The sequence below is a fragment of the Podarcis erhardii genome (genome assembly GCF_964252035.2).
Source record: "Podarcis erhardii genome assembly, chromosome: 16".
NCBI lineage: Eukaryota > Metazoa > Chordata > Lepidosauria > Squamata > Lacertidae > Podarcis > Podarcis erhardii.
The window spans coordinates 9,408,185-9,549,908 of record NC_138514.1 but is presented as its reverse complement, the minus strand read 5'-3'; the positions used below and the strand labels follow the sequence as shown (position 1 = coordinate 9,549,908).

The following is a 141,724-nucleotide window of genomic DNA, read 5'->3' as shown; positions in this document are numbered from 1 at the left end:
AACGGCACCCTCCACGCATGAAATAAAAGTATCGGCAATCCTGGGGAAACCCCAGGGTTTGCAGAAGTACAAAAGAAGAAGTACCAAGCAAATAAACAAAAAGTTTGGGAGTGGGGGAAACCCTAAGGTGGGAAACCCCCAAAAAACTTCAGTGATGACCAGTTCAGGGGGGAGAAACAAAAGACCTGGGAGGTGGATTCAAATTCTTGGGGGCCTACAATCCTAAGCAGGAGCACACTCTACACTGGATCACGTTGTTGCAGATCCCTCTTCCTGGCTGACTATCATTGAGATTTAGTCAGAACACCAGGAGTTTGAACTTGAAGGCAAATGATGAATCTAGCCAGTGATAGATTGGGGAGTGGGAGATCTCCTGGGATCCCCAAATAGGCTGTCTTGACTTCTACAGAAAAGAGGAGATAAATAAATAAATCAGTTTGTGGTTTCAGTCTTGAAACTAGCTGTGCCACAGTTCCCCAGAAGCTATGACAATGGAAGCAAAGGGTTTGTTTTATTTAACTTTTTTTTTTTACAATGCTCAATTGCAAAGGCAACAGCTTTTAAGTGGTTTACAAAAACAGGACATAAAGCATTAAAATTATAAACAAAAACAGTTAAGAACAAGTACAGTGGTACCTCGGGTTAAGTACTTAATTTGTTCCGGAGGTCCGTACTTAAACTGAAACTGTTCTTAACCTGAAGTACCACTTTAGCTAATGGGGCCTCCTGCTGCTGCTGTGCCGCCGCTGCACAATTTCTGTTCTCATCCTGAAGCAAAGTTCTTAACCCGAGGTAATATTTCTGGGTTAGTGGAGTCTGTAACCTGAAGCGTATGTAACCTGAAGCGTATGTAACCTGAAGCGTATGTAACCTGAGGTACCACTGTATGTGAAAATATTCAAAGGATGTGGTGTGTGTGTGTGTGTGTGTGTGTGTGTGTGTGTGTGTGTAATAAGCTGCCTTCTACTGAGTCAAACCATTGTTCCATCTAGTTCAGCATTGTCTGCACTGACTGGCAGAAGCTCCCCAGGACTTCAGAAGCTTACCCCAGACCTACCTGGAGAGGCAATACCACTCTGTGTGCTAGACCACTGAGCTATGGCCCCTTTTCTAATTGGTATTTTATTGAGAAGTTGGCATGATGATGCACAACATCACAGGTGAGCCACATCTGTGGCTCAGGGACCACAGTCCCCCAGTCTCGTTTAAGGCAGCCTGCAATGCCTCTGACCTGAAGCCACCCCATTTGTCCATCCAATCAGAGGTCCTTCCTATTTCTTTTTCTCTCTTTTTATTTATACTTTTCAGATATATACGTTTCACAGATTTTACAATCATTTTGACATTTCAAAACTTGACTTCCTTCCCCCTCTTCGTATGGTTCGTTAAATTTATTTTTAATATCTTCTGCATATCCAAATTAACTTACTCTGAGCCCGGCCTTGGCTGGGGAGGGCGGGGTATAAATAAAAAATTATTATTATTATTATTATTATTATTATTATTATTATTTGTTTGTCTTCTTTAAATACATAGTCTTATGTAACTGCAGGTTAATACAATAATCCTGCCAGTGTTTTTATCTGTTTACAATTTATCTGTAAGTATTCAAACCATTTCCATTCTCTTTCTTATTTTTCTTGACTTTTACAAATATTTACCCTCTCTTTTTGTGCGCTCTAATAAAACTGGAAGAGACAGTATTCTAATTTGTTAAAGATACATTGGGGTTTTTAATTTTTTAAAAAAAATCGTGGTTCTATGGCTTGGGGGAAAAGAAAACCCTCCTGCCTCAGCAACAAACTGAAATAAAGCTGGTAAGCTTTGGAAGTGTGTCTCTGTAGATGACGAAAGAAAGAAAGAAAGAAAGAAAGAAAGAAAGAAAGAAAGAAAGAAAGAAAGAAAGACTTTCACTTGCTTTGCACACGTGGAGGAAAATCCTACATGCTTATTTGAGAGGAACTCCATCAAACTTAGTGGTGAGTTTACTTCTGCATAGGGCTAGGAATACTATTCTGAAATAGCCATGGAGGAAACTGGGACTGTTGTTCCAGAATAGTTAATCCAGAACAGTTTTTCTTAATGGGGTTCTTCCCATTTTTGGCTCTGATTCCATTCACTGCTGGCATGTGGCCCTTGACAAATTATCTCTGAGGAAATGCGGCCCTTGACAGAAAAATGGTTGACTATCTCTGCAGGAGGGACGCGGGTGGTGCTGTGGGTAAAACCTCAGTGCCTAGGACTTGCTGATCGTAAGGTCGGCGGTTCGAATCCCCGCGGTGGGGTGAGCTCCCGTCGTTCGGTCCCAGCTCCTGCCCACCTAGCAGTTCGAAAGCACCCCTAAGTGCAAGTAGATAAATAGGTACTGCTTTATAGCGGGAAGGTAAACAGCGTTTCCGTGTGCAGCACTGGTGCTGGCTCGCCAGTGCAGCTTCGTCACGCTGGCCACGTGACCCGGAAGTGTCTTCGGACGGCGCCGGCTCCCGGCCTCTTGAGCGAGATGAGCGCGCAACCCTAGAGTCGGTCACGACTGGCCCGTACGGGAAGGGGTATCTTTACCTTTTTTATCTCTGCAGGAAATAAAGAAGCTCTTTGTAGAGTTAGTATACCTCCCAGCCACACAAAATCCCCCCCAAAAAACCAAACCAAGTGATTTTTATGCAGCCTCCTGTAAAAACCCTGTCCAGATTTACAATCAAGGAGTGTCTAAATTTTATGAAATAAATAAGCAAGTAAATACGTAAACCTTCATCCTAGTGAGAATATATGTGAAAGAGACTCAAAAGCTTGTAATAGTAAGAATTCGCACACAACAATAGCAGAGGTTGGATCTGCACACAGGGGGGGAAATGCTATCGATAAGTCATAAATTAAATCATAACGAAAGGAAAAAAATGCTATGTAAAATCACATAGAAAAGTTTTATGCTCTGCAGAGCCATCTGCTGTTGCATAACACATTTATAACACATTTAAAACGCTGTTTTTTTACGAATGTAGCTGAGTCCAGATATTTTTTTATAAATAAGGGGAAAAGAAAGAAAAATGGTTATCATAAAATCCATATGGTACTATAAACCCTAGGGATTGACCTTCCACTTTCTGGTATATTTGATGATGACAGCTTTAGAAGCTCATCAAGGGATCACTGAACTCAGGAGTTTGGAAAACCCTGATGTAGAAGCTTACATGACATTGCTGCCAAGCTGCCTCTTAGACAAGCAAACCTTGAGCAGACCTAGCTGTCATGTGAACCATTAACCTTCAACCAACCCCACAGCTATTCTGTTCTTAACCATAAGGGTACCCTGCTGGAGTTAAGAGCAGGTGGTTTTCAGATTTGTTGGACTGCAGTTCCCATCACTGCCGACCACTGGTCATCCTAGCTGGGGGCCAGTGTGAGTTGCGAGTCCAGCAACGTTTAGAATGCCACAGATTCTCTATCCATGGTTTACAGGGATGGTGTATAGAGGATGAAAGGTCAACATAGGAAATAGCTAAAAGCAAACTGGTAGCTTTCTTTGTACTGTACAGTGGTTCTCAAACGACTTGGTACTCAAACAACTTGGAACCCAAACATTGCAAACCCAGAAGTAAGTGTTTCGGTTTGCGAACTGTTTTCAGAAGCTGAACATGCTCTGTTTTGAGTGCCACACTTCCATTTTGAGCGTTACGCTGAGGTCTGTCTGTTTTTGCTATCTATTTTTTGTGTGTGGCTCTTTTTGTGTGTGACTGTGTGGAACCCAGTTCAGCTACTGATTGATTGATTGTGTGACTGCAGTACATTGTTTATTGCTTTCATGTTATGGATCAATGGTCTCGTTAGATAGTAAAATTCATGTTAAATTGCTCTTTTAGGGGTTGTTTTTAAAAATCTGGAACGGATTAATCTGTTTTGCATTACTTTCTATGGGAAAGGGAGCCTTGGTTTTGGAACGCTTTGGTTTTGTAATGGACTTCCGGAACAGATTAAGTTTGAGAACCAAGGTACCACTGTATTTTTCAACATTACGAATGAAGCAGAGCTTGCGGAGCACTCAGTTCTATATACAGCATTAAATCTCCTGGTCGAGGTTGGTCATGCCGGAGGGTGCCACCCCCCCACCCCAGTGTTCCTTGAAGTTCCAGAAAATCACGATTTTAAAAAACTTGCTGCTTGTTATCCTGTATTTTTTATCTTGTGAACCGCCCTGAGATTTTCACATTAAGGGCAGTATATAAATTTAATAAGGAAGGAAGGAAGGAAGGAAGGAAGGAAGGAAGGAAATAAATAAATAAATAAATAAATAAATAAATAAATAAATAAATAAATGTATGTGATGGAGGTGGCAGGATCCCATTGGTCACCCAACTATGGACATGAATGAGAACATACCCAGCCCTAAGAGAACAACTGCATTTGTTCAGATTTTTCAGAAACTCACAGCTGGGGAGCACCAGGCATTTCTCAGACTGCCACATCCATCCAACAAAGCGAAAACGACAACAGCAACAAGGCCAGATTGGTACCCAGGCTAGGAGCAATTGACTACAGGACAGAGCTGGAAGAGAAAATGATAGACCACCACTTACTGTCATTTAGCCTGCAGTTAAAAACACCGAAAACGTATCATTAATGATCTACAGTCCATCCTGGGCAAAGACACTTCCTGCCCACGCAAATTGGGTGGCAGGTTGGTGCTTGGTTACAGACAGCCCGCCAACCCCCCAAAAACCACATTTAAGTGTGCATCTGAAAATGTAGCGTGCTTTGAGGGTTACATCCAAAGTCTGCTTCTTAAGCACATGGCAAATGGCACCCCTCAAATAATCCTGGGAACTGTAGTTTATCAGCCTCTTTGTAGACAGAGAGATTTGGGGGCAGGCAATCATTTCACTGAATTCCTCCAGGGGGAGTAGAAATTATCCAGTTCTCGGGGCTGGGGCTCATAATTAGCCGTCGTAGTAAGTGTAATAAGTTCTTATTGTTGCAAGTGACAGCAGCAACAGCAACTGTGGTCAAAGCGTGGCCAGCATTTTGCCTCCTCCATAACACTGTGGACCACGTAGCAGAATTCCACAGCCCCTGGGTGTGAGATGACATCCACCACAGAAATGGTGGAGGGAAACTTGGAGGAAATTCTGCAAAGTGGCTTTCTCCATGTGGGTGATAAAAAGGGGAATCTCAGAAAAATGATCAGAAAAAGGACTTCTGTGACATTTTAGCTCGGCTCTAGTTCCACCTGACAGCTCCCTGACAGCTCCCATCCCTTGAAAAATCAGATCCCTGAGCAGGGCCTCTCCAGTTGATCTGGATTCCCAAGTACTACTGGCAACCTCGCTGTGTGTCCAAGGTTTTTTCCCCTGTATCCAGAAAAACTGGTTAGAACAAGGGCTCTTTTCTTCAGTTCCGTGGCCTCTTAATCTGCTTGCTTCCATTCGCTGATGGGAGCTAAATTGCACAGGCTAGGGAGAAAAAGGTGCCTCTATTACCTGGCTATGCGGTACACTGAGTATACGAATAGTATATTCTGTGCAGTATCAGGAGGAATGCAAAGACTCCCTTGCACTTTCTGGTATCTTTCTAGACAATACACTTGCAAATGCTTGCACATTCCTCTGCCTGAAACCACGGCCCGCCCACCAGTTTCCAAGCATCACTATCAAAGGCCCACTCAGAGGAAATGATATACACCAATTTCTCCAGAAAAATGGACAGAGACTAGGACTCCGTGTAGGAGGCTCTCCAATTTGCCAGTTTAATACATACTGTATATAGTAACTGGAAAAGCTTTGCCTTCTGAGTAGAGCAGATGTTAAAAAGTGCAGAAGTCCTGGAATTTAAATAGGCTACTAAATTGATGCTTTTGAATTATGGTGCTGGAGGAGACTCTTGAGAGTCCCATGGACTGCAAGAAGATCAAACCTCTCCATTCTGAAGGAAATCAGCCCTGAGTGCTCACTGGAAGGACAGATCCTGAAGCTGAGGCTCCAATATTTTGGCCACCTCATGAGAAGAGAAGACTCCCGGGAAAAGACCCTGATGTTGGGAAAGATGGAGGGCACAAGGAGAAGGGGACGACAGAGGACGAGATGGTTGGACAGTGTTCTCGAAGCTGCCAGCATGAGTTTGACCAAACTGCGGGAGGCAGTGGAAGACAGGAGTGCCTGGCGTGCTCTGGTCCATGCGATCACAAAGAGTCGGACACGACTAAACAACTAAACAACACTGAGAACAGGCTGTGTCTAACACAAAACTAAATCCAGATACAAAACTGCCTAGTTCTCATGAAGGTGTTTTTCTAATGTCAAACAAATTTATTTAGCACAGCGTTAAGTGAGTGTAAATATAAAAAGTTGCATATAAGTGATTGCTAGATGACTATCTATCTATCTATCTATCTATCTATCTATCTATCTATCTATCTATCTATCTATAATATATATATCTCTATCTGCATAAAGGCAGCAAGTCATTTTGCTGGTTAAACTTTCTCTTGTGCATAACAAACAAACATAAACAACTGCTTTTGCCAGCAAAAGCCAAGCAGTAGACTGGGATCCAGTCCAGAACACACACACAAAGGCAAACACCCAATTTCCCCTCCCGTCCCACTGGGAATGCAGTATATGAGCTCCTGAGAGAGTTAATAAATTACCTGGTCTGATGTACGCTTGCAAAAATCAGTGAATTTCTGGAGGGAAAACCTATGTACACACTGTACCTTTAAAGCACATTTGAAGCACGTTCTTTCCCTGAGAGAATTCTGGGCACTGCAGTTTGTTAAGGGTTGCTGGGAACTGTAACACTGTGAGGTATAAACTACAGTACCCAGAATCCTTTGAGGGAAAGAATGTGTTCCAAATGTGCTTTAAAGGAACAGTGCGCTCACAGCCCCCTACCCTCTCAAATCAGGGCTCAGCAACGTACATTGGTGCCCTTGAACTCTTCTCCTGGGGCCCACAAATCCTTTGAGCCGCCCACACGGTGTCTTTGGGCATGAGGTTGTGAGGGTGGTCACTTTTTTCTCCCTTCCAACGCTTGTTCCCTCTTTCAGTTCTGCTGGATTTGACTTTTACCCAGATTCCTCAAAAAAGCAGTGTTTCCGCTTTCTCTCCATCTGTCTCTTGAGGAGAGAAAGTGACCAGGGGACAGTCACACCCATGGTACTTGCTCTGAAATATACTCAAGAGTCCTGTAGTGATTTCATGCTCTTTATTGCAGCTTGTAAAACAGTGATTGAATTGCCCCCCCAAACCTCAGGCTTTTATATACATTATTTACACAATGAGTCCCTTCTGACAGGCTGATTCTGCTTCCCCCTTGGAGTCTGATTGGTCTTTTCCTGCCGGCTAATCAGCTGTTGCATTCTAGGATCCTACCAACCCAATAGGATGATTAACTTCCTCCTGGAGTCTGATTGGTCTTTTCCTGCAAGCCAATCAGTTGTTGCATTCTAGGATCCTACTTGCCTATTGTTCTAGGATCCAAGCTTAGTACATAACATGCTCAAAAATCGAAATACTGCCATAGGCCAGAAAAGGTTGCTGACCCCATGCTGCAAATGATCTGAAACGTTATTACAGTGGTACCTCGGGATGCGAACAGGATCCGTTCCGGAGCCCCGTTTGCATCCTGAACAGAACATAAGACGCGACAGCGCGTCTGCGTGTGTGTGGGTCGCGTTTTGCCGCTTCCGCGCATGCGCATGACGTCATTTTGACCGTCTGCGCATGTGCAAGCGGTGAAACCCGGAAGTAAAGTGCTCCATTACTTCCTGGTCGCCGCAGAGTGCAACCCGAAAATACTTATCCTGAGTTTAAGATATTAACCGATGCGAAAGAAAGAGGGGGCTTTGCCCTGCCAGACTTAAGGTTGTACTATGAAGCCGCAGCCTTCTGCTGGCTAAAAGACTGGCTACTTCTCGAAGACACTGACGTGCTGGATTTGGAAGGTTTTAACAATGCTTTTGGTTGGCATGCATACTTATGGTATGACAAAGTTAAGATCAATAAGGCCTTTAAGAACCATATTGTCAGGAAAGCAGTGTTTAATGTCTGGACAAAATATAAAGACTTATTGGAAAATAAAACTCCAAGGTGGCTTTCACCTCTGGAAGCTAAGGCCCGAAAAAGACCCAATATGGAGGCCAAATGGCCAAAATATTGGGAAATATTAGAAAAAGATGGAGACAATTGGAAATTGCAGAGTTTGGAGAAAATGAAGGATAAGGTGCGAGACTGGTTACATTACGCTCAGATTAAAGTAGTGTTTAAAAATGACAAAAAGTTAGGCTTCCAGGTGGAGAAATCGAAGTTGGAAACAGAGCTGTTAGAACCTAAGGTTAAGGTACTTTCAAGAATGTATAACTTGCTGTTGAAATGGAATACACAAGACGAAATGGTTAAATCGGCTATGATAAAATGGGCACAGGATACTGGGCATAACATTATGTTTGAGGACTGGGAAAGGTTGTGGACCACTGGGCTGAACTTTACTGCATGTAATGCTTTAAAGGAAAATGCAATGAAAATGATATACAGATGGTACATGACCCCAGTTAAACTTGCCAAAATATACCATTTGTCTGATAATAAATGTTGGAAATGTAAAGAAAATGAAGGAACATTCTTTCACCTCTGGTGGACCTGCCCTAAAGTGAAGGTCTTCTGGGAAATGATATATAATGAGCTGAAAAAGGTATTTAAGTATACCTTCACTAAGAAACCAGAGGCCTTCCTTCTGGGTATTGTCGGCCAGAAGGTGTTAAAGAAGGATAGAACATTCTTTATGTATGCAACAACGGCAGCAAGGATACTCATCGCCAAGAACTGGAAAACCCAAGATCTACCCACACTGGAAGAATGGCAGATGCAGTTGATGGACTATATGCAACTGGCGGAGATGACTGGCAGAATTCGAGACCTGGGAGAAGAAAGGATTGAAGAAGATTGGAAGAAATTTAAGATTTATCTACAAAAATATTGTGATTTAGACGAATGTTAATAAGGATGCTTGGTTATAAACAATTGGCCATCACTAAATTGGATCGGAAATTGACGATAAATGAGATTAAGAGAAACAAAAATTTGTTGGAGAATTGTTACACTATATTGAATTGAGTGGTTATAAATTTGCAAATAAGATGATAATTTGCTTGAAAAAAATTTATTAACGATGTAAGTGGGAGCGGGAGACGTGAGGAAGTCCAAAGAAGTTATGAAATTTTGTTAAAACAAAGCAATGCTGTTTATTATCTTTGTATTTCTTTTATAAAAAACCCTAATAAATATTTTATTAAAAAAAAAAAATACTTATCCTGAAGCGTATTTATCCCGAGGTATGAATGTACTGTATCTAGTTACCCCTTTTGAGCTTCCTATTACTCTGAACTGGCTTTCCGAGCTGTTTTCCTCACCTCCCCCCACTCTAAAATACAGATCCACACCTTGCCTGGATTGTACAGGTTGGCAGAGAAGTCCAACTGGGTGTTCCTTAATCCCTTAGGTGAACAGGCGAGTCAACATTCATTTCTGTCAGCAGGCCACACCTAACTCGAATCTGAAACTCAAATCGAAACAAACTCCATATATGTGTGCTGCAAAGATCCGCTCTTCGTAGAAGCAAAGCAGAACAAAACATTACCTTTCCTGCAGCCCATCTTATAAACAACATATAAATCTATGGGTCTTGCTTCCAGGTATTCCCTGCATATTTTGTATGGACTTTAATTGATGAGAGGGATGCATAGGGTGTTAGGGGAGGAGGAGCACTCATGGTTGGGGACACGTCGTGCTCCTTCTGGGGTAGGCTATCCACATTTGGTCCCCACCCAGTTCTCACCTGGGGTTCCTGGAAGCTGTCAGCATGCGGCAGAGGCCACACCCTGGGAAACGGCTGCAACTGGCTGGCTAAATCAGGTGAAAATAGCTGATGGGTCTCAAACCCTCAGGCCCTGGCGGAACAGAGCGAATGAGACCACGAGTGGGTAGTGAGGGGCACATGGGGTTCATCCACCTGGGTAGGTAAACCATCTAGGACGGGGTTTTTACATGAGTAGAATGTGTGCTTTTGTTTAAAATGCATCTCTGGGTTATTTGTGGGGCATAGGAATTCGTTCATACTTTTTTTCAAAATATAGTCCGGCCACCTGAAATATACTCGGAGTCCTGTAGTGAATTCATGCTCCTTATTGCAGCTTGTAAAACAGTGATTGAATTGCCCCCCAAACCTCTGGCTTTTATATACAGTGGTGCCTCTGGCTGCGGCGGGATCCGTTCTGGAGGCCCATTCGCAACATGAGCAGAATGCACGTTGCGTTTGCCGCTTCTGGGCATGAGCGTGACGTCATTTGGCGCATCTGTGCATGCACGAGCAGCGAAACCTGGAAGTAACCCTTTCTGGTACTTCCCGGTCGCCGCGGGATGCAACCTGAAAATGCGCAAGCTGAAGCAAATGTAACATGAGGTATGACTGTACATTATTTACACAATGAGTTCCGTCTGTTTGGCTGATTCTGCTTGCCTCCTGGAGCCTGATTGGTCTTTTCCTGCAAGCCAATCAGTTGTTGCATTCTAGGTCATCCTACTTGCCTATTGTTCTAGGATCCAAGCTTAGTACATAACACCACCCATAAGGTCTGAGGGACGGTGGACCGGCCCACGGCTGAAACAGGTTGCTGACCCCTGATCTAGGAGAAGGAAGACTCTGCTGTTAAACCTCCGTTGCCTGGTGGTATATCTTCGGGAGGAGAAAAGGCTCAGGAGTAAACCCTACACAAATCCAGAGCAGAGTCCTTAAGACGGTTGGACGACGCCTAGTACACCTCCTTGTGGCAACTCCTGCAGTCAAGCTGGTGCCCAACATGCTGCTCTGCTTTCCTTTGGACCACATCAGGGAGGCTCAAAGTGGGGTCTTGTCCTCTGGGCAGCCCAGGACCTCCATACATACTGCCCAGGCTTGCAGGTGAAGTCTCTTCAGTGCTGCTAACACAGCCCTCCATTGTCTCTCAAGACAGATGGATGTCAACAACAAATTGGCTAGAGATTAAATTTTAAAAGAGAGAATGCTCTGTTTTGCCAGGGAGATTCAGAATTTTACGTTGACCATGGTTTTGCATACTTTTATTCAGATTTATATCCCTTTCATTCTATTTCTGTCATTTTCGCCCAGCGCTAGCCTGCCTTTGTGAACCCAAGGAGACTGGTAAATATGGAGGACTCTGCAAAAGACATTATCCTCCCCTGGGACTGATTGTATGATCAGTGGGGACAGGTGGCTTTTGAGGGTAAAAAAGGGAAGCCAACAGCAGGTGGAGCCAGAGCCAAAGGCAGGCTTAGCTAGAGCCAAGGACAAAGGCAACAAATTCTGGTTTTGTCTGAAGGCTCCTCCCTGCTGAAATGTACAAAGGCAACACTGGGACTGAGAAGGAGGAAGCTGACATTCAGTGCCACTCCTTGGAATGGTTGTAAGTCAGGAGCTAGGAGCTGGCTGAGGGCAGAGGCGGAACTTGTGGGGCCTGACTTCTTACATCCAGCGCAGGGAATGAGTCTGGATGCCATCTTTCTCTACTTGTAGAACTTGGCAGGAAGAAAGATGGGGGCAAAATGAGAACTGCTTGGATCTGCCATTGGCTACTGCTAGCCACTCTGCCTTCTGCCCCATCGGTCCCAGAGGGTACCAGCCAGCCCTGAGCAGATCAGACTAGTAATCCCATCCAGCCCATTTTTTTAAAAAAAAATTATTAGTTTTCCAAGTTTATAACAAACATATCAACAAACATAAAAGAAAAAAACATCAACAAACAATCATTCATCCTAACTGTAATAATCCCCCTTTTGTTATCATTGTTGGGTGACTTCCTTGAGTCCCCCTGGCTGAGTTTCCATATAAATCATTGTAGCAGTTTTCCAAAACTATTTTCACATCAAATTTACTTGGTCAGTTAACATCTTTCTTTCTTTTCATTTTGACTTTTATCCATAGTGTTCTACAACATCACATATTTAAATTCTAGGCCTACCTGTTACTCGCAAATAATTCTATTTAAGTTATCTTAACATATTTTACTAAGTAATATTTAAATTTCTTCCATTCCTCTTGATACTCCTCCTCCTTCTGGTCGTGGACTCTTCCGGTCAGGTCGGCTAGCTCCAAAAAGTCCATCATCTTCATCTGCCATTCCTCCACTGTTGGTACTTCTTGTAATTTCCAATTTTTGGCCAGCAAAATTCTAGCTGCAGTTGTGGCATACCATCCACCCCAACCTTGCCAAGTCTGACTGGGTCTTTTGCGGAGGTGTTTTTCCCCCACTGTCCCCATCACCTGATGCTTGATTTCTTTTATTAAGTGGAAATGACATGTTTCAGGGTTTGAACCCAGGGCCTTCTGCAAAGCAGGCATTTTCCCACTGAGCTACAACCCTCACCTTTTGTACCTCTCTCCTCCGCCATCCTTACCGAAAGTTGCTCCCCTTTCCAAGTTCACATCCACAGCATATAAAAGCGCACGGCTTCCCCCAAAGAATCATGGGAACTGTAGTTTCTTAAGGGTTCAGGGAACCATATATCTGTAAGGGGCAAACTACAGTTCCTAGGATTCTTTGGGGGGAAGCCAGGAGGTTTTAAATGTGCTTTTAATGTATCAGTGGCATACCACAGGTTGGGCACACGAGCGGTTGCCCTGGACGCAAAATTATTAGAGGCATGAAATTGCTGCCTCAAACGGCTTTTCCATGCGAACCTCTCCAGACAACGGAACGACTCTTTATTTTCTTATCTTTGCGGATGCAATCTCCTGGGGGATGCAGACGCCATTAGGCAGCTGAATGCGCATTTGTTTCTTTCCCTCGCGCACCCCCCTCCATGTGGCAACCCATGCTACACCACTGAAATGTATGGTGTGGATGTGAATTAAGTCAACCAGCCTTGACAAATGGCTGTTGCCTGTTGCCAACGAGAAATGCTTCCTCGCTGCCTTGGCCAGTAACAGAAACCCCACCACACATCCCAGCTGCTCCACCTTAAGAACCTCGCCCCATATATTACAAAGGCCCCTTCTTTGGGCTGTTGCAAAAGGTTGTTGTGGTGGGGATTTGAGGCCCCTAAGTCTCCACCCCTTTGACTCACCCCCTTTGTCATTTTTTTTTTTGAAAAAGAAGATATCCGGAAGCCAAGTGAGGCAGGCGTGCTGCTCTCTCACCTTGCGCGACCTTTCTTCTCCCTGTGTGTGTCAGAGAAATGTTACTCAGCAGCTCTGCCTGACGTGGCTTCTTCAGTCAGAACATCCTCACGGCATAGGTGGGCGAGATGGGTGAAAGAGGAATCGGAGGCACGAAGGCAGCCTCCGAACATCCCAAAGGAGGCTTACGCAGCACCAGGCTCTGCAAAGGGGGGAGTTCGCACATCCCTTCTTCACTTGTGTCTCTGGAGTGTGTGTGTGGGGGGTGTGTGTGTGTGTGCTGCCGATGGCATTAATTCTTCTCATCTTGCATCCCTGCCTGGCAGCTCTGAAACTGCCCCTAATGAAATCGTGCCAACTCAAGCAAATGTCAGCTGCCTTTTCCCAAAAGCAAAGGTTACAGCTAGTAGGCACGGATTCAACAGGTGCAGCGTCCCTCCAACGCAAAGAAGCAGCATGGAGCAAGTTTATTGTTGAGCAGATTCAATTTGTAGTTACTTGTTAATTTACTGATTCTCCCCCACCCTGTTAATTAGGTAAAGGTAAAGGGACCCCTGACCGTTAGGTCCAGTCATGGCTGACTCTGGGGTTGTGGCGCTCATCTTGCTTTATTGGCCGAGGGAGCTGGCGTACAGCTTACGGGTCATGTGGCCAGCATGACTAAGCCACTTCTGGCAAACCAGAGCAGCGCACGGAAACGCCGTTTACCTTCCCACTGGAGCGGTACCTATTTATCTACTTGCACTTTGACATGCTTTCGAACTGCTAGGTGGACAGGAGCAGGGACCAAGCAACGGGAGCTCACCCCGTCGCGGGGATTCAAAACCACCGACCTTCTAATTGGCAAGTCTTAGGCTCTGTGGTTTAACCCACAGCGCCACCCATGTACCACCCACCCTGTTAATTATATGGCTTTAAAATTTTGTTAGTCTCCCTGGAAGCATTTGTGCTGCAGATTGTGGGATACAGATCATCATCATCATCATCATCGTGATGATATGATGGAATCTTCACCCTGGCTGCCCATGCACCCAATGGACACATTTCAGTGCGTTCAGTCATCAAGTCAGACGACTTGATTCCAGTGGTCCCTGAAGGACCGGCCCTATCGTTAGACAAGTGAGGTGACTTATACAGCCGATTCAGGTAGCAGCAGCAGCAGCTTTCCATTTACCGTATTCCTCCGATCCTCCTCTGTTGGAAGACAGAGCTGTGTGTGCTCAGATGCCAGCTCAGATGCCATGGATGATGCTATTTTATTTATTTATTTGGGATTTGTACACCGTTTAATCATAAAGACCTCCAAGCACTTTACCTAAAATAAAAAATGGGCATTCAAATTATTGATAAAATTCAGTTGAAAGCGAGTTAACCTAAACAAAACTAAAACGTGACAACATAAAATATTCAAAAGTATACATTCTATAAGATAAAATTGCATATTAAAATTAGAACGCCCCCTTGCATTTTTTCAGGGGCCCCCTAGTCCTTAACACCTCTAATTAAAATACATATCACCCTTACAAAAAAAAGGGTAGTTTTGGACAGGTGCCAAACACAAAAAAGGGTACCCTTACAAAAAAAGAGGGTAGTTTTGGACAGGTGCCAAACACAGTGCAATGAAGGAGCCTGCGTAATGTCAGATTAGGTCTTTGCAGCAGAAGGCCAGGGTCCCCCACTCAACAGCATGAGCATGAAAGCCCCCCAAATGCTGCTGGGCTGGCTTAATCACATGACCGCTTCATACACATCATACATAAAGCACCCTCCTCCTAAGAACTCTGGGAACTGTAGTTCTCACGGAGCTACAATTCTCAACACTCTGAACAAACTACAGTACCAGGGCCGGATTTAGGTTTGATGAGGCCCTAAGCTACGGAAGGTAATGGAGCCCTTTATATGTCCAGCTGTCCTTTGTCAACAACAAATTGTCACTGTTTTTTGTGTTGAATATATGCTATATGGTAATTTATGGACCTAATAGGTATCTAAAGCCATTTGCACATGTTGCTATACAACCAGACCATGCAGAATGTAGGCACCCTATATATAGAAATGAGCAAACCAGTGATATTTTAGGCAGCAGGCTAGCAGGCAGGGCCCATGACATAGGACCCTACACAACACAAAACACCGTTGCTGTATGTAAGTTTTATTTGATTTGATTTTTATCTGTTATTTTGGAAATGTACATCCAGGTTTTTTTTTCCTTTAATTTTTTTGGGGGCCCCCAAGAGAGTGGGGTCCTAAGCTATAGCTTGTTTAGCTCATACGTAAATCCAGCACTGGATATGCCTCTGAAGACCAAAAACTGGGAAACAAGGGTAGGGAAGAGCTATTATCTTCCTTCCCTGCTTGTAGGCTTCCTATAGGCATCTGGTTGGCCACTGTAGGAAACTGACTACCGGACTACATAGCCCTTTATTATGTCCTTCTTATAGAGCTGTTCTTATGTTCTTTGTTGGAACAATGAGACTTGTGTGCTGACGGAGATCATTAGTGCAAACCTCCAGAAACAGAGGAGACTATGCACAACCCACTCAGCTGTGTCTTCCTTTTCTGTTCTGCTAAGAAAAAGCCCATCTCTCACAAGTAGCCATTATTTTTCTGCCACGTACTAGTGTGCAACCCCTACTGCCAGATGACATCTTCGGAGGCACTGTTGCTAGTGGAAGTGCTTTTTTCTTTCTTTCTGGGGGTACTCAAGAGTACTGTATGCAGTTCCGGTATTTTAAAATAGTCTTATTTGTAAGTGATAAAATGAGAAGTTTTTTTAAGTGTGATAAGGGGGAAAAAAAGATGGTTAGAAACTATGATATACTGTATTTTTCGCTCTATAAGACGCACAAGACCACTAGACGCACCTAGTTTTTGGAGGAGGAAAACAAGAAAAAAAATATTCTGAATCTCAGAAGCCAGAACAGCAAGAGGGATCGCTGCGCAGTGAAAGCAGCAATGCCTCTTGCTGTTCTGGCTTCTGGGATAGCTGCGCAGCCTGCATTCGCTCCATAAGACACACACACATTTCCCCCTACTTTTTAGGAGGGAAAAAGTGAGTCTTATAGAGCAAAAAATACAGTATGTAAACTGCTAAAGATGAAGTAAAATGAAAATCAGATAGGTGGGACTTGGGGAAGCCCACTTAACAATGTTTAGAAAAATAAGGATATGACAAGAATTTCTTTGTATTCTGTCTGTGTTCTTTATTTGTGTTATAAAATGAATTAAAAAATTTCATAAAAAATAGAGTATGCAGTTCCGGCACCTCTTTTTTGTTGTTGTTAAAATGTGTGGCACTTACTGTAACAACTTCCATGGTGAGTACCAATGATGTAAAAATTAGGGTTTGGCTTTTGCTCCCCATGGGACTCTGAGTCCCCTAAGTCAGAGAAGAATGGATGGAGGCAGGATCCAGTGGAAAGCAAGGCAGATATTTATTTTTCTGTTGCGACAGAGTTCCCTCCCCTCCTTCCAAGGAGGGAGAGACCCTGAACAAAAGTGTGCCGGAACCGTTAAAGACTTTTGACATTGCTCAACCCTCTAAGCCAAAGACCACCCCAAAATCATCATACATCCCGTATTTTTCGCTCTATAAGATGCACCAGACCACAAGATGCACCTAGTTTTTGGAGGAGGGAAACAAGAAAAAAAATATTCTGAATCTCAGAAGCCAGAACAGCAAGAGGGATCGCTGCACAGTGAAAGCAGCAATCCCTCTTGCTGTTCTGGCTTCTGGGATAGCTGCGCAGCCTGCATGCGCTCCATAAGACGCACACACATTTCCCCTTACTTTTTAGGAGGGAAAAAGTGAGTCTTATAGAGCAAAAAATACAGTATATCATAGGAGGCGGTCTGCAGCAGAAATCCTGCCTGCCAGGATATCTGATAAGGGTCGCTGATTGCATTACCTAGGCAGCCTGGCCATTCTTTATACTTTAGTTCCTGTATCCAGGTCAGAGGCTCATCCTATTCATACACAAATATGCCCTTAAGACAGGATTTGTAAGAGAAAAGACAATGGGAAGGCTTTCCCCATTTGCCTCCCTTACTGCAGAGGAATATTTGAGGTCATTGGGAGAGTCAAAATGGCTTCAGGATTGCTCTCTGGTACTATTTCAGACACATGGTTTATATATTTAGATATGTGAGCATTTATGAGTATTTATTCTATGTTTGAGACCTTAGAATTCTCATAACATTGGTACCTATTTTTCTAGGAAAAACGGCTAGCAGATAGCATTGGATTTCCACTTTGCTCCCATAGCATCTCCTAGCTTACAGGGTTGTTGTGAACCTCTTTGGGGAATGATACAACATACATACAAGATATAAATACATAGCTTTAACTGTCTGGACACCACATTAGACGGCAGTTTTTGAAGCACACAGAGGTGGCACATGAGCTCTGGGATTGTCACCCCCACCCCCACCTTGCCCAGAGGCTCTACATGTTTAAAACTGCCCGACCCTCAAAAAAGCAGCGTGGTGGTGCATCTCTCAGGATAGCAAAACAGTGGCTTCTCTGCAGTGGCCCCCTCCCACCTGTGGAACTTAATCTCCATGGAAGTTAGACAGGGTGCTGTCTCTGATCTCTTTTAAATGAATACCTACTTTTTAAGAATGGCTTTTGGGGCTACAAAGAGCTTATAACCCACCTAATCTCAGCAGCCAGGAGCTAGACACTAGGAGGGACTGGTCAGGAGTGAACATGGACCACTGGTACCAAATTGTATGGGAAATAACCTTACTAGAAAAGCTAACCAACAAATAAAAGAGGATGCCTTCACCCCAGTGTGGCTCCCCTTTATTACACACACAGCCCAACAAGACAACAAGAACCCACTGAAAGCATCTGAATCGATATGGCTAGCTTGACCCAATCGCCCCCCCCAATGAGATTGCAACCAATGAGATTGAAGGCAATGAGCCCAGCCCTGCCCCCATGTTACCCCCTATATTTTTATATATGAAATCAACATCATCATCATCATCATTATTATTATTTAATTGGCATTTTGCAGCACTTTTCCCTTACACCAAAGAAATTGTTTTAAGGAAGCTAACTATTTAAACGTATATTTAGATATTCCTGCTTTTACTGCTGCATTGAGACTTCACAGTTGGAGGAGCTGCCTAAGGCTGCAACCCTCATTTAGTTGGGAGTAGATCCCATTGAAATCAGCGGAACTTCTGAGTAGACAATCGAAGGGGTGTGCTGAATATCATGGCTCCTATGAGATTTCAAACACTGGCAGAGATAGGTCAGATGGAGTATGCTGTTTATGCATGTGGCAAATGAAAAAAATGCTGACCTCTACTGGAAAAAAACCAGAATTGCTTGTGCATTGCGCCTACCAACATCTTATGGAAAAATAAGTACAGTGGTACCTCAGGTTACAGACACTTCAGGTTACAGACTCTGCTAACCCAGAAATAGTACCTTGGGTTAAGAACTTTGCTTCCGGATGAGAACAGAAATCACGCGGCGGCAGCGGGAAGCGCCATTAGCTAAAGTGGTGTCTCAGGTTAAGAACAGTTTCAGGTTAAGAACAGACCTCCAGAATGAATTATGTTGTTAACCCGAGGTACCACTGTACAGTCATACCTTGGATTGCGAACGTAATCCGTGTGGGAGGCACATTTGCAACCCGCAGCGTTCACAGCCTGAAGCGCCGCATCTGCGCACTTGCGTGACGCAATCCAGCACTTCCACGCATGTGTGTGACATCATTTTGTGCTTCTGCGCATGCACGAGCGCCGAAACCCGGAAGTAATCTGTTCCGGTACTTCCGGGTTCAGCACGGTCTGCAACCCGAAAACGCGCAACCCGCAGCGTTCGTAACCCGAGGTATGACTGTACTGGGAACTGTGTGGCAAGTATCCATATGAGCGCACGGCTGTTCTAAGGCAGAGAATGAGGCACCTGCGGCCCTCCAGATGTTGCTGGACTCCTAATAATAATAATAATAATAATAATAATTTATTTATTTATACCCCGCCCATCTGGCTGAGTTTCCCCAGCCACTCTGGGCGGCTCCCAATCAAGTATTAAAAACAATACAACGTTAAATGTTAAAAGCTTCCCTGAACAGTCCCAGCCAGGGATTATGGGAGCTGCTAGGAGGCCACAGGTTCCCTGTTCTAGACAGCTATTCTAGACTGCTTGACACAGCAAAGAATCTTGTGGTACCTTAAAACAGGGTGCTCCAACATGTGGCTCTGGAGGCCTTTTTTGGTCTCTCCAAAGCTGGAAAGTGAGGCAGTAGGCTTTGGGAAAGAGGCATAAGAGCTCTGACAGGGTCCTAGAGTCCTCCCATCTCCTCACCAAAGCCCTGCACCTCACGTAGCTGGTTTTGGGAAGGCAGTAGAAGAGCCGAGGGATGTGTGTGTGTCAAATTCTGGGCTTCTTCTCCCCACCAGGAGACTAGGCAGTGTGCAGCCCGTGAGTTCTGTGTCAAAACTCTCTTCCTGCCCACTTGGTCTGTTAGGTTGGGCCACCTTGGCTTAAAAGACCTACGGATTTATGGCGGTGCAAACCTTTATTGCCTAAAGGTTATGCAATCATCTGGCGAAATCCTCAGAAGCTTATATCACAATCAATTTGATAGGTCCTCTCTGGTGTTTATTGCCAGTGTATCCTGCAACATGTTCTTAACACAACAATAATAATGCGCTCGTGATGGATTCCCCCCCCCCCCCGGAGTTTGCTCTTCTTTGCCGATGAAAATTTATTTATTTATTCATGATTTAGTCATGCCTCAGCACATGATAGCTCTCCATCCAGTAGCTATCTGTAAATTACCTATTTACCAGGCTCCTCAAAGCTGCACTTTTCCAGGTACTTTGCACCCAGTCATTTGTGCCTTACTATTTCCATGTCACTTTTCATAGCGTTAATATGCCACTCATTTCCATGACTGTGCCTTAGCGATGGTGCGCCGGGGGCGGGGGGGGCGGTATTTTTCTACCCAAAGACACTCATGTGCCATTGGCAAGAAGGGTGGCAATAAAATTAGACCACTACTGCTGTCTGGAGGGGCTACAGCACAACAAAAGCAGGACAAAAATAACCTTTTTGATTTAAAAAAGTTTATGGGATTTCAGCGGGAAGTTTGGAACTGAAGCAATGTGACCACCCCAAAACTTTTGTAGACACAAACTGTTATGTACTGAGTTGAATAGGATCCAAAAGGCAGCAGTCTGATTGGTCCTAGAACAATAGGATTCAGAATACAGCAGTCTGATTGGTCCTAGAACAATGCAGCAGTATGATTGGTCTGCAGGAGCCACCCAATCCGGCTCCAGATGGAAGTGAATCCACAACCTGATTGGCCTACAGGAGAATTCTGGAATTAGCCAATCACTTGCGGCCCATTGTGTAAATAATGTATATAAAGCAGATACTTTAAGGGGACTTTCATTCCCTCCTCACCACTATGAGCTGAATAAAGAGCATGAAATCCGCTCTCGACTCTGAGTATATTTCACAAACACTATTGAAAATGGTCAAGAGCACAAGGAATCATGGATGCATGATAAAAATAATGTCTGGAGAGATCCTTAGTCAATGTGATGCTGGACTGGACTCCCAGCTCCCAACCAGGGATGATGGAAATAGGTAGTCCAACAACATCTAGAAGGCACTATGTTGGCTTTAAGGTGTCAGATTCTTTGCTGTGCGTGTGTCGTAAGCAAGGAGTTCCAAATTCCTTTGCTGCAGTAAAACAAGTTCCTGATTTAGTCATGCCTCAGCACATGATAGCTCTCCATCCAGTAGCTATCTGTAAATTACCTATTTACCAGGCTCCTCAAAGCTGTACTTTCCCAGGTACTTTGCACCCAGTCATTTGTGCCTTACTATTTCCATGTCACTTTTCATAGCGCTAATATGCCACTCATTTCCATGACTGTGCCTTAGCGATGGTGCGCCGGGGGGGGGGGCGGCGGTATTTTTCTACCCAAAGACACTCATGTGCCATTGGCAAGAAGGGTGGCAATAATTCACACGGCCAAAGGGTTGTCATTCCCATTGCTTTCATTCTGCCAGCTCCTGCAGGTCCACATTAAACGGTTTCACTTGAGAAGACAGGAGATTAACTACTCTAAGAGGCTGAATTAGATGTTAGCCTACATGCAGACTGGTAAAGGATGGGGGGGGGGGAGCTCTTACTCATCTTGCAGCGACACACAGGAAGAGTCACATTTGAGAACTCGCTTCCCACATGTGTTGCAGTGGTGGGCAGTGCTGGCAGCAAACTTGCCATCTGTTTCCCCTCGCTGATGGCGGTGGCCTCTAGTTTAGATGATTTTTGGAAAGAATTATGTCAGACACCTTCACAGATGAGAAGTCTGCCAACAGCCACAAGTCATGATGGCTTTATTCAAATTTATTTTACATAGACCATGGGTAGGCAAACTAAGGCCCGGGGGCCGGATCCGGCCCAATCGCCTTCTAAATCCGGCCTGCGGACAGTCCAGGAATCAGCATGCTTTTACATGAGTAAAATGTGTCCTTTTATTTAAAATGCATCTCTGGGTTATTTGTGGGGCATAGGAATTCGTTCAGCCCCCCCCCCCCAAAAAAATAGTCCGGCCCCACACAAGGTCTGAGGGACAATGGACCAGCCCCCTGCTGAAAAAGGTTTGCTGACCCCGATAGACCATGTGGCAGTCTGCCAAATGATGTACAGAAAACAGTGGAGCTTCTAGGTCTAGGGGCAGTGTATATCTGAATTTAAGTTGCGGTGGAGGGGAGGAATGTTGTACTGCCAGAGAGGGATGTTTCCTTCATGCTATGCTTGCAGGACTCACTGAGGCATCTGTGGGAATGCAGGATGCTGAACCTGTTTGGCCTTCATTCTGATCCAATAGGGCTCTTAAATCCACCCCCCTTTTTTTACAAATTTATTTATTTGGTTTTTCAAATTAAAATTTTACAGGGATATATCAAACATAAACCATAAAAACAAGATTCCAAGGAATCTCCTGGACTTCCACCCTCCCCTTTGCGGGTCCTATTATTAATCATTTCCTCCTGCATCTTTTATGACACTCCAAATTCTTTACCTCTTCTGTTATGTCTAGAATTCAACCTTCAGCTACAAGCGATATTCCAATCCTACTAACGTTTTTAACTGTTTACAATGGTCTTTAAGATAAGTTATAAATCCCCCCCCCATTCCTTATTAAAATTTTGGTCTTCCTGATTTCTGACTCTTCCAGTCATTTTAGCCATTTCAGCATAGTCCATTAACTTCATCTGCCATTCTTCTCTGGCAGGGACTTTATCTTCTTTCCATCTCTGGGACAGTAACATCCATGCAGCTGTGGTCACATACATAAATAGTCTTTTCTGCTTTTTGGGGATTTTGGCACCTAGAATTCCTTAAAGGAAGACTTCAGGCTTTTTAACAAAGGTTTTTTTAAACGTTTTTGTGTTTTTTAACTCATTATATATAATTTCCCAAAATCCTTTACTACCTTACAATTCCACCACATATGATAAAAGCTGCCTTCTTTTTCCTTACATTTCCAGCATACATTTGAGCATGTTTTATACATTTTTGCTAATTGGGCTCTTACATTCTTAAATCTCCATTATTTGGAAAATTTCCTGGAAGTGGTACGGCTAATATGGTGCTAATGCTCCAGCTCTTACAGCTATATAAGCTAAGATTTAATAATAGCTGGAAACAAGGCCTAAGAGAATGCACTTTTTTTATTCCTTGGCTGCCATACCCAATGGGATTTGCTGGGATTTCCTCTATGGAGCCTATGAAATTCATTAGAGATGAGGCTCTAGTGTAGCAACAAGAAACCTCAGGGCCAGTGTGTGTGCGAATGTGGCCCTTTGAACACTCCTTGCGTCATACTCCATTTCCCTGGCCACACCAGACTTGCTTCACAGCCTCCTTTAGTGCTCTACCTGGCTGGGCCGTTTCCTTGAACTCTGATAATGCCTTTTCCTTGTCTGGATGGAAGGTAGAGAGGGGTGCAGAAAACCAGCCTATTGCACAAAGGTAAAATTTGCATTTTTTTGCTCTGCCCACTTTTTCTTCTGGCCCCACCCACCTGTCATGTGGTCCCTGGCAGGAGGGAACGAGGTCCTTGGGTTCAAGAAGTGTCCCCACCCTCATCTAGTGCAATGTGGGAAGAAATGGCAGCCACACGTATCCCTCCCCCCCCCCCGTGGGGCTCCTGTATTTTTAACAGCTCCTCAGAAGCAGAAATTCAGCGGGCACCAGCTTTCTGTGTCATTACTGTTAAGTTGTGGGTGAACATATCAGACGGCAAAGCGATTCTTCAAACAGCTCTTGTTTATTCACAGAACAGAACAGAACTGAACTGAAGGGTTCAGCCAGCCTGCTTATATAGAGCTCCTCTACAACGCAACAGTAACAACTTTCTGTAACTATCCAATCACTGAACGTCACTTTCAATTCCTTATTTGCATATGTGGACCTGAATGAAAACTATCTACAGTATCCCCCTGCTGGCCCAGGGTGAGAACTTCAGTACATAATAATTACACCACATTGAGTTGTAGCTCAGTTGGTAGAGAAGAGACTATTAATCTCAGGGTCATGGGCAAAATATTCCTGCATTGCAGGGGGTTGGACTAGATGACCCTCGTGGTCCCTTCCAACTCTCAATTCTATAATTCTGTGAACATCCAGAGGGCTTCAAGCTACCCATCTCTGGTTTAAAGCCACTGGCCTTGTGAGCCAGCGCTCAAAGTGCAGAACTCCTGGGCCGTAATGTGCTTTCAAGATGCACTGACCAATCTGTGCTGCTATTCCCAGGCCAAGATATTCTTGGCATCCAAACTCAGGCTACCTTAAGGGTCTTCCCGGAGTCACCTTAACTCCCCACTCCATGGCTCTGCCTGGAAATGCAGAGTAGATGGATCCATTCCTTCCACGGTTCTGAGGGGTGGATGGGGAGAGACCAACATGCACAGTGAAAGGGGGAAAAAAAAGAGATATTTCTGCTGGCTGGAAGAGAAGCTAGGATTTTGGTAAGGTAAAGGGACCCCTGACCATTAGGTCCAGTCGTGGCTAACTCTGTGGTTGCGGCGCTCATCTCGCTTTACTGGCCGAGGGAGCTGGCGTACAGCTTCCGGGTCATGTGGCCAACATGACTAAGCCGCTTCTGGCGAACCAGAGCAGTGCACGGAAATGCCGTTTACCTTCCTGCTGGAGCGGTACCTATTTATCTACTTGCACTTTGATGTGCTTTCGAACTCCTAGGTTGGCAAGAGCAGGGACCGAGCAACGGGAGCTCGTTGCAGGGATTCGAACCGCCGACCTTCTGATTGGCAAGTCCTAGGCTCTGTGGTTTAACCCACAGCGCCACCCGCGTCCCAGGATTTTGGTAGGAGATGCAAAAATCCTGTATCTCTGGTTAGCTCATGACACAGTACAGCAGCCTCCCCTGTGCCTCTGGCAGAGTGCAGTCTCCCAGGGTGCTGGGCTGAATGCACTGGCCTAAGAGTCAAAAAGCAGAGTCCACTGTATACAATTGCTTAAAGGGACAGAGGCGCCAGGCTCAAGTAACTCCATGTTGGCAGCTAACTGGCAGCGCTCTCTCACCCCACGTCCTGTGACATTTTCCATGCAAAGCATCTGTTCTGCCTCTGAGCCACCCCCCTGCATGTTGTCTGCTTGGGGCAGAGGCTAAATCAGGGGTGGGGAGCCTCTGACCCGCTGGGTGTGGCTGGTCTGCAATTCCCATCATCCCTGTGTTGTAAATGAAAATCTACCCCTTTTCCCTTATCCAAGAGCCCATATAGAGTCCTTACATAGGTTCCCTAATGGTAGGAGAAAATAACAGAGGCCAACCAGAGAATTTTGAGAAGCAAAGCAGCTAGTAAGCCTGATCTTTTATTGATCTGTTGCAACAGGGTCCTCACTCACCACATGCAGGAGGAAGGAGGAACCCAGAACAATGGTGTGCAAGCCCTTATATAGACTTTTGAAATTGCCACCCTGTAGATCAAGACCACCCCCCCCCCATACATCATACCTACATCACAGAAAGGGTGGTCTACAGGAGAAATCTGAGTGCTTTGTTTACTTCCTGTCTGCCAGGTTACCTGTCTAATGGTCACTTGATTGGATTGCCTGGGGAGCCTGGCCAGTCTTTTGTAATGATAAATATTTAGTTCCTGAGCCAGGTCAGGCTCACACCCTATTCATTTCTTAAATGTGCCCTTAAGACAGGATTTGTGAGGAAAGAGACAATGGGGAGGTTTCCCACTTTGACCTTGCAGAGAAATAATTGAGGTCAGTTTGTTCGGGACTTTTTTCTGTGGGGTTTTCAGACATGTGGTTTATATATTTATGTACGTGTTTGCTTGGTTCATTTATGAACATTTATTACATATCTAAGACCTTAAAATTCTTATCACACCTGAGCATTCGGCATCTTGGATAAAAACACGAATCTGGAGGGCACCCAGTCAGGGCAGGTAGCTGCAACATTAAAAAAGCACTTTCTATTTTGTGAAGGGGATTGGTTGCATGTATTTACATTGCGAAATAGTTCTCCAATGCGTAGTCACAAGACAGGGAATGTCTGGGACTGCAGATGTTGGATTCTTTCCTAACTCCAGCTTGGATAGCTCAACTGGTTAGTGCCTGGTGCTGACAACACAGCAGGTATGATCCCCCTTTGGGACAGCTGCATATTCCTCCTGAATTGCAGGGGGTTGGACTAGATGATCCTTAGGGTCCCTTCCACCTCCACAATTTCTACCATCCCTGGTCATTTGCCATGCTGGCTGGGGCAGCAGGGATTTGGGAGTCCAACAACACCCATCGTTTTGCAGGAATTTCCCCCATATCCTGACAGGGACATACTGCATGCTAGATGGGACTAGCAGTGTGCCAGGAGGAAATCAAACAGGAAAAAGTGTTTGTGAGCCTGGAAACTCAGGGACAGGAATAATTCCCTGTCTGCCTGATGTAGCTCTTAAATTTTGGGGGAAGGGCCATAGCTCAGTGGTAAAAGATGACGTGTAGGTGGGTTCCCATGAGGCAAGACACAGTGATAACAGCAAGAACCTTTATTGAACTACATAACTGGGAAACAGGGGCAAAGCAACTGCTTATAAACATTCCTGAAAGCCTGGGCCACTCCCACTCCTAACGTGATTGGCTGTCTAAACTTCCAAGCTACGAATCACGACTCGGAATTCAAGGGCCAATGGCAGAGGCCCAAATCCTGAAATGTCAGAACAAGGAGCTCAGAATCCTTAGTCCAGACTCAAGCTCAGGCAAACACAGACTACTGAATACATAGCAAAAGACATCCATTGCATGCAGAAGTTCACAAGTTCATCCCTGGCTAAAAGGATCAGGTACAGCGGCGTAGTGTGGGTGGTCAGCACTCGGGGCAAGGCTAGTAATTTGCGCCCCAACCCCTAACCTGCCGTCGCTGCCAGCTTCTTCTTGCTGCTGCTTGGGCTGGGGTATTTACGGTAAGGTAGCCACGGCGGCAGCGGCGGGTCCGTATCAGGTGATCTGAGGCGAGTTGCCGCTGGCGCTGCCGCCCAAACGACGCCGCTTGCCCAGAGGAGGGCAGAGAAGCGAGGAAAATGCAACATGGCCCAGCAGCTGCATCAGCGGCGGGGCTGTGAGGAGGGGCTGCCTGGCGCGCCCTCCGCGGCCCTGACGCGCGGGGACTGCGGTGAGCGCTGAGAGCCGCTGCCTGCCGGACGCCTTCAGCCCGGACGCGCGCACAGCTCATCGGTTCCACGAGTCATGGGGCTCTGCTACAGCCTGCGCCCGAGGCTCTTCAGCGACTCCGGAGGCGGCAAGCGCGCCCCCCCCCAGATGTTGTGCCCGGTGCGGCCGGCCCCCCTGCACCCCCCACGCTACGCCACTGATCAGGTAGCAGCACAGGTGATAAGAAAGAACTCTCTCTCAGCCCGAGGCCATGATCCCTAGACAGTTGCTGTCCAAATAGACTGTGGTTGGTGTGGGTGGAGTGGCCAGAGTGTTAGACTGTGGGAGACCAGGGTTCAAATCCCCACTGGGCCATGACACTCACTGAGTCACCTTGGACCAGTCACTGCCTCTCATCCCAACCTACACTACAGGGTTGTCGTGAGGACAAAATGGGGAACTTGGTGCGAGGCACCGTTTTCAGAGGTAGGAGAAACCAGGAAAAGCATGTGTCATCATTGGCACGGTGACATGCCAAGCCTTCCCACAACCACTAATGACTGGTTTATGCCACCACAGTGGTAAGGCAGGTAGCGGCATGTCCTCAGAAATGATTTTTAGTCTGGGATAGCTGTGGGCAGATGAGGTGAGGGAGGAGGAACATTTTTCAATGTCTGACATTTTGTTATTTTTTATATTTTGCTGAAAGCCACCCAGAGTGGCTGGGGAAACCCAGCCAGATGGGTGGGATATAAACAGACAGACAGACAACAACACACAGCCATAGACCACTGCTCCATCTGGTTCAGCATTGTCTACACTGACTGAGAGCAGCTCTTTGGGGTTTCAGACAGGGGTCTCTCCCAACCCTACCTGAAGATGCCAGCAGTTGAACCTTCTACATGCAAAGGAGGTGCTCATCCATGAATCTTTACAATTGTGACATACGGTAATAAATGCAAATCGTAATGCAGTAGCTGATAACTCCAGATATTCACTTGCTTGCCCTAATGAACAACGGTGGAGAAGGCTGACTATTTTAAGCTCCATGTGTACATTCTGCTAGGCAGAATGTGGCCATATACGTGTCATGCATGAGGACCCATAAGTTCTAGGGAGCCCACCCCACCCAGAAACCTTCAATCATCATACACAGTAATTTCATTGCACGTGGCGATTGTATGATAATGTTGCTTTGTTTTTCTTCTTTCCTCTGACAATATTCTAATATAATTTTGTAATGTCAATTCATATGACTGTTTATTAACTTTATATCCCTCCCTTCCTCCCAAAGGAGGCACAGAGTAGCAAGCAAGAAGCGATAGAGCCTTAAAACTATCTCAAAAACAGTCACAATTGCTGCTTGAAGGATTTTTTGAAAGAGGAAGGTTTTCAGTAGGCACTGAAAGGGAAATAGAGACAGCGCCTGTCTAACATTAACATGAGAGGAAGCTAAAGGCTTGGTAGCACAACATGAAAGGTTCAGTTCCTACAGTGTGTGGAATGGGCCTCCTGCAGAGTACATGTGAGATGATATTTCAGGTATCCTGCTTACAGGCTATATAGTGCTTAATACATAAAAAACGAGTGGCACTGTGGTCTAAACCACAGAGCCTAGGACTTGCCGATCAGAAGGTCAGCGGTTCGAATCCCCGCCATGGGGTGAGCTCCCGTTGCTCGGTCCCTGCTCCCGCCAACCTAGCAGTTCGAAAGCATGGCAAAGTGCAAGTAGATAAATAGGTACCGCTCTGGCGGGAAGTTAAATGGCATTTCCGTGCGCTGCTCTGGTTCGCCAGAAGTGGCTTAGTCATGCTTGCCACATGACCCGGAAGCTGTACGCTGGCTCCCTCGGCCAATAAAGCGAGATGAGCGCCGCAACCCCAGAGTTGTCTGCGACTGGACCTAATGGCCAGGGGTCCCTTTACCTTTACACGAAAAATTGCACCCTAACTTGGCAGCTAATTGGCAGTGAATTTATATGTAACTTATGTAACTCAGCCAGTAAAGTGAAATGAGTGCCGCAACCCCAGAGTTGTCCGTGGCTGGACCTAACGGTCAGGGGTACCTTTACCTTTACGTTTTATGTACCGGTAACTATTAGGGGGCATTCCTGGCTCTGACTGGAAATTTTTAGAAACCAAAACTAATCTGTGATTTTTAAACGGAGAATGTAATTTGTCAGTTTGCATCTGTCACGCCAAAAATTAGGTAAAGTCATGCCGAAGTCACGTTTCAGTCCGCTACATTAATTCAAAATGGCAGCCAGTAGCCCAAGGTCAACAGTAAACACTCCCATCTTGGGAGCCCTCAAGCCAACTTTGGCAAGAGGTGTCCGAAAGCACAGAGAACAAACAGGCAAACAGACAAGCCATTTCCCATAATATATATAGCAGATATTACCCATAAAAGATGCACCTAGACTTTATATACATTCTGAAGATATGTACCACCTCTTGAATGTATTCTTTCATCTCCAGTCAGGAGGTATGCAATTGGCTACTGGTGCGTAATCAAAACTAAATTGGGATTCCCCTCCCTGCCACACACACTGGGGGAAAAAAGCATGGCTGGCACTGTTACTAAGTCAGAGAAGACAGAACTGGCTGGCGAAGAGGTCGATCTGTTGTGAGATCATGCTTTTGTGCCTCCCGTTTCCCCTCCTGCAGACGGGATGAACTGCTGTTGCCATGGTGACAGCAGGGCACTGTGCGGGCTGCCTCTCCTTGTCCTAGGTCCTTGCTGTGCTCATTAGCAAAACCGCCTTAAGGGCTCCCTGAATCCCTGGCTGGTCACAGCGATCCAGCCAGATCATCATGCACTGGGCACCGCTGACAAAGGTCAGGCACACAGTGACCATCTGAGACAAAGGTATGGTTCTTTCCTCCATCCTTGACCCAATGACAAAAGTCACTTGCTGCATGCACGCTGAACCCCCTTGCAGCAGGAAAACACGGTTTTTCTCAGCCCGGAATTGTTCGCGCCGCTTTCAGCCTAGATTGATTCTAGGTCCTGCCGTCCACAAGAGCATGCAAGGTTACTTGATAAGGCATTAACCTGCCCCATTTTAGGCTGCCCGCACCTTCCCTCCCTGTAAATGACCCAGGTGACGGGAGGAGAAAGCAGAGCTTGTGATCTCGGTATACAACCGCCCACAATGTCACAGGGCAGGGATGGCTCCACACTTCTTGCCAGGATCTGGTAATGTGGAATCATCTGCAGTGAGCTTTTATTTTCGGAATGAAAGCCGTTTCTCAAGAAGTGCTTTTCAGGGCCAAAAAGCAGGCAATTGATTTAGACTGTGCATGGACTATGTAGGGGGAAAAAAAACAAGTACCCAAGTGCCAGTAATTGTAGAATACAATGTGTATAAGCAGCCACATTCTTCTCCTTAGTACTATCTCACACTCGTTTTCGTACAAGCACGACCACCCCGAAGGCCCCACAGCAGACCACAGGCTAATAAACTTCCATGGGCACATGACAGAGTTGTCTGTTTTGAAATACTTTTATGGCCCAGTAATTGTGAACTGATTAGTTAAGGTGACTGACTTAATTGGTTTTTGTTTCGTTACAATTTGCATGTTGTCTGATATTTATATATGGTTGTATTTTATTGCGAAACATGTATTGCATTTGTTCCCTTCCCAGACCTACAAATTCCCCAAGTTCCATGTGAAGAGGAATTGATTGTTAAATCACCCTGAGAATTTAATTCAGGGTGGGAATTGGGGAGCCTCATCGCAACTCTCAGCACCCTTAACAAACTACAGTTCTCAGCATTCTCTGGGGGAAGTCATTACTGTTAAAGTGGTATAATCATGATTTAGATGTATCCTTTAAGTTTAAACCTTCCCTCACAGACCCTTCTCCAGTTCCATTAGAGGTAGCACCAATGATGATCAGAGATCAGGGTCTTCTCTGCGGTGACACCCCAGGGCTGACTCTAGTATATTTTCCATTGCCCTTTACATTTTCCTAGAATTTAGATACCCCCCCCCCCCGGTTAAGTTGCTGTTGCATTTTATTATATCATCTACTTATAATAATAAATAATAATATTTTTTAAATTATAGCCCACCCTTCCCGGTTCAGAAAACTGGGCTCAGGGCGGCTAGCAACAAATTTAAAACACTTAATTGATGCAACAAAAACAGCATAAAATACAGCATAAAACGTGAATAACAATAAATTCAGAATTAAAAAATCAATTTAGGGGGGAAATCCATCCAATAAACATTAGATGATCACCAGGGTTAGCTGGCTAAATTAGTTCTATTTGGGCCAGTGAGGAGACCAGGAGAGAATTAGCTGTGGGATCCCAGAGTGGGTAAACTTCATAAAAAGGGGAGAGGGAGGGAAGGAAGCGGAATAAAAGATCAGGCTAAGTTCAAATTGAAAGCCAGGCGGAATAGCTCTGTCTTACAGGCCCTGCGGAAGGAGGTTAAATCCTGCAGGGCCCTGGTCTCATGGGACAAAGCATTCCACCAGGTTGGAGCCATCACTGAGAAGGCCCTGGCCCTGGTAGAGGATAGTCTGACTTCCTTAGGGCCTGGGCCCTCTAAACTATTATTATCCATGGACCTTAAGGTCCTCTGTGAGGCAGACCAGGAGAGGCAGTCCTGTAAATACGAGGGCCCTAAGCCACAAAGGCATTCTCCTAATTTATACTGCAGATCTAAGTACAACTGTCTAAATAGAATTAACCAGCAAGAGCCTTGGCGCTACCTTAAAAACCTCCTGAGGTGTAATTAAGACAGATGCCATCTTGCCGACTGATGGCAGCTACAGCTGTGCTTAGAGTTCAGGAGAGGCAGCTCGAGGGTGTCCTAGACATGACTGCGACTGTCTGCTTGCAATCTGCTGCAGAAAGAAGGCCTTTTGGAGTCTTGCCCGCACAGGGGAAGCAGTATTTCAGCTCCACCACCACTACTCTGCAGTTATAAGCATCAGTACACACAGTCTCCAGCACTTTTGAATCTCATGTGCGGCGTCACAGAGCAAACTGTCAAGGAAAAAGCTAACCCCCCCCCCTCCATGAATCACAGTTGCAAGAGTTTCCCTCCCTGCCTGCGTCACCCAAAGGACAACAGCTTGCGTTATCCATTAACTAAACTCGCTCTGCAGGCAGCAGTGATGGGCCAAGATTTAGGCAGGAGGCGACAAACATAAGGGAAAGCAAAAACAAAACAAGCAAAAGCAAGTCTTTTTGTTCTGTTGCAGAACAGGAGTAGGGAACCTGTGATCCTCCAGAGGTGATTTACCCAAAGTCTTGAAGTTCTTACATAGCTAGTTGCTTTTGGCCATTGAGAATTGCATGGTGGGAAATGGAGGACAAATGACAGCTTCTTGCAGCGTATTCCCACGTGCCGCAGATGTGGGTGGCGCCGGGGGGGGGGGGGAATGGATGTAGCTGCTTTAAATGCTATGAGATAGACACAGGTAGATGCAGGTAATATGCATCCAGTAACATCTGACGTGGCCATCAGCACCTCAACGCTATGGTTCAAAACAGCATTCTCCCATATAGGTCATAACATTATGATGGAAGATTGGGAAAGGTTATGGAAAATTGATTTAAAATTTACAGATTGTTCTTCTTTGAAAGAAAATTATATGAAGATGATGTATAGATGGTATAAGACACCAGTGCAGTTAGGAATAATGTATAAAGCCAGCTCAAATATGTGTTGGAAATGTAAGGAAAAGGAGGGGACATTTTACCATATGTGGTGGGATTGTAATGAAATTAAAAAGTTTTGGGAAATGATATACAATGAATTGATGAAAATGTTCCACCTAACATTTGTTAAGAAACCTTAACTCACATTTCAGCATGGGCTTAGCTGGACAGCTCACCTAAATATGTCCATCCTGGCTGCCCGTAGAACCATCAAAGCCTTGGAGAAATTCTTCTATGCAAAAGGCGGCCAGTTGGTTCCACCAATCAGAAAAGCATTTATCAGCAAAGTCCTCCCGATGTTACTGTATGGGGTTGAAATCTGGGGGTGGAATTTAAAAACACTACAACGGCTCGAGATTCTACAAAACTCCTTTGCACGAAAGGTACTGGGTCTCCCCAAGGGCTCGGTTGCTGCACAGTTAAGAACAGAACTGGGCCTCCCCTCCATTGTTGCGAGAGCCCACATTAGAATTATTAGTTTTTATTGTAAATTAATAAAAGCCCCAGGTTCTCTTTTAGCCAGACAAGCCTTTTTAGCTTGTTCTCATAGCAATAAATGGTCCAAGGCCATGGAGACTATTACTGCACGCTACTCCCTCCCAGATCTGGACACGCTGTCAGCTTGGGATCAACATAAAATCCGGGCATGGATTCTTACAAGAGACGAGGCCATGGACCGGGCACAGTCCACCACAGCTCGCCTCTCCATGTGGCTCCCTAAAGTGAAAGTGGTAAGATCACTTGCCAACTACTTGATAGACCTGACGGAGCCCAATTTGAGAAGAGCGTTTACCATGGCACGTTTCCATTCTATACCCACGGCCTTCCTGCAGGGGATCTACTCTAAGACCCCTATTACTCAGCGCCTATGTCCATGCACAATGAATGAAGTAGAGGACTTCATACATTTCTTTTTCTACTGCCCTATTTATGAGCTAATAAGAACTAAGCTCCTCCGCTTGATCCCGTCCACCACCACTTCTAAGGAAGACTGTTTGAAATCGCTTCTCGTGGACGCAAATCCCCAAGTTTCTCGTGGGGTGACAATCTTTATAGTGCAGGCCTTGAAACTCAGGGCTACTCTGACTGGGTAGTGTGTCCTAGACCTGGACCTGTTTTAATTCTCTCATTACCTTTTTAAACCTAATGTGCCGAGCCTATTCTGGGGCCATTATATGCTTTATATACATCCGCATTCTAGATTCCCAGCGCTGGCAACTAAATCTCTACATTATTGTCTTAGGGTAATTTAAATGTCATAACCCCAGTAATATTGCTTTGAATTTTGTTTGGTTGCTTGTCTATAGCATTTTTGTTTTATCCTGCTATGGCTGTATGCTAATGCAATAAAGGTTTGATTGATTTATTGGGCAGTAGAGAGGTGCCTAAATAAATCAATATTTTTCACTGCTGTAATGAAATTAAAAAGTTTTGGGAAATGATATACAATGAATTGATGAAAATGTTCCACCTAACATTTGTTAAGAAACCTGAAGCATTTCTATTTGGGATTATAGGAAAAGACTTGCCAAGGAAGCTGAAAAAGATCTTCATGTACGTGACAATGGCAGCGAGAGTCTTAATAGCACAAGGATGGAAGAATGAGGAAACCCTGACTAAACAACTATGGCAAGAGAAACTGATGGACTATGCAGAATTGGCAAAACTGACACATAAACTATGGGACAAAGATAACTGTGACTTTAAAGATGAATGGGAACCTTTTACAAAGTACTTAAAGAAGCAACAAAGTGAACTGACTCCTTGGCAGGCTTTGAATAAACACTTACAAACTTTTTATTGACAATAACCAGTCAGATAAATTAAGGATTTATACATGCAGAGAACAGCATTTTTAGAGAAACCAGAGATTGGAGCTGAGGGAAGTTGGGGGGGAGGGGAGGGGGTCGTTTTATGGGGGGGAAATGGGGGGGGGAATTAAGGATGATATGTTTTAAGATAATATGTTTTGTTCAAGTTCCTAATAAAATTTTTTTTAAAAAAAAACAACAGCATTCTCCCACTCCACTGAAATCATGGCAGCCATCAGCCCCAAACATTAGGAAGAACTTCCTGACAGTAAGAGCTGTTCGACAGTGGAATTTGCTGCCAAGGAGTGTGGTGGAGTCTCCTTCTCTGGAGGTCTTTAAGCAGAGGCTTGACAACCATATGTCAGGAGTGCTCTGATGGTGTTTCCTGCTTGGCAGGGGGTTGGACTCGATGGCCCTTGTGGTCTCTTCCAACTCTATGATTCTATGATTCTATGATTTTGCCACCTGAGGTAAACCACAAAATGGTTCTGCTCACTCCGTGCCCAGGGAAGAATGGTTGAGGGAAGAGTGACCTCAGGAACAAGACAGGGGGAACAAAGATTTACACCATGAACAAGGCTGGGGAGAGACCAGCAGCGCCGCCTCTAGGCTAAGAGGCCACTGTAGAGGTGGCGATGGGGGGCAGATCTGGCCTCCAAGGAGCACACCAAAGTGGCAGCAGCAGGCATTGCATTCCTTGGAGGCTGGATCTCATTCCTTGAGAGGCTGCACTCGCCTCACCTTGCCCGACGGGTGCGATGGGCCAGGTAGCCATCTTGAGCTGTAGACCACAGAGCACAATGACCTGAAGGTACATGAGGGCCTATGGTTACCAGATTTTTTTCAATGAATCCAGGGACACTTTTTTTTTTTGAAGCTGAGTAGCAACAGGGAGTCAGTAGTGGGGATGGTGAGGCAAAAGACCCTGGGCCCAAGCACATGTGCATATTGTATAAAGGTGCAAAGTCCTTCTTTCGCACCCTGTGAAACATAAATGCACAGAGTTTTTAAAAATCTGGGCAACGGCCACCCACCCACAACTCCCAAGCCTCCCCCAATCAGTCAAAACAAAGGGGGAAGGGGGCAGGAGATCTGTACCGCCGGACATTCCTGGTTCCCCTTTGGCAGTGGCGGAGGCAGCGGCAGTCAGCAGCCCGGAGCCAGCCGGGTAGCTCCAATACTCTGGCCACTTCATGAGAAGAGAAGACTCCCTGGAAAAGACCCTGATGTTGGGAAAGTTGGAGGGCACAAGGAGAAGGGGATGACAGAGGACGAGATGGCTGGACAGTGTTCTCGAAGCTACGAACATGAGTTTGACCAAACTGCGGGAGGCAGTGGAAGACAGGAGTGCCTGGCATGCTGTGGTCCATGGGGTCACGAAGAGTCGGACACGACTAAATGACTAAACAACTTTCAAAGCCATTTCAAAGTTTGTGGCCACCACAGCCTCTTGTGGGAGCAACGTTCATTGGTTTAACTATGTGCTCCGTGAAGGAGGACTTTCTTTGGCAAGTCCCAGGTCTTCCAACATTCAGCTTCATTGACTGTCCATGAGAGAGGAAAAACCTCTCTCTGCTTTCTCCATGCCTTGTGTAATTTTATAAGCTTCTTTCATGTGGCAGAAGTTTCCCCTAAACTAAAAGTCTGAAATACTGCAACCTTTCTCAGTAGTGGAGTTGCTCCTCACAGAGTTACAATTCCCAGCAAACTACACTGCCCAGAATTCTTTGAGGGAAATAATGTGCTGTAAAATGTAAACAGCTGCGAGTTAGATGGACAAAAAGCTGCTTTGTAGTATGCCAGGTCAGAACTTACTCTTCTTAGAGAACCCTTTATTTCCCCCTTTTTCCATTAGGCTGCCAGATCTTGTGCTTTTTAATCAGGTCTCATGATTCTGTACTCACCCTGTAATAACCACAAAAATAAAATTTTAAATACCAACCCCCACACAATCCCCATTATCTCCCTCCTTTTCTGGAGTTGACAGAAGAGGGCTGGCAATCTAACAAGCCTTCATAGCAGCAAGGAGAAGGAAGCTTGATTCTGTGAAGACTATTTAGGGAATAATAAGATTTTGGGATAGAAGACTTTTGCTAACTCTTGCTTGATCCTGCATGGAAATACCTCCCAATCCATGATGTAAAATTACTTCTCTCTCATTATGTTTGAGGTTTCTGCAAATGTACCTGATCACCTTCATCTCTTCCTGCCCCATGATTTAAAGCGGGGTGGGGAACATCTGGCCCCCCAGGAGTTTGAATTTGGCCCATGAGGCTGACACTTAACCCGTCCCAAAGCAATGTCTTATGTGACATCAGGTGTGTGGCAGATGTCTCTGCCAATGCACAATCGGGAGCCTTAATATGCAATCTTGGTTGTGCATTGTTGTTTAGTCGTGTCCGACTCTTCATGATCCCATGGACCAGAGTACACCAGGCACTCCTGTCTTCCACTGCCTCCCGCAGTTTGGTCAAACTCATGCTGGTAGCTTCGAGAACACTGTCCAACCATCTCGTCCTCCATCGTCCCCTTCTCCTTGTGCCCTCCATCTTTCCCAACATCAGGGTCTTTTCCAGGGAGTCTTCTCTTCTCATGAGGTGGCCAAAGTATTGGAGCCTCAGCTTCAGGATCTGTCCTTCCAGTGATCACTCAGGGCTGATATCCTTCAGAATGGATAGGTTTGATCTTCTTGCAGTCCATGGGACTCTCAGGAGTCTCCTCCAGCACCATAATTCAAAAGCATCAATTCTTCGGCAATCAGCCTTCTTTATGGTCCATCTCCCTTGGAGCTCAAAATGAAGCAGGGCAAAGGCTAATAGAATTCTGTCAAGAGAACAAGCTGGTCATCACAAACACTCTTTTCCAACAACACAAGAGGTGACTCTACACATGGACATCACCAGATGGGCAGCATCTACCACCCACCAGTGTTAAACTCTCCAAAGCGGAGACCTCTACTGATAATGTTAAAAAAGCCAAGTGTAATGAACCCTATTATAATGATAATCATATTATTTTAAGCATGGTACCATAAGTCATACTTCTGTATGCAGAATAATTGTGACATGCGTTTCAACAACAGCAGTGGTTCTCAAATTACAGGGGCACAACACCCCAGAGCAGGGCAGGAGGATGCAGTGTCTCAGGGGTGCATAAGTTTTTTTTTTTTAAAAAGTTTTTATTTAAACTTTTCAAGTTTATACATTTCATTAGTTTTACAATCATTTTAACATTTCAAAACTTGACTTCCTTCCCCTTCTCTCTGCGGTTCCTTGAATCTATTTTTTATTATCTTCTGCATATCCAAATTCATTTAATTTGCTCATTCAATTATCTACTTTAAATATATACTCTTACAAAACTGAAGGTTATTACAATAATCCTGCCAATGTTTCTATCTGTTTGCGATTTATCTGCAAATAGTCAATAAACCATTTCCGTTCTTTTATTAAAAAGTTTGTTATCTTGATTTCTTATTCTTCCGGCAAGTTTCGCCATTTCTGCATATTCCATAAGTTTTTGTATCCATTCTTCCTTTGCTGGGACTTCTGCTTCTTTTCACTTTTGGGCAAGTAGAATTCTTGCTGCTGTAGTAGCATAGCATATATAAATAAATTTCAATACAATTTAGGTAGTCTGTCCTGTCCTGTCCTGAGAGCCAGTGTGGTGTAGTGGTTAAGAGCAGTAGTCTCGTGATCTGGTGAACCAGGTTCGCGTCTCCGCTCTTCCACATGCAGCTGCTGGGTGACCTTGGGCCAGTCACACTTCTTTGAAGTCTCTCAGCCCCACTCACCTCACAGAGTGTTTGTTGTGGGGGAGGAAGGGAAAGGAGAATGTTAGCCGCTTTGAGACTCCTGAAGGGGAGTGAAAGGCGGGATATCAAATCCAAACTCCTCCTCCTCCTCTTCTTCTTCTTCTAATTCCCAAAAGAAAAGCTTCTTTTTTTAAAACAAAAGTTATTTTGAACATCCTCTTCAATTAATTGCATATCATTTCCCAGTGCATAAGTTTCTAAGGCCATCATCCTCTCAGCAGCCTGGAAAGGTGTGGCGAGCTCTTGCTAGAACAGCTGCATTGATCTGCATGGGAATTCTGGGGCCAACTGCATCCGCCTTACCCCATTACCACCACCCAATGTTCAATAACTGCTCCCATTTAGTTCTAGGTCATTCATTTGTGGTTTTAGGAGGGGAGAGTCAACGATGCCATGCTCTGTTTTAATGCAAGTGACTTGGTACCCTTTTCTACAGAGCTCACATGTAGCAGCAGGGTGCATGCTAATGCACATGAAGATCCCTGTTCACCAGCATTGTCAGTGCTGAATTGGCAGGAGAACCAAAAATTTATGGGTAAATTCTGAATAAGAGGGTGGGTTTAAATATCCAAAGACTGGAGAGAAGGCATATGAACCGTAGAGAACCTTTCAAAGTTCTTCCCGGCCTCTGTTTCCTTGCCATCACCTAATCATTACTACAGTTTTCTCATTACTCTGTTTTCTCTGACATTGCCTACTCATTACTATGGTGGTGCCTGGCGGCCAAGCCCATTTATCTACCTTTAACAAGAAAAACCAGATTTTCCGCCTTGGTTAGAAAGAAAACTCCACCCGAGTTTTCTCTTAAACAGATTTGTTGACCAAGAAACAGAGGCAGTGCTGGATCACAAATTAGTATGTATGGGGTTGGTAGGACAGTTTTCACTGGAACAGCTTGGGAACCTCCAAGCTTCTGCACAAACGGTGGGGAGAGAATCCATTAAGGAGCCCAAGGATGAGAAGCCTGTGGCTCACCAGATGTTGCAGGACTACAGTTCCCATAACTCCTGAGCTTTGGCTAGGCAACTAGGCTAGCTGGGGCTGATGGGAACCGGAGTCCAACAGCTTGTTGAGGGCTACAGGTTCCTTGCTGCTGCATTGAGCTGTTGTGCATTCCCTTTGTTTAGCATTTTAATGTACCTTTGGTTGCTGTTAACATTCATTTTCACAGAAGAGCTTAGGAGAATTAAAATGCTTGCAGCAACATCTTTTGAAGTACAGTGGTACCTCGGGTTAAGTACTTAATTCGTTCCGGAGGCCGGTCCTTAACCTGAAACTGTTCTTAACCTGAAGCACCATTTTAGATAATGGGGCCTCCCGCTGCTGCCACGCCGCCGGAGCACGATTTCTGTTCTCATCCTGAAGCAAAATTCTTAACCCGAGGTACTATTTCTAGGTTAGCGGAGTCTGTAACCTGAAACGTATGGAACCTGAAGCGTATGTAACCTGAGGTACCACTGTACTCTTTGGTCCCATCTAGGGCTGCGATATGGCCGGAATTTCCTGGACATGCACAGGATTCGTCTGTCGAAATCGGCGTCCGGGCATATGGCACCCCATCAGAAGTGTCATTTATTTGCCCCCCCCCCAATAAAGCTCAACAACTTTTGTGTCCAGATTTTCACTTTTTGAAATATGGCAACCCTAGTTCCATCTATATCAGATTTAATCCCAAATCTTTGCCAATAATGTGCTGCCATCTGGTGGCTCCATTACGACCCATCATCCAGCATTGTAGACTGGAGGTGCATTACCATTAAAGCTCCAAGCATCTGGGTGCTACAACAAAACTTTTCCAAGCCTCCTAAAAAGGGTTAATGGACTATTTTCAAGGTAACAACTGGGAGATGTGTTAGACATTTCCCAGGTCTGTTATATCTCAAGACATTTAAGCACTTTGGTATGTCACTGTCAGCACCGTGAATTGTCCCTTAACAGGCTGTTAATGAGTGTGTTCAAGTGATGCTGAACTTTTACAGCTTGAGCTCTCCGTACAGCTGTAGATTCAGGTGACCTCACACAAAGGCCATAGGTGGGACTGAGTTCTGTCTCCTGCCCCTAGCCAAGTCCATTCTGTATAGCATCTCTTTTTTAAAAACTGGTACCTGCCAAGTAAACTAACACCACCTCTTCCAAAGGCTTTTTGGACTGGTTACTTGTGGTGCAATACGAAATTACTATGCCAGTCACATGCAGAGTCCCACTTGCCACCAAAACAATTTGCTGCCCTTAGAATCAGCTGATGAGCAGTGTTTGATCCTGCTGCTTTGGTTGCATGCAGCAGTCCCCATCAGGGGAACTGCAGGGCCCGGCCAAATGGAAAGGGATGTACAGTAATGGACACAGCCGTCAAAGAATTGAGCCTCATCCACCAGCACATATCACCAGGACAACAGCAGAGGAGTGTGGTTCTGTGGAAATGGCCTCATTAACCAAATTGGATCCTCTGGAGGGCCAAGATTGCTCTGCCAGCTGGGGGTTCCTAAAACCATAGGGACATCTGAGCTATTCTAGATTTAAAAGCGTGGAGAACACACCGTGGTGCTCAAGTCCTAAGGGCGGAGTTGTACAAAGACCAGAGCTTGCAGTCAGTCGCCCCATCACTTTCTTGCAAGGTCTGCTGCTTTCATGGTGTGCCAACCATGCGGAATTCACACCTGTTTTCTCAAACAGCACCAGTTAATTTGCACCTTAGGCAGTCATTCCTGTCCTATTTATACCGCTTATGCAGTGGCAACTTACGGTAAGTTTCTGCTGTTCCTCTGCATTGTACCAGTGCAGAACAAAATAGAGCACTTATCTCTTATGCCCCCGCGTTATGATGGGAGTGGAAAATGGAAAGAAGAAAAACATCCCATTTGGAAAGGACACGTCTAGACAGCACAAGCACTTGCTCAGTTTTCAGAACCATTTGCAACATGGGTGGGAAACCCAGTCTAGTCGATCAACAACTCCCAGCACCCGATTAATTGGCCATGCCAGTTGGAGTTGATGGATGTGCCTGACACCAATAGCTAGAGGACCACCAGTACCTGGTAGCCCTGATCTACAAAGTTGTTTTATTCTTAGCGGGTAGAAGCCAAGTAATTCTTCTAGCCTATCTTGACTGCCAGACTATATATTCAAATGCATCTTCATAGCTGCATCTGCAGTGTTTTTGAATAGCAGCTGTACTGCACCCCCACCGCCAAGATCGCAACCACAGCAGATGGAAGGGCATTTTACCTTCATCCCATGCTAGTCTGGATAAAATTGCCCTCTGAAAGCCATTTGCCCTTGGCCTAGAAACATAAGCGGTTGCCCTCCTGAGGCAAACTGCAGTTTCAGTGGTACTTGTTAGACACTGGCACTCTGTACACACTAACAGCACTGTGGGGGGTGAGAGAAGAGCTAAGAAACTGCTCCAACAAATTCTGCTTGTTTTGAAATCACCAGTCTTGACTTCCAATGAAAAGAAGAGAGCAAGGCAAAGCTCTTGATTAGCAGGAAATAAGAGTGGGTTGGCCACCATCTAACTCATTTCATGTTCTCTGTGGCTAGAACAAATTACATTTCTAACACTAAGTTATTACTTGGTTAACCTATTTATTAAATCTGCATACATTTGCAAATAAACATGGTATGCCTGAAGGAGCGTTATTTTCTTTCTTTTCAGATGATGCACATGTAATAGCAGCATTTTAAAAGATGCATGAGGAAAAAGAGGGGATACGTCTTTTAAAATGCCAACTTTGTTTTCAGAAATCTGCTGCCCAATCAGGGACTCCTTTTCAATTCAAAGCTCTCCCCCCGCCCCCCCTAAACTGTGCTGGTGGACACTAAAGCTGTCCTGGCTTTCTTTCATTACTGTACTTCATGAGCCAACTCTATGGGAGCATTTAAGAAAAAAAGTTCTCTCTCTCTCTAAAAAACGCCTCTTTCTAGGTGTGGGATAACCAGCTTCAAATAACCAATATGCTTGAAGTCTGATTAATGCATGAAGGTGTTACAGACCGTATAGTTAGCTGTCCTGCCAGGCTTAGCTCACCTTGGGAGGAACTAGGTAGTCAAGTCTTTGTTCCTATTGAGTTCACCATGTGAGAACATCTGATCTGGCTGCTCCAGTTCAGACCGCATGGCTCTCACAAACCACTCTCAAGTTCCTATACCAATAATTTAGAAACTTTCACCATTTCATAACTATGCCATGTTTTACTGCCTGTGCAATTTTCTGAAACACGCGGATCTGACCTTTGGAGATTTTGTAAGGAAACTTATTTTGTAACTTACCAAATGTGTGGCCTTTTTTATATGCTGGGGTAAGAGAGAAACTTTGGAGCTCACTTTAAAGGACATATTTTAAAGGTCTAACGGCCTATATTTCCATGCTTTACTTTGCTGCATATTTTGTGATGCTTGTTAACCAAAGGTGAATGAGAAAAATTCAGAAGTCACTTTCCATGCATCCTATTGCTGGCACTGACTCCTCCAAACACGTCAGGATAATTATGCTGCACTGAAGCCCAGTGGTGGCTGCTGCTGTCGATTCAGTACTTACCTTGAGATATACTTGCCTTGCTGGACCACCTGGACTTGCAGGTTGGACCAATTCAAAATGACGTTTAAGCTTTTAGTGTGCCTATTTGGGGATGGATGGCCTTCAGACCAGGGTCAAGAAGTGCTCATTGAGCACCAACTGTAATAAATAGCTTCAGATAAGCATAGATTATGACTCTTGCTCAAGTCATTTTATACGTTTTCACAGGAGTGTGCAAGGCTGCAGATGGAATTGTCCCTTCCCAGTTTCCATCCCGCCTGCCCTCAACAGGGGCCTGTGTCATTTGAACTAGGTGAAAGAATGAATCTCGGACAACTGAGCAAGCTGGAGACACTTTGGGAAGAAGATCAGGCTTTATTGTTTAAGCCAGACATGTCTGATTTTTTGTTTTTGTTTTAAAACCAAAATAAATAAAAGTCAGGCTGTGAGTTTGAGGGGAGCCCTAGGGTAGCGCTAGCCCTGAACAGGCAACCTCCCTCTCTCCACGGCCCCTGGCTTTGGCAAAGGTTAGACACTAGGATTTTTCTCTCTCCCTGCAGAACTAAAGAACAAATATTGCAGTCCCACATAAACCCTTTTGTTGACAGCCTACCCCCAAACAGTGGGCATCACTTTTGGAATGTGCTGTTCCCACTAGTGAAGCAGCACAGATTCTTAGATTATAGAAAAGTATTTATTCACAAGATGGCACACTCTTTTGGTATGGCTGGCAGCACACAGAGAAGATAGATGGGGACAGGAGGAAGCTGTATGTCTCTCAGTAATGCCCAGGGGTCAGCCAGATGAATATAGAGCTGGACATCTCCTGTCAAAGACAGCAAAGATGTTAAGGTTTTCTTTTCTCTGAGGGATGGGAAAGCTCTGACGTGACATGGCATGGCAGCATACACAGACCACATTCAGAAGCTCAGGAGATTGACACAGAATAGAAACAGGCTTAGGCGGAAGTGCAACAGTGGGCGCATGCTATGTGTTCTGTCCAAGAGGGTAGGCTCAACCTAGTTAAGAATTTCTCTCTTCAACAGCCTTGCCAATCAAGTCATTGCTGCCACTGCCACCAAATGACATTGTGATGACCGCACCGGGGGGGGGGGGGAGGAAGGGACAGCCAAAGCACTGAGGTACATTCTATCACTGGCAGACCACTGTGTAATTACTGTGATTGAAAGCAGTTGCCAGATATCAGCAATGGGTTAAAAAAAAAGAGAGCGCCACGAAATGGCATCAATTCCTGTTGCAAAGGCCACAACGTAGAGGGGGATTGACTGTGGCCATGCTTGAGCCCCTGGACTGCAGGCAGAAAATAAATGACATCAGCGTTCCTAAGATCAGTCAGTATATTCCAGTGTGCACACGGATGAGGAAGCAGTAAGAAATCTCACGTGGGATCAATTTTGAGCTATCTTGTTAGCACACTACCTACTGAGAGGGGCCCTGCTCAGGCAACGGCTAGGAAAGCCCCAACACCCGAGGGGCCCCAGAAAGGCAGAAGACTACAGCAACATAAAGTTAGGGAGGTTCACCAAAAAGATCCTTGGAACTACCTCAAAACCCTTTTCTTAAAGTCATAATGTTTAATTGGTTTCACTGTGTCTCTCCCCGCTCCCCAATTAGGGCTGTGTTTGAGAAGCTGTGTAATTCAGGAGAAAGCCAATGAGAAGTAGGTACAAGCTACTCCATAGCAGAAGTGCATGCCGTCTACAGGGACAGAATCTATCCAGCAACAAGGAAACTGGGTGTTTATATCCATGTTTGAGCCTCCTGGGACAAGTACAGTGGTACCTCCGGTCGTGAATGGGATCCGTTCCGGAGGTCCGGCCGTATCCTGAAGTTTTCGCAACCAGAGAGACTGCTTTTGCGCACACCGAAGTAGACCGCTTCTGCGCATGTGGCAAAACACTTCCAGGTTTCCTGCTTTTGCAACCCGAAGTTTACGTTACCCGAGGTTAACATAACCTGAGGTTCCACTGTATATATCTTGCTAGAAAGGTCTGTGGAGGTCAGAGACACCAACATAAAAATGTTTCTAGCAGGCTACATATCAATTATGCTAAGTTGTTGCAACTCAGGCCTCATCCAAAAGTTTTGCAATGACAGAAAATAGGTCTTTTCTTTTTTTTAAAAAAAAAACTTCATCTGCCAATTCTATATACACAAGTAGTCCTTTAAAAGCATTGCTAAACTCAAAGTTAAGACTGAAATAATCATTATGGAAGTAATTTATGAAAAAGGTGTGCAGCAAAGGTGGATTCCCATTTGCATGAAACTCAGGAAAAAAAGTGCAATGTGACTATAGCCCATGAAGAGGGGGGAAACATTAACTTCTGCTCAAGTAATAGTAGAGACTCAAATTTTGCTCTACATGTGGTATTACAGACAAGAGTGTGATCTAATTATCAGTCCCAACATTTTCCTATACAAAACATTAATTCGTGGCTATTTTTTTATTCCCAAGTGTAGCTTTCTCTTGGTCAGAACCTGAAAGCTAAGCAAACCTGGAGGCTGAAAGAGAAGTGGCTTTGGTGACTGTATAAAAGATTATTTAGTGTCCACTGTATACCAAGTTCCTACCCAGGAAGGGATATTAGGACTACAAATGGTGGCAGTTTTGAAAAGAGCATGCCCCTCCCGCAAACAGATTAGTGCCTGGGCTGAGTTATAACTTCTTCATTAAAGGGGGAGGGACCCCTCCTGGAAGAAGAGCGCCTGAATTTGAGCTGTCTGTGCGTGTATTCAGCATGGGTAATGCTAGGCTGCTAAACCACAAGAAACAGCAGCAGTGATTTAGGGTGCTAGCCCAGGATTTTCAGTACTAGGGTTGTCGTGCATAAGGAAAGGGAATCTAATCTCATGACACAATTGAAGAGTTATGCCAGATCAAACACTTCTGGAGAGGAAAAGGGAATGAAAAGACATCATTCCTCTCGTCCTTCCAGGTGGGCACATTTGTGTTTGTGATTTAAAAGCAACGCCTGCCTCCTGAATCACTGTTGGGTTGGAGACAATGACTCGGGCATCATCTGGAGTCATCACAGTCTCAAGAGAGAGACATTTGTTTGGAAGGCAAATACCAGTCCCTCTAAATCCCTCATTCTGGGGACTGGGGCTGGTTAGTCCCAGGGTTCTCAGAAAGGACATGGGCTTGTGCTGGAGTGATAAGCCACTGTTCCAGAAGTTTGATCTACAGCACACAGAAGATAAAACCTAACACAAGCATTCTGGACAGGGTCACTGAAGAGGCAGTTCCTCAAGAGCAAACAAGAGATTAATAACAGGCGCCTTAAGTTAGCTTACAAGGTCTATAGTTAAGGACATAGAAAGGAAGTGAGCAGACAGAGAAACACACACAGTGCGCTGCGGAAACCAGTCCAAGAGTATTTAAGACAAGCCCTTGAAAGAGTCGAGGTTGAAGGCAGTGTCCAAAAAGCGCTGCAGCTCAGTCAGATGGTTCTTTTTGTTGCCTGTGGCTGGTGCGGCAGCAGGTTCACGTCCAGCATACCTAGCATGTGGAAAGGAGAAATAGAAAGATGGCAATTTGTAGCTGGTGTCCTTTAACTGCTCATCTGCAGTCACACTGGCCCTAGATGGGACTGGCAGAGTTCAAGACCGGGGTTGTACTTTGGGCCCTGTAGCCCTGTGCTTTTCTGCCCCTGGGTCGGCTACCACAAAGTCACGTGTGGGTTTTTTGTTTTCTGTGTTCTTTGGCAGTGGTTGCCCCACAACTTCTTTGCCCTCTTCCCCCAGTTTTCTTGCTAAAACAAGGTTTCCACGGGAAACTCCAGCCTGCAGACCAATTTTCATGCACACCTGTCAATCAATTGACATCACTGGAGTGATGGGAGCTAATGGGTGTGGTTCATTCCTACTAGATGCTGCTTCATCAGCGTGTTCCCCCTTCTCCCCCCACCATAGGTAAATTCCGATAGGTGGGCAGGATTGTTCAGCTATCAGTTACCCAATGTAACTGGGGGGGGGGGGATAAGGAATTTGGCCTCCTGGGTCAGAAAGGTCCTCCAACTTAGGCTTAGGTCATTTATGTGCCCAGTGCAGCTCAAGTGACCCCACAACCAGCAACTGGGGCAATATCCTTCAGTTCCCAGCACTATGTCCAGTTATGTAAGCCCACATATGGAGCTCAGTGCTGTGACATTCCCAGGGTTCCCTAAACAAGGCCTGTTCCCAGATGGTTGAGTCCAGACCTCCCTTAAAATACTTGCTGCTCTTTCTGTGTTCTTACTTTAGAGCATCCACACCAGGCATGTGGAGGGAGAGACGCTTACCTTGGAACCCACCCACACCAGAGCAGAGACAGTTAAAACATTCATTTAAGTGCCATAACAAACAAAACAGATGGTCACGGTATACCATTTTCCTAACTTAAAACAACTGTCCTAATTTTCCTATCCCCTTTTACATACTCTTTCCCAGCCTGCTCCAGCTGCAAGGCGATCTATCACCAACTACTCTGTTCTGTGGGAAGGATCTTGGTGATTTTTTAATATGTTAATGTGTTTGTGTTCTCAAAATATGCAAATTTATGTTACTTGTAAGCTGCCTTGGAAAGTGGGATAGATTAATAATTGTTTTTTTAAAAAAGGTAAACAAACATTCCTCTATTATAACCAGCACTTTGGCCTTTAACAGTTTGTAATCTTTTATATGGGTTTATTGGTTTACTTGCTTGTCTGTTTCCGTTACATGTTTTGTGTTCTCATTTTCCAATTTTATTTTGCAAACCACCCTGCAATCTCCGAAAGATGAGTGTACAAATTGAATAAATAATTTTTTTGTCACATCTCATTCCCTCTGTCTCTCTTTCAGTAGTCATTTTGCAACTGACACTCTGTCACTCGCTAGCTCAGTATGACGTTTCGTTCCACTCCCCTACCGTCCAAGAAGAGTGAGTGGAAGGAATGACCGCCACTGCTGTATCTACCTCCAGAGCAGATATCTGAAGCGTGGCCTCCACCCACTGATCTGGCACCTGACTGTCAGAAGGCGGTCCTTACCACACTGGCTTTGCCCGGTCGATGGTTGTGCGGAGTCTGGGCTTCACGTAATCATAGTATCCTTGGTTTTTGTGCTCTTCTTGACACCAAACAAGGTCTGCATTTGGGTATTTATGGAATTCCTTCAGCAGGAGATCAAATGGGAATGGCGACAGCTACAAACAACAGAAAGTTTATAGTTCACAAGGACTGTGGCCACCCAGCAACAAATTGTGGTGGGAAAAACAGCAGTCTTCGTTTGTTAGTTCCATGCAGTAAGAAACAGATTGCATGCAGCCCTTTTCTTTTAGTAAAAAGCTTTTGGAGTCCAGAAATATACTTCTTAATCCCAGCAACATTATACTATTTGAAGTTTGAGGCCACTCTTGAGGCCAAATCCAAATGTAGCTACAATTGTATGACATGGGCACAAACCACTTTCCCCTGAAAGTAAAGGCAGATTGCAAGAATATTTACCTCAGCCCTTGTTCATAGATCAGGTGGGGAGGAACAAACCTCCAGGGCTTAATGGAGATGTCCACTATAGGAAACTCAGCTGACCTGAATCTCTTAAGTATTCTGCAAATTGCTGCTCAACACCATTAAGAGTCTGTTTCTAGAATGAGTTCCTTGTTATATGTCTGCAGCATGCTTGAACAATAAATGCTCCACTTCAGAACTTTAGTCTGTAGGGCTCAACTGAAGTACTAAAATGTGTCCCCTGGAGGGGTTTTACTGCCTCCAGAGCAGTGCTTGGAAGGTTAGACTAAGCTATCAAGCCAAGAGGTCTGGGAGTATCAATTTAAAATTCAGCCCATACCTTCTCCTAAAATGCCTTTCAGTTTAAAGAATCTAAAATACTTCATTTCAGACCTCAGAAGGTCACACTACAGACTCACATTGACAATTTTAAGCAACAGAAATAATTCCTACACCCCCCTACCTGCTCCACCCTTGTGATCGCCACATCTGCTTCCATCTCCCGAGTCTTGCGCTCTCGGGTGAGCTCATAGTAGATTTTACCAGTGCAGAAGAGAACTCGCTTCACCCCCTCTGGATTCTGCGCAGCAGGACCGTTTTCTGGGATGACACGCTGGAAATGAGTCCCTGCAAAGGAGAAGTTTTTTTAAAAAAAACAGTCTTATTTATATAGTCCCATCAGCAAGTCTGGTGCTTTACAGACCACAAGAGGATAGGTCCCTGGCTCTAGGGAGCTTACAATCTGAAAGTTCAACACAGGGAAAACAGAAGAAAGGAGGCAGGGGTAAACAGGAAAAGAAAATGCTGTTTCAGTTGAACAAGCTTAGGGTTAGTTACAGATCAGTTAACAATTAGCCCTGTCAGACACAGAACTTTTATTTAGACACATGGACAAAACTGAGCCAAATAAATATGATTAATGTAGAACCAAGGTAAAGGGACCCCTGACCATTAGGTCCAGTTGTGGCTGACTCTGGGGTTGCGGCGCTCATCTCGCTTTATTGGCATGACTAAGCCGATTCTGGCGAACCAGAGCAGCGCATGGAAACACTGTCTACCTTTCCTCTGGAGCGGTACCTATTTATCTACTTGCACTTTGACGTGCTTTCGAACTGCTAGGTTGGCAGGAGCAGGGGCTGAGCAATGGGAGCTCACCCCGTTGCGGGGATTCAAACTGCTGACCTTCTGATCGACAAGTCCTAGGCTCTGTGGTTTAACCCACAGCACCACCCGCATCCCTTGTAGAACCAAGAGAGCTATGCCAATGCTGCTTAAGGAAATTTTGGTTCCCAGCGCCCCATCTTGAACTTTTGAGTTCCTATTTTAGAGTTAAACAGCAGTGGAGAACTGGTTCTTATGCATGGTTCTCTTCACAGGGACTTGAAGCAAGTCAGAAGCAAGGCAAGGCACTGCCTTGCAAACAGGCTGCGTACCACAGCAGCAGCAAAGCCAGCAGGTTGGTTCCCTTAGACCTGAGTTCCAAAGTTCCCAGGTCTGAGGCAAGCAATAACTATATACTGGCTTCAAGGGCATGATTTTATTTATGGCAATCAAATCTGGGGTGGGGGAAAGGTGTTTTTTTTTTAAAAAAATTATTATTATTATTATTATTATTATTATTATTATTATTTATTTTGATCTTGTATTATTATGCTGTGAACTGCCCTGAGATCTACGGATGAAGGGTAGTATGCAAATTTAATAAATAAAATGATATCTGTCCCTGAGCATGCAGAAAACTCGAGAAAGATCAACATCATTGTGGGGTATTATGACCCTCTGGGGAAAAAGACAAATGAACCGATGCAGCACTGTGTTTTATTTTGCTAATCCTGATTGCCAGGAGGCAACTGCTACTCTGCACTGGCAACCTGGAGAATGCCAAATTTAAAGACTGAGTTAGAGGCCCCTTTGACTGGGTCTTGACACTCTCAGGGCATAATGCAGGGCATAAACCAGAGAACTGTGCTATTGAACTATTAATGTGGATCACTGCTGCAGTATTTAAAGTGCTGAATGTGAAGTTCTCCTGTATTCTCCTAGCAAGCTGAATTAGAAATGAGATTAAGCAAGTGCCTACAGTGGTCTCCCAAATCAACCTTTCTAAGAATCTGCTCTGTCTGGCTATATTTCTACCTACCAGATGAAGAGAACAGGAGATAGGAAGTGTGGGAGCAGGTATCCAGCTAAAACCTAGTCAGCAAACGTGCTTTTCGTGGCCACACAAAAAAATGGATCAGGTTTTTCTGCAGGGCACAGCTGTTCCCAAGTCAAGGCTACGGTTTCCTCACCTGACTACCAAGTCACATTATCTTCTGCCTGGCAGTGGAATACAAGGGAAGAAATTCCCCCCTGAACCCAGTCCCAAGCTGGCCGTACCTGGCAACATGTCGTCAAAGCTGGAACGAGCTTCAGGGTGACGCAACAGGGACTTTGGAGTGAAGACTATCAGCTAAGACAGGAAAGAAAAGATTCCAGAGTTATAGCCAGTATGGGATGGAAACACTTCCTGAATTAAGTACTGAATTATTATACTTACCTTCAGGAGTAAAAAAGCCCAATAATCTGAAGTCAGTCAAACACAGATGTTTTGAAGCAGTAACAATGTGACCCAAAGTCTACTAGGAAAGCACTGTCTATCCAGACATGTCTAACACACACCAAGATGATGATAATTACCAGGAAAATATCAGTTTTCATGTTTGTAATTCTGCCTTATTGAGTCATAATTGTTTTGCCTTAATGAGCTGCATCATACACACAGAATGACTTAGGGAAGAATCTGTGAACCTCCAGACATTGCTAGACTCTGAACTCCCATAAAGCCCCAACCAACATGGGCAGGGACGATGGGAGTGGCACCAGATCCCCCACTGCTGGCCCAGAGAACAGCAACACAAACGGGATACACAGAAGGCTGATTTGACTGAAGGTTTAATTGCCCCCTTAGTATTAGTTTTGTGCGTGCCAATGAAGTGGTATTGTGTTTTGAGTATTCATTGTTCCTTGCACTATTGCAAAAAAGGTCGGTGTCAATGTCTTGTGAGTGAGCACAACTGTGTCAAATTTGCACTCACTGTGATACTGCAGGATATCCTGAAACATACCGGATCATGCAGATCAACTATTGGGGATGGCAAAACACTTGGGACAGCTCAGGAAACAGAAGGTTTTTATGCAGTTTTATGAAAAATAAAATAGATCCATCTTTGGTCTGATCCAGCAAGGCTCTGAAGCTTCACTCTACTGGCATGACAGCTGGATTTGACCCAAACTAGCCTTTTTCCATCAGCAATGACTCTTGAATCAGCCTTTCTAAGTAATGAATGGGCAGGAGCTGCACAAATACTTATCACTGAAGAGCGGCAAAGTTATGCAGTTTGAAGGAGAACAAAAATAATACACTTTGTCCAAAGGCATTCATTTAAGAAATCAGAAACAGAGCTCCCATGGAATTGGGTGCCATAAAAATACTAAGGAAAAACACTTTCTGGATAATCAGAATTCATCAAGGATTGGTTGGCTTGCCAGACCACTTCTAACTTATTTCTGGTTCCAGGCTAGTGGTTCCAGCTCTCTCATACTGCAAGGCTTTTGTCTTTCCTTGATGCAATGATAAGATAGAATGCCAGGGGAACAAAAAGGCTCTACAGGTTCCCAAGTAATTTCATCATCCCACTTGTGTGCTGGACTTGGGGGGGGGGGGGGAGGAGAAAGCTCATGTTCCTTCTGAAGTGAGGAAGTCATTCTACATACTGACCGGCTTCCGAAAGGGGAGAAGAATCTGCCTCCGCACAACATGGAAAAAGTTTGCTGGTGTGGAGCAGTTCACTACAATCCAATTGCAGTCGTACAGCTGGCGCACATCAAAGTCATCTAGTTTCTTCAGGAGGAAAAAAATACAAGAGCCATAGTTAATGGCTGGGAAATGCTACAAATAGTCAAACAGCCAAAACACGGCTATAATAAAATCAATTGTACAATATACTCTTCTATCACATACTTTGATTGCTAGTGGAGGATCAAGTATGAATTTTAATACCCAGGTAGGAGTAACACAGCACTGAGACTCATAGAGGCTTCAAGGACATAACCTCATTCATGGCTGAGGACCAAGACACACAAGGCCGCCATTTCACATGTTACATTAAGAAGTCCTTTCCAGAACCACTTCTTGATACTCTCAAGAAATAGGGACTAGAGTGTGCTTAAGCACAAAAGGAAGGAGCAGGAAGTACTCTCACAGACTTAACTCACCGGAAAGACATCTGGATCATCGTTGCACATCTGCAGAAACCTCTCTGGTCTGGCGGAAGAGTGCTCAGGGCCCTGCAAAAACACAAGGACTTTCAAGGATTTGGATTAAAACTTTATTGGCTAAACTGTATATTGACTGAAGCAGTTTAGGCACCAGAAGCAGCCAATATTAAGGTTGGGGGAATAAGCCTTTGTTCCATAATTTTATCCTATGGTTCTGATTGTGTCCCAATTTCATTGTTTTGCAAAAGGAATATAGCAGCCAAAGGCTTTGGCTTACTATCTGATTCAGACTTTATGATGGCATTCAGAACACCAGGCTCTATTACTACTAATACTTCATCTTTAGCCATGCATAAACTTACAATGGAAGAGGCTATGCTAAATTGCTCCATAACCTGCAACATACTTATCAGGGTCTACAGTAGGCACCCCCAACCTTCAGCCCTCCAGATGTTTTGGATTTCAATTCCCATCATCCCTGACCACTGGTCCTGCTAGCTAGGGATCATGGGAGTTGCAGGCCAAAACATCTGGAGGGCTGCAGGTTGGGGATGCCTGGTCTACTGCCTTCCTATTCTCAGAGGAGCCTTTTCTATGAGGCCACTGCATGGGCCACGTCTATCTAAAATCTAAATCTAAGACAGGCAAAAGACTGTTTAGGAACAATAATGTTTTCTTACCATGCCCTCCATGCCATGGGGCAGCAGCAGTACGATGCCATTTTGTCTCACCCATTTGGCCTGTCCAGAGCAGATGAATTGATCAATAATACACTGAGCTGTATTATGGAAGTCACCAAACTGGGCTTCCCACACCACTAAAGCGTTGGGGCTGGCCATAGCAAAGCCCAGCTCAAATCCTGCAATGACACAGATTAAAAACAATATGCTTTTCTGGAACCTTATGAGTGGGAGACTCAAACAGTACCAAATTAACTTACCCTCGATTTCTGTAAGGAGCCATGAGATGTACTTACCTAGCACTCCATACTCCGAGAGGGAGCTATTGCAGACTGTATATGGAGCTTGGTTTGGCCACAGATGGTTCATGGGAATACAGGTCCTCTTGTCAACATTTTGATCATGCAAGACATGGTGTCGGTGGCTGAAGAGGAAAAAAAGAAAGCTCTGCAATTTAACTGGTTAGAGTGACCAGGTGAGGCATTAAAGCAAACACACATGCAGTCCAATCCTAACACGGAGTTAGGTACACCTAACTATACAGCTTTAATAGATTTACAATGCTCTGGGTCAAGGTGTTTCATTTGCAGCTGGAAAAGCTTTAGACCAAATTCATTATTGTGACCTGCTGCTAGGTACAATGACACTTTGAGATGTAATGTAACCCCTTAGGAATGCATTGTTTTTTAGCTAGGCACTTTACCTGAATGTCCCTCTCTCAACATCCTGCCCGCTCAGTCGGATGTGGATTCCCTCTTTAAGGAGAGAGCCGAATGCCATGTACTCTGCTAATGCCCAGTCTACAGTTCTATTATTAACCAATTCTCCACGTGTTTTTAGAATTCTGCTCAAACCTGCAGAGAGAGAGAGAGAGAGAGAGAAGAAAAAGTTTTCAGCCTGCCTTGAAGAAACTACAATGATTGACTCCAGAGTACAGTCTTAACTCTACGGATGACTCTACGACGGCACTGTTCACATTCGTGCTTAAACTCAGCACCCAAAATACCTTGAAATACTGCTGCTCCAGAGAACATGGGGTGAAAACATGAAAAACATAATATAAAGGTGCAAAAGAAAAAGCAGTGAAGGAGCCAAGTTGAAGGGTTCTGTTCTGAAGCAAGATCTCCTTCCACTAAAGCATATTATATATGGAGAATTCCTAAACGTTCAAAGCAAACGAAGAACAGAAATTGATGAATGTTCATCAGTTGCTGAACATCTATCTGAAAGTGGCTGAAGAAATTTGCAAAGGATGTTGTAAGCATATGGTCCTCACGGACCCCTGTAGACATGACTAGTACTTAGCCCACTGTGAGGCATGCTCAGTATGTGCTGGGCAAGAGCACGAGTGCCACAGTGTCCCCCTCTCCCTAGTGCTCAGATTATATGTGAGTCTCCCCATACAAGAACATCACTTCACTGAAACCCCTTCATGAGTAGGTTGTTTATCCACAGCATTCCCACACTGACTGGCTCACCGTGTACCTAAGAGTCCACCATACCAACTAAAGTGCAATGGAATGGTAAGGATTATTATTAAAAAGAAGCCCAGTGTTGCCTTTTCTCATGCAGCCTTCACTACATTAAAGATAAACCCTGAGGAATTAATGGCTATCAATGTGGAAAGTCATACCACCATGAATTGTGAAGTTTTCAACAGGCACTGAGCTGGCCACCTTTCCTATATGGGCCAAATCTTCTTCATTCAGACCAGTGGAAGGGCAAGTCATGCTTCTGGGCTGGCCATCCAGAGTGAAGAAACCTGGGGAAGTAAAGGAGAGCACATTTAAAGCGATGAGCCTCCCATTCATAGAATAGTGGAGGAAGATCTAGTTTCTGGAACACTAAACTATGTAAAAGTGGCCCTTTCATTGCCTTTCTCCTTTTGAGAAGAAGAAACTTGGCAAAGAAACCATCCTGAGCTAAAGACTGAACAAAATATTCCTTGCCAGAACATCTGCAAAAAGGACAAAACTTGCTCATAAAGTGCCCCTCTCTTTACTGTCTGTGCATTTTGTTTACTAAGTGTGTAATGCTCACGTCTTCCTACAGTTTTTATATGCAATTTCAGTACTCAGAGCGTGGGGAAAGTATCTCTCTTTTTTGTGCCAGGAGCTGCATATGTAATCCCCTGGCAGCAGAACTACCTTTTAACAAAAGGTATTAGGAAGCAGCCAGCGCCTACCAGGCCACGGAGAATCTAGCCAGTGCTTGATGTGAAGGATTTTCTCATCCTTGGACCTGGCAAGGGCCTCTTCACAGATCTTATCATACTTGGAAATTTCCTCCTGAAATGCATAACCAACACAATGTAAGAGTTAGAAGGGTGAACCTAAACTGAAAAATTGGCATCAGTTCATTCTAAGTAAAGAGAGTTCAGGAAGCATTCTATTATATCTGCATTCTATTCCATTATTATTTATTCATTTTATTCTTAAAAAATATTAAGATACTGCTTTTCCTTTATAGGAAAATGCCAATGCATGAAAACTAGTGAACAAAAGGAAGACCACCAGAAAACAATAGCAGCAAAACCATGTGATATAGAATTTCAAGCTGCTCATCAGTTGACTGATGTTGACTTATTTACTATGTTTCCTTCCAATACAAAAGGGCATTGTCCTACCACTGTACAATCAATATGGGCATAAAAAGGTAACACAGAAAATAACAGAGCTGGGGGAGAAAGTATACCCAGGAGACACCTCTTTTTTTAAAAAGGAAACTGGCCCTGAAGTTGGAAGACATTGCCCATATGCTGCCATGGAACTCAGGTGGCATGAGGGTGGTGAACAGACACAAGTTATCTGTGCATGGGGTGGCAGGCTGAAAGAAAATCACATGATCTGCTACAAGTAGGGCATACTTTTGGGTTGGGAGTGAGTTATGGAATTATCTAATGTTTCTACCCCGTCTGCAAGATCTTCAGGTATCTTCAGATCTGCCCTGCTCGCATCTTAAAGGTGTCATGTGGGGTGAGAGTGAAAACTATTTGCTCCAATCCAAATTAACCCCATCAGAATCTGCCAAGAGTGCAGAACTCATAACAGCTTAAATAGTGCTAGATGGGGTGGGGAGATTGTGGTGGGATGATGTACACCACTGGGTATTTCAATCCTGGTCCCTCTAATCATGCAGGGTATGTATGCTTCTATTAAATCCTAACTCTCCTTCTGGTATATTGGTGGGTCTCTGGATAGTGTTTTTTTCCCATTCCCCTTGTTTACCACCATTTGAGTCACCAACTTGTATTTTTAGTCTGCAAATAAAGGGAAGCCTATCACCTGGCAACATGAAGAAATATAATTACAACTTATCTTAAATATGCGTCACTCTGTATTGTTTTGATTAGTTACAGAATGACAACAGGCTCTTAAACTCCTCTCCACGACAGTTAACTGTTAGACATGACACAATAAACGTGGTTTTAAACTGATGATAGAAAACTGTTCTAAGCTTTAGTGTAATATTTATAGGACTAGAGCGGAGGAGAAATTCTGGGCCAAGAAATGGCAATAGCATTAGCAAGATGGAACCAGCATTTTTTAAAGAGTTTTGTTGTTCTGAAGCGTAACCACGCATCATACTTAAACCTCTCTGATATTTTGTTCAGAGCTTCATCCTCCCTGTTTATCAGAATGCTTCTTCAACTTCTTTATATTTCATTTATACTAGATTCTTTTCCTAGTTCTTTTTTGAAAACGCTGTTACAACCTTCTGTATTCAGCTTGAGATGGTGACAGATGATCTTGCCATATATGCTAAAGTAAATTTTAGTTTGCACTTCCTTGACCTCAGTTCAGCTTCCTTCCGCTTAGTCATTAAAATAAGATTATACAACATCTCTAAGAGGTTAAAATGGGTCAGTAGCTCCAGATTGACTGTGAAGACATAGATGAGTGTACCTCATACTCTGGCTGATTTACCACTCCTTGTGAAACTAGAGTCTCAGCATATTTCTGTAGCACCGGCTTCTGCTTTCGGATCTGCTTGTACATCAATGGCTGGGTGAACATTGGCTCATCCATTTCATTGTGCCCATTGCGCCTGTAGCATACCTAGCACATTTGGAGAAAAAAACAGAAACCTCATTATATGCTCCATCTTCAAAAACTAAAGAAAGTTCCAAGCACCAATTATTAACTATTTGGAGATATCTGATGCAAAGAAAATTTCAGAGGGACTAAATTGTCATGACATTTTAGCAAGTTTCAGTGTAATCTAAATACCGGCTTACTTGAATGAAAAAGGGAAATGTTAATCACACAAACAAAGGCTTATGGGTTTAAGTTTTAGCATGTTTACTACAATATATTTATGTTTCTTCTCAAACATATTATCATACCCGCAAATCACACAGGTATCCCCCAAAACAGGAGGCAGCACTTACCAGATCCACCACAACATCTTTGTGGAAAGTACTCCGCCATTCAGCTGCCACATTGCATACATACACCACAGCCTCTGGGTCATCAGCATTGACATGAAAAATGGGTGCATTAACCACCCGGGCCACATCTGTTGGGTATGGAGAAGAACGAGCCATTCGAGGGTCAGTAGTGAATCCAATCTGCAGAAGATAATAGAAGCAGTTTAATTGTGAAGAGTGCTTTATAGGTGGGGTTTTTTTTTTACTGTTGATTTGTCAACTGTTTTATATAATTTGTTGCAACTGTGATGTTCTACTATATTATTTATTGTATGTAAGCCACTTTTTGACTCCTGTGAGTGAAAAGTGGCATATAAATAAAATAGAACGAATATTTGCACACCATGGGTTTTTTTTTCCATTCTTGGGCGCCACCCCCTCCTTCAAAAAGTTGTAATCAGCATTTGTTTTCTTTGTGTACAATGAAGGCTACTTCAAGCAAATCTGTAAGGGTCTGGCAGAACACTGAGAAACTGGGGGGGGGGGATCTGGAGTGGCAGATGAAAATGTTTGAATATGCTGAGTTGGCAAAAATGACTAATAAGATTAGATACCAAAAAGTAACAAAAGTTTGAAGAGGAGTGGAGTAAATTTGTTGTGTATATACGGAATAATTGTAGAAGCTTAAAAACTGTAGCAGGGTTAACTTAAATCTTGTGATGTGGAGGGAGTGTAAATAAGAATCTGTAAGAGTGGATGTTAATTTGTAAAAAGCCGAAGCAGGGAAGGAATTCCAAGCGCGACAAAGCGCAGGGTAAATAAGAAAACACTAAGATGCTGGATGTAAGAGTTTATGTTTTATTTGACTTTGTTTTTGGAAATTTGACTTATGTTTTTAATTTGACTTTGTTTTTGAAAATGTAATAAAAAGTATTTTTAAAAAAAGAAACTGGGGGGGATCTCAGTTGCTGAAGATAACTGCAGGAGGAGCATCTTAGATAGTAGTCCCTCCATCTTTAATGCCTACTGTCTAGCTTCTCATGACTGCTAACGGTTGAATTCCTATGTGTCTCTATTCAGAAAAGGCTGCCCCCCCCCAAACCAAACTGGTCAGAGATGACCTTCCTCTTTAACAGTGGAACAAGATCATCTTTCCGCAGGGCCTGCGAGACAGAGTTGTTCCACCAGGCCTTTGGTCAGGGCGCAGCCTGACTCCCTCCTCTGGCAACCTGCACAGAATTTTGCTTAACGGTTGCCATTAATTTGACTTTAATTAATTTTTATAATGAAATGTTTTTAGAATGTTGGATTATTTGATTGTTTGATTATTTGATTGTTGTTAGCTGCCCTGAGCCCGGCTTCGGCTGGGGAGGGCGGGATATAAATAATAATAATAATAATAATAATAATAATAATAATAATAATTTACTGGAAGACCCTATCAACTAGCATGTTTTGGAATCATCAGCATTAAGATACCTTTGGAAGTCCAAGATGAAATCTAGTTCATTCTTATTTAAGTCACTCCTAGTTCTCTTTTCTGACCACTAAAAAAATGGTCTTCATATTAGGCAAGGCTGAAGTACTGATGTATTTGCTTCAATTTTTATATAATCTCAACTGTGAAATAATTTAGCTGCTTTTATTTTAAGGTTAATGGTAAAGAAAGAAGCAGCGAATTCTTGCTGCTTGACAGAAAAGCTTAGCTATATCTGGACTTCAATTTCAAATGTTCATTTGACAAATTTGAGGAAAAGAACAAGAGAAAAACCAACTAGTCTCTTTTTGAAGAGTTTTAGTTTTCAAAGAGTTTCCACAGGTGAGACAAAAGTAGATGCATTTCAACAAGACTGCCAGGAGCCCAGAAAGTCTTCTACACTCAGTTCTGCCAAGATCCAGGAAAGCTAGCATGAATAAGAAGATGAGCCAAACCATTTTCTCAATGAATTAGTTCAATTATGAAAAGCCAGTGCTTTGGTTGTGAACTGTTATAGCTCAGCCAGCAGCAATCCGTGAAGCAGGCATGGCCTTTCAATATGTTTTCCCATATATTTTGGAAGGAAGAGAAATCTGATTCCGTTTCAGTACATAACAGCATCACCCAGCTTCTACTATAAATGCACACAATCAAGTTCACAAGATCACTCTGTCTCTTCTTGGTAGATTTTAAAGTGGAAAAAAGAGTTAGGGAAGCTGACATTATAATGAAATCCATATTTTACCTGGTTGTTCACTACCACATGAACAGTCCCATGTGTGGTATAGGAAGGCAGGTCACTCAAGTGGAAAGTCTCATAAACTATACCTTGCCCAGCAAAGGCAGCATCTCCATGCAAAAGAATAGACATCACCTTTGAGAACCAAAACACAAACAAAAGGCCTGTCAATAATCTTGAAGCAGTAAGTGCCCAGAACTGAATGCAGACTGTAGTGAGGCTCTTTGAGGAGACATAACTGGCTAGAGAAGGAAGCAGGTACAATAAGCAGTGTTTGATAGCTGTAACTATTTAGCCACCAAATCAAAGTTTTTCCATTTTGTCCACCCATACACGTACAACTGAAAAGGACCAACTTACTTTCTTCCCTTCGGTGTCCCCACAATAAAACTGTTCTGCCTTTGTCTTGCCCTGAACTACAGGATTAGAAGCCTCCAAGTGAGATGGATTTGCAACCAGTGAAAGGGTGATGGTTCGGTCAGTGACACGATTAATCCTCCGATGGTACATTCCCAAATGATACTTTACATCCCCTGAGCCCTGAGGAGAGAGAGTGTAAAACAGATTAAGTAGCCTGGGCCTTTGATGCTGTCAGTTTTCAGAGCCTCATGTTTGGTTGCAAAATGTTTGTGGTTTGAGTTCTTTAGGAGGGAGTGAACTGGAAGTTCAAGGCGCATGGAGTGCTCATTCAGAGCTATCATAGAGACGGCCAGAACACAAACACAGAACAGAGAATGAGTGGTGCTGATAGAATCATAGAGTTGGAAGAGACCACAAGGGCCACCGAGTCCAACCCCCTGCCAAGCAGGAAACACCATCAGAGCACTCCTGACATATGGTTGTCAAGCCTCTGCTTAAAGACTTCCAAAGAAGGAGACTCCACCACACTCCTTGGCAGCAAATTCCACTGTCGAACAGCTCTTACTGTCAGGAAGTTCTTCCTAATGTTTAGAGACTTTTTCCTAAGTTCTTCCTAATGATTAGAGACTTTCTTTCTTTCTTTCTTTCTTTCTTTCTTCACCTCTGTTCAAATTGATGAGCTTTTGCACCTATCAAGAAGGAATCTATCCTGAATGAGATCTCAGCACTATTACCTTATATGCAGATACCTGTATGAGTGGCTGCTAGGAATCAATAATCATGTACCATGGTTACATTCGGTATTATCCTAGGTTATCTGAGAAGTGCTTGGTATCTCACAAGGCTCATTTTAATAAGGCCACCACTGCTCAGAACAAGGCAGCAGTAATACTACGGGATCATAACCTGTATTATCTACTCTGGAAGCTCAAGTTCTATGAAAGGCCAAGTACAGAGAACTGAAAAATTCACTGATGACATTCAGTCACAACGGAAATGACATTTTGTGCTGTGTAAAAAAGTTGCATATAACTTCAACACTGTAGAAAAGCTGTTCAGCTTAGTAGCCAAGCTGGCCTCACTGAATAAGTGACAAAAATACTGGGAGGCAAGCTTTTAAAATCCCACATGACTCAGAGGAGTCAGCTACATTCCAGCGATTATATTGTTATAACTGTGTTATAAACATGCAACACCAGATGGTGCTGAAAAGTTTGGTCCTTCGGCAATGTGATTTTCCATTACAAGATTTAGAACGCGTTTTCCTGTAACACTTTTTTATGTGTCTAGATCCATCCTAAAAGAGGATGTTTGGAGGGGAAAACAGGTACAGTGCTGTTGCTTCTGCTTTCAAAGCTAATTAATCATTATCTCGCCGTGGAGTGAAGTAGGAGGAGACAATTCAAACACAAATTAAGGAGTAACTCACCTCATCGGCAGCTTCCAGCTTAGAATCAAATTGACAGAATATCTGCTCCAACTCCTTCCTGATAACATTGGCAAGCACATTAAGACGCCCTCTGCAAAACCAAAACCACATTTAGCAAGAAACTGTGCAGACTTGTCTTGGAAACAAGATTCTTTGACTCATTCTGACACACCTTCCCTTAAAGTAAAAATAAAGATTGTAACATTTCTTGTTTATAAAAACATCTACCACTACTAGTTACAGTTCATGTGACACTTTTATTCATTCATTCATTCATTGTTAAAGTCATATCTCACTTTTCCTACAGGGACCTCAAAGGGACACACAAGCCCTCCCTGTTCCATCTTCACAACAACCCTGTGAGGTGATGATCACCCCTAGGCCACCCAGTGAATTTCATGGCTGAGGACTGCACTACACTTCACAAGTTCTGTGTCTGTCTTCACAACATGTCTGTCAGATATAAAAATACCAGTCATTTTAAAAGTGGGACACCGAGCTGAGAGAAGAAAGACTTGCCCAACATATAAATAAAATTAAATAAGGCCATGGCAGAGATGAGGTATCAGTTCAGGCCTCTCAAATTAAAGAACAACTTGCTAGCCAGTGTTTCTTCAGCACTCTTAGAACTCTCTTCCGATAATCAGCTTTCTGTAAGGATGAAGGGCTGTGATAAGGATGAAGGATGATATAGAAGGGTCTGGAAACTTCTGTTTCAGTGTATCTGAAGAAGTGTGCATGCACACGAAAGCTCATACCAAGAACTGACTTAGTTGGTCTTTAAGGTGCTACTGGAAGGAATTTGTTTTGTTTTGTAAGGATGAAGTTACCTATGAGGCATCCCCATGATGACATAATCCACTCCTTTTTGGCTAGACTTGTCAATTATTGTCTTTAAGGCGGGGATCAGCACCTCACAGCCTTCCAAACCAAATCGCTTCTCAGATGACCATTTCCTATGCAGGAACTCTTCAAATCTGGAAAACAGAAGATATACGTCATTTGTCCGACAAGAATTGCCACACAACCAACTAGAATGACTCAAAAGCTCCAAGAAGGAAGTGATTCTGAAAGAAATTTAGGGCTCTGCATGGGATGTTCTGGCAGTTAACCCTTCCCACTGTTTTCCCTCACAAGCTGGACATCAGAGACAACAGAGGTGAAAAATGCATGTGGAGAACCTTCCTATAACACCCTCCTCCTCCTCGGTCTAAAGGACTGTGGATGTGGACACAAACAGGAGTTGGAACATCGGTAGTAGTTAATGGCTGAAGAGCTTCAATTGCATTAAACTTACAGGCATAATAAAAATTACTCAAGAGCTGTAGAGGAAATAGCAACATAATGAGTTGCATTATTCAAAAGAAAGGGAAGAGTTAAAACCCAGTGCTAAATCATGGTCATATTTTTCCAGATCTCTCAAATCTCTTGTTGTGTCACTCAGAAACAGGAGGTGGCAGGGGGGCGGGAAGATGAAGGGGAAATGATAAAGATTCAGGAGAATAGTTTTGCAAGTCATCTCTAGAGAGATAGCAGAAGAAGTCATGCAACTAGATTATGGCATACACACACATTACTATTATTTATTAAATTTGTATACTGCCCTATACCTGTAGATCTCAGGGTGGTCCAAAACATGTGTGATCTGAGGTTAGATACAATTATTCTCAATGTAAAACTAGGTCAAAGATGTGAGTAAGCAGAGAAAAGTGAGAAGAGCCAACACGCAAGGTCTTTCCTAAATGAAGAGCAGACTTTTCCCTTCATGGCATACTAATGATGGCCTACTTTCAGTGCCGTTAGCACACAAAAATACATCCTGTATAACTGCGGTAAGATGGAGAGGATAACACCACTCCTGACTGCAGCTTTAGTTGGAAAAATAGAGTCAAGGAACATGTACCTGCCAGAGAGAAAGCTTAGCTTAAAAAACAAAAAACCTCACTTAAATTGCATTGGAGGAGATGATAAATCCTCTCCCCTCCTCTCCTTGGGAGTCCTCTGGGCAGGCGCTGTCACTGGTCTCTGAGCTGCCCCACCCCCTGCCCCAATGAGTGGTGTCTCCTCACACTGCCCCTGGGACTTGTCTGTCCATTCCCAACAGCAAGGGATGGCAGACTGGCTGGCTGGGCTCCCTCACCCACTTGCCTGCTTATTACCCACTTGCTTGCCGCCTCAGTTCCTGGCAACCAGCACACCCCCTGACCAGCCCCAGAGGCACCATTCACCTGGGGAGCTTGTAGCCAGGGCTGCTGCAACAAACAGCTGTGCAAGCCTTGGGGAGGCAGAGATGCAAGAGGGCATCGGAGGAAGGAGGAAAGGAAAGAGGGATAGAGGCCAGTGTTGACCCACGGCACCTCTGACCATCATTCAAGGCACCCCAAGTGAAAAACACTGGGTTAGAACCATATGTGTGCATCTATTTTTGTTGAGAATGTCAATCAACTCTTGAACTGTTTGGTCCTTCTGTGCTGTGAATCTATGTCTGCAGGCCGCTTGTCCACTGCCATGAAGCTTGAATCCTGAGGGGTCTAAGAGACTTGACACCCCCCCCAAAAAAAAACACAACAACCCCAAAACAAAACCCTACAATTCAGGGAAGTTAAAGAAATGCAAGTACCTGGTTGACCGGACTAGTCTAGCCAGCAGGGTGCGCTTCTCCTCGTTAGTGAACTGCATGACACCAGGAGTTTCAAATTTCTGCCTTATCCATTGGCACTGCTCCAGATCATTAATGAACATGAACTCTACACCAATGTGTTGGCAATAGGCCATCTATTAAACACAAAAAAGGATCAACACAAAATAAAGCAAGAGAGCTGACCATCTCACAGCACAGATTAAAGAAGTACTTTTTTACCAACTATATATCATCAAATAATTATGTTTTATTTATTTATCCTTCTTTTCTTCTAAAGAACTTGGGGCAGTGCATAATGGGTAATTCCATTTTACCATCATAACCATTCAGTAAGGTACACTAAACCAAGGGAGCGGCAGAAGACTGTCCAGTGATGCTTCATAGGTGACTTAGGATCTGAGCTGAGGTCTTGACAATCCAAATCTTATACTGCACCCCACCGGCTCTGGAACTTGCCAGTTTCATTAATTTGAATGAGATATACTTTCCTGAAGCAGGCACATAAAGACTGTGCAGTTTCATTCAAATCTGGGACTGGAAAAACAGAAGTTGAACATCTAAAGTCTTCAAATAAGCTAGTATTTTTAAAAACTTGGAAACTTAGCAAGGGCTCCTCAATAAGATGATTAATAATGGCAGACAAACTTCCTTGAAAACAACAGCTTGATTACCACTAATAATCTGTCTTTGAAATGTGTAGCTGCAGGGGAATTTACTTTACATTCACATGCAGCAACAGAAAGACCAAAGAGGGCTGGCCAGTAACCTATGCACCTTAAAATGTGCCCCAGAATCCTTTGCAATGCACAAATGAAGTGCTAAAATGCTCCCTGATGGTAGATGTTTGAAACTCATAAAGGTAAGACATGGAGGGGCCACCAGGGGTGCATCGGAAGATGGCTGACAATAACATCTCTCTGACCCACAGGGGGTAATTAGGAGGCTGTGATGGGAGTAATTAGCCTCCCTACCCCCGCCAGGATTGGGGGGGGGGCTGCCCGTGCCTGCTGTGCCCTATACCACCCCCGAATTTGAGGGGATGGGGGCACTAGGCAGAATGCCCCCCTGTGGATCCCGGCGCTCCTGGACGCCGTCTCTGATCCGCGCCGCTAGCTGCAAGAACTTCAAAAGGAACAATTAGGAAGAAGCGAATGCACATATTTCAAGGAAGGAGGGGGAGTAAAGACTGCTAACTGAAGAGTTCTCTGATAAACAAGAAGAGTCGGAGGAACAAGAATCAATCATGAGAAGACAGCTAAGACTCGGTATGGCAAAGAGACTGATGGGGGAGGGGAAAAACCTTCCTTTCTTTCCTCTATGTGATAAAACAAGACTCCCCCCCTCACAAGTCAGACATGCCGCTTTAATGACTTAAGCTGTGGATTTATGTCTGTGTGGAGATAATTTTTCTAACCAAAGCATGTTTTAAGAAGAGCGTGGAAAGTTTAAGAGCTCTGGAATGATGCAGTTAAAAATACCGTCGCCATATTGGTAAGCTCTGTCGGAGGACTGGAGTCTGGGAGGAGGAAAAGAGCTGTTTTTATACTGTGGGTGAGACTCCTCAGTGGGACTCAAAAACAACAGATCCTGAGATTAATGATCGATAGAGCGATGTTATTTATGAAAGTGATGATATATGGAAACCATCACGATATGAGGATTGGTCGAACGGAAAAATCCACACAGGATATAATTGGTGTTTATCTGCTTAAGGAGATTATCAGGAGAGATCATAAAGAAAAAGAAAAAATGTACGAATAAGATGAGATGTGAAAACAGCAAGATAAGACTGGATAGAATTATGAACTTTATTTGGACTGATTTGGATATGAACGCAGTAGCAAGAAGATGATCGGAATCCCCCTTCAAAACTTGAAATATGGGTCCCCTCAACAAAAATTTAAAATTCGGCTTTGTAATTTGTAATTTATGTGATTTGATTTGATTGGTTGGTTAATAAAAATTATTTTAAAAACAACAACAGAAAGGTAAGACATAACATAAGTGACTGTACTAGCTACTTTTTGAATTGGTTATGTTCAAATTTTAATACCAATGAAGGGAACTGGCAGGAGATGCAAGCAGAAGGTTAAAGGAATGTCTGGCAAGTGTTGGCAAGACTGACCTTTGCACAGCCTTGTTGGAAATTATTTTTAGGCATAGTCATGACACAGAGCTAATGTAGGCAGAGGACACCAAGGTTGCATTTTCTTCACTAGGAAGTGGTGTTGCCTTATGAACTATGTAAATTATAACCTGCTTACTGAGTGGAAAGATAACTCTGAAACCCAGAATAAAAGGAGATACATTTTGAGAAGTTAAGGTGGACAAGAAAAGCCACGGCGGGTGAGAAAGCTGAGTGGTTGCCTTTATTCTGCACAACACAGTTACAGAAGACAGAGACAGGAAATGAGTGCTCCTGTCCTTGAGGTTTTTCTTCTCCTTCCCATCTCTTCCCCTTTCAAGAGTCAGCAGCAGCTGTTCGTTTGCTGTGCTGAGCAAGAGGCACCCACACTGATAAGGAAAAAAAATCTGTAAGACTGCCAGAAAACAGGAGTAAGAAATGCTCTTCCATTCAAATTTTAAGCTTTCATATGTTGATAGTTTACAGAGCACAGTAGTTTTTGTAATTGCAACATCCAGAAGGATTGGTGTTCTCACATTTCCCCCATTGGATAACCACATTTTATCTTCTATTTCACTGCCTTTTTGAAGCTGCCAGAGCACCAGAGTCAAATACCTTATCCCTCTGCAGTATATTACCCTAATAAAGTTTCTCTGGGGACAGGTTATTTCTCACAGTGTCTTATCTGCCCAAATCCTCACACACAATGCTAACATCTCTAGGGAGAATTCATACAGACTTTAAAAATGTACTTTACATTTCAGACTACAGTGTAGAATGGTATCAGCATGTAAAGTTGTACATGGGCTTCCACAATATTCCAACAAGAGGCAGCTCCCACTGAAGACTCCTCTTGCAATTTCCAGAAGCAGAACATTGGCAATGGAAACACCACAGGCAGCTATTTCACCACCTATGAAGGGGTCCACCGCAAATTGCCTACAGGACCAGCTTGCCATCCTTCATGCAAACACTCGCTTCTTCACTCGTAATGGCCAATGGCAGCATTTCTGCTTTGCAGGGGGTTGGACCAGATGGTCCTCTGGGTCCCTTCTGACTCTACAATTCTAGGATTCTATTATTGCTTCTAATGATAGTAGTACTGCTTTTGGACATTGCAAAGGGAAAAAATTGTTTTGAGAACTCACGTTTACCAGCTACCACTAGGGAGTAGTACAGATCAGAACCGGTGTTAAGGCAGAAGATTCAAACAGTAGGTTTGTTTGTTTAATTATTTCATTTATATCTCACCTCTCTTCCAAGGAGTTCAATGTGGCATAATGGTACTTCCCCTCTCTATTCCTACCCGCCTCAAAAGCAACCGTATGAGGTCGCTAAGGCCAAGACTGTGACTGGCCCAACATCAATCAGTGAGCTTCATGGCTGAGCAGGGATTTGAACCTTTGTCTTCCATGACCTTGTCCAATAATCTAATCATTACCCCACAGTGGCTCTCTTTCCAACACAAAGTTAATACCAACTGGAAATGTAGGTGTGATGTCACTTGGGAAATAAGGTGCCAGTGTTTATTTTGTCACACAAGTGTGTAATGGGATACTTTTTCTGGCATGGAATCATAGAGTTGTAGAGTTGGAAGGGATCACGAGAGTCATCTAGTCCAACTCCCTGCAATGCAGGAATCTTTTGCCCAGTGTGAAGATTAGCTTCTGGACTACAATGTCACTGTTAGAATATTCCGTTCCACCTTAAGGGACAGGCATGACTGTTGTGTGTCACATGCCTGTTTACACCCCAGCACAGCTTGCTGGGAACTTCCATTTGTGTATAGCTTTCACTTTTAGCTGCTTGCTTTGGACATGAAAGGGAGAAGACATATTTTCATTTTGTCCTGATGTATGCTGAATAAACTGCTTGTAAATATGCTCAACACAGCCTCTCCATGCCACTTCTGTTGCGCAGCATTTTACTCTGCTGAGTGTGCGTGCCCAGCTTCTGAAGGCTTCTGAAGCTAGGGTCGCAGTTTCATGCTGATCGAAGGACTGGAGATCGCCTGGCACCGCAGCTGGTGGGCTCGGGCCGGCTGGGGGCCTGCCAATTGCCCCCGATTCCTTGGCTGCATCCCAACAGTTAGCACCATGTTAAAAAGCAGACCGACCAACCGTAACTATCGCAGAGGGAAATTATTTGGGATAAATTGCTTTGTTTCTGATTAGAGCGCTGTTTGGACATCACTCCACCTTGCGAACTCTATGCACAGTGAGTTGGGGAGTTGATCTCTGGCTAATTTTTTACCCACTCTCGGCATGTAGAAGAGGGAGTGAAGATTGTGTGCTGAATTCAGCATGGCTTGGTGGGGAGAAGTGCTTTTATAGCTTATGAAAGGAACAGAGGAACGACACAATTCTAAAGCCTGTACCATTGCCTTGTTATGTATACACTGGGGTAGGGAGGGAAGGAAAGTGACAACATCTAAACAGTGCTGACTCTCCAAGGCTCCTGCATCCTGTGCAGGTCTCTTACCTCTAAACGGCGGATGATTTCCCGAAGAGGGAGAGCAGATTCTTTTCCTCCAATGAAAGTGGTAGTGGGCAAGTGAAAAACCTTGTCGAGGTCCGATTCGTCCAGGCCATAAAACCCTGCAGAATTTTCATGGGTAGGAGAAGGCAAAAAAGGAGTGGGAAGAGGCGTTCAATGCAGACAGCCGCAGCACAGGAACCAGGTTTTGGTGAAGGAGAGGAGGGACAAGAAAGCAGCACAAAATAAGCATGAAGGAGGTTTGTGTGAACAACAACAAAAAGAAGAAGAAGCGGCAATTAAAATGATGAACAGGTAAGCAAGAACAAAAAAGGTTACCGTAAAAGGCACGGAGGGTGTAAACACAGGTAATATACTTGCCGTTAAAATTGGTAATTAAATCCAGGGGAGGAATCAATAAGAATTTTAGACCCACATTCACACATTTTTTTGGATGTTAAAGACAAAAAAAGTATTGCAAAAATACATTGTCACCACATTTCACCACATATTTAAAATTAAAATGAAGCAGGAAATAAAAGAGTTAAAGGCCCAGCTTCCAGAACCAAAAAGTAGAAAAGCAGCATGATTATGTATCAGTTTTAGGGTTCTGTGTAGGACTCTCCTGAATAGCTCACTCCATGGGAACAAAGATTTGAGAATGAACTGGACTCTGCAAACAACGCTTTTCACAGGCCTCACAAAGGTTTTGCTTCCACAAAATTTCAAAATTCTCTCTCAGCAATACATTTAAGCATCCACTATTCACGTTTACTGTGCAGGAGCACAGACCAGAAGCATCTTATTATTACCAATATTAAAATACTTCAGCATCAGTTGCTGGAATAATTAAGGAGTGTTCAGCTGAAGATCATACAACTGAGAGCCAGAAGGTTGTCTATAAAAAGATACACCAACTAATCCACGTGGAGATTTTGCACAGCAACATGACAAGCATTTTCGACATTAAAGAAAAACTCCTTAATGATGATCAGCTTAGTATCTAGTGAGAAACTATTCTGGGAGGAGTTTTGTAACAGAAAGCATTTCAGCTTGCCAGACAGAACAATTCTGCCTCTCCTCCCCAGCCACGCTGTTCCAGGAGGTTCTCCTAATACTCCCCCCCAAAGCCCTTTTCAGGGGACATGAGGGGAGGACAGGCGGAAAGCACAGTAGAGCAAGCAGAAGTTCGGGCATAGGGCTTCCACTGATGGGACTCATTAACTGAATCCAGCCCTTTATGTGTTTTGAAATTTCTATTCCGCCTTTGAACTTAAAGTAAGCACTACATGCAACTAACCAAAAACAGGTAAACACAAACTGAAACAGAGGAACCATCTTAAACCTAAGACAATAGAAGCTGAAACAGCAAAATCATCATGAAGCCAAGGGGAGACAAAAGCCAAACAAAGGGCAGACTAATGTCCTGTCTAAAATGCTGCAAGATGATGGCATAAGGCCACTGGCAACAGGCATGGATGGTTTTCTTGGAGCAGGGAGACCCACGTAACCAAGGCCCTTTCCCCTGTTACCACCAGCAAGATTTCAGACGGCGGCAAGACACAAGACACAAGAAAGGGCTTCTACAGCTGATCTAAAGGGCTCAAAAGACTGTACAGGTTACGTCATTTTTCTTCCTGTATCAGGCCGATTGCAAAGCAATCAATTCCCACCAGACGTTTCTGCTTCGTCTGTCAGTAGAAGATTACATAGACTTGGAAGCAGGCTGGTAGGCAGAGCTACAATGCTGCTTGATAAAGGCTTGCTACTGAACATTTAAATGATATGCCAAATTCTCACTCCTTGCTGCCATGTTTAGTCCTCTGTATCCCATGCTGCTCTCCCACCAGGGGGGCAAGGAAACAAAGTCTGACTAAACTAGGGGTTGGGTTGGGAATTGCTTCTGGCAATTCCTTATCTTCCTCATCTCTTGCAAACAAACTTTGACGGGTGGGTGGTCCACCTGACTTCATAATGGCATGAGGTGACTGACACTTGTCAGAGCCTGAAGGTCACTGTAACAGATAATTGACTGATTGTTGGTTACAGGGAACCCCTTTGAAGTATCTGCAGAGGGCATAATGCTCCTATCGTTGGAACATTTCCTCCTTTGTAGAGAAAGCTGTTTATATTCAAAGCACTTCCTCCAGTGCTTTGAATATAAATTGCTCCCCTGGGAAAAGAAAAAAAGCACACTAAGTTTTTAAATTGAGCATTTTTCCATCTCTTCTGAGAAAGCAGTGAAGGAAGTGCTTTGAATCCGAGCTACTTCCTCCAGCTCCCTGGGCCAATCCCAGTGAACTGTTGGGACTTGGGCTGTGCAGGCACTCTTCAAGTACCACCAGCTGATTGTTGTTGCTTGGAAAGGGAGCTCTGCACTGTACTTTAGGGCTCCAGTGATCAGCTGATAGCCAGGGCTTCAAAGTGCCTTGCAAATAACTGCACTCAGTGCTGATCAGCTGGGTCCCCCAACCCCTTTTTTTTGGTTCAGCTTTACTTGCCCCGTACTAGACACCATTTATGATTGGAGATATGATGCCTTCACATAGGCAATAAAGAAGGGCCAATGGAATGCCTGTTATCTTCATTATGCCTGGCGGACCAAATGGGGAGGCATGGTGGGCCTAATTAGGTTCACTGTCAAGAGATCGTCCCTCCAACTCCAGCTGAAACACAATACAGAGGTCAGGGAGTACTTGAAATTTTGCTTTCACATTGATGGCAACCTGAATCAAGTGTAGTTCTGTGCTCAGGAGGAAGATTTGGGTAATTCCCATACCTTATTGTTGTTGTTTGTTTAGTCGTGTCCGGCTCTTCATGACCCCATGGACCAGAGCACTCCTGTCTTCCACTGCCTCCCGCAGTTTGGTCATACCTTATTACCCAGGTCTAATGCCTGTGTTTGGCACTTGCTGGTTTTTAAAATCTACATTGTTGGTTCACAGAATAAGCTCTTTTGTAAAAGGGGTGGGTGGGAATTGCATGGGGAAACCAAATATTGTTCTTGTGTCAGAACATATTGTGCTAGCTGCTTTCTGGGTCTCCCTTTTGCTTTGTTGTAAAAACCGAAGCATTTTTTTAAATTGTGAAAGTTTCAATTAAGGGAAGATCTCAGAGTGACTTTAAATTCATCTGAGTGAGGTGATAGTTACATTAGTCCCGCTCGTTAGAAGTAATTCTCATCTGTTTGGAAATTCAGTGCATAGACCTGTTAATATTATGTATCAAGAGGTATGAGAGAGATGCTTTTTTCTAATTCACCCATTAGAAAAAAGCATCTATCAAGTAATTTTTAATGCTTATTATTATTAGCAGAAATATGACATGAACACACCCTCAGCCTGAAGGACATCATTTTGCTACCCTGGATGCAGAATCAGGCTAGGGTAAGGCAAGTCATTCTGTTACTCACCACTGCATCTCTCATCCTAGTAGAGATGCTGAAGTAGGGAGAATGTGATTAGCAGGGATTTTAAAGTTACAAACGCTGAGAGAGAGAGAGAAAGGACCGAGGGTATACTATCCACAAAAGGGCTGCTGCAGGAGCAAACCAGCCTTTGCTTTTTTATTTAACTCCATAAATTTCTGATGGTTGGAAAGACTGTGGGAGTATGACCAGGGTTATCGTCTTTTGTTTTGTTTTAAAAAACCACCCATTTAGTTGGCTATAGTCATAACTTTTTAAAGTTGTCTTCTGTTTAGGGACATTAGATCCCAATAAGTGAGATAGCCATTTGTTTATCTACAGAGATTTTACAGAGACAAATCCAAACCAAGGCCAACAGTAGGTTTGATTTAGGAGAAGAATACAGTATCATGTGACAACAGGAAAGCTAAATATTCATTCTTGTGCATGCAGCAAGGAAGCATTTTCTTAATATGCTTTACTTCTTAATTGTCACCTATATGCATTGCAACATACCAGCCTGCCAGAAAGAAGCCCAGATTAGCTGTGAAACGGAAAGCACCACACATAGTGTGGGATTAATCTCTCTTTAGAAATATTTTGCTCTGTTCAACTGGATAAAAAAACAGTAACTTGGAAATTATGATTAAGCAGTGGACACTGAAGTATCCAACTCACAGCATAAGACTACCATGAGATGGGAATCTCTTAGCAAGATAGAAAAATAACCAAGCCTGGCTATTTAGATGCCTGAATGTCACTGCCAGAAGTTTGGCACCTACATAAATGTAACATTTACTTTTGTGCACCAAATAATATTAAATCACACAAGTAAGGTTAAGTATCAAAGGCACTTGAGTAAGTGCTCTAATGAACATGTGACAACAATTAAGACAGTACTCAACACGACAAACAATGGCAAACAAACAGTAGGAAAAAATGGCTACCACTCAATTAAATAAAGAGGTATGTAATTTGGGAGGAAGATGATGATGAAGCACTTTGGTCACATACATTCCAAACCACTCTGAGAAGAAAACAAACACTGTTTGACATGGGGGCAAGCTGCAACTTTACCTAAACTATACATGCTCAGAGTCAACTATTCAGAGAGTCCTAATCTCCAGAAGGGGTTAGACGCTCATTATTTGCATACCTCCTACTGTTAGCACTCTCAGCCGCTCCTTGAATACTGCAAGATCTGGGAGAAGGGGGTAAGGTGGGATGCAGAAAGGAGAAGACAGAGAGACCCAGTCAAAGTTAGTTTTTTAAAAACCCCGAAGAACCGCGGAAGTAGCAATATACAGAGAAAGTCAACGTTTTAAACAGTACTCACAAGCACACCGTCAACACCACCATAGGAAAGGAGGTTAGAATGAAGGATGACTGCAATACTACAGGGGGGAAATCCTTGAATGAATCTTTCAGAGCCAGCCATATAAACCATACAGAGAAAAAGAGGTGTGAAAGTTACCCGATACACAGCAGTTAAGCTACATGGTTTGAGATCTCCTCATTGTTTCCTTATGTAAAATGTGCAAGCGGGGGGGTGGGGGAGAGAGTTCAGAGCATGAAGTAGTAAACCGTGGAACAAGCGGTCTCTAGAGCAGGAGCCTAGTTTAAAAAGTACAAATGAATAAACAAAAGCCTTCTTACAGAATGCCATATTTGCTCCAGCTGAAGTAACTTCTTAGCACTTTCTCGTATCCCATTCTACCTCTGTGGAGCTCAAGGCAATGTACAAAGTGGTCACACAATTTATCCTCACTAACAACCCTGTGAGATAGATTAGACTGAAAGATGTCAAAGGCTAATGAGTTTCACAGCTGAGACTGTGTATCCTATGCTTTTTCTCAACAAGCTAACTATTGACTACTCTGGCTCACCTGCTTTTCGGTTTGTCAAAGTCAGAACAACTGTCAATGGCTTTGCTTTAAAGTTTAAACCTAGCTTGGCTATCAACAGAGATTTCAAAGGCACCTCCTAATAAGGAACAATTTACTGGCAGGGTAATTTATTGGCAGGATTTTGCTAAACAGAAACTTATTGTGTACTACTGCAAGTCACTGCCGCTATGACTCATCCTTCTCAAATGGCCTCGACACCCAAAAGCTTCTTCTGGGAGGGAAACCATCAAACCCTTTATCACAGGGAGCTGAGTAGGCACCTTCCCAAGCATGTTCATATGACCCTCTTGAGGTTCAGAGCTTCCACCACAGGATGATGATTAGCTTGGAATGTAACCATAAACAACTTTGTTCTCTGTATGCAGTTGTAAGCAGCTATAGCAAGATTCCTTTGTGAAACAGTATTTCAGTTGTGCCTCAGCCCCTGAACTAATGATCAGGTTGTGCTGATTGAATCATGGGTACGGTAGATATTTGAGAAAGCTTTGTATATCAAGGGCAGATCATGCCAAATGATATGCTTAGCTCCATAAGAAGGCTGAGTGAATTGAACAAAGGCGTTGTCGACATATGTTTTTCTCGGGAGACAATGGAGTGTGCCCAAGGGGGTGAAGTCAAACTGCTGCCCAGGTGACAAGACCCTGCCCCATCGGCTTCACCGATGTGGTCCAAAGAAAGCAAAGCAATACATCTGGCACCAGCTTGGCTGCAGGAGTTGCTGTAAGGAGCCCACAAGGTGCCACCCAACCGTCTTAGGGACTCCACTCTGGATTTGTATAGGGTTTACTCCTTAGGTTTTTCTTCTGAATATATCTAGCAAGGCAAAAGAGGTTTAGGATCAGAGTTTTCCTTCTCCTAGATGGGCTACCTTCCCAGGTTGACGAGCCCAACCTGCTCCTCACTTCTCTCTGAAGCACTTGCAGAAACTGCCTTCTTAAGCATTGGACTCACTTTTGGTCTCATCTGATCAATTCGCTGGATCCTGTATTTGCATGCAGGGCAAGTCCTAACTCACCAACGGTTTAAGATCCATTGTCTACCCTCACTCGGTTTAGCTGGCCAGTTGAAGTCATTCCTAAGGTGTGGCCACTGTCACATGCTGACAGCTTCCAGGAGCCACAGATGAGAGCTGAGTACAAGTGGGGGCCAAAGGCGGACAAACTACCCCAGAGGTACCCAGTCATTTACAGACTGGCACATCCCCTACTCCTTCCCAAAAGCCATTAGTGTAGACAATGGCCAGTGTACTCACCTATGTGTTGTCCTCAGATTCTCTCAAGTACCAGTCCACAGGGGAGGTTATATTCCTCTCAGGTTAGTTTGGAGGGAGGTAAAACAAATTTATGGGTTGCTGTCCCAAGGAACATCATGCCTTGTCCTGCAGCTTTCCAAATGAGTTCTTAGCACCATTAGCCATTAAATGAAGGGGAGGATCACATATATTGTAGAGTGACTCAGGTTCCTTCATAGGATTCCCGGAAAGATGGATCCAGAGCAAAATATAAAAAGGCAACTATTTTGAAGAGCAAAGGGCACAATGCTGTGAAAGATGTTATGGTTCATGATGTAGGAACAAGACAAAACCTGTCACCCATGCTCCATAGTCTGTCGCTGCTCCTTGCCATTGTTGGAGTGGCACCTGATAAAATCTGAGGACAATTCATTGATGAGTTTCATTGCCCCAGGTGTTATTCTAGATTTTGGTTCATACCAAAGCAGTTTGCCTCTATGCATGGTGCAAACTGTATTAGAGAAAGGAATGAATCAAATATGGCCTAACAAATGGAACAAATCAATTTAGTCTAGAACAGATGATGTCCAAGTGGCTGCCTTACATAACTTTCTCTAGGAAACTTTGGAAGTGACAAATTTCTAAAGAATGTAAAGTTGAAAATTTAACCATTCTACAAAAGTATTTCCATTTCACATGGTAAATCCTACTGGCGGACTGCTTATGTTAGACCACAAGAGTTCAAAACATTCACTGAACTCAAATGTCACATAATCAACCACAGCATGCAAGGACAGGGAGTCTTCATGTTCGGTGCTGAATATTTTGGGATTGGGTCCCAGGAGCAAATCAATTAGAAACAGGAAATTTGTGTGGGGGAAAAGGTAGCTGCATAGCACCATTCCCTGACTCAAGGGCAAGAATGGACTGACTCACAGAAGCAGAGAGCCTGCCCTTCCAAAGACCTCCTGAGACAATGTGGATTGAATATTCTGTTTCCAGCCATAGGTTTGTTGCTAGACCTTGAAGGCCTGCTAATAAAAACAAACAACTAGAATGACATTTTCTGCTGAGTCAAAATACAGCAGAGGCTGCAGAAAAGGAAGGTGATGTGCCTACAGTCTCTGATGGGTTCTGTGTCTGTGTTTTACTGCCCTGAATGCAGCATAACCTATCTTGTAGAATAGCACTGGAGAGGAATAAGATTTAAAAAGTAACAATTTTATTTACATTTTATGGAGGAAGGAATGCTTGTTCTCCAAGGGTATATGGTTGTAATAATAATATCTGCATTGGATATTGGTGAGACACCAATTAAACAATTAATATAGTGCTGTAAAAGCAAGGAATAAAACAAGATAACGGGATATTCTGAATGAGAAAATGTAGTTCTGAATCTCCCTGTCTTAATTATAAAACACTTGTATCCAAGGAATAAAATGTCAAAATGTACAAAAAGGGGACAGAGTATTATAGCAACAACTGAAGTCATTCTGCTAGATCACTTAAAACGGGCATCCTCAAACTCAGCCCTCCAGATGTTTTTGGCCTACAACTCCCATGATCCCTAGCTAGCAGGACCAGTGGTCAGGGAGGATGGGAATTGTAGTCTCAAAATATCTGGAGGGCCGAGTCTGAGGAAGCCTGACTTAAAAGGTCAACATTTCCCCCCACTAAAATGTAAGCCACACTTCAATGGCTACTATCAACCACCTTCTATGTGACTCTCCCTAATTGGCATTTTCATATCTAGGAACATAGTGACTTTGTACTTGTTTGAATTCATGGTTGAAAAGGCAGGCACACAAGCTCAGCAGCACAAGGCCAGTACTTATCTCTACAAATTGTACTTTAGGATTATTTGGGACCAAAAATAATCACAGTGTTTATTCCTATGTGCAGCAAGCAGTTCAACATAACAAGATGAATACCTATACAAACCTCTTCCACAGAAGTTGATAAACTGCAAATGGATATCACTTAGCTTTCAGCAGCAAATAATGCATTCAGCATAAAAACCACATTAGCACAGCGCTTCCACTACCAAAGGACAATAGTAACAAATTCATCCTTTCAGTGCTGCTAATCAGCAGAGAAGGGCTCTAGTAATGGCGGAACCACTTCTCAGTAAGAATTTGGCCTCCCCCTATACTAGCTAGATTTGAATTATCTTATCCTATTTTTATTTATTTCATGAAAATTATACACACACTTGTGTGTGTGTACTGTATTAAGCCACTAATTAGTTTCAAAGGAAATAGCAAGATATGTCTCTGAAAGCTTATTTTGTTGCTGGCTTATCTCCCAAGTGGCACAAGTTGTGTTTACTTATAGTCCCCCATTCCATGCCTGCAGTATGAATGGGGCATTGGTATGAAACATCTGGCTGCAGGAGTCCCTTTCTTACAAACAGATATTACTATAAGGGCTCCGCCCTGCCCTTGATACAGGCCAGGTTTGCATGCAAAGCTAAGCCATGGTTTTATTTAGTATGATAATCTTCAAACTGCCTAGCAGCTGAACTATGGTATGTTAACTATCAACAAACTGTGATGTGAAGCCATGGCTTGTTGTTGGATTCCGAAAGCTTGACCTGTTATATCTATGACATGGCATTATGTGCGGATCAGACATATACCTTTAGCTATGGTTTGTTTGCTTACCCTGTTCAAGTTGCCTGCCAAGCAGCCCTTAAGAGCAGACCTGCTTGCCTTTATGTCTATAAGCACATTTATAAAGAAGCACTAAAAAGGAATTCAGTTTCCCAAAAAGGAAGTAGAGCTTGCAAAAACGAATAAACTATGCTGAGGTACAGTGTGTACCAGCTGTTCCAATGCACATCCCAGGAAAACCAGCTGGTGCGTGGCTGGTGCATAACTCACCAGATTGCTGCAAGTTTACTAATACAGGTAGCAGCTCCCCTGTGTCATGAAATATACTCAGTAATAATTTCAAGAGCAAATTATCTTGAAGTTAACAAAACTGCTTTTTAACAAACTTTTTCCTGAGCTACAGGTCTGTTGCACTAAGCACCTAGTAAAATCCTGTCAAGACAGCACCCAATTTTAAGCCAGCCTATTGAGCTTAAAGCAATGCTTGAGAAAGCAGCTATATAGAGAGCAACCAACTGCTTACATGTGGAAAGTAAACGTAACTCAGTGATAGAATACATGCTTTGCACACAGAAGATCCTGCGTTCAATCCCTGGCACATCCACTTAAAAGGCTCAGGTAGAAGGTGATGGAAAAGGCTTCAGCCCTGACATCCTGGAGAGACACAGCCAGTCAAAGTAGACAATACTGGACTAGGCAGACAAATGGTTTGGTACAAGGTAGTTTCCTATGTATTCCAGAATTTGTTCAGGATCCTGAGGAAGAGAGGTGGTAAGCAGGGCTCTTCCATCAGCTCTGCTGAGATACCAGGCACATTTGGCTCTCCCTCAGTTTTCACCTAACAGTACCCATTGCATCAGGCTACCTGAACTGCTTCCACCCATCTGGTTGTTGTATGAGCTGTAACTTTTAAGAACTGGTGCCTGAGCTTGCACACATTTGCCCATTTTGTAGTATGCCCATTTTGTTATAGTACAGACTATACACAACTACGATAATTCCACACTGGACAGAAACTGATGCTGCTATATCAGTGTGAATACACTTTTGGCTATCATTGTTCTAAGGCTACATGAACCACTCTACACCTTACTTCTCAAACTGAGTTTGCAGTGTCCATTGCCACAGATAACTTAGCATGTAAGGTGGCACATATTTCTCAGAATACAACCTAGCTACTGTCTGAGAGCCCCATAAGACTGGATAAGATACTAAATATTAGTACAGTGGTGCCCCGCAAGACGAATGCCTTGCAAGACGGAAAACCCGCTAGACGAAAGGGTTTTCCGTTTTGGAGGTGCTTCGCAAAACGAATTTCCTATGGGCTTGCTTCGCAAGACGAAAATGTCTTGCGAGCTCCTGCAGTTTTTTTTTCTCCCCCCCCCTTTCTAAGCCGCTAAGCCACTTATCTGCTTATCCGCTAAGCCGATAAGCGCTGCTAAAAGCCGCTAATAGCACTAATCCGCTAAACCGTCAATGGGCTTGCTTCGCAAGACGAAAAAACCGCTAGACGAAGAGACTCGCGGAACGGATTCTTTTCGTCTTGCGAGGCACCACTGTAGATTAAAAAATCATCACTTGTGAATATTTAATATCCCAGTTAACTTTATTTAATGTGAAACAGCTTTGATTTCACTCTCTGATCAGAAAAAGATTATCTAAAGAATTTCATACATACACTGTCTATGCAAGGTAGCAGAGTTATATACAGCTTTATTAAAATCTTAGGATTCACATATATGAACACATATAAAACCGGTGGTGGTGTAACTCTACCCTTGTGAAGTATTAATGACAGACTACAAGAGTAATAATGAAGCCATTATCAAGCAGGGACATAAGTAAAATGGGTTATAGAGTCAGATTCTCTATCCTGCAGGGGCCCACCTATGATTTCCCTCTTCAAAATGTCTATTCCATCTTAATTCATCACCACCACTCCACTGTAAAGGGGTGCTGCACTCCACTGTCCTGTATCTGACATATTTGCTGAAGATGATTTAATGTGTGTAATGTCAAAGGAGTACTGTAGAACACATTAGGGATCCCCTCCAAAGGCCTGAAAAGAACCCCTAGACTTCACGACCAACGCTCTTCGTTTGAGTAATGGATCTTTAACATAAAGGGGGCAACAACATCAGAATGCCAACTGTAAGTTGAAGATGATAGTGTAGCCAAGTGGACTGAACATGAGTAGAACAGCATCCATTACAGTTTTGTTTTTTTCTCCTTTGGATACCTTCCATTTCACAAATATACATTCTATGAGCACATCAATCATGACCATCTCAAAACATTACATGCACAAATACTCTAATCACATGTCAGTCTTGAAAGGAGTTAGTGGTCATTATTATTGTTCTATTCTAAGTTAGAAGCATGCTACTTAAAAGCGCTTGCGGAGCCAGGTTGATTAACCTGTAGAAAGCACCAGCAATAAATAGAGCTCAGCCACCGTAACCTGTGCTATGCTTGGAAAAAATACTAGTGATCAAACTTAAAAGATCAGGTTGGGCTTTACTGGAAAACTGAATTTCAAACATGGCTCAGCACACACACCCTCATCTGAGCAACATACATGCACCTTGCAACCAAGGGTCTCACCATTTCAGTCTCTTGATTAGATGTGGGAATAAACTCCAAAGCTTCCTCGTCATGATCACTGAAAGTCATTGGTTCAGCTACTCTTAGGATTTTAGGGCAAGCTGCATAGCTAAGGATTACACCTGAACTGAGTGAGGAAATACCACAAGACTTGCCTGAAGGCTTTTGAAAAACCACCCCGTTCCTCCCCAGTAGCATCACTGCAGAACTCCAAGCTGCTGAATCAAGTCACTGCAGTTCCAAGCAAGAGACCTACTGAACACTGGGGGTCAAGGGATGCTAAAGGCAAGGAAGAAGGCCTGTTTACGTGACTCCAAAATAGTCCTCATTTCCTCAGAGGCAAATAATAGACACTACTAACCTACTCAGAGCCCTTAACTACTGAACTCAAAATTAACAGTAGAAGAGAACAAACTGGCTTGTATTGCACATGTAACACCTTGTGCCCACAGTGGTAAGTGACAAGGGACAGAACTACTTTGCTGCTGTTCAATTTTTTAAAAAGTGATCATTATAAAGGAAACTTAAGATCTTTCCCTTCAGACTTAGTGAAGCAATCTAACTAGAAGCTGTGAAAGTGAGAGAGGAGGAGCTCAAGCAATGCGGCACTAACTGCTCTCGGAGCCCTCACCCAGTTTATCTGTGGAAGTGATAATATCGGCTGGAACGGAAGAGTCCAGATCAGCATCCAAGATGCCCAGTGGGTCGAGCTGTGCTACATGATGCCCTCGAATCTATGAAATGGGCCAGGAATGAAAAGGAAAGTGGATACCAGAAGAGGGATGGGGAGGAAGGGGATGGAAAGGAAAGGGGTATAAAAGTTAAAATTACATTAGAATTAATTTGCAGAGTAATTCTCACCGACGTTTGGAGAATCAGTTACTGCCGATTCATCAAAATTTACACAACTAATGCCGAGAGGATCAAGCTTGGCAATGTGGTGACCCCTGACCTAGAAACAACAACAAAATTAGTCACAAAGCTGGTTATCAATCATGTTTCACATTGCAGATTTTCTGTAATGCTATTGCTTCAAGTTTACAGAGATCAACGCAAATCTCAACACTGATCTCATTTTACACCATATGTCATACTGGAACCGAACTTTTCTTAAACTAAAGGAGTAAAAATACTTCAATAGTACAAAAACTCAGTAGGGCAAAGGGACATCCATGATAAATATTCAATTAGAAATGTGGAAAGTGCTGAATACATCTGTTAAAATGCTGCTCATTTTTGTAAATTTATTCCCAGAAAACATCTTTGTGGCTTACATTCAAAAAGATGTAGCCCATGATGGCTCGGTTTCATGTCCTTATTCTATATATTAGATGGGATCTTGAAGGACATGATTGTACTGCTTATTAGATGCAATACGTAAAATAAGTAGTGCCTTTACCATGTTTGCTGAGATATATATATATTTCCTCAGTCAAGGGATGAACATACCTAATTAACATATTTGTCTGGAAGTGACCTTGTTGAGATTTATTTCTTCTCTATTTCACTCCACCTTTGCATTTCAATTAAAAATCCTCCATGAGGCCCAGCTTCAAGAAAATATATTGCTTTTAGCTATTGTTATTCTACAGAAACATGCTTGCTCCTTCAAAAGTTTTCTCTGTATTAAACTTTCTTGTGCCCAAGTGTGTTTTATTTGGGTCATGCAAACTGACAAGTCAGACATTAATCAGCAAGAATTTCAGACCAGAAGCATGAACGATGTAACCAGTAACTTTTGGAACTTGAAGCTTAATCACTATACAATAAACTAAACATCTGCTTAATGCAGGAACTGGATTTCACTTTCACTTCTTGTGTTATCATGTTTTAAAAGAATTGTCAGAATTTAAGTGCTTTACCATTCAGAAGCCAAATTACATATTTTTTATATTATTCTTGTGAAGGTTGTATTATTACTGGATGATTTAAAAAAGACTACATCTAATAGGCTGCTCACTCTTACTTGTATTGTTTGAGCAATAAGACATTATTATTGGTATCTGCCATGGATTAGCAGAAACATCAGAGACCAGATGCCTCAGAGACCTCAGTCCCACTGCTGCTGTTTAGTTCTGATTCATATCATTGATTTCCTCAGCGGCAGCCAATTATTACATCTATTTCCATTAGAACCTCCTCCTAACTAGTAAATCTTTTCTGATACAGTATTTGTGGATGTGACAAATAATTAAACAACAGTTATCTGTGGATGATAGCAACAAAGTCATACTCATATCAGATCCAGTTGGATATCACCCATGTATACAGAGTGAAATCAACAAACTTGTTACTTAAATTCACTGATTTCAATGAGTCTAATCTGAGCATGACTAACATTATCACCCTCTCTAGTGAAGAATCTTACCTGTTTCCTTGTTTGTTTCCAGAACTTGAAGAGAAAGATATAGGAAAAGAAACTGCAATGGGGAAAAACTGTCCCCAGGAGTGTAACACTCTGAAGGATACAATCATTTTAACACATTCTTTTCACTTGTATATTCTGATCTTTTTCAGGCATATGGGGAAAAGCACACCATTGTGTGACAATCATTTAATAGGAGACTGTTTTTATCAAGGAAAAATTGATACGTTTCGCAAAGCTTTAAGTTCAGTAGATATCACATAGCCTACAATTAGTTGTTTGAAAAATATTTTCAAGCTTTCATACTAGCCTCTTATGGAAGTATTTGACAGTCCTTTCATGTAGTTTTAGTAAAATTATCCTAGTTCTGAAATTTTCATTTTTTGTGTGTGCTTTCACCCATACTAATTTTCTAGCTATTATAATCTTTAACTCTGCTTTATCTTTCATGATTCCACACAACCCAGCTGCACAAAGCAGCAGCTGAATAGAACCGTCTGCTGCTATATAACACGTTTTGGTCCTGAAACCCGGCCAAAGCCAGGCTGATATTTGCAGCGCACATTTTGGCAAACCATGATCTACTTTCAGTTTTGGACAAATGCTAGATGTAGCAGGTTGGTTTATCTTCTTTTGATACTCTAACAATAATCTAACAATCTTGTGTATTTTGAAATCTACTTGAGGTTAAAGGGTAGGGATTTTCTTTTTAAAAGTAACATTAATAATGGAAACTTTTTTGAGACCATGGATTAGATCAAGAAAATCACACATTTTCTAAACACTAAAATGGCAGTGTTGTAACCTTATGTGGTAGGCTTGCAATAAGCTTTATATGGTGACAGCAGTAGGCCAGTCTTATCATCTCAAGCTTTCATAGCCACAGGCTACCTGATCTGTGTGATGCTCTTCTTCCTAAAAGTGAGGGAGATCAACTCTCCAGCAGCCACTGAGATTCCCACTGGTGTGTGGGTACACAACATGCCTCATTCCATTTCTGAAGACCAGCTATAGCTATAGCTTACCATAAAAAGGCAAATTAGATGCTTACACACACACCATTTCTGCACATAACCTCTCCTGAGCAGTCTACTGTTCAAGAACAAATTTTGGTGTATAGAAAGTTTGCCCATGTACTGGCATACAGAGTGTAATATAGCTCAGCCTGGGCCTGAAGTGGCAAATCTGTATCTGCCAGTGTGGGGTGCAAGGCACTCACTGGTAGAAGGAGAACTCTCTCTTTTAAACTTGGGACTGGCAAAAAAGAGTGCTAGATGTTTACACATCAGAAAAGAAGAGATTATCTTACCTGATAGGCCCTAATAAGAGACTGGACTGCAAGATGATCTTCAACCAGTTTATCTACATTCGGCTGTGCTTGAACCAGAGACTGTGCATGTGTTAGCGTTGATAGGCTGGTACTTAATGGAGGGGGGCTTTGGTAAGCAGTACCTGGAGCAGCTCCAGCATTGGCATTGCGAAAGAATATGTCCCATGACTAAAAAAAGAATAAAATAATTTTTTAGAGTGAGAATTACCTCTTCGAACTGCTTAGTATGTTTTTCAACCATGTCAAATATTTTCCTGCTACTATGCACATTGCCAAAATGATATTCAAATTGTGAACTTCAATAAACAGAGCATTGCAGTTTTGAATTGTAGAATTTAGATCGGAAAAATGATATGGGGAGAAATAGTTAAATAGCACAATTGCTCTGATCAACTTTAGACCCATCATTGCTACTTTTATGTAAACCAAAAAAATCAGATGTTCTGGTAAAATGTTTCATGCAATATATAGTTTGGTCATCAGTTGCTCTTATGAGACCACATACCATTCTTTTCTTTTTCTTTTTTAAAAATAATTTTTATTAAATTTTCCTTTTACAAATTCGCCATCTCAAACAATTTTCACAAATTTCAGCTTTTTGGACTTCCACCAGCTTCTCCGCCAATCATCCATATTTTCCATTTTTACACATTCTCTATATTTGATATTGCCATTTAATATTATCCTTACAGTTCTATTTCTTTTTTACAATACACCTTTAACTTCACAAAGCCTCTTTAAATCCCACTAGCGTTGTTTGTTCATCACATATGCTCACATACCATTCTTTTCAATGTCCTGGGTTCCCCCAGATCTTCTAATGAGCAAAAAGCAAATGCAAAAACCAAAATCTTGACTCAGTTACCATTTTCCAGGAAAAGGACGGGCAACCAAACACAAAGTATGCATACACATGCATGTGCCCATGAGAAAGAGCAGTAGGTAAAAAACCAAAACAAAACAGTCTTTTCCATTCAGTAATTTGGAATTCGGCCTTATCTGTTGCTAGTTAGGAAACAATGGCAATGTCTGAGATATGGTTTATCTGATTTCTAGAAAAAACCAACCCCTTAAATCTCTAAGGGATGTAACAACTCTTCAGTATAGCAATAACCTGTAATATTAGCCATTATAGTTAATAGTTAACTTTGTGACTTCAGCCTGAAGGAAATAGCACCAGCAAATGGTATCTAAAGTTATTTTCAGGTCAGACTAAATTCTAGAGACTGTCCTATCCATGCTATTTGATGAATAAATAGAGGTGACTGCCAACTATTAGCTGTGAGATGCCGCATATAAAACAGGTTAAGGCTCAACTATTCATTAAGACATTATTCAGTGCTTCCCTTTTCAGTGACCTAAAAATAAAAAAGGAACCGATTCATTTCTTTACCCAGTTGTCACAAGTCTCAAATGAGTTTGTAACCTGCACACTTAACCCATCATTAGAATTCCAGAGAACATCCCTCCACCTACCAAAGCTAGGGAGGAAAAACAGTGTAACAACAGTATTTAAGCATAGCATGTCCTTACCAAATGTGTCAATTACCGAAGTCACAAGATCTATACAGTACAGCATGTTTTCAGCTGGTACAGCATGAGTGCCTGGCTCAAATTTAATTTCTTCTAGGTATTTAAGTCAAGCCACTTTTACTTAGCCTTTGCTCCCATCTATAATACAGGAATATTGTAATAATACCGATCTACATTTTAGGCTATCGTTAAGGTTTACAAGAAAATAAAAAGTGTGATGCAATAATTAGGCACTATAGATACCATGTAACTGCTACTTAGAATACAGTGGTACCTCAGGTTAAGTACTTAATTCGTTCCGGAGGTCTGTTCTTAACCTGAAACTGTTCTTAACCTGAAGCACCACTTTAGCTAATGGGGCCTCCCGCTGTTGCCGCCGCGTCGGAGCACGATTTCTGTTCTCATCCTGAAGCAAAGTTCTTAACCTGAAGCACTATTTCTGGGTTAGCAGAGTCTGTAACCTGAAGTGTATGTAACCTGAAGCGTATGTAACCCGAGGTACCACTGTACAAGTGGAGAACCTTAAAAAAAAGTTGTGGTTTATTTCCTAACAGGGCTCCAGCAAGATAGCTCAGTCATCACAGCGTGAGACTCTTAATACTAGGGTCGTGGGTTCGAGCCCCACATTGGTCGAAAGACTCCTGCATTGCAGGGGGTTGGACTAGATGACCCTCGTCGCCCTTTCCAACTCTACAATTCTATGATTTTACATAGGGCTGTTCAAGGCCTGTAGTGGTAGTGAGGAAGATTCACCCAAGCACTTCATTGCTAAGGGAGAGAAAGGTTTCCAAGAAGGGTAGTCTTTAACTCTAGCCCAAAATTTCCCCACTCCTCCAATTTGGAGGTCCTTGCTAAATTCTGACACATTTGGTTTTAGTGTTGCAAGGAAGCTTGGCATCCACAAATCTGCAGAAAAACATACCTTTGCAGAGTCCTGCTGTTTATAGAAAATGAACCTGGCTTGCCAATGTTTTGCCTCAAGTAGCAAGGAAGCATAGTCCCTAGCTACTCCACATCCTGTTGCTGTTCTTCAAGTTTTCACTCAGGTATCCCTCAGGTGCTGTCACAGCCAGATGGCTGGGAGTTGCATGTGAATGAGGCAACCAAAGGCATCTCTCCATTAGTGTCCGTGTCTGTAACTGTGTGTCAAAGGCAATACAGTACCAACAGCAATAAACTGTTATTGGCTGTTCTACCTACACTCCCACTGTTTTCCTCAATTGTTGCCTACGCACTTGGATGGTGTTTCACCTGTCATCTTCTTAGCAATAACAGTATTTATCGAAAGACTGAACTTTATTTCTTTTTCTTGTACACACCCATCCTACCCTAGGTCCCTGTTCCCAGGCTATTTACTATAAATTGTCAAGGCCAACAGGCCAATCTGCTCACTTTCATCCTCTAATCTCTCACTCCCCACCCCAACTGACACACACAACATTCTGTAGGAAAAACAGACATCCTTTGATTTTTAATATTATAATATTATATAATATTATAATAAGAATAAAAGGAAACAAAAACATCCATCTAGTCTTAAATTATAGAATTAAAAAAATTATGTAAGGTTTTAAATTGTCTTGAGAGCTGTTGTTCCAAAACATAATCTCAATTTGATTTTTAAGCTAGTACCTGGAAAAGTAAACCAATTTAATTAATAAAGTGATATCTTTAACACTATCGAGCTATTCCAAGATTTGTGTGATTTTTTTTCCAGGTTTGCAGGCTCCCTCTTTTAAATTGACAAACTAATGGGCAAGATTCCTTTAATGAGCCCAGCCAGCATTTCAGCTTGCCAGACACAACAATCCTCTCTCTACTTCTCCTGAACTTTATTTTGGGATTTCTCCCAACCACCTCAAAGCCAATTTCCACAGGGGGGGATGTCCTGTCCTTACCCTGAAAAATCCAATAAGTAAAAATAACCCATCATACATCTGAAGTAACAGATATGGAAGAATGTGAGCATTTTTAAAAAGGGGGCTCTCTGCCACATGCATGGCAAAGTTTTCAGTGGGTGGCCTCTAACTCACTCTTAATTTCTTCTTCACCGGAGTACAACAAAGTCAAGAAGTATCAATTTATTTGCATCTGCGTCAATGATTTTGACACCACTTATTCTGGTTTCTTTCTTCTCATGGTAGGTGCAATATGTATGGCTAATTAAGTGGTTATTTCGGTGAATATTCTCAGAAATTTATATTAGATTTTAAACACAAAAAGGTTAAACTGCAAGCTTACCATGCAAGCTTACTATCTGTTATCTGAGCCCTAATGCAATAATGCAAAGCTACCTGTAATGGTTGTAAGGGGGTTACTTGTGCGTAAATTGCCTTCAGTTTAGTCCGTTTGTTTGCTCAACCATGTTTAGGGTTGGAGCTCGCCCTCCGTGACCTGTTAGTCACTTGCAGAATCCGTCAGTGGGCGTTTCTTGAACCTCTTCCAGCATAAAAGCTGCTTGACCCCAAGTCTCCTCCTATGTTCCCTGCGCGGAACGCGTCTGCGCAAGTGAGGGGAAGGCAGGGGCGTGCCAGCGCTCTCTCCACTAGATTCGGGTGAAGGGTCTTGGAACCCTGTCACCAATTCCTCCATCTCCCTCTCATCTCTTTTGGTGTTACGCTGAATTCCTTCCCCCCTGCTGGTCCCCTCTCCGGCATCGCTCTGGAGCCCTGCCTCCGCCTCTCGCTCTGCTCGCTCTGATGTCAGTTCCCTGACACTACCCTTTCCCTCATGGGACGCGGGTGGTGCTGTGGTCTAAAACACAGAGCCTAGGACTTGCCGATCAAAAGGTCGGCGGTTCGAATCCCTGCAACAAGGTGAGCTCCCATTGCTCGGTCCCAGCTCCTGCCCACCTAGCAGTTCGAAAGCACGTCAAAGTGCAAGTAGATAAATAGGTACCGCTCCGGTGGGAAGGTAAATGGCGTTTCCGTGCGCTGCTCTGGTTCGCCAGAAGCGGCTTAGTCATATTGGCCACATGACCTGGAAAAACTGTCTGCGGACAAACGGCGGCTCCCTTGGCCAATAAAGCGAGATGAGCGCTGCAATCCCAGAGTCGTCCACAACTGGACCTAATGGTCAGGGTACCTTTACCTTTTATCCTTTACCTCAAACCAATTGTTCTGACATTTCAAGAAAGTTATCGTATATGAAATATTTATAGATAGAGTTAACTATTATCTAAGGAATGCATGTTCACCCCCTTAGCACACATCTTCAATGCCTTAAAAAACAAAGAAAGTGGGGACAGGCTCCCCAACCTCCATTTAACAATTATGCCTGTATAAAGATCACACTCTTGTTATGGGGTGATGCGATCTGCCAGCATAGCAACTTTCTCTTTTGCACTGCCACTGCAGTCTCTTCTCCTCCCATCTGCCAAAGAAACTGACAGAATGCCTGCACAAGCATTTTAGCTTGCTGGGCTCAATATTTTGTTTTACTAATTTGATTCTGGATTTCTATCAACAGTATAATTTTCATTATTTGTATTCTACCCTCCATTTTATGGTTTTCACTTTGTAACACACACCCACACCCACACACACCTATAAGTTCATAAAATAAAACACCATGCGGTATCCTTTACAGTTCTTATTCACAGTCACAACCACCATCGTCACAACGTTCATTGCTCAACTGGAATTACAGATTTCTGTACCAGGTGTGAAGTGTGTTCATAATGAGATGACACTTGAAACCAGATCCCCGTAGGAGCTCGTAGAAGTTTAAATTACTGCAAAATTTTGAAACACAGGCACTTGCTGCAGATGCACATCATAAAAGGAACTCAGCACATCTAACAAACTCAACATAAATGTTTTTTTCTGCTAAGAATCTACACAAACTGGAAGTCAGACAGCCTAGATGGGTTATATATGAGTTCCTGTATTGTTTTTAGCACTCGATTGGGAGCCACCCAGAGTGGCTGGGGAAACTCAGCCAGATGGGCAGGGTTGTTGTTTAGTCGTTTAGTCGTGTCCGACTCTTCGTAACCCCATGGACCACAGCACGCCAGGGTAGGGCAGGGTACTAATAATAATAAATAACAACAACAACAACTTTCAGAAAAACTTCACTGTGCAGAAATATTGGCTATGCAACAGTTAATGATCACTCACTAAACTATGATGAAACTACAGAAATCTTTTTAAAACAAAGCTGGGAATTCATATACAGCTTTTGAAAACAGTGAGCACTTCTTTCGTTCACCAACATTTAAATTATATATGAACAGGACAGTGCAACACATTATGCACTGCTGCTAAAGTTTCCTGCACCAGTTGCACCAGAAGTAATGCACAAAAGTACACATATATACTTTCCAGACAGGGACACAAGGGTGTTTGAAACACCTGTATTACTTTCACACTCAGAATAATTCTGTACCAGTTTCCTGCAGCAATAGTAACTTGTTGTTGTGGTTTAAATTAGTTTAGCTTACCAGGATTCTGTTACCAGTGGCTGCAATGCAGTATGGATTAGCTGAAAAGGAGCTCAGCTGTGAAACTATTAGACTAATTATAGTTGTGTTTTGCCTTGCTCTGAACTGCTTTCTAGCTCTCTGTATCCCATACACCATTTAAGTTGTTCTAGTACTTGTTCTTGATCTACCTCCAATCTGGCCTTATGCGAACCCAGATTATACTGTGCCATTGCCTTGGCAACTGTCCTGTCATAGCTAGTTCTACAGTAAGCCAGCAGTTCCGGTTCTCTATGCAAGCACTCTTTGACCTTCAGACAGGCAACTGGATTTCATTACATGTTATCTCAAGAGACATGGGCTACTTTCCCCGATAAAAGTTTAGAATTCCTAGGTGTTGACAGCATCTTGAGCGGTGAACTCATAGCAGCTCAAAGGTCAGGGCACACACCAATACAATGTCATTATGCTGCAATGTGTACAACCCTGCAGTAGAAAGGTTCTTTCCTATGGGTATGTTCAGCAGATGGGCCTCAGAAGGGCATTTCTTCCAAACGGATGAAAGAAACCAGTTCCAGTAGAGATAAGGATTACAGAGCTTCAGAAACAGGTTTAGCTATGAATCTCAGACTTGCGATTGACCTTCTTTGGTATTTAGGGAATCCAGAAAGCAAGTTACCATAAATATTAGTAAATCACCTCACTGCCATGCCCTGATAGATAAATCTAATGAGCTTATTATAGCTTACTTGCCTAGATATCCATATAGTAGGATATATCTGGTATATTTATGCTTTAATAGAAAAAGAGCAAATAAGACATCTGTGTAATTTAAGAAAGCTAACCTCTAGAGGAGATTTTTACCAAAGGCTACCAAGCAAGTCTCTATTGACAAACTAGTTAACAGAAGAATGTTCTGTCTGTCTTACGCAGAGGGTGCTTAGCTTTTTATAATCTAATACTACCATCTAATGTGAAAACAGAACATACAATTTTTAAAACCAACCCATAATGCAAACTAAAAAGTGCTGGTAACACTAAGCCAGTGGTGGAGTGTCTCCAGGCCACTGGGAACATGTGCGCGTGTACATGGGCGTGCCCAGGGGGAGAGCACAAATGGAGTCCACTGCCGTGATACCAGCTCTGAGCGGCAGCTCCTCTCCACAAGCATTGGTTCCTCCAATGTTGGGAGAGGAGCACCGGGCTGGGACACGCTGCGGGCATTTGCTACACACACCCTCAAAAATCCATGCCCGGGGCCATGGCTCCTCTGGCACTCCCCATGCTGCGCCACTGCACTAAGCACAGAACAGCCAGAGACCAAGGTCAAACAGTCCAGTTGCAACTACACACGTCAAGTAATTTAGCATTTGTTTCCTTGTTTCGGTCTCATACTATTTCACTTGCGTCACATGGGGCTACTGATGAATAACTAACAAATTATTTGCACAGCATTGACAGAAAAAGGGCATCAAGCTGGTTCCCCACCTGAAGGCAGATGTGGAAGCGAAATATGTTTACATGAAACCATGAACATTGCCACACTTTAAAGCTGCATGTCATGGATTATTTATACCAGTTCACTGGTGTTCACTGTTAAATACACAAAGGGGGAATGAATGTTCATTGATGGTTTGGCATAATATAAATTTGCTGAAATGAAGTCAGATGCTTTCTTAAACACATCAATATTTAAGTACACTGAGACAACAGGCTAGCATGTGTGTCTTCTCTGGGTAATTTTTAAAAAAACATTCTATGCTGTCAGCTGTTCTCCACAGCTTGGACAGAAAAAGGTATGTGATAGCAGATTCTGCATCAGATTCTAGAAACTATTTAATACCTCCCATTCCATTATTGGAATGCATTAATTTCTACTGGGTATGTACTATGATCAAAGTATTTTGCACTCTTCTGTATACATGTAGCTACTCCAAAACATGACGTCTTACTTAAAAGGGCTTGGGAGCATGACATTCAGATAATGGATGTACTTCAACTTGTAGCAGAATAAATTAGGAGTCATGTGTAGCTTTATCTTAGCAGAAAACAATGAAGGCATAATTAAAGCTGTTTCTCAAATGTGATAAACAGCTAGCAATATAAGTCACTATTCATGCAGTATGACCAAGTTTAAAATAAGCACACACACGTTAAATCCATGGCTTAAAATGACAGGCACATGAATGTGGTGGTTATTTACACTATAAACAGAACTGTTCCTATACAAAAGGAGACTTGTCTCAATTACTTCAAAAAGGAACATCAACAGCAGCTCAGCAATTCCTCAGTGGACATCCAAGAAGAGGAGTTCATCCTTCTTTATATCCATGCCAAAGCCAAGAAGATTCCTTAGGGGGAAGGCGGTCATAAACTTTCCAAATTCATTCTGATGTTGATTCTCTCAGTGCTATTCTTTGTCAGCCGAGCCATTTCAATTTTTGCACAACTGAAACTGACTGGATTCAGAAGGTTTCCAGGTTCTTCTTCAAGTTGGAGCTCACTCTGACAAAATGCACTTACCTGAAGACATGAGAACCAAAGTGTAGAAGAACAGGCTTTATTCTAGGGAGGCTGCTCCTTACCTTATGTACACTTTTGGGATTTTCCAACCAAGCATAGTACATTTCCTCCACATAGTTTGAACTAGTCCCACTCAAAAATGGCTCAGCAGCAACAGGTGCACTGTAGCACCTGATTTGTTGAAACGTCCTTGGCGCTGCTGGCTTGTTCTGAGAAATTGTCTTAACAGTCTGTGAGGCTGTCAGAGGCCTCAGTTTAGTAGCACAAGTCCTTAAGTGAAACATTTTTGTTATGAAGCAGACGGGCAGCAGACGGGCTCCTGTTGGGAAAGAAGAAATAATGATTCAGTCATAAAAAATGCACAGGTTGAAAAGATAATCATTCATCTGATTAATCATGTTTATCTGTTGCAATATCTATACTAAAGTTCCATAGCAAAGTTAATATCTTGATGTTCACTTAGTACATCAGTAGCAAAGTAGGACAAGCTAAAACTTGCTGCTGGAGAAAAGGAATGAAATGTACAATCCCTTGCACAGTTTAGTACACTGTTTTAAGATGCTTTAGTCTTTGTTGTATTGTGATCAGTGACACAGGAACACTTTAGACAATTTAAATTCCAGATAAAGGGATAAAGTCAAGCATTATCATAGTGAATGACCGTGAGAAACACAACTTCTAAAATAAACTCTGGAAGATATAGCATCTACTCAGGCAGAAAAGAAGCCCTGCAGGATCAGATCAAGAAACTATTTAGTTCAGCATGTTACTTCCAACACTGGCACACCCTGTGCTTCCCAGAGAATAAGAAGCTGCTTTATACTAGATCAGATGTATTGATCTCGCTAGTTCAATACTGTCCAGTCTCACTGACATCAGCTTTCCTAGATTTGGGGCAGAACTCTTTCACAGCCCTGCCATTGTTTAACTGAAGAAGCTAGGCACTCAAGTTGGCATATGTGTATCAAAGTTGCTGGCATTTAGTTTCCACAGCCTGAGGTTCTCTCCTGTCCCAACATTTTCCACACAGTGCTAGAAACTGAGATATAAAAGCTAGGAGCTAAATGGCACCTTAAATCTAGATTATGGGCGCAACAACAGAATTTCTAGGCTTTTTTATAACATGAACTGCAGCTAAAATTCATGTTCATTTTTCACATGGTCTAGTCCTTCCCCTGCCCACCCCCCAATATTCTTAAGTGTTTCTTCTCCAGTCTTCAGAGAGTAGCTGGAAGTGGGGAGGCAAAAAAGGGCCTTCTTTCCTTCCACTCTGCAGTTTTAATCTGAAATCTTTGATGCAGTACTGCGCCCAGAGCTCAAAAACTGCTCGCGCTAATGAAATTCCTGTCACAAAATTCGCCTAGAACAGTGGGAGTTTGGAATACTGTTTCTACGTTATCAGCCCAAGTTTTTCCTGCAAAGGCAATATGGATGTAGTTATTGTAAAAACACCATACTACCCCTCAGAATGCATTCCACAGTTCTCTGCTTACATCAGCAAGGTCATCACAATGTCAAACTTTGGAAGATCCAATCACTAGGACAGGAAACCAAGTGCAGTAGAATGCTCTTTGAATCAAATAATGCTGAGCAATGAGGAAGAGCAGAGTAGCCAATAATGTATTTAACTAATTACGCCTTTAAAGTCTTCACTATTCTACTGACAAGACCTGCATTTTGAACAGCTTTGTTTTCTAAAAGGTGGAAAGGAGCAAAGCAACCCACGCTGGACACAGATTAATTTTGAAGATTTGCTCCTTAAGAATAGCTCTCTGCCAGTCTGAAAGTAGATTATTACTAATGGCATCTACAGAACGGTATTCATGTAACATCTTTAGGGTAACAAAATACAAAACAATTTAATTAATGTAATAATGAAAACTAGCTATTTTATTCAGTAACCCTGCTTGAACAGGAAACAAAAAGGGAAACATTTTATGAAGATAACTGTAGCATAGATTCTGATGCTGTACAGTGGTACCTCGGGTTAAGTACTTAATTCGTTCCAGAGGTCTGTTCTTAACCTGAAGCACCACTTTAGCTAATGGGGCCTCCTGCTGCCGGAGCATGATTTCTGTTCTCATCATGAAGCAAAGTTCTTAACCTGAAGCACTATTTCTGGGTTAGCGGAGTCTGTAACCTGAAGCGTATGTAACCTGAAGCGTATGTAATCTGAGGTACCACTGTAAATGATTTCATACCAGTTTTAAGATGAGAAATGCAAAACATTGAACAATACCCTGCTACTATAAGATTTACAAGAAAGAGGTTCAGTTACATAAATTCTTATTGGAGGCATTACTCCATTTCTAGTTATCAAACACAAGTTTTACTAGCATAGTGTTCACCTCTTCCTTTAAAGCCAATTGTGCCTGTATAATTCACCCAAAGTAATTATACTCACAAATCATTGCTTAGTTTAGACAAACTGTACAGCTAGGATCTCAGTCTGTGGAATCTTAGGAAAGGGGTTTGAAGATTGGTTTAAATTTTAGGATTAAAGGAGTGAGGATGGTGTGGAAGAAGTGGAAGAAACTGCATGGATAAAGAAATGAAGGACTACCAGAGTACTTCCTTCCGAGTAAGAATGTGTGGCTTCCTTTTGATATTGGTTAAATAACACCAACAACAAGTGTCACAATCTCATTCAGTGTACTATTTATTTATTTATTCAATAAAATTTATATACTGCTTGATTGCAAAACAACAGAGGCAACCTCAAAGCAGTTTTAGAACAATGATACTTGGTCACTTTACATAGTGCTGGAACAAGATGTGTCAGCAGTGCATGGCAAGAACAAGTTCTTTTTATAGAGTGAGGAAGGGCAGCACAAAGTCAAAGAGCTAGAACTTTTCAGCAGCATAAGATATGCTAACAAGTTGCATAAAGTCAATCCAGCCATCCAGCGGTTCAATAAACTTTGTCACAGATTGACCCATGGTCATTCTGCCCTCCTTATTCAACTAAATAGTTTCCATATATGATACTTCTGCAACTTTCAGAGTTGTATGCATTAATTAGGGTAGAAGATCACTAATAATGACTTCCTGATTTGAAGATGTTTCTATTTTTCTAGTTACGGTACACTTATGGTATTCAACTGTGTCAGGGTCGATAGAAGTTTTTTAAAACTTTTAAGTGGAACTTAAAATGTAAGTCACATTGTATCAAATTCAGATCGACTTTAAAGAACTTACATTTACGGTTGATGTCCATTTCACGTGGGGTATTCATTCCCACCCCCTGCCCCCCCAGTGGGGCGTATATAAATGCAGCACACCCTGCCCTTTTTGTGAAGTGTTCAGTGACGTTTTCAGGTCACTTCCGGGTTCGGTGCCGATCATGCATCTTTTGGACACACATCAATCAGTTCTTGTCTATATCTCATAAATTGAATCAATGATCAACCAAGCAGAAAAATTTGAGATAACGTCCCCAATTTTTAAATGCTGCACAAATATCAGTACTTTAAAAACAAACAAACAAACAAAAACTCCCCTGCTTTTCTATGAAAAAGAAAGCACTTAAAATCCCTTCCCTTTACAGAACTAGGTTTATGATTCTTTGGATCCTGCTATAAGTACATGACCTATTTGGTGCCCTTAAACATATAAAGGTAAAGGTAAAGGTACCCCTGCCCGTACGGGCCAGTCTTGACAGACTCTGGGGTTGGTGCGCCCATCTCACTCAAGAGGCCGGGGGCCAGCGCTGTCCGGAGACACTTCCGGGTCACGTGGCCAGTGTGACAAGCTGCATCTGGCGAGCCAGCGCAGCACACGGAAACGCCGTTTACCTTCCCGCCAGTAAGCGGTCCCTATTTATCTACTTGCACCCGGGGGTGCTTTCGAACTGCTAGGTTGGCAGGCGCTGGGACCGAGCAGCAGGAGCGCACCCCGCCGCGGGGATTCGAACCGCCGACCTTTCGATCGGCAAGCCCTAGGCGCTGAGGCTTTTACCCACAGCGCCACCCGCATCCCTAAACATATAGATGAAGCTAAATAAATAATTATTTTCCTCAGCTGCTCCTTGCTTCCAAAAGATATGGTAAGTGCGTAACACACACGAGCTATTTGATAAAAGGGTTTTTTTAAAAAAGTAATCACTTTTATTAGTTGCAAGACAATCTTTTTTGTTCTTGCACCCCACTTAGCAAGCATTCGTATTCTGAGAATTATGACTTACAAAACTGAAACCTTTGTTTTTAAAGAGGGTGTGTGTACTTACATACAAACAAAATAATAATTTAAATTCGTGATTTAAACCCATGTTTCCATAATCTGGTAATAACTGAGCTGCGCTTTTCCTGGCTAAGCTATTTAGAATGATGAAATTTATCTAAGCCAGGAACAGCTAACTTATTTTGTGTGCTCTTGAACAACCGCAGTGTTTTCCCGCCTTACAACTTGGCTTCAACTGTCCAGCACAAGCTGAAAAACACTTGGGCACCCATCTCTCTGTCTTCACAAAGGCCTCTAGGACAATTTCTAATTTCCTGATATGTTGATATGAGTGATCTTATGAAGAGCCCCCCACCACCTACCACAGCTTTTGTGAAGTTGGCTGGAGAAACATCCCAACCCAGACCAAAGTAGCCCCAACTAGCTTCACAAAGGTGGGGAGGATCTTCATGTGGATATTTAGCCAGGAATATGCTTTTCTTCCGTATCATGGCTGAAAAAACTCAATCTAGTTTACCCCCCTAAAAAGAAGTCTGAAGATTGTAATGTATGTAATAGTTATACTGACCTTTTAAAACTATATTCTTGCAGCTTCTAGAAGCCATCAATGCGAGTTATCTGGGAATATTTGAATAAACAACCAACCACTAAACAAGCCAAACTTTGTTTAGCGATTGGTTAAGTAAAATAACAGCCACTGGTTAAGCAAGAGGTTGGTGCTATGATACATTATTTAGAATATTTATTCTAAAGATAGTGTTGAAGTATCAAGAATGTGCCAATGAGCCAACAAAGGAGTGGCAGCCTACCTTTTAAAAACAAAGTGTACAAGTTCAGTGAGTTCTCATCTCTTGTATGGTCAATTCACAGATAAGAGAATCAAAAAGGCTAGTGTACCTCCACACTTTAAATGGTAAAGGTAACTACTGTAAACTGCAGATTCCTGCAGCAAATATAAAGAACACACAGTACATGTTCCTGAGACCCCTCAAATAGGCAGATGTTTCCCAGTGGATGTACACAGGTGTTCGAGGACACTTTATTTCAATGTTTGCTGCAAGAAACACTAGTGTATGTACAGCAATTATGCTTGTCATGTAAATGTACTCTTATAGAAAGAGAATCTGGTGCTTCAGTTTTACTTCACTCACTTAGGTTTTATTACTCAAGTCATTTTGTAGTGCTCTAGTCCTCACTGATGTCCAGCAGGACATGTCTCTTATATGGATAACAAATTATGGTGAAAGAATAATGCTCTCCCGCTATTTTATCTCCCATAATACCTATTTTATAACAAATTCTGTGTCCATGCAGAAATATATTTGTTAGGATTTCTTTCAAAGCTCTGCATCTGAACAAAGAACTCACAAGTCCCTCTTACTGAAATGTGTTAACTTAAAGAGTTATAAATTTCATGGAGGCTGGACACAGGAACAAATGCAACCCTCTACTATCAGCTCAGAGTGAAACTTTTCAGAAAACTCTATGTCCAAATTCCTTCCTTCCACAGATCTGCTTTTGAGCAAAGATGAGGGCTCAGCTTTTCTTCATCCCGGAAATGGGGGGGGGGGGGGCTGGAGAGGGAGAGGAGGAATTTGCAACTCCTTGTAGGATACTCCTTGATAACCACCTCAACCACTAATCCAGTATAATGTATTAGCTGGAAGCATTCCTGAGAGGCCTGAATATTTAAAAAATGTGAAAGTTGGTCATGTAACCAGAAGCTGATATGTGTCAACCGCAGAGGCCTTGGTATATTTGCCAAATATACACTAACATTAGGCTGTTATGAGAGCAGGAAAAAATACTTCAGCCCAAAGTTGGAAGTATGGTTTGTATGAGAAATCCCTAGTTTTGGCTATCTAAGAACTAACTGAAAACTGTCACAGAACTGACAGAAAAGTTTACAGCAGCACCTAAATAAACCCCCGAATTCAAGATCACATTGTACATTGCTTACAATGCTTCATGAAACATCTTTTAATCAACCGAATCAGGATGGGAAATGCCAAGTCAACAGATTTCTTCTGACATATAGAACTCTATTAAAATTTTGACCACAGATGCAGAAGGTGGCTGACTCCTCAGACTGAATTATTTCTGAATGTTAAAAGAAGGCCTTCATCTCAGCACAGGGCATCTCAGCTGATCATAGCTATGATGGGAAAGTGCATTATGTGACAACTTCCTTCTCCATATCTCTAGGTACTGGGCCCCTCTAAGCTCAGAGGAAGAAGTCAAATGCAGGGTTCCCAGACTTATAGTGGTTTGTGAGCATGAAACTGGGGAAAGCCAGTTCAAATCTGTACTTAGGCATTAAACTTATTAGGCAAAAAACATAACAGCTGAAAAGGAAAAATAATAATCAATGACTACCTATTCACTTCCAAACCCCATTTAAAAGGCTGGTGCTCACTTTTAAAACCCTAAAACAGTTTGGAACCCAAGCACTTCATGCCTGCTCCCATACCAGCCTGCCTTCATGATAAGGTACCGGTAATTTGCCAATGACCTTCTCCAAATGCCACCTCCAACAAAGGGTAGTTACAAAAGAGGCCTGTTTGTCAGTTGGCACCCCAGCTACAGAATGGACCAGAGGATGGATGTGCTGGGGGAAAAACAAAACCTGTATCACCATGTTCATTACCCTTGCCTAACCATGCTACAAATCACATTTCAGGAGGCGGTTTGGGGATGGGGTGGGGTTGGTGACTGAACAAGTCTACAACCCTGTGCGCCCACCTGGAAACAGGTCGTGCAGCGAGAACACAGTGGGGCTTACTGAAGAAGCTCATACCAATAACAAACTTAGTTGGTCTCTAAGGTGCTACTGGAAGGGATTTTTTTTTTTAAATTTTGTTTCGACAGTGGGACTAAAGCAGGCATGCACAGGAGTGTGCTGAAAAAAAGAAAACCTTTAGTAGTCCAAAGTACCTTTTTTTTCTTTTCCCTTTTCTTTTTAAGAAAATCGTTTTTTTCAAAGGGTAGCTTTCAAAAAAACAACAAAAAGGGCTTGAAGCACCCAACCCCCCCCTCAAACCACCCGTCGTTGTTTCCCACCCCCGCCCTCTAATGCAGACGTAATAGCCCTTGGCTTCATTGTCCGGGGTTTGAAGAGGGCCGCAAGCCCAGAGGCAAGGCAACCAGGCACCCCCATATCCTCTCCACGCCCTCTAAACCAGCGCGCTCGGCTAACACAGGAAACGAGGCAGGTCGGGAGAAGCCGGCAGCCGCCCGAGCCTCCCTCTTCTCTCTTCCTCGCAGCCGCCCAGAGAGAACTCAGGGGAGTCCCGGCTTGGCGCGCGCTCCGGCTCCCACGTGGGCTTGAGGGGGGAGGGGGCACTCGCGCTCTTCCCGTCACCCCCTTCTCTCTCTCTCTCTCTCTCCCCACCCCCCGCTCGCCCGCGCGACCACGGCCGGTCACCCCATTCCTAACAGCGTCGCGCCAAGGACACTTCGCTCGGCCAGGAAAGGCGGCGGCGGCGGCGGCGGCGGCCCTCCTCACTTAGCCTCGCCGCCCCCAACTCCCCTCAGAAACCAAGGCCGCGCCGCCTCAGGCCCGCCGGAGCCCCCGCCATCGCCCCTCGCCCCTCTCACAGGCCGTTACCTGCCAGCGCCTCGACGTTCTTCCCCCGCCTCACGGGCTCTGAGCTGCGCTTGACAGCGCCAGTCGCTGGCCCCACCCCTGCCGTCCGCCGCGCGCGTCACCCGGGCTGCGTCACCGCGCCACGCCGGTCCGGCCTCGGAGAGACGAAACGTGCAGAGCTGCACCTAAGCGCTGAGTTTCTGAGCCCGTCACTCCTGTAACTCTCCAGGTTCAGATCACCACCCCCGGACCACGGGCCCGGGGATGGGGCTGATTTTTGGGGGGTAGGGGCGGGTAGGGGTAGGAACAGTATCTTGAACGCCCTAAATTCCCTGCTCCTGGTCTGGTTTCGGATGTTATGCCCGGCATTGTATTTGTGTAAGCTGTCCTATGACTTGCGCAAAGGGTGGGGATCTGATTAATTAATCAATTAAAATCAGTCAGTATTTTACTAATAATTATTTAAATTTATTAACCACTATTATTAGTAGTAGTAGTACTGCATCCAGTGGGGCTCCCAGAAAGTGTAGTTAATTACTTAATTACTTAATTAGTGCTGCAATCCAAAACTACACTTTCTGGGAATCTGGATTCAGTATTATTATTACGATTATTGAAATCTTTATTCGTTCCTCTCCTTTCAGAAGTGACCATGTAAAGCCGCTTTATAGAAGCACCAAAACCAAGTATCACAAGCAACCCATGAAAGAACCTCAAAGCCCCCGTAATAAGACATTTCTCGACGGGTTTCTATGGGCAGCTCTGAAATTCTGCCCAGGAGAAAGATTAAAGCGTGGATTCCAATGACAGCCCGGAAATGCCATGGATAAGTCTACCCTTTTTTCATCTCCGTGGAGCCAACCCGCTCCCTCCGATTGATCACATGAGGGGAAAACAAAAGCCCCTCCTTCCTTTCTCTGCTCCCCGCCAGATCCGCAGTTATAGAGGTAGAAACAACTTTGAGGGATTCCTGAACCCTCATTTACGGTACTGCAGCGCGCTCAGGCGTAACTCCTGCTGTGTTAAATGGTGCTTACTTTCTGCAAACGATCTCAGGAGATCTCTCTTGGAATCAGCCCCTCCTGCAGGATCTGCATCGTGTCGAGAAGGATACTGGGGGCGTGAGACTTGGCTGCTGCAAAACGCAGCGGCTATATTGTTTACTATTATTTTTTAAACGTACTGTATTTTTATTAAAGATTTTCTTGATTTACAGAAGTATGTGCAATGTTTCTCTCTCGTATTTTTTCCATGTAACATTTTTACAAATCAGTTTCATTTTGTTGAGATATTAGGAAGAAAAAGGGGAAATGGGTGGGGGTGGAATTGGGTGGCGATGTTTCTATTTTACTTTAAGTAGAGTTTGGTGTCAGCGTTAGTGGTTATATTGTTGATGCGAAACAGATTATTGCCAACACATGACTGATGCTCAAAAGTTTACAATGGCTGCCCATATGCTACCTGGGCAGGTTCAAGGTCCTAATTTATAATGCCAAATTCCTGTAACCACCAAGGGCTTTCCAGTATCTCCTTAAAGACCCACAGCGTCCACACATAAAGATTGCTTTCAGGAAAATGTGCATATATTGTTTTATCACACTATATTTGCATGCCACTTTTCCTCCAGACAGTTCAAGGGTAGCATTGCACAGCGTCTCATGCTGTCTTCACGACAACCTTGCGAGGTAGGCTGGGCTGGAGAGGTAGCGACCGCTCAAAGGCACCCAGTTCCGTGGCAGCCAGGCTGGGTTTTTCGAATCGGGACCACCAGGCTATAGGGCTGCAGCCTTGCAGTTCAATGCCATCCATGCACGTCTCCTAAGGAGTAAGTAAGCCTAAGGAATAGCTGTGACCTGGCCGCCGCTTCTGCTAGCCCAGACTGCAAAAAGAGCCCCGATGTCTGGGCTGTGCACAAAAGAACCGTCGGCCTAGGTGGCGCCTCGCCTGCCCGGGCCGCTCACCTTGTCCTGCCCGCCGCGTCCTCACGTGACTTGATCCCGCGAGCGTGGGCTCCAGTTGCAGCCTCTTGCTGGCACGCGGCGGACTTGCCAAAGGGGTGCGGCCGCTGCTGCAGCAACAACTGGTTTCGTGGGCAAACAGAGCTCCCCGCCTTGCACAGCAACCTGCCTGGCCTTGTTTGCTCCGAGTCCCGGGCAAGGCGGCCTCGCCCCATCGTCCCAAAGCGACTTTCTTTTTCCCCCCCCCCATAAGAATATTTATTAAAGTTTTCAATAATAGTACAATAAAAATCAAAAAGAGGGAAAAAAAGAAAAGAAAAATAACAAAAATACAAAAATGAAAATAATTAAAAGCACACAAAAATTCCATTACTTATTTCCATTAACTTATTTCCCAGACCTCCTCATACCTCCCTTTTTTGTATTCCAATTCAGATTGTTAGTTCAGCAAATCCTTATCAATAAATTTTAACTTAATTCTAAACCTTATTTTCCATATTCTCTTGGGGCATTACAGCTGGAAACCACTTAGTTTCTATCCAACATCATTCTAACATTCATTAATTTTGCAATATTTCTATAAGTAATCTTTAAATTTCTTCCAATCTTCTTCCGCCGACTCTTCTCCCTGGTCTCGGATTCTGCCAGTCGTTTCTGCCAATGTCTCAAAGCGACTTTCGACCTCCCCCACCCCCTCTGGCGGCCAAAAAGATCAGACACGATATAGCAGTGAACTGTAAGGGATACGCAGAGATCTAAATAGAGACTATTATTTTTACGGCACAGCAGCATCCCATTTTGTGGATTTGTTTGTGATTCAGATTTGTCATGACAAATGGCTAGTACAATAAAGTTATTTGGATTGGAATGGCTAGCTGGCTTATTTTGGCAAGAGCCACAATCATTTCCAACAAAACTAATGCTCAGGCCACAGTAAGCGGGTTTCTCTTAAGTTGCCACAGAATTTGTCCCCCCCCCCTTCTTTCTCCAGGCCTACGTGGCTGCTGTTCTGGGTTTGATTTCTTCTTGATGAGCCAGTTATTTTCATGAGGATTCTGTACTAGTTATGATTTTCGTTATTTTTATATAAGGCTACAACCTGTGTCAACGTGGCTAGATCTGCAGAGTATGTCCCCCTGCCCTCCAAGATTTCAAGCATTGCTTAAATGAGAACGTTTTTGAATTTGTTGTATTCTGAATGCCCATCACTGCTGCACTCTCATAGATGCTGTGTGTAGCAGCATCTTAGAGCTTCAGCTGTATTTTGGAATTTTGGGGTCCCCTGCTGCAACAAAAATCAGATTTAAGCTGGTTAACACCTTTTTCCAATGGACAAATGTATAGAAATGTGATGTAGCAACTTTTAGGGAGAGCACCAAGTGTAAAGTAAGGGCGCCATCTCCTGGTTTGAGTATTGCTCATCCATATTTTGTTCATAATAACGTAGCATTAAATTCCCTTGTGTGCAGTGCATGGCTCATAACTATATGGTGTGTGCATATGTAAGTTTCTATAGTCCTCCATTCCTTCCTATGAGGGTTGCTGAAGGTTGAGGGCTTGTGCAAGTTAGGCTAGGAATAGAAGAGAGTGTCTTGTAATACTTTTCTTGGAGATGCCACAGGTCCCATAGCACAGATGTGCAATCACATCCCCACAGTAAAACTTTCAGGTTCCACTTGCTGTTGGAAGAATTGTTGTTTACCCATGTTTTAGGTTTACCAAATGTTTTAGGTTTTAGCTGTTTGACTGTTAATAAACATCAGTTCCCCCAAAGTGGAAGCATTTTGCTGCTAGGATTATTTTATCAGGTCTGGGAAATGTGGTGCCAGTTTCACAACCACAGCATGCGCAACTGCACAGCACTGAAGCTATTATCAAAGTGCTAAATGATCGGTCTGATTGTTCTATCCAGAACATGACAGTATTTTGACATAGCACTCTTGAAACACCCTAAAAGAATAGGGCAGAAACTTGCTCTCTGCTTCCCTAGAGGGCAAGACTAGATTTAAGTCACAGAAAGGTAGATTTTGGTTGAATCCAGATTAAGGCTACAACCAGAGTCAACATGGCTAGATTTGCAGAGTATGTCTCCAGTCCTAAGTGTTGATATTAATATTTCCCCCTGTTACATAAGGAGCTGGTGTCTCACCCACTCAAAAATCTACAAGTATTCCAAGGGGAACTTACTTTAAATGAAAAATGCAAAGGAAAGATCAGGAAAGATGGAGTGAAAATGAGGCAAAGGGAGGCTGCTAATAGACGGTTTACTACAAAGATGGAAAAGGAAGTCTTCAGCTTTCCTGGTGTTGTTGTTGAACTTCAGCTCATTCCCGTTGATCTGACAACCCCTCAGTCCAGACCCAAATGCTCCAGCCTTGGCGAAAAGGCTGGCTCGCCGCATCTCTGACGCCCTCGAGCTGAGCGGCTCCGGCGGAACCTTTGTCCTGCGCTCCCTTGTTTCTTTCCGGAGGCCGCTTAGCGTTGGAGCGCGTCTGGGCCCGATTGCTCCGTTGCCATGGGGATTGCCCGGAAGGAGCGTGTGCCCTCTTGAAAAAGCTCCCCCGGCTTTTTCCGGTGTTGCGAAGGCGGCGGCGAGAAGGTCAGTCAGTCCGCGGAAAGGGGGAAAGAGGCTCCTGGGAGGCTGTCTAGGAGCCAGGCCGGGTTTTTTTGGGGGGGTGGGGGGATTTTTTGGGAGGGCATGCAACCCGCGAGCGGCGTGGGCAGAAACCCCCTTCCAACTACCGCTAATTCTGTGAGCACCGCCATCAATCCTCCTCCTCCTCACCATTGTTATGGATCATGGATTTAGGGGACTCAGAGTCCCATGGGGAGTTGGGAAGCAAAAGCCAAACCCCAATTTTTACATGACCATTATCGAAATCACACAAGTCAGTTTCCAGTTCACCTCTCCTCCCCTTTCCCGCACTCCAGGTTGCCCTGGCGTCATTCACTTGCCTTTAGGAGCCTCTGGAGAAACAAAGGAGGAGCTTTCCACAACAACTTTGTCTCCGTGCCCTTTTTTAAAATTAAGAAGCACTTGTTTAGTGAATGGCTGTGGGGCAAGTCTTGCCAGGCCACCAGAAAAGTGTTCGTGATGCTAGGTATATTCTTATCACCAAACTCTAATAGAAATGCTGGTGGTGCTTCAAATGCGAGAGGAAAAACTGCAAGCCCCACATCCTGGCTCCGTCCACTCCCACCCCCACCAACAGTCTTTAAATACAGTAGTTTCCAATGACAAGACAGGATCAGGCCCTATGTAATTTGAGCTGAGTACTTTGAGAGCGTTTCCTTCCCCTCCTAATCAAAGCTGCATTCTGCATATCAGAACTGAAGACAGAGCCCCCACAAATCTCTCGTAGTCTTTGTAGCTGTTTCAGAAATGTAAAGCTGTACTGTAGAATTCTCAGACTGATTTTATGATGATACTTTTCAAATGTGAGAGTATGGTAGGCCTTCAAGCTAGGCGACACCTTGATTTTGAGGGAAATAAAAAGACTTTGTTTTTCTGTCTTCTCCATACTTTGTGTCCTATTATGTCTTCTAACATCCTGGCAGTGACTGTGGTTTTTGAATAGAATTTGATATACTTTAATACTTAGTATTGAGGGATGCAGGTGGCGCTGTGGGTAAAACCTCAGTGCCTAGGGCTTGCCGATCGCATGGTCGGCGGTTTGAATCCCCACGGTGGGGTGAGCTCCTGTTGTTCGGTCCCAGCTCCTGCCCACCTAGCAGTCCGAAAGCACCCCTAAGTGCAAGTAGATAAATAGGTACCGCTTTATAGCGGGAAGGTAAACGGTGTTTCCATGTGCTGCGCTGGTGCTGGCTCGCCAGAGCAGCTTCGTCACGCTGGCCACATGACCCAGAAGTGCCCCCAGCCTCTTAAGTGAGATGGGCGCACAACCCTAGAGTCGGACACGACTGGCCCGTACGGGCAGGGGTACCTTTACCTTTTTAATACTTAGTAAATGGTAAAAAAATCAGCAATTCTGTGGGTAATTCCAACTGGTTAGGTTGATACTATTCTTTGAACCTCCCTGAACGCCCTAGGTATAGCATGGTATATAAACTCAATTAATAGTAGTAGTAGTAGTAATAATAAAGGTAAAGGGACCCCTGACCATTAGGTCCAGTCATGACTGACTCTGGGGTTGCGGCGCTCATCTCACTTTATTGGCTGAGGGAGCCGGTGTACAGCTTTCCAGGTCATGTGGCCAGCATGACTAAGCCGCTTCTGGCAAACCAGAGCAGCGCACGGAAACGCCGTTTACCTTCCCACCAGAGCGGTACCTATTTATCTACTTGCATTTTGACGTGCTTTCGAACTGCTAGGTTGGCAGGAGCAGGGACCAAGCAACGGGAGCTCACCGTTGGGATTCGAACCGCCAACCTTCTGATCGGCAAGTCCTAGGCTCCGTGGTTCAACCCACAGCACCACCCGCGTCCCTTAGTAGTAGTAATACAACCAACTAATTTCACAGAGTTGTGAGAAAAAAAATTGGGTGGGGAGAGAACCATTATACCACCTTGAGCTCTTCAAAGGACAGGTGGGATATACAGTAAATGTAATACATGGAAGTAATTAAATAATACCAAAATATCAGTGACCAACTGTGGACCTGATTTATGCTTTCAGGCTGCTAAGATGTCGAGCCAAAAGAAGTGTCCAGACTGTGGCTCCTTGGAAATTGTAGAGGACTCTCATTATGCTCAGAACCAGCTGGTGTGCACAGACTGTGGCTTCATTCTGACTGAAGGGCTTCTCACAACCACATATGCTGATGAAGAACATTTACAAGGTGAGGCTAAGAATAGCAAAATAGCTCAAAACTCTTTGTATCTTACAAAGACATAGGATTTGAGATACGACTTGCAAGCAGTTCTCAAATATAGACAGGCCCTACACCATTCAACAGTTTAAAAATGGGTGCATGTTTGAGAGCTTGGACCAAAGTTTGGCTGATATCTGTGTTTTTATCTCATAGAAGTCACATATTCGCGGAGTACTGGTCAGAATGAGCAAACGAGCCGTTGTGTACAGCAAGGTACGTATTCTGCACTACTCTTCTGATGCTTTGTGGAAATGAATGTGCCTGTCATCCACAAGAGCTGCATTGTTCCACTTTCTAAAAGCAAAGAGAAATTTGCATTTTTAAAACAGTCTTACCTATTTGTTGTGGGACCAACATCAAAACAACCTATTTTAGAGTTTTAGAGGTGCATAGAGTCCACAGTTCAGTTTGATTGCCTGATCAAATCTCAGCTGAATCATTGACAGACTGGTTAACCCTGGACCAGTCTGTTTCTGTTACCATTAAATGGCCATTATAATTGTGTGTGCAGCTGCAAAAAATAAAAATCGATACATAACTAAAAGCCAAATTAAAATCAAATATGAAGTTGAAACAGCAATACTAACAGCCATTCTCAATTAGAGCCCCCAAAGACTTTCATTTAAAAAAGTTCTCCATAATATCCAAAAAAAGCCAAAGTAGGCTTGGTTTGGACACTCCAGTTACACTACCACAATTGAAAATATGTTATCCATGATTGCCACCCATCTAACCTCTGAAAGTGGGAGCATGTGAAACAGAGCCTCCACAGATTATCTTAGTATATGGGCAGCTTCATACAGGCAAAGACCTACCCTGCGGTTAGATTTGTCACTGATAAATGTTTATGTGGAAACATTTCTTAAGTACTGCTGTGGTATTTTCCCCCACAGGAGTCAAACGTGTTCGGGATCTCTGCAAAGTTCTGCGCCTTCCTTCTCTGTTTGAAGATACAGCCGTGACCTATTACCAGCAGGCAATCAAACGTCCCTGCTTCAGTTTAGTCAGCTTGGAGAAGAAGGAGATGCTTGTGGGCTGTTGCGTCTTTGTGACCTGCCGCCAGCACAACTGGCCCCTGACCATGGGCACAGTCTGCCTGCTGCTCTATGGAGACAAGGAGTTGTTTGCCAAGACCTATCTATGCTTCCTGAAGGAACTGGCACTGGATGTGCCTGCTCTCAGCTTGATGGATATGGTGAAAACCCACCTCAACAGGTATGTGCCCTTTCCTTGACAATACTTCTCAAAGTTGGTGTGCAGTTTCCATCGTTCAGAGACAGTATTTACAAGTATCATACGGACTGTGTGGTATATTGATTGGAAGGCCGATGAAACAGCAAGCTTCTTAAAGTTCAGCAGGGATGGATGTGGTCAGTGCTTGGATGTGGGAACCCAGTGTGTGCTGTGTGCTTCCATCATGGAAGAAATGGGTATTTTCATATGTGCATGTATACTCCAACTCCCTGATTTCTGAGATTTCATCTGAGGCACTTCAGGCAGTTCCAGGCTTTTTTCTTTAGCCACAGGGGCAGCAAACTTCCTTTTTTAAACAAATAATTCTCAGAATTGTGAATTCTGCTCCTGCTACCAATCCCGTAATTGCTTGGAAATCCTTCCTATTATTATTAAGGGCAAGAAGCCAGCCAACAAACAGAATTTTGTTGAGCACAAGTTAGGAATAGTGTACCGTATTTTTTGCACCATAACACTCACTTTTTTCCTCCTAGAAAGTAAGGGGAAATGTCTGTGCGTGTTATGGAGGAAATGCCTACGGGTGGCATGCCTACGGATTTTCCTCCTCTAAAAGCTACGTGCGTGTTATGGTTGGGTGCGTGTTATAGAGCGAAAAATACGGTAAATTCAGCGCTGTCCACATAGTGCTGGTTAATGGAAGATGCTTGCCTTTTTGATTCAAGCTGCTCAGCTTGCCTTTTTGGTGTCCTTGGAAAATGCAGGGCCTTCTGCCCTTTGCCCTTTCACAGGATGCTTTATTTTGCTCATGTCCCTCTTTCATCTCTTTGTCTTCTCCATCCTGCCACATCTCCCAACCCAAGGCAGTCTGTATCTAAATGGCTTGTTTGATTTTCATCTTTCCAGCTTCAAGATTTTCCAGAATTCACCCAGCGTCCCGACAAAGTTTGTGGAAGAAAAGGAGCAGCTGGTGGCAAGGACTATCCAGATGGCGGAACTTGCCAGCGACACGTGGCTGGTGACCGGCCGGCACCCCATCCCTATAGTGACAGCAGCAGCCTTCCTGGCTTGGCAGTCTCTCCGGCCTGTCAATCGCCTCACTTGCACCCTTTCTCAGTTCTGTAAGCTTGCTGGTATGGAGGCTCCCCGGCCAGCCCACCAGAGACTGAAGGAGCTGCATAACATCCTCCTGCAAATGGCTTCTCAGCTGGGCTGGTTGCGAGGGCTGAAAGTGGACCGTCGGAGCGTGGCAAAGCACATCGGTGACCTTCTGCGGCACCGCCGTGTGCTTCTACAGGCTGCCTTCCGCATCGTGGATACTACGGAAGACCGTGACCTAGAAAACTCAGCAGCTGCGCCGCTGCAGCTAATAGATGAGAGCGCTGCAACAGTAGAAGAGGCCTCCCTTTCAGGAGAGAAGCAGAAGTTCAGCAAGCGGAAACCTTTGCTCCCACCCTGCGTCTTGAACCCCGCAAAGAGGCTACGAGCTCCTGAGCTAAGCCTTGAAGATTCTGCTATCACTGGGGACGAGCCCATTTTAGACAGTGAGATAGAGCAGTATATCCGGACGCCAGAAGAAAAGGAGATGTTTAGCAAGGCTCAAGCGTGCCTGTGACCTCGAAGCTGCAAGTGATTCAGATAGGCTTGCAAGCAATAGCCTTCAGATACATATTTTGCTCTAGGAGGCTTAGTTTGGTAAGAATAGAGTATACACTTCCAAAGTTAATGCTAAATACATTACTTCTGGTGAATGAGCCATCATAACCACTAGAGGATTGTGAAAATTTGTGTCCTGGGCTTTTTAGACTTGTCTACTTATGTACTGTCTGAAGCAAAGGGATTCATTGGTTCCCAGATGTGATTCCCCCCCCCCCGCTCTCCTGTCCCACTAAGAATCTCCCGCATCCTTCAGGCATGGCTCCCTCCACCCTACTGTGGTAATAATTAAAGACAGGTTTGGGCGGCATGGATAACTTTGGTTACTGGTAGGGACCACTAGGAACTAGTTGGCGAGGTTGTGTGATTATTTTCCTTCAACTCTGAGAAGAGGTATAGGAAGTGGCCACATTGCAGTGGTTTGCATGCTGTTTAGTAATAATAATAATAATAATTTATTATTTGTACCCCGCCCATCTGGCTGGGTTTCCCCAGCCACTCTGGGCGGCTTCCAACAAAGATGAAAAATACACTAAAATGTCACATATTAAAAACTTCCCTGAACAGGGCTGCCTTCAGATGTCTTCTGAATGTCAGGTAGTTGTTTATTGCTTTGACATCTGATGGGAGGGCATTCCACAGGGCGGGCGCCACTACCGAGAAGGCCCTCTGCCTGGTCCCCTGTAACTTGGCCTCTCGCAGTGAGGGAACCGCCAGAAGGCCCTTGGAGCTGGACCTCAGTGTCCGGGCAGAACGATGGGGGAGGAGACGCTCCTTCAGATATACTGGACCGAGGCCATTTAGGGCTTTAAAGGTCAGCACCAACACTTTGAATTGTGCTCGGAAACGTACTGGGACCCATTGTAGGTCTTTCAAGACCGGTGTTATATGGTCTCGGCGGCCGCTCCCAGTCACCAGCTGCCGCATTCTGGATTAGTTGTAGTTTCCGGGTCACCTTCAATGGTAGCCCCACGTAGAGCGCATTGCAGTAGTCCAAGCGGGAGATAACCAGAGCATGTACCACTCTGGCGAGACAGTCTGCAGGCAGATAGGGTCTCAGCCTACATACCGGATGGAGCTGGTAAACAGCTGCCCTGGATACAAATTTGACCTGTGCCTCCATGGACAGCTGTGAGTCCAAAATGACTCCCAGGCTGCGCACCTGGTCCTTCAGGGGCACAGTTACCCCATTCAGGACCAGGGAATCCTCCACACCTGCCCGCCTCCTGTCCCCCCAAAACAGTACTTCTGTCTTGTCAGGATTCAACCTCAATCTGTTAGCCGCCATCCATCCTCCAACCGCTTCCAGACACTCACACAGGACCTTCACCGCCTTCACTGGTTCTGATTTAAAAGAGAGGTAGAGTTTAGGACAACTTTTGGTGTAAAGATTGGCGTATCTCTGGGTGAGAAGTAGTATCCACTCTTGAAGGGTTGGGTGGAGGCAGTCAGCCAGCCTGAGCAACAAATACCTCTTTGAGTTGGCGTTTGACTTGAATGAGTGTTTGCCTGGTCTACTTATGGTCTTCATAGTTAGGCATGGGAGAGTGGAAGAGAAGTGTGAAAATCTAATTGCAAGTTGTTTCAGACATGCATGCTTTAAACCTAGATCCAGAAGAAAAAGTTGTGGCTTTGCAAGCATCTCTTTATAGAACATGGTATGGTGGTTCCTGAACATCAGACCCATGTCACAAGATAGGTGGTGAGGCAGTCGCTCTGATTAATGGAGCTGCTTAGTTAATTTTTGTCCCTACATGCACACGGTGAGGAGAGAGCGAGCGGACGAGTGAGCGAGGGGCCTCGGTGGAGCTCCTGCTGCCAGGGGCAGTCTACCTGCCGGGGTGCAGGTCGCATGCGCGGAGGGAGGGAGGGGGCTGGTGCCAGGCGCTGCCCAGAGAGGCCTCCTAAATATGACCCGTTGCATCTGATGTTCGCTCCTTCTTTATTTAGGGAGTCATAGCAGGACTTCTGAAGGAATGCGGATAAGGGTATGCTTTAACTTCAAAGGGAGAGAGGAAATGCGCCAGAGTGTTGTGGTCAGTGTATCATTACTTTCGGGTTCATTACTTTGTCCAGTTCCAGTTGCTGCATTTTAAGGAGGAGATAGACAAACTAGAGCAGGAATCTTTCTTGCTGTGGGGGGCCAAAAACTTTGACATGTGGGTGGGGCAACCAGCATGTAAATCACATTCTGCCATTGTGACATCAAAATGTTGGCAAATGGGTTGTCTTGACTACCTCCCAACATAAATTGTGTAGGGTTCCATGTTGGGGTTCCAGAGTGCAAGGGGCTTTGGCAGTGTTATGCCTTGTAAGCCTCCCTGCATTGCTTCTTTCCTTCTCTTATGTCAGAGATCCAAAGGAGCTTCACGGAATTGCTTTCAAAGCCCTTGGCAAGCCTTCAATGAGCTGCAGCTTGGACAGTAGGAGCCATGGTTGAATGGGAGCCTACTTTAATGGCATCCCTTATTGGGCAGGTGAGCGTGGCTTCTCCAGAATGGCCTCATGGGCAACTGGGACTGGTGGGTCACGTTTGGTCTGTTAGCTGGAGGTTCTGCACCCCTGAACTACAGCATATTCCAAAGATGGTGAGGAGTCTGGAAACCAAGTCCTATGAGGAACAGTTGAAAGAGCTGGGCATGGTTATCTTGGAGAAGCAAAGGCTTTACAAACAAGCCTGTAATGCAGATTAGTATTATTCCCATCCTGATTTGTGTAATATAACCACTTTGTAAGTTCACTGCAAAAGCAATATTCAATCCAGGTTCCTAGGTAGCTTTTAAGCCACATTGTGCTGTTCAAGCAATTTATCTAGTACTGTCAGGTGAGCTGTTGGGGACGTAGCTCTATTGGCCAGCAATGATATTTGAGTTTCACATCTGAAGAGCAATAGATTCAAATATAAATACTGATAAAATAAGTAATGTGCTATAGTAATTTTCCACCGATGCCTGCTTCCATAGCTATTGTAGAACAAACCCTGCCCTTAAAATGTGTTTGTGCACCATGATTCTTGGCTATCTGTGTTAAGAGTACAAAAAGCAACCATTTGTAAGAATGCATAATACCCTTCTGTTTGGCAAACATATTTTTAGACTGAGCTAAACATCCTCGTTTTTAAAACTGTAAGTCACAGTGTATTACAAAAACAGTGTTTGTAAAGAACTCTTTTAAAATTGTCTTACTGTGAATAATGGCAGCTCTCATACTCAAATATTTAACGTAACAAGTCCAGCAGGCTTACCAAGTTTACTTTGGCAGTCTTGACTGCTTTATACAGCCATGATAAGTATTCAAAGTATGTTAGAAACAAATGTCTTGTTCATAACACTTTATTGTTAGACTAAACAGCACAAGTCAGAGTTGAAGCACTTTATTAGTTTTACAGATGAAAATTGGGGCTTCAAGGTTTATGTCGGAATCTATCAATTAAGAGGTAGCTCACTAATCAACACCGCACCCTTAACATGTGGACAGACAATGCAAAGATGCAATTCAGACCAGTTAATATTTTTTCGTCTGAAGGCAGGGAGATCTGAAATGTGGATGAAACTGTTGCCAGATCTCAAGACTGGATGCTTATGTATAAAACAGAAACACTTCCCTGTACTGAAAGAATTAGATGTCAATGAGATTATTTCTGACAGGCCTTTTCGCTGATGTGGTAGTACTGTATGTGCTTTTTGTTTTGTTTTTTAAGGGTAATCTTTTAGCCATGCAATAACTTCCTGTAGTTTGCCTAGAAATAGTTTCACCATGCTATCCGCTGTTTTAGGAAATTGGGCCAAATGATGAGCTTTTAAAATGTGAATATAGAACATCGCTCACTTGTGTTCTAGTGCTTTCCCTCCTCTAGTTCTTCTCTTTTGTTTCCTTTCCTGTTTTGATATGTTTGCTTTTAAGGCATGCAATTTCCTGAAAATATTGTCGGAAAATTCCATATTTTGGGAGAAATAGCATGCTTTCCTGGTAATGACTTTCTCCTTTTCTCTCTTTCTAGCTCTGTATCCTCTCCTGTATCCAGCTCCGTTCAAGACTGTTCGGCAGAATTTGTCTTGGTTCATGTGGTGCCTTTCAGGGAGTAAGAAGGTTGGACACACTAAGATGGCTTGCTTCTTGGGTTTTAGTGCAGAAACAGTCTCTTCTACAGAGTTCCTCTGACTGTTGATACCTTTTCTGCAGATGCCTTCATGGCATAACCTGAAATGGACAAGGTCATGCTGTGGAGCTCTTATACCATAACTCATGAACTAGTAAGGCTTGCTGATGTTGCATGATACCAGAGCATAACAGCACAGGTTAGGTGGAGCTGTTAAGCGATCATGGGACTCGGCTTAGTAGCAGAGCCTTTCCTGTGTCTTGCTGCAAAATTATATGAATATTTGGGGGAACCCATTGCCCTAAACAATGGATAAATTTACAGAACAAAATTAACCCTTTCTTGGCATGGTTCTCATTGATCCTCTGGGGGAGGCCCCAGAAAGCAATTCTGGAGAAACACCTGTTTTGTGAGGGTGCTTATAATTATTACATGATTGTAATCCCCTTTATTGAACCACACTTCCAAGGATTTAACAGAGAACCATGAAGCTCTAGACAAAGTCTGTAAATATGTGACACATGACACATTTTATCTGGCTTTGAGGTCCTGTGACAGAAAAGATGAAATTGAAATTGCTGGCTAAATGCCACTAATATCAGTCTACACACCTACCTGGCATTTTGCTTACACAGAGAACCTGACTCTGTTTAGCTTGAACTGAAAATTAACTATTTTATACGTAACACACCCTGAGACCTTGTGGGGAAAGGGTGGGTAGGAAATATTTAAGCCCCTGATGCTGAACCTTTGCTGTTCTTTATTTGTACAGATGGTACAAGCTTCACTCCAAACCAGGAAAGAAGGAAAAAGAGAGAGATGAGATTGAGGTGGATATCCAATTCATGAGGAGCAACATGACAGCCAGCATGTTTGATCTGTCCATGAAAGATAAGTCACGGACACCATTTGGCAAGCTGAAAGACAAGCTAAAGGGGAAACGAGGCAATGGATTGCCAGACACAGCTTCAGCTATTGTTCCAAGCATTAGTCACTCCCCGGCTGACAGTGAGGAAGAGTCAAATGAGAAAGAAAAGAAAAAAATCAAAGGTCAAGACCTTATTCTCAAATGTTTTAACAGTTGTGTAATTTACAAAGTGTGCTAAGTAGTAAAATGTGCCATTTTTTACAACTTTTTCTTTATAATGCTTAAAGCTGGACTTCTTGTATTATTTAAAGGCAGTGCTTGGAAGCTGTGAAGAAACAGAAGTGTCTTCATGATTGTGCTTAATAGTTGTAAATGAGTAGGGTGCAGGTGGGTCTCAGTGGTCCCCAACCTCAGTGGACTGCTGTTGTTAAGAGCCATCAGTTGATCTAGGGCTGGATTAGGTATTAGTATTTTCAGTAGTATGGGGACTTGGGCTCTCACTATTCTGATGCTGATTTCTTTCTTTTCCGAACCCTCCACAAATGAAGATAACCTGCTTTATCCACCTTCCACCAAATCTCATAAGAGAACAGGTAGTGCAGATAACAAGCAACTAAACCAAATCTCCTCCAGTAACACCAAGAAGGATTTTCAGTAGGACTGTATTGGGACTTGTGCTCTCACTATTCTGATGCTGATTTCTTTCTTTTCAGAACCCTCCACAAATGAGGGTCACAGAAGAGGTCATAGCTCAGATGAGAGCAGCACTGCGGACCTCCGAATCACAAAGGTATCCTTGAACCCTTTTGATAACCAAAATGAAGCCGATATAAAGGTAATTTAAGATATACTATATTTTAAAACCTAATTGGGTGGTCTGTGCCCTGAGTTAGGAAGCTTGTAAATTTATTGGCAGGATTAGACACACTGCAAAGGAGTATAGTCGTTTGGAGACAGAAATGTGTTCAAGTTTTCTAGGTGTACAATTCCCCCTGCCCCTGCTATCCTACCCATCTGGGCAATTTTCTGAGCCTTTTACTGACACAAGTTTAGATCTGTGAGTGGGTATGAATTCCCCAGGCTCAAAACTTGCTATGTTCACCGAAGGACATTGGCCTGAAAGGGATTTTTGTTTTCAGATAAGCAAGGTTTAGTGATTTAGTGCCTCCAACTAATATTGCAAATGATCTGTTTGGTGTTTGAGCACAGAACCTGAATTATTATCACTTAACTGAAACAACCACTACTGCTGCTGCTTTGTATTTATTTAGTATTTTTCGCATGTTATGAGGAGGGTCTTATCTTCACTTTTCCATGTTTATTACTGGGAAGAAATAGTTGAAGGCAGGCGTACAGAAACCTTGTATGCACATTTGTCTGCATGCCATAAAAGTACTTACTGGCAAATCCTGAAATTCTAGTTTTTTGTGAATCTTCAGTAGCTTTTAAGATGCTTAGACAGATTACCTCTTTGCTCTGAAATCATTCCTGGGATTCCCCAGTAATCCCTGAAACCAAAGGTTTCTATACCTTCCTTCTGATCCTTTGACGCCACCCTTACAACAGTGCTCGATATCAAAATGACTTTAACCTGTTCATTCTTCCTTCCTAAAGAAATATGATCCTTCAGATCCCGCCTACGCTTATGGCCAGCTGACACACAGCGAGCTAATCCAGCTGGTCTTGAAGCAGAAAGATGTGATTGCAAAGCGAGATCAGCAGGTGCGGGAGTTGGAAGACTACATTGATAACTTGCTTGTCAGAGTTATGGAAGAAGCCCCTAACATTCTTCGAGCTCAAGCTCATGTGAATAAGTTGGTAGCTCAAACCAACTAGGAGGAATAAGTAGGGCAGGCATAGGGAATCTGGCCCTCCCAGTGTGCTTGGACTCGACTCCCATCCTCCTCACGGATGGCCATTGGGAGCCCAAAGGTATCTGGATGACCACATGTTGCTCAACCCTATAAGAGAGGCTTAGCACAAAGCTGTATGTGTGCAATGTCTCGCTGTGCCTGTTTTGGTTCCAGTTTCTCTATCTGTATGAACAGTTTCTGAAGTCAGACGACACTTTCCTCGGTCACAAAAGATTCTGTTTATGCTGCTGCATAAATTGCTGGAAGATGTGAATACTCAGAATTACTGCAATATGATTTCTGCTGCAGACTAAAACAACTGGAGACTTGATTGAAAGGGGAGGAAATGTTGTCTACCATATCTAAAATCTTCAGGGCCTGTGGTGTTTTCACATATCTGTGGCTCCATAATAGCTGGAGCATAAAGTCTGTAAAGGCAAACTTATTGCGTGTAAAACCAGCATTTAGATACTTGGGCATCCTTTTTAAGCTTGTATATCTCATTTAAATGAACCAAATTGCTTTTTAAAAACTTTATTTTAAGAGGCTTCATGTCTCTTTGCTCCTGCTGGAGCCATAGGCACACAGGCACATGCTTTTGGGAACAAGTATTTTATTGAAATATAGTTTTACTATGTACTAGAAAATGTTTATTCCTGATGGTTATATGGTCCCAAAGTACAGTGGACATTTGTGTTTAATTCATATTCAGTAGGAATGGATCTAGTAACAAATAGTGTTGAGCGTTTTAATAGAGATAGTACAGGACCAGCTTCCAGCAGATTGTGACAATCTTCTAGTTTATAACCTGACCTAAAATTTCCAGGGACCACAGGGCTGCAGCTGGCAGCACAGTGTGCCACATGCAAGAGGGAGTATTGTCACTGGGCCCAAATCAGCTGACCATTCTTCATATAGAGGTCTGCTCAGTTGTATACATTTTGATGAGATTTGGGCAATACACAGCAAGGATACCTTGTAATCTGTGCCTTCTAATGAGTATCTGTGACTTACGCAATCCTGACATCGAAATGCTGAATTTTGTGAAAAGTGTGGTACATTGTGAGGGATGTTTCCCCTTGTGCAAACATTTGCTCAGTGCTTAATGTTGAAGGATCTGAATGTATATATTCTACCTTGTTACTCTTGTTACTTAATCCCATTGGGTATTTTTTTTTTTTTTACGAAGACCTTCATCCTTGTGTAATGTTAAAAATAAAGTTATTTAAACTTGTGAGAACACTTGTGTTTCTTTGCGTATCTTCACAACCTTTAAGTGAAGAATGCTGTATGTATAATTCACATTATTGCACACTATATCAGAATGGTTCCTAGGTCTATACTGATAGAAACGATTCTCTGCTGTACAAGGACTGGATTTCATCATGGTAATTCCAAAGTGTGAAAGAAAAAGGGCTTCATATGCAACTGGAACTTCTATTGTGAGAGCTGTTTGTACATGAAGCGTTACGGGTTTTAAGAAGCAGGCATTCCTCACACCAGAGCCAGAGCTGCCCATGCACTTCTTTTTTTAAACCCAAAATCCAGGACTTTTGGTTTAAAATGTAAAATCCCACCCTGCCCTGGATGGCCATGTAGGACCCCCAAAAGAGGACATATGTCAATCCTAGCATAGATCCCTTGTACCTTAGGACCTGATGTGATCAAATGTTTCACCAATAAAGACCTAAACTTCCAATTGCTTGTCCTCATTGGGGCTAGGTGCGCTCAAGGTGCAGCATGATTCAAAAATGGTCCACTACATTCAACATCTATCTAACAGCAGCATAATGTTTACCTTTCCCTGAATGGCTTGGCAGATACTTCCATTGCCAAGCCATTCAGGGAGTCTGCGTACGTCGGGCGCGTGGAGCTTGCATGTCTTGTGCAACCACTCACTTCCCTGTGCTGTGAAGCAGGAATGTGCCGGAACCAATTGGGATCAAGACTGTGATTCAAACTTAATAGATCAGGAAAAGACTGAATCACCTGATGCAGCAGCACTGAGATGGAAAGGCAGGGGAAGCATGGTATGTTAAATGCTTCAAATGAGATCTCAGCTATGATCCGAATGCCCAAATTGGGGCCCAAATTGGGGGCCAGGGCGGGAGAGTGCTAGAGTTCTGTCTAGTCAAGTTGAGTGGGATCAATTCCAATCTGTTACCTCCAAGGATGTGGACAGGCTGCTTGGACGAGTGAAGCCAACCACCTGTCTCCTGGATCCTTGCCCATCCTGGCTTATAAAAGCTAGCCGGGAAGGACTGGGTGATGGGCTTCGTGGGGTGGTGAATGCTTCCCTCCGTGAGGGAGCCTTCCCAGACCCACTGAAAGAGGCGGTGATTAAACCGCTTCTTAAAAAACCATCTTTAGATGTGGCCACAATGGCCAACTATCGCCCAGTCTCAAATCTTCCATTCTTGGGCAAGGTGATAGAGTGAGCGGTTGCCGAACAACTCCAGGCACGCCTGGAAGAAGCGGACCATTTGGATCCCTTCCAGTCGGGATTCAGGCCTCATCATGGGACTGAAACTGCCTTGGTCGCACTGGTTGATGATCTCCGGCGGGCTAGGGACAAAGGTGAGAGCTGTTTCCTAGTTCTGCTGGATCTCTCAGCGGCGTTCAATACCATCGACCATAACATCCTTCTGGACCGTCTTGAGGGGCTGGGAGCTGGGGGCACTGTCCTACAGTGGTTCCGCTCCTTCCTCCTGGGCCGTGTTCAGAAAGTGGTGGTGGGGGATGAGTGTTCAGACCCCTGGGCTCTCACTTGTGGGGTGCCTCAGGGTTCTGTCCTCTCCCCCATGCTTTTCAACATCTACATGCAGCCGCTGGGAGAGATCATCAGGAGGTTTGGGCTGGGTGTTCATCAGTATGCGGATGATACCCAGCTCTACCTCTCTTTTAAATCAGAACCAGTGAGGGCAGTGAAGGTCCTGTGTGAGTGTCTGGAGGCGGTTGGAGGATGGATGGCGGCTAACAGATTGAGGTTGAATCCTGACAAGACAGAAGTACTGTTTCTGGGGGACAGGAGGCGGGCAGGTGTGGAGGATTCCCTGGTCCTGAATGGGGTAACTGTGCCCCTGAAGGACCAGGTGCGCAGCCTGGGAGACATTTTGGACTCACAGCTGTCCATGGAGGCACAGGTCAAATCTGTGTCCAGGGCAGCTGTTTACCAGCTCCATCTGGTACGTAGGCTGAGACCCTATCTGCCTGCGGACTGTCTCGCCAGAGTGGTGCATGCTCTGGTTATCTCCCGCTTGGACTACTGCAATGCACTCTACATGGGGCTACCTTTGAAGGTGACTCGGAAACTACAACTAATCCAGAATGCGGCAGCTAGACTGGTGACTGGGAGCGGCCGCCGAGACCATATAACACCAGTCTTGAAAGACCTACATTGGCTCCCAGTATGTTTCCGAGCACAATTCAAAGTGTTGGTGCTGACCTTTAAAGCCCTAAATGGCCTCGGTCCAGTATACCTGAAGGAGCGTCTCCACCCCCATCATTCTGCCCGGACGCTGAGGTCCAGCGCCGAGGGCCTTCTGGCGGTTCCCTCATTGTGAGAAGCAAAGCTACAGGGAACCAGGCAGAGGGCCTTCTCGGTAGTGGCGCCCACCCTGTGGAACGCCCTTCCAGCAGATGTCAAAGCGATAAACAACTACCTGACATTCAGAAGACATCTTAAGGCAGCCCTGTTCAGGGAAGTTTTTAACGTGTGATTTTACTGTATTTTTGGTTTTTATGGAAGCCGCCCAGAGTGGCTGGGGAGGCCCAGCCAGATGGGCGGGGTATAAATAATAAATTATTATTATTATTATTATATTATAGAGGCATCTGTGGCTCAAACCTGTGTCTATTAGAATACTGCCAGTCTGCTACGTAGCATCCTTAATTCACAGAGTCTGGATTGAGGTGGGGGACCTTCCGAATGTTGTTGGTATGTTTACTCCCATCTGCCACCGTGGTGAATGGTCAGGGATGGTGGGAGTCCTACTCCGACACATGGGGGAGCCATCTCTGGTCTAGAACCCACACTAGTTTCATATTTTGAAGGAAATACATTCATACCCTAGGATGAAATCACGACGTCAATGATCACATGGTGGCTTCATTCCAATTATTTTCCAGCCTGTCATCTACTATACCTGCGGGAATACCAGGTTTAGGACATCTCTTTAATGATTCAGAAACCAAGTGCTTTGTGCTGACGACATAATTATATAATAACTGTCAACATGGTCTCCACCCCTGTCAAAACAGCATGCTTTGCACCAGCTCACCCTTCACTGAGCTATAACTACAAGCTATTATGTCTGAGAGTCTCATTAATATCTCTTGGGCACAGCCCTGCAACAGCAGCTATTGCTTTCTTAAGCATGCTGTAGGCTTGCCTGCTTTGCTTCGTTCTGAACTAAAATACGCACATCCAGCAGAAGCCCGCTAGAGACTGGACGTGGAACATAACACAAACTATTTTATTTTATTTTGGGGGGCTATTGCCTGATCGGCCCTCCGCTGCTGCTGCGCCTGAGCAGCTCACACCAGAGCCAGAGCTGCCCATGCACTTCTTGTTTTAAACCCAAATTCCAGGACTTTGGGTTTAAAATGTAAAATCCCACCCCACACTGGATGGCCATGTAGGACCCCCAAAAGAGGACATATGTCTTTTTTTTAATAAATAATACTTATTAAAATTTTAAAGGTTACAAAAAGAAAGAGTAAAAACACCATATCAAACAAGAACAAAACAACACATCACAATAAGGAAGAAGAAGAAGAAGAAGAAGAAGAAGACGAAGAAGAAGAAGAAACACAGCTAATCTTCCCATAACTTGTCTTTCATTTGCTTGTTTCCTTGACCTCCTCACACCTCCCTTTTTTGTATTCTAGTTCAGTTAACTATTTCAGCAAATCCTTTCCATCTTTTCCACTTTTTGTTCTGTAATTTATCTTAATATAATGTAAGTTTACTTTCCCTCCTTTCACCAATTAACAGTCTATTTTTTCTTAGACCCTTATAACATTTCTGCTAAAACCACATAACTTCATTCCAACATCCTTCTAACATTCATTAATTTTACAATGTTTCTGTAGATAGTCTTTAAATTTCTTGCAATCTTCCTCCACCGACTCAAAAGAGGACATATCTCAATCCTAGCATGTGATCAAATGTTTTGCCAATAAAGACCTAAGCTTCCAATTGCTTGTCCTCATTGGGGCTAGGTGTGCTCAAGGTGCAGCATGATTCAAAATGGTCTGCTACATTCAACATCTATCTAACAGCAGCATAATGTTTACCTTTCCCTGAATGGCTTGGCAGATACTTCCATTGCCCGGTGAGGTCAGTAGGAATTGAACTGAAGAGACCTTTGCCCTGCTGTGGGGCATTCCATAATTGTGGCATCAAAACTAAGCAGACTAGGGTAGCCCTGTGTGCTGCATTAGAGAGGACAATCCTCTATTTGAAGGTTGTACGTTCCAAGCATGGATTAAAGATAATGAACCACAAGGGAGTGCAGAGGCCTTGAATTTGCCCAGCACCAGTTAATACTTGGACAGCAGCTACACAACTCACCTGATCTGTCCTCCTCTCTATAGGAAGATGCAGAGGAGTTTTTTTAGCCAGAACTCACAGGAACTCAGTTCCGGCACCTCTCAGGTGAGCACCATTGCATTATAAGAGAACAAGGGAGGAGTTCATGGTGAGTTCCAGCACCTCATTTTCTAGAAAAACAGCACTGGGAATCATAGCTGTCAACCTTCCCTTATTTGGCGAGAAACTCCCTTATTCCAGCGCCGTTTCCCGCTGCTGTCCCGGATTGTTGATATCCTGTAAATTTCCCGGGTTTCCAAGGAAGCAGCTCCTCTCCCTCCCTGCCGGCCAGGGAGGCTCCTCAACTGCCTTGCTCACCAGTAAGGAGTCTGAGAACGACTGGCAGGTGGAGCTTGCATGTCTTGTGCCGATCAAATCAGCCGCGTTGCCTGGGGACTCACCTTTGCTTCAGCGCTTCCCAGCCCAGAGGTGACGGTGTGGTTTTCCTTGCTGCTGTCTCCCTTTGCTGGGTTGCTGCGCTGTGCGAACCACCGCTTGAGGCTTCGTTTGGCTGCTGGCTGGGCTTTCTGCCTTTGGGCCGGAGGTGCTCTACTGTCTATGTGTGTGTGTGTGTGTGTGTGTGTGTGAGAGAGAGAGAGAGAGAGAGAGAGAGAGAGAATGTGTCACTGAAGCTGATAGTAGGAATGCTGTAGCTTCACACACTTACCTTCACACAATGTGTAATTAACTTAGGGAATTTTTTTACTGCAGGATGTCAGTACTTTAGATTTACAAGGGGATCTGAGAGATGAATGGGAGATACGGTTTGTCAGTATTAATGGGACAGCTAAATAGAAACTTAACCCCAAAAGTTAGGACCAAGACCTCAAGGTGGTTGTCACCAATGGAAGCGAAGGCTCAGAAAAAGCTCAATATGGAGGCCAAATGGCCGAAATATTGGGAAATATTGGAACAAGAAGGAGACAAATTGAAATTGCAGAGTTTTGAGAATTTAAAAGATAAAGAGCGAGACTGGCTTCATTATTATCAAATAAGAGAGGCCTACAATTCGGACAAAAAAATTGGCTTCCAGGTGGAAAAATCAAAATTGGAAACAGAACTGTTAGATCCCAAAACTAAGATACTGTCAAGAATGTATAACTTGCTGTTAAAATGGAATACGCAGGATGAAACGGTTAAATCTGCTATGATTAAATGGGCACAAGACATTGGTCATAACATTATGTTTGCTGACTGGGAACAGTTGTGGACCACCGGTATGAAATTTACGGCATGTAATGCCTTAAGAGAGAATATTATGAAAATGATATACAGGTGGTACATGACACCAGTCAAGCTTGCAAAAATCTATCATTTGCCCGATAATAAATGTTGGAAATGTAAAGAAAATGAAGGTACGTTCTTTCACCTTTGGTGGACGTGCCCAAAGATTAAGGCTTTCTGGGAGATGATCTATAATGAAATGAAAAAGGTATTTAAATATACCTTTCTGAAGAAACCAGAGGCCTTTCTCCTGGGCATAGTCGGCCAATTGGTGCCAAAGAAGGATAGAACTTTCTTTATGTATGCAACAACAGCAGCAAGAATACTTATTGCAAAGTATTGGAAGACACAAGATTTACCCACCCTGGAAGAGTGGCAGATGAAGGTGAATTGGCGGAAATGACTGGCAGAATCCGAGACCTGGAGTTGGTGGAAGAAGATTGGAAGAAATTTAAAGACTATCTGCAGAAACATTGTAAAATTAATGAATGCTAAAATGATGTTGGATTGAAAATAAGTGGCATTAGCAACAAAGTTAATAAGAATATGCAAAAATGAATTGATAATGGATGAAAATATAGAGTTATAATATGTTAAGATATAGAGTTAAGATAAATGAAAGTGGGTAAGGATTTGCTGATTTGATTATGTAAATGGGAATACAAAAAGGGGAGGTGTGAGGAGGTCAAGGAAACAAGTTAAGGAGTTTTAAGTTATAAAAAATGGATTTGTTTTTAATTCTTTTTTTATCTGTTTTTTGTATTTTGTATTTTTATTTTTTCTTTTGTATGTATTTTTGTATGTTTTCTTTTTTCCTATCTTTTTCTTTTCATATGTTTTTTTGTATTTGGTAAATTTATGTCTTTGCAAAACCTCAATAAATATTTTTTTTTAAAAAAACACAAACCAAAAGTTAGGACCAAGATTCAAATCCTGACTGGGTAGCTTTGCTCACTAGTAACATTGAACCATGAGGACGAGATGGTTGGACAGTGTTCTCAAAGCTACCAGCATGAGTTTGACCAAACTGTGGGAAGCAGTGGAAGACAGGAGTGCCTGGGACAGGTGAGGCTGCTGATCCCTTATTTTGGCTGCTGATCCCTTATTTTCGAGGCTGCTGATCCCTTATTTTCAAATGTGAAAGTTGACAGCTATGCTGGGAATACCGTATGTCATATTGATTCGTTTCAATGGGCCTACTCTCAGTAGGTCTAATGTTGGATACAACACATTGCTTTTTTGCTGTTGCTCGCATAATTGTGTTTCTGTTTATCAGAAGAGGCCAGGACTGGTGCAAAACTGCCTCTCCACCTATAACCTCAAAAAATCTTGTTACAGATAGGTAGCCGTGTTGGTCTGCCATGGTCAAAACAAAATAAAAAAATTCCTTCCAGTAGCACCTTAAAGACCAACTGAGTTAGTTCTAGGTATGAGCTTTCGTGTGCATGCACACTGTGTATCTGAAGAAGTGTGCATGCACACGAAAGCTCATACCTAGAACTAACTCAGTTGGTCTTTAAGGTGCTACTGGAAGGAATTTTTTTATTTTGTTCAAAAAATCTTGTCCCTTGTCCCCCTGCCCTCCAAGATTTCAAGCATTGCTTAAATGAGAACGTTTTTGAATTTGATGTATTTTGGAATTTTGGGGTCCCCTGCTGCAACAAAAATCAGATTTAAGCTGGTTAACACCTTTGTCCAATGGACAAATTTATAGAAATGTGATGTAGCAACTTTTAGGGAGAGCACCAAGTGTAAAGTAAGGCCGCCATCTGCTGGTTTGAGTATTGCTGCCTCGCCGCATCTCTGACGCCCTCGAGCTGAGCGGCTCCGGCGGAACCTTTGTCCTGCGCTCCCTTGTTTCTTTCCGGAGGCCGCTTAGCGTTGGAGCGCGTCTGGGCCCGATTGCCCCGTTGCCATGGGGATTGCCCGGAAGGAGCGTGTGCCCTCTTGAAAAAGCTCCCCCGGCTTTTTCCGGTGTTGCGAAAGCGGCGGCGAGAAGGTCAGTCAGTCCGCGGAAAGGGGGAAAGAGGCTCCTGGGAGGCTGTCTAGGAGCCAGGCCGGGGTTTTTGGGGGGGGTGGGGGGATTTTTTGGGAGGGCATGCAACCCGCGAGCGGCGTGGGCAGAAACCCCCTTCACCTGCCGCTGATTCTGTGAGCACCGCCATCAATCCTCCGCCTCTCCATTGTTAGAAGAATTCTAAGGTCTCCAATATAGACTAAATATGGATAAATGCACACATATGTATATATTTAAACCATGTGTCTGAAATAGTGCGGGAGAGCAATCCTGAGGCCCTTTTGACTCTCCGTGACCTCAAATACTCCTCTGCAGTGAGGGAGGCAAATAGGGAAAGCCTCCCCATTGCCTTTTCGCTTGCGAATCCTGCCTTAAGGGTCTATTTGTGTCTGAATAGGGTGAGCCTGTGACCTGGCTTCAGGAACTAAAGTAGTAACCATCACGAAAGAATGACCAGGCTGCCCAGGTAATGCAATCGGCGACCATTATCAGGTATCCTGGTAGGCAGGGTTTTCCTCCTATGATCTATGTATGACGATTTTGGGGTGCTCTTTGGCTAAGGGGGTTGGGCAATGTCAAGGTTCCTGCACACTTTTGTTGATGGTCTCTCCCTCCTTGGAAGGAGGGGACTCTGTTGCAACAGTAAAATAAATATCTGCCTTGCTTTCCACTGGATTCTGCCTCCATCCATTCTTCTCTGGCTGATCATCAATTTAGGGGACTCAGAGTCCCATGGGGGTGTTGGGAAGCAAAAGCCAAACCCCAATTTTTACATTACCATTATCGAAATCACACAAGTCAGTTTCCCCCTCTTTTTTCTGTGTCCCCTAACCAGCCAGCAGTTCACCTCTCTTCCCCTTTCCCGCACTCCAGGTTGCCCTGGCGTTATTCACTTGCCTTTAGGAGCCTCTGGAGAAACAAAGGAGGAGCTTTCCACAACAACTTTGTCTCCGTGCCCTTTTTTAAAATTACAAAGCACTTGTTTAGTGAATGGCTGTAGGGCAAGTCTTGCCAGGCCACCAGAAAAGTGTTTGTGGTGTTAGGTGTTTTCTTAGCACCAAACTCTAATGGAAATGCTGGTGATGCTTCAAATGCGAGAGGAAAAACTGCAAGCCCCAAATCCTGGCTCCCTCCAGTTTTGGACAAACTGTGACACCCCACCCCCACCAACAGTCTTAAAATACAGTAGTTTCCAATGACAATGTTGTAGGAATGAAAATCACGACAGACGAGCAGTGGGTGTCACGAGAGGCGTCTGCCGGGGAAGTCCCGGGAACTCTCTTTTATTGAATATTACAAACATTGCCACAGGTGTGCTTGTGGCTGATTGGTTGATACAAACACAAAGAAACTTAATGCTGATTGGTTAACATACATACAAGGCGGGAATTACATGTGAGGGGTGGGAATTACATGTGAACATTAATCACCGGTAGATTAAAGGCTGGGAAACGAGGTTGGGACTAGACAGGCATGAAACCTCCTCATTAATAATAACTAAAGATTAACATGGCATAAAACAATTACTAATGATTGATCATAACATGAAAGAATACAATAATCAAGTTCTATAGATGTGGTCAGCTATGCATGGAGAACAAGTCACCATGAACTTAAGGTGAACTGAACGATGAGAGAATGTCTTGGTGTTTGGAACAGGTTCGTACAGTGTGTGCAGAAACAGAGAAAAGATTATAAGCAAGACTTCCCAGAATGCAAGAGAAAAGAAGCATTGCTTCCCATAAGGCCACAGTTATGTGTAGAAAGAGAAAGATGCAATGCTTCCCTATAATGCAACAGTTATGTGCAGAGGGAAAACATATGTGCAGAAGGAAAACTTCCCTTTATCTCCCCCTTTCTTTTCTTTTTTGCGAGGCGTACTGGGTAAGGCAAAAATATTTCGGGATTAGTGGTGTGCCAGCAAATGCCCAAAATAAGTTCGCCAGGGAGGATGGGACAGAAGATACTACGAGATACGTGGTTTGCCAGCGCATGCTCGAAATAAATCTGCCCATTTCTCCCCTTTGGTTTACTGTTGGTGTTGCCATTTCGCAAAATAAGCAGCAAGGATTTTATTGGGTGGCTGAGGGGGAGAGAGAAGCCGAGAGAAAAGACTTATGAGGCCAGGAATGCATTGGAGGAAGCAGCAAAACAAAATTAATATACATATAATAACAATGGCATATTGAAAAAGACTACGAAGCCAAGTAAAGTTTGGCAGCCAAGCGGTAAGCCACTGGGTGAAAGAATCCCAGAGGCCGGAGAATTCAACATCTTGTTTAATGTGGTGTGTAAGATTTTGCAAATGGGAGATTTGTTTCTGGATGGCCTTAGAATTGTCTGTGATATTAAAGCAGCACATGTTTTCCACTTGTTCGCATCCGTAATGATGGAGCATCAACAGATAATCGACAGCAGCGCGATTCTGCAGGAGGCCATGCCGGAGTTCACTCTGCTCCTTATTCAAAAGATGAAGGGCTTGTGAAGTAAAATTCAAAGCTTTTGCTGCGGAGCAAGCTAAAGAGTTAATATTTCTGCTATTCCGGACAGCCAACCCAGGGACTCCTAAAAAAGAGACAGCTAAAAAAATATATTCAGATCTGCTAGGGAGAAAAACAAAATCGTTACAATCATTAATCAATTCCACAGAGTGGCGATATCTAGAGTGGGACAAATGATGCTTTTTGTCACTGGTCCATTGTTCCACTCATACAAAGATGGTGGATTTCCAATTGAGGGGGAATGCAAGCTTACTCATTAAATTGAATGGTAGCTTGTAATTGTTGTAGTAGGTCTCTTCCCCACAGATTGAGGTGGATTTTCAGCACACAAGGCTGAATATATGCAATGGTTTCAGAGCTATCAGGCAGAGAAACAGGCAGCCATTGTACGCTTTTGGAAGAGGTTTGAGGTCCACCTACACCCCAAACTGCAGAGGCAGACTCAAGGGGCCACGTGGGGTCCCAGCAATTACTGGAAATCACAGAAACGTCTGCGCCTGTATCAATCAAGCCTTCCAGAACTTTGCCATTGATTTTATACTTACGAAGAAGTTTCTGTTCACCGATCCTCTGGATTACAGCTAATAGCTGCGGAGAGAGGGGACAGAGCTGGTGCAAATTACTATCCATAATGGAAGCAGTAGGAGGGGTAGGAAGCACTACCAAGTGTGCCCAGGAGTCACCCTTTTTTAACTGCATGGGCATATGGCTCCAAAGTTGAAGCATTATTGTGCCCACATAGTCAGGATCCAAGGCTGCAGGAATAACCATGATTCCTTCTTTGGCTGCAGAAGATTTCGGCAAAATCAAGCCCGCGACCTTGGGAGGTAGTGGGCCTGCCAATTGGGTGGGCATGAGCACGATTTCACCAGGTAAAACAGAATCTTTGGATTCCTGATTAATTAAATCAATGGTGAAATCTGAAGGTGTCTCCTTAGGAAAAGCATCAATGGTGGTAGCTGATGGCAATGGGCCCTCTAATTCTCGTGGCCCGAGGGCGGGGCCAGCATGGAGTTTCCCGAACTCCTGCACTGATTAGCCCAATGATAGCCTTTACCGCACTTTGGGCATTTCTTGGAGGGTTTAGCCTTATTGGCAGTACCATCCCTGTGCGCCCCACCGCCAGGTGCCCTGCATTCTTTTGCAAAATGACCAGGGCGCTTGCAATTAAAACAGTTACCAGTTGGTTTATTGCCAGCCTGGATGGCACCGGCAAGCAAGGACATGGCATGGCTCTGGCTTCCAATGTCCGCACAGGCTTGAATCATCTGTGCCAGATCATATTTAGGACGATTAATGATCGACTGCAAAGCCTTCTTACAGTCGGTGTTCGCATGTTCAAAAGCCAATTTTTTCATCAGCTCATTCTGGGCTGTAGTATTATCAACCTGCCTGGTCACTGCTTCTTTCAATCTATCTATAAATTCATGGTAGGGCTCTGAATGCTGTTGTTTAATATTAACAAAAGAGCTCAGCGGCTGCCCTGAGACAGGGACTTTCCGAAAGGCGCGCTGTACACAAGTCGCGGTGCGGCTAAAATGTGCAGGCGTCAGCGTCGCCTGGGCTGTTATATCGTCAAAAGGACCGGCACCATAAAGTTCATTAGCTGTATGCTGGGCATCAGACAGGGCTGAAGCACTAAGCCGAAATTCACTATCAAAGACAACATACTGGGCTGGTGAGAGCAACATGCGCATTAAATCCTTCCAATCTTGGGGCAGCATGGTATAACCAGACGCAATCCCCTCCAGCATCCCTGTGACATAGGAGGATTTTAAGCCAGAATCAGCGATGGCCCTCCTCAATTCTCTCAGTACAGAATAAGGAAGGGTTTCATAAAACACCTGTTGTTGAGCATTTCCTGCGTTTGCATAGGTGATAGGGAAGACAGATGGCATTTCCCCCGCCCACTCAGATTCTTCCTGCAAGGACAAAAGCCCCTTCTGTCTTGCCTGAGAAAGTGCAGCACGCACGGCTCCAGTAGGAGCAGGCAAAGAAGGAGGGGGGAAAGGGGGATGGGGGGGTGGAAGCAGGTTGAGATGGATGAGAAGCAGGGGGGGGGTTTGCCAGGCTGCAAAGGAGAAGGAGGCAGAAGCTGTGGAGAAGTGGGGTAAGGGGGGGGGATTGTCTGCTGCAGGCAGGAGAGCAGGGGCCGAAGGAGACGCCTGGGGGACCTGGGGTCCAAATTTTGCAACGGCCTCTGCACATTTCTGCCAGGTAAGCAGACAATGAATTGGAGCCCTCGGTTCAGTAAAGAGGGTCTTCCCGATCTTTTGCCAAGTCTCCACGTCGAGAGAGCCAGTCTCAGGATAGGAAGGACATTGGCAATTAATTTCACCAAGTAGTTGTTCAATTTCTTTTAAAGAAACATGAGCACCCACAACCCGTTGTCTAACTAAAGAAAACAATTCCCTAGCATGTTCTTTCTGCAATTTAGTCAAATCGCCCCCCATACTCACGAAATAGCGCGCTGAGACTTTTCCAGTCGAGTGAAGTACAGGGGCTAGGCTGCGTAAGGGATCTGGCACGTCGGGGGTCACCAGATGTAGGAATGAAAATCACGACAGACGAGCAGTGGGTGTCACGAGAGGCGTCTGCCGGGGAAGTCCCGGGAACTCTCTTTTATTGAATATTACAAACATTGCCACAGGTGTGCTTGTGGCTGATTGGTTGATACAAACACAAAGAAACTTAATGCTGATTGGTTAACATACATACAAGGCGGGAATTACATGTGAGGGGTGGGAATTACATGTGAACATTAATCACCGGTAGATTAAAGGCTGGGAAACGAGGTTGGGACTAGACAGGCATGAAACCTCCTCATTAATAATAACTAAAGATTAACATGGCATAAAACAATTACTAATGATTGATCATAACATGAAAGAATACAATAATCAAGTTCTATAGATGTGGTCAGCTATGCATGGAGAACAAGTCACCATGAACTTAAGGTGAACTGAACGATGAGAGAATGTCTTGGTGTTTGGAACAGGTTCGTACAGTGTGTGCAGAAACAGAGAAAAGATTATAAGCAAGACTTCCCAGAATGCAAGAGAAAAGAAGCATTGCTTCCCATAAGGCCACAGTTATGTGTAGAAAGAGAAAGATGCAATGCTTCCCTATAATGCAACAGTTATGTGCAGAGGGAAAACATATGTGCAGAAGGAAAACTTCCCTTTACAATGTAATTTGAGCTGAGTGGTTTGAGAGCGTTTCCTAATCAAAGCTGCATTCTGCATATCAGAACTGAAGACAGAGCCCCCACAAATATCTGGTAGTCTTTGTAGCTCTTTTCAGAAATGTAATGCTGTATTGTAGAATCCTCAGACTGATTTTCTGGTGATACTTTTCAAATGTGAGAGTATGGTAGGCCTTCAAGCTAGGAGACACCTTGATTTTGAGGGAAATAAAAAGACGTCATTTTTCTGTCTTCTCCATACTTTTTGCCCTATTATGTCTTCTAACATCCCGGCAGTGACTGTGATTTTCGAATAGAATTTGATATACTTTAATACTTAGTAAATGATAAAAAAATCAACAATTCTGTGGGTAATTCCAACTGGTTAGGTTGATACTATTCTTTGAACCGTCCTGAAAGCCCTGGGTATAGGATGGTATATAAACTCTATTAATAGGAGTAGTAGTAATAAAGGTAAAGGGACCCCTGACCATTAGGTCCAGTTGTGACCGACTCTGGGGTTGTGGTGCTCATCTTGCTTTATTGGCCGAGGGAGCCGGCGCGCAGCTTCCGGGTCATGTGGCCAGCATGACTGAGCCACTTCTGGCGAACCAGAGCAGTTCACAGAAACGCCGTTTACCTTGCTGCCAGAGCGGTACTTATTTATCTACTTGCACTTTGACGTGCTTCCGAACTGCTAGGTGGGCAGGATCATGGACCCAGCAACGGGAGCTCACCCCGTCATGGGGATTCGAACAGCCGACCTTCTGATCAGCAAGTCCTAGGCTATGTGGTTTAACCCACAACGCCATCCGCGTCCCAGTAGTAGTAATACAACCAACTAATTTCACAGAGTTGTTGTGAGAATAAAAATTGGGTGGCGAGAGAACCATTATACCACCTTGAGCTCTTCAAAGGACAGGTGGGATATACGGTAAATGTAATACATGGAGAGCCAGTGTGGTGTAGTGGTTAAGAGCGGTAGTCTCGTAATCTGGGGAACCGGGTTCGCATCTCCGCTCCTCCACATGCAGCTGCTGGGTGACCTTGGGCCAGTCACACTTCTTTGAAGTCTCTCAGCCCCACTCACCTCACAGAGTGTTTGTTGTGGGGGAGGAAGGGAAAGGAGAATGTTAGCCGCTTTGAGACTCCTTAAAGGGAGTGAAAGGCGGGATATCAAATCCAAACTCCTCCTCCTTCTCCTCTTCTGCTTCTTCTTCTTCTAATTAAATAATACCAAAATATCAGTGACCAACTGTGGACCTGATTTATGCTTTCAGGCTGCTAAGATATCGAGCCAAAAGAAGCGTCCAGACTGTGGCTCCTTGGAAATTGTAGAGGACTCTCATTATGCTCAGAACCAGCTGGTGTGCGCAGACTGTGGCTTCATTCTGACTGAAGGGCTTCTCACAACCACATATGCTGATGAAGAACATTTACAAGGTGAGGCTAAGAATAGCAAAATAGCTGAAAACTCTTTGTATCTTACAAAGACATAGGATTTGAGATACGACTTGCAAGCAGTTCTCAAATATAGACAGGCCCTACACCATTCAACAGTTTAAAAATGGGTGCATGTTTGAGAGCTTGGACCAAAGTTTGGCTGATATCTGTGTTTTTATCTCATAGAAGTCACATATTCGCGGAGTACTGGTCAGAATGAGCAAACGAGCCGTTGTGTACAGCAAGGTACGTATTCTGCACTACTCTTCTGATGCTTTGTGGAAATGAATGTGCCTGTCATCCACAAGAGCTGCATTGTTCCACTTTCTAAAAGCAAAGAGAAAGTTGCATTTTTAAAACAGTCTTACCTATTTGCTGTGGGACCAACATCAAAACAACCTATTTTAGAGTTTTAGAGGTGCATAGAGTCCACAGTTCAGTTTGATTGCCTGATCAAATCTCAGCTGAATCATTGACAGACTGGTTAACCATGGACCAGTCTTTTTCCATTACCATTAAATGGCCATTATAATTGTGTGTACAGCTGCAAAAAATAAAAATCGATACATAACTAAAAGCCAAATTAAAATCAACTATGAAGTTGAAACAGCAATACTAGCAGCCATTCTCAATTAGAGCCCCCAAAGACTTTCATTTAAAAAAGTTCTCCGTAATATATATATAAAAAAGCCAAAGTAGGCTTGGTTTGGACACTCCAGTTACACTACCACAATTGAAAATATGTTATCCATGATTGCCACCCGTCTAACTTCTGAAAGTGGGAGCATGTGAAACAGAGCCTCCACAGATTATCTTAGTATATGGGCAGCTTCATACAGGCAAAGACCTACCCTGCGGTTAGATTTGTCACTGATAAATGTGTATGTCGAAACATTTCTTAAGTACTGCTGTGGTATTTTCCCCCACAGGAGTCAAACGTGTTCGGGATCTCTGCAAAGTTCTGCGCCTTCCTTCTCTGTTTGAAGATACAGCCGTGTCCTATTACCAGCAGGCAATCAAACGTCCCTGCTTCAGTTTAGTCAGCTTGGAGAAGAAGGAGATGCTTGTGGGCTGTTGCGTCTTTGTGACCTGCCGCCAGCACAACTGGCCCCTGACCATGGGCACAGTCTGCCTGCTGCTCTATGGAGACAAGGAGTTGTTTGCCAAGACCTATCTATGCTTCCTGAAGGAACTGGCACTGGATGTGCCTGCTCTCAGCTTGATGGATATGGTGAAAACCCACCTCAACAGGTATGTGCCCTTTCCTTGACAATACTTCTCAAAGTTGGTGTGCAGTTTCCATCGTTCAGAGACAGTATTTACAAGTATCATACGGACTGTGTGGTATATTGATTGGAAGGCCGATGAAACAGCAAGCTTCTTAAAGTTCAGCAGGGATGGATGTGGTCAGTGCTTGGATGTGGGAACCCAGTGTGTGCTGTGTGCTTCCATCATGGAAGAAATGGGTATTTTCATATGTGCATGTATACTCCAACTCCTTGATTTCTGAGATTTCATCTGAGGCACTTCAGGCAGTTCCAGGCTTTTCTCTTTAGCCACAGGGGCAGCAAACTTCCTTTTTTAAACAAATAATTCTCAGAATTGTGAATTCTGCTCCTGCTACCAATCCCGGAATTGCTTGGAAATCCTTCCTATTATTATTAAGGGCAAGAAGCCAACAAACAGAATTTTGTTGAGCACAAGTTAGGAAGAGTGTAAATTCAGCGCTGTCCATATAGTGCTGGTTAATGGAAGATGCTTGCCTTTTTGATTCAAGCTGCTCAGCTTGCCTTTTTGGTATCCTTGGAAAATGCAGGGCCTTCTGCCCTTTGCCCTTTCGCAGGATGCTTTATTTTGCTCATGTCCCTCTTTCATCTCTTTGTCTTCTCCATCCTGCCACATCTCCCAACCCAAGGCAGTCTGTATCTAAATGGCTTGTTTGATTTTCATCTTTCCAGCTTCAAGATTTTCCAGAATTCACCCAGCATCCTGACTAAGTTTGTGGAAGAAAAGGAGCAGCTGGTGGCAAGGACTATCCAGATGGCGGAACTTGCCAGCGACACGTGGCTGGTGACCGGCCGGCACCCCACCCCCATAGTGACCGCAGCAGCCTTCCTGGCTTGGCAGTCTCTCCGGCCTGTCGATCGCCTCACTTGCACCCTTTCTCAGTTCTGTAAGCTTGCTGGTATGGAGGCTCCCTGGCCAGCCCACCAGAGACTGAACAAGCTGCATAACATCCTCCTGCAAATGGCTTCTCAGCTGGGCTGGTTGCGAGTGCTGAAAGTGGACCGTCAGAGCGTGGCAAAGTACATCGGTGACCTTCTGTGGCACCGCAGAAGACTACGGAAGACCGTGACCTAGAAAACTCAGCAGCTGTGCCACTGCAGCTAATAGATGAGAGCGCTGCAACAGTAGAAGAGGCCTCCCTTTCAGGAGAGAAGCAGAAGTTCAGCAAGCGGAAACCTTTGCTCCCACCCTGCGTCTTGAACCCCGCAAAGAGGCTACGAACTCCTGAGCTAAGCCTTGAAGATTCTGCTATCACTGGGGACGAGCCCATTTTAGACAGTGAGATAGAGCAGTATATCCGGACGCCAGAAGAAAAGGAGATGTTTAGCAAGGCTCAAGCGTGCCTGTGACCTCGAAGCTGCAAGTGATTCAGATAGGCTTGCAAGCAATAGCCTTCAGATACATATTTTGCTCTAGGAGGCTTAGTTTGGTAAGAATAGAGTTTACACTTCCAAAGTTAATGCTAAATACATTACTTCTGGCAAATGAGCCATCATAACCACTAGAGGATTGTGAAAATTTGTGTCCTGGGCTTTTTAGACTTGTCTACTTATGTACTGTCTGAAGCAAAGGGATTCATTGGTTCCCAGATATGATTCCCACGCCCCCCACTCTCCTGTCCCACTAAGAATCTCCCGCATCCTTCAGGCATGGCTCCTTCCCCCCTACTGTGGTAATAATTAAAGACAGGCTTGGGTGGCCTGGATAACTTTGGTTACTGGTAGGGACCACTAGGAACTAGTTGGCGAGGTTGTGTGATTATTTTCCTTCAACTCTGAGAAGAGGTATAGGAAGTGGCCACACTGCAGTGGTTTGCATGCTGTTTAGGACAACTTTTGGTTTAAAACTTGGCGTATCTCTGGGTGAGAAGTAGTATCCACTCTTGAAGGGTTGGATGGAGGCAGTCAGCCAGCCTGAGCAACAAATACCTCTTTGAGTTGGCGTTTGACTTGAATGAGTGTTTGTCTGGTCTACTTATGGTCCTCATAGTTAGGCATGGGACAGTGGAAGAGACGTGGGAAAATCTAATTGCAAGTTGTTTCAGACATGCATGTTTTAAACCTAGATCCAGAAGAAAAAGTTGTGCTTTGCAAGCATCTCTTTATAGAACATGGTATGGTGGTTCCTGAACATCATACCCGTGTCACAAGATACGTGGTGAGTCAGTCGCTTTGATTAATGGAGCTGCTTAGTTAATTTTTGTCCCTACATGCACACGGTGAGGAGAGAGCGAGCGGACGAGTGAGCGAGGGGCCTTGGTGGAGCTCCTGGTGCCAGGGGCAGTCTACCTGCCGGGGTGCAGGTCGCATGCGCGGAGGGAGGGAGGGGGCTGGTGCCAGGCGCTGCCCAGAGAGGCCTCCTAAATATGACCCGTTGCATCTGATGTTCGCTCCTTCTTTATTTAGGGAGTCATAGCAGGACTTCTGAAGGAATGCGGATAAGGGTATGCTTTAACTTCAAAGGGAGAGAGGAAATGCGCCAGAGTGTTGTGGTCAGTGTATCATTACTTTCGGGTTCATTACTTTGTCCAGTTCCAGTTGCTGCATTTTAAGGAGGAGATAGACAAACTAGAGCAGGAATCTTTCTTGCTGTGGGGGGCCAAAAACTTTGACATGTGGGTGGGGCAACCAGCATGTAAATCACATTCTGCCATTGTGACATCAAAATGTTGGCAAATGGGTTGTCTTGACTACCTCCCAACATAAATTGTGTAGGGTTCCATGTTGGGGTTCCAGAGTGCAAGGGGCTTTGGCAGTGTTACGCCTTGTAAGCCTCCCTGCATTGCTTCTTTCCTTCTCTTATGTCAGAGATCCAAAGGAGCTTCACGGAATTGCTTTCAAAGCCCTTTGCAAGCCTTCAATGAGCTGCAGCTTGGACAGTAGGAGCCATGGTTGAATGGGAGCCGACTTTAATGGCAACCCTTATTGGGCAGGTGAGCGTGGCTTCTCCAGAATGGCCTCATGGGCAACTGGGACTGGTGGCAACTGGGACTGGGACTGGTGGGTCACGTTTGGTCTGTGAGCTGGAGGTTCTGCACCCCTGAACTACAGCATATTCCAAAGATGGTGAGGAGTCTGGAAACCACGTCCTATGAGGAACAGTTGAAAAAGCTGGGGATGGTTATCTTGGAGAAGGAAAGGCTTTACAAACAAGCCTGTAATGCAGATTAGTATTATTCCCATCCTGATTTGTGTAATATAACCACTTTGTAAGTTCATTGCAAAAGCAATATTCAATCCCGGTTCCTAGGTAGCTTTTAAGCCACATTGTGCTGTTCAAGCAATTTATCTCGTACTGTCAGGTGAGCTGTTGGGGACGTAGCTCTATTGGCCAGCAATGATATTTGAGTTTCACATCTGAAGAGCAATAGATTCAAATATAAATACTGATAAAATAAGTAATGTGCTATAGTAATTTTTCACCGATGCCTGCTTCCATAGCTATTGTAGAACAAACCCTGCCATTAAAATGTGTTTGTGCACCATGATTCTTGGCTATCTGTGTTAAGAGTTCTTCTCTTTTGTTTCCTTTCCTGTTTTGATATGTTTGCTTTTAAGGCATGCAATTTCCTGAAAATATTGTCGGAAAATTCCATATTTTGGGAGAAATAGCATGCTTTCCTGGTAATGACTTTCTCCTTTTCTCTCTTTCTAGCTCTGTATCCTCTCCTGTATCCAGCTCCGTTCAAGACTGTTCGGCAGAATTTGTCTTGGTTCATGTGGTGCCTTTCAGGGAGTAAGAAGGTTGGACACACTAAGATGGCATGCTTCTTGGGTTTTAGTGCAGAAACAGTCTCTTCTACAGAGGTCCTCTGACTGTTGATACCTTTTCTGCAGATGCCTTCATGGCATAACCTGAAATGGACAAGGTCATGCTGTGGAGCTCTTATACCATAACTCATGAACTAGTAAGGCTTGCTGATGTTGCATGATACCAGAGCATAACAGCACAGGTTAGGTGGAGCTGTTAAGCGATCATGGGACTCGGCTTAGTAGCAGAGCCTTTCCTGTGTCTTGCTGCAAAATTATATGAATATTTGGGGGAACCCATTGCCCTAAACAATGGATAAATTTACAGAACAAAATTAACCCTTTCTTGGCATGGTTCTCATTGATCCTCTGGGGGAGGCCCCAGAAAGCAATTCTGGAGAAACACTTGTTTTGTGAGGGTGCTTATAATTATTACATGATTGTAATCCCCTTTATTGAACCACACTTCCAAGGATTTAACAGAGAACCATGAAGCTCTAGACAAAGTCTGTAAATATGTGACACATGACACATTTTATCTGGCTTTGAGGTCCTGTGACAGAAAAGATGAAATTGAAATTGCTGGCTAAATGCCACTAATATCAGTCTACACACCTACCTGGCATTTTGCTTACACAGAGAACCTGACTCTGTTTAGCTTGAACTGAAAATTAACTATTTTATACGTAACACACCCTGAGACCTTGTGGGGAAAGGGTGGGTAGGAAATATTTAAGCCCCTGATGCTGAACCTTTGCTGTTCTTTATTTGTACAGATGGTACAAGCTTCACTCCAAACCAGGAAAGAAGGAAAAAGAGAGAGATGAGATTGAGGTGGATATCCAATTCATGAGGAGCAACATGACAGCCAGCATGTTTGATCTGTCCATGAAAGATAAGTCACGGACACCATTTGGCAAGCTGAAAGACAAGCTAAAGGGGAAACGAGGCAATGGATTGCCAGACACAGCTTCAGCTATTGTTCCGAGCATTAGTCACTCCCCGGCTGACAGTGAGGAAGAGTCAAATGAGAAAGAAAAGAAAAAAATCAAAGGTCAAGACCTTATTCTCAAATGTTTTAACAGTTGTGTAATTTACAAAGTGTGCTAAGTAGTAAAATGTGCCATTTTTTACAACTTTTTCTTTATAATGGTTAAAGCTGGACTTCTTGTATTATTTAAAGGCAGTGCTTGGAAGCTGTGAAGAAACAGAAGTGTCTTCATGATTGTGCTTAATAGTTGTAAAGGAGTAGGGTGCAGCTGGGTCTCAGTGGTCCCCAACCTCAGTGGACTGCTGTTGTTAAGAGCCATCAGTTGATCTAGGGCTGGATTAGGTATTAGTATTTTCAGTAGTATTGGGACTTGGGCTCTCACTATTCTGATGCTGATTTCTTTCTTTTCAGAACCCTCCACAAATGAAGATAACCTGCTTTATCCACCTTCCACCAAATCTCATAAGAGAACAGGTAGTGCAGATAACAAGCAACTAAACCAAATCTCCTCCAGTAACACCAAGAAGGATTTTCAGTAGTACTGTATTGGGACTTGTGCTCTCACTATTCTGATGCTGATTTCTTTCTTTTCAGAACCCTCCACAAATGAGGGTCACAGAAGAGGTCATAGCTCAGATGAGAGCAGCACTGCAGACCTCCGAATCACAAAGGTATCCTTGAACCCTTTTGATAACCAAAATGAAGCCGATATAAAGGTAATTTAAGATATACTATATTTTAAAACCTAATTGGGTGGTCTGTGCCCTGAGTTAGGAAGCTTGTAAATTTATTGGCAGGATTAGACACACTGCAAAGGAGTATAGTCGTTTGGAGACAGAAATGTGTTCAAGTTTTCTAGGTGTACAATTCCCCCTGCCCCTGCTATCCTACCCATCTGGGCAATTTTCTGAGCCTTTTACTGACACAAGTTTAGATCTGTGAGTGGGTATGAATTCCCCAGGCTCAAAACTTGCTATGTTCACCGAAGGACATTGGCCTGAAAGGGATTTTTGTTTTCAGATAAGCAAGGTTTAGTGATTTAGTGCCTCCAACTAATATTGCAAATGATCTGTTTGGTGTTTGAGCACAGAACCTGAATTATTATCACTTAACTGAAACAACCACTACTGCTGCTGCTTTGTATTTATTTAGTATTTTTCGCATGTTATGAGGAGGGTCTTATCTTCACTTTTCCATGTTTATTACTGGGAAGAAATAGTTGAAGGCAGGCGTACAGAAACCTTGTATGCACGTTTGTCTGCATGCCATAAAAGTACTTACTGGCAAATCCTGAAATTCTAGTTTTTTGTGAATCTTCAGTAGCTTTTAAGATGCTTAGACAGATGACCTCTTTGCTCTGACATCATTCCTGGGATTCCCCAGTAATCCCTGAAACCAAAGGTTTCTATACCTTCCTTCTGATCCTTTGACGCCACCCTTACAACAGTGCTCGATATCAAAATGACTTTAACCTGTTCATTCTTCCTTCCTAAAGAAATATGATCCTTCAGATCCCGCCTACGCTTATGGCCAGCTGACACACAGCGAGCTAATCCAGCTGGTCTTGAAGCAGAAAGATGTGATTGCAAAGCGAGATCAGCAGGTGCGGGAGTTGGAAGACTACATTGATAACTTGCTTGTCAGAGTTCTGGAAGAAGCCCCTAACATTCTTCGAGCTCAAGCTCATGTGAATAAGTTGGTAGCTCAAACCAACTAGGAGGAATAAGTAGGGCAGGCATAGGGAATCTGGCCCTCCCAGTGTGCTTGGACTCGACTCCCATCCACCTCACGGATGGCCATTGGGAGCCCAAAGGTATCTGGATGACCACATGTTTCTCAACCCTATAAGAGAGGCTTAGCACAAAGCTGTATGTGTGCAGGAAATGTTGTCTACCATATCTAAAATCTTCAGGGCCTGTGGTGTTTTCACATATCTGTGGCACCATAATAGCTGGAGCATAAAGTCTGTAAAGGCAAACTTATTGCGTGTAAAACCAGCATTTAGATACTTGGGCATCCTTTTTAAGCTTGTATATCTCATTTAAATGAACCAAATTGCTTTTTAAAAACTTTATTTTAAGAGGCTTCATGTCTCTTTGCTCCTGCTGGAGCCATAGGCACACTGGCACATGCTTTTGGGAACAAGTATTTTATTGAAATATAGTTTTACTATGTACTAGAAAATGTTTATTCCTGATGGTTATATGGTCCCAAAGTACAGTGGACATTTGTGTTTAATTCATATTCAGTAGGAATGGATCTAGTAACAAATAGTGTTGAGCGTTTTAATAGAGATAGTACAGGACCAGCTTCCAGCAGATTGTGACAATCTTCTAGTTTATAACCTGACCTAAAATTTCCAGGGACCACAGGGCTGCAGCTGGCAGCACAGTGTGCCACATGCAAGAGGGAGTATTGTCACTGGGCCCAAATCAGCTGACCATTCTTCATATAGAGGTCTGCTCAGTTGTATACATTTTGATGAGATTTGGGCAATACACAGCAAGGATACCTTGCAATCTGTGCCTTCTAATGAGTATCTGTGACTTACGCAATCCTGACATCGAAATGCTGATTTTTGTGAAAAGTGTGGTACATTGTGAGGGATGTTTCCTCTTGTGCAAACATTTGCTCAGTGCTTAATGTTGAAGGATCTGAATGTATATATTCTACTTTGTTACTCTTGTTACTTAATCCCATTGGGTATTTTTTTTTTTTTACGAAGACCTTCATCCTTGTGTAATGTTAAAAATAAAGTTATTTAAACTTGTGAGAACACTTGTGTTTCTTTGCGTATCTTCACAACCTTTAAGTGAAGAATGCTGTATGTATAATTCACATTATTGCACACTATATCAGAATGGTTCCTAGGTCCATACTGATAGAAACGAT

At 43.7% G+C, this 141,724-nt stretch overlaps 2 protein-coding genes and 1 pseudogene across 10 annotated transcripts; 2 read left to right on the top strand and 1 right to left on the bottom strand.

Moving 5' to 3' along the window:
* Positions 1-44,790: 44,790 nt before the first annotated feature.
* OGDH (oxoglutarate dehydrogenase) lies at positions 44,791-92,953 on the bottom strand. 4 transcript variants are annotated; one of them, XM_081843273.1, is made up of 23 exons: positions 92,684-92,953; positions 84,125-84,313; positions 81,312-81,402; positions 73,253-73,297; positions 68,697-68,812; positions 64,070-64,224; positions 62,280-62,426; positions 61,450-61,540; positions 60,021-60,200; positions 59,667-59,795; positions 57,466-57,645; positions 56,981-57,133; positions 55,261-55,363; positions 54,709-54,837; positions 53,779-53,929; positions 53,372-53,499; positions 53,076-53,254; positions 52,393-52,464; positions 51,896-52,018; positions 50,515-50,587; positions 48,599-48,762; positions 47,677-47,831; positions 44,791-46,166 (listed from the first exon to the last, which is right to left on the bottom strand). In XM_081843273.1, exons 1-23 carry the CDS (start codon positions 92,903-92,905, stop codon positions 46,046-46,048), a joined length of 3,096 nt encoding a protein of 1,031 aa, XP_081699399.1. In that variant the 5' UTR covers positions 92,906-92,953; the 3' UTR covers positions 44,791-46,045. The 4 variants fall into 4 exon arrangements, with proteins under 4 accessions (XP_081699399.1, XP_081699402.1, XP_081699401.1 ...); XM_081843276.1 differs by lacking the exon at positions 81,312-81,402 and adding an exon at positions 81,082-81,184 and having other exon boundaries at positions 92,684-92,952; XM_081843275.1 differs by lacking the exon at positions 73,253-73,297.
* An 11,968-nt stretch (positions 92,954-104,921) lies between these two features.
* LOC309331230 (transcription factor IIIB 50 kDa subunit-like) lies at positions 104,922-115,800 on the top strand. Of its 5 annotated transcripts, XM_081843335.1 has the most exons (8): positions 104,978-105,096; positions 106,981-107,143; positions 107,330-107,389; positions 108,070-108,391; positions 109,274-110,062; positions 114,024-114,112; positions 114,895-114,952; positions 115,704-115,800. In XM_081843335.1, the coding sequence occupies exons 1-5, from the start codon at positions 105,043-105,045 to the stop codon at positions 109,980-109,982; spliced, it is 1,308 nt and encodes a 435-aa protein (XP_081699461.1). In that variant the 5' UTR covers positions 104,978-105,042; the 3' UTR covers positions 109,983-110,062; positions 114,024-114,112; positions 114,895-114,952; positions 115,704-115,800. The 5 variants fall into 5 exon arrangements, with proteins under 5 accessions (XP_081699463.1, XP_081699461.1, XP_081699460.1 ...); XM_081843337.1 differs by lacking the exons at positions 104,978-105,096; positions 115,704-115,800 and adding an exon at positions 104,922-104,943 and having other exon boundaries at positions 114,895-115,263; XM_081843334.1 differs by lacking the exon at positions 115,704-115,800 and having other exon boundaries at positions 114,895-115,263.
* On the top strand, positions 111,778-139,126 carry LOC309331839 (transcription factor IIIB 50 kDa subunit-like; annotated as a pseudogene). The gene is made up of 12 exons (XR_014161620.1): positions 111,778-111,809; positions 114,024-114,104; positions 114,895-115,130; positions 115,704-115,825; positions 116,605-116,804; positions 125,617-125,659; positions 132,643-132,805; positions 132,992-133,051; positions 133,735-134,056; positions 134,764-135,521; positions 137,747-137,835; positions 138,618-139,126. The product of XR_014161620.1 is annotated as a transcription factor IIIB 50 kDa subunit-like (transcript).
* Positions 139,127-141,724: the final 2,598 nt, after the last annotated feature.

Bases quoted from the DNA above. Each gene is read 5' to 3' on its own strand.
- LOC309331230 (XM_081843335.1), top strand. From the start codon at position 105,043: ATGCAACCCGCGAGCGGCGTGGGCAGAAACCCCCTTCCAACTACCGCT. The intron at 107,144-107,329 runs GTGAGGCTAAGA...TTTATCTCATAG, and splicing joins TGATGAAGAACATTTACAAG to AAGTCACATATTCGCGGAGT. The intron at 107,390-108,069 runs GTACGTATTCTG...TTTCCCCCACAG, and splicing joins GAGCCGTTGTGTACAGCAAG to GAGTCAAACGTGTTCGGGAT.
- OGDH (XM_081843276.1), bottom strand. From the start codon at position 92,905: ATGTTTCACTTAAGGACTTGTGCTACTAAACTGAGGCCTCTGACAGCC. The intron at 84,314-92,683 runs GTAAGGAGCAGC...TTCTTTTTTTAG, and splicing joins ATCCCAAAAGTGTACATAAG to TCATGGGACATATTCTTTCG. The intron at 64,225-68,696 runs GTAAGAGACCTG...TGTGTTTAATAG, and splicing joins AAATCATCCGCCGTTTAGAG to ATGGCCTATTGCCAACACAT.